This window comes from Arachis ipaensis, chromosome B3 (assembly GCF_059453495.1).
Source record: "Arachis ipaensis isolate K30076 ecotype BB chromosome B3, ASM5945349v1, whole genome shotgun sequence".
Taxonomy (NCBI): Eukaryota; Viridiplantae; Streptophyta; class Magnoliopsida; order Fabales; family Fabaceae; genus Arachis; species Arachis ipaensis.
The window spans coordinates 35,050,938-35,193,703 of NC_142438.1; the positions used below are offsets into that span (position 1 = coordinate 35,050,938).

The following is a 142,766-nucleotide window of genomic DNA, read 5'->3' on the forward strand; positions in this document are numbered from 1 at the left end:
ACTAAAGCGCTCATGATGTGTAATTGATGACAGGATAAACATTGAATCACTTTTACAAACGTTAGGGATATAAATAAGACGATTTAAACGTTAAGGACACAAATAGGATTTACCCCTAACGTTAGGGATAAAAACGATACTTTACTCTATTATGTATTTGTGTATAAATATATGTAATTTAATTTATTTTAATGTGTATTTTATATTTTAATATAAATTTTATTTTAGTGGTTAATTTTAGTAATTGATTTTACTGTACATTTATTATAGTTGCTTTTTGTACACGTGTATAAAAGACAACTTTTATCTTTTTTTAAGAATAGATTTTTTTATTTTTTTTTAATTTTTTTAATTAACAGAATAAACTGTGATCTCTAATCCTTTAATATTTTTTTCTCATGTTTTTTCTTGATCCTATCAATAAAATGTATGGTAAAAAAATCACATTTTACCTCCTCAAGTGAAAAAATTGAGAGTATTCAAACCCCACTATGAGTGCATATAACATGCATTTTTTGTATATCTTTACATGGAGATGATAGCTAAAATATGGATACACACTAAGACATTTTGGCATTTTAGTGTACATGTATAAACGTGAAAAGACTCTCATCATTGATTATGATTCTTGATTTGTAAATATGACACCAGGACGTCGTTTGGGTCATCAATCTTGGCGAGATTAATAACTCCATTATGGTTGGAGTCTCTCTTTAAACTCAGGAATATCAATTTTGATTCCTAAATCTTTAGCTTTTGTGTTGTTGTGTTGTGCTCTTCGTGTGGACAAATCTTCAGACGAAGAAAATAACGAAATGGATTTGCATCATCCTCTTCGGTGGAAGATAACGGCTTCATATTTTGCAAGTTGCTCCTGCAACTCCTTAACTTGATGGTGTAATTCCTCCATTTTAATCTCTTGAATAGTTCTACATTTTGGAGTCATCTTTTACTATTATGTAATGATGTTGATACTTTGGCACTGATGTTATGATGATGATGATGTACAATGATGATGGAAATGCATCAATGATGATAATAATGGAAAGATACTGAAGATAATCACCAACCAGCACCGCACTAAAGACCTGCAACCACGAGGACCGACCTTGATATGATATCAAACTAACACCAGGACGTCGTTTGGGTCACCAATCTTGATGAGATTAACAACCCCACTATGGTGAAAATAGTCAAGAACCTACCTTAGTTGGCTAAGCCAAAGATGCACCTCTTACTCTCAAAAGAGTTTAGAGGAAAATAAGCACATAGCTTATTTAATATATAATTCAATCAACTCAACTTGATAAATAAAAAGGGTATATATACATATTTATACTAGTAGAAGAAGAAAAAAATCTTCATTACTTGGACAATGTGGAACTAACTCATAACACAATATAGTAACATATGCTAAACTAGATTACTTTAATTAACAACACAAACGTAAATATATATGCTCCTAGATTATTCTCTCTAGATTGAAAAATGCTTAGCTTGTAGCGAAAGATTTCATTGGTGAGTGTATTTTGTCTTGAAAGATGTGAAAAGATATAGCTCAACTTGATTCTTTTAACCATCTACATATCGTAACGGAGTTAATACGATTTTCTTACCATCTTTGATAAAGAATATGTATTTTTGAAACCATCATGAATAGCTCGATGATCATATTGACAAGGACATCCTAATTGTAAGTGGCACGCATCCATTGGGATGACGTCACATCACACTTTATCCTTGTATTTACTCCTCATAGAAAATTAGTCACAACATTGCTTTGTTACTTTAACTTCATTCTCTTTTTTTAACCAATGCAACTTGTAAGGATGAGGATGTAACTTGGTTGGAAGCTTCAATTTGCTACCAGATAATTTGAAACAACATTTTCTTCACAACTTTTACTATCTATGATGACCTTACAAACCTTCTCTTCAATAGTGTATCTTGTGTGAAAGATGTTGTGGCGTCACCAATTCTCGTCTTCTGTTATTCTTGCAGTATTCAAAATTCGACGAACTACTAAAACTTCTCCACAATCGGCTAGAACTTCTTCAATATTATGGTCAACCTCACCTTCTTCCTCTTGCTCCTTGATTGGTTCTTTGCTAACCTTTTTCTCAACAAGAGTGATAACATTTCTGTATGTCCAAAACCTTGACATTTGAAGTGTTTCTTACTTGATGATCCACGCTATTTGTTACTTTTAAAAGATCCTGTTTTCATTTTTTGTTGAACATCAAAGATGATTTCTTTGTCCTTCGGGGACTGAATATTACTCATTTGTGTTCTTTGCTTTTCAATATTTAATGACAACCTAATGACATCATCTAAGGTCCAATATGGTTGTAGCTGAAAGACATTAGAAATTTCTGCGTTCAATCCTCCAAGATAACGAACAATTGTTTGTTCTTTAGGCTCGTGAATGTCACACTTCATAAGCAACTCTTCGAAGTCTATTGTATATTCTTCTACAGATAATTACTTTTGCTTCAAATTGTGAAATTTGATGAAGGTGTCTTGCCTGTAATGTTCAAGAAGGAACTTGTGCTTCAGCTCACGATGCATTTTTTCCCATGTATTTATCTTTCTTCTTCCTTCTCTTTTTTGCTGACGCTTGAGATTCTCCCACTATACTGACACATGTTTCTTCAACTTGAGTGCTACAAACTTCACGCGCTTGTCGTTTGAAATGTCTTTTAACTCGAACACTCTTTCCACTGTGCAAAGCTAGTCGATAAAATCATCTGGTTAGAATCTCCCTTCAAACGCAGGAATATCAATTTTAATTCCTAAGTCTTTAGCTTTCATGTTGTTGTGTCGTGCTCTTCGTGTGGACAAATCTTCAAACGAAGAAGAATAATGAAATGGATTTGCATCATCCTCTTCGCTAGAAGAACTGTCTTCACTTTGCTTGCCATGATTATTTTGAATGGTTTCATATTTTTCAAGTTGCTCTTGCAACTCCTTAACTTGACAGAGTAATTACTCCATTTCAGTCTCTTGAGTAGTTCTATGCTTCGGAGCCATCTTTTATTACTAGACAATGATGTTGATATTTTGGCACCGATGTTATGATAATGATAATGCACAACAATGATGGAATGCACTAATGATGATGATAATGGGTATGCACCAATGATAATAATGATGGAAAGGCACTAAAGATAATCACCAACAGAAAATGCACTAAAAGAAGAGAAAATAACGAAATTACCTAGAACTCTACAGTAGACAACCCACACTGACGACGACTCATACCAACAGCGAGAGCACCGCACTAAAGACCCATACCCACAAGCCAAATAAGCTTTTACTGGAGCAATGTGAGGACCAACCTTGCTCTGATACCAAACTGACGGCAGGACGTCGTTTGGATCACCATTCTCGGCGAGGTTAATTAACAATCCACTATGGTGAAAATAGCCAAGAACCGACCTTGGTTGGCTAAGCCAAGAATGCACCTCTTACTCTCAAAAGAGTCTAGAAGAAAATAAGCACACAACTTATTTAATATATAACTCAATCAACTCAACTTGGTAAGTAAAAGGGATACATATGCATATTTATACTAGTAGGGGATGGAGAAACCTTCATGACTTAGACAATGTGGAACTAACTCATAACACAATACAATAACATATGCTAAACTAGACTACTTTAATTAATAATACAAACGTAAAGATATATGCTCATGCATCAAAATAGTAACTTGTATGCAAGGACCAAAGTGGTCTTAAACCATTCCTAATAGGGAAAAAGACACTAATTCACTTTATAATTAGGTGTCATGTGTGATGGCTTAGGCAAAGCCATGGCTATCATGGTTAGGAGCGATGGACCTATAAGAGAGCGACACCTGGCGATTTGACTCATCAAGAAGTATATTTGACTAGCTTGAGGAAACAGTAACTTTTATAATCAAGGCAGTAATCGTTGGATGTATGTAATCAGTCTTGTTTTACTTTTTGGCCTGTGGCCTTGGGTCAACAAATTGGCCCTTATCAAAAGAGATTGAGTTTTTTATCCGAATTGAGAGAGCCTACCCAATCTCAACTCATTTTTTCTGCTGAACAACAATGGATCTACTCTACCCTTTATGTCGGTCCTTTCTCTGACCTTGCTGTGAGAAGATACCCGGACATTCCATCCTGTTGTCACTGATGCATGTGGATCCGACCTAGTCCGCCTCAACAGAAGGTGACATTTGCCACTACCGCTTGATCCTTGATGCACGCTTTAGTTTTCTAGCTCCGTTGATGTTTTCGACGCAACTTTCGCTAATGAGGTGCTCATTCCTCCTTTGATGCCACCCTCGAGCTCTATTTGTTGTGCTTGGTATCCTATTCAAATGAAAAAGCGTCGCTACCTCCGTCATATATATGCTTCAAGTGCTTGATGTCCTTGAAGAACGGAGACGTTGATAGGGTGATTAAGCCCAAAAGATTCGATAATGAACTCAAGTGGCCTTCCTCCATTTCGCGCTGATTTTTTCCAACAATGTCCGATGCACAATCTCATCCATTTTCGGCAGCTGTCGATGACACCCTTTCTAACCGCAGGCCATTTGACCAAATGACATCCATAGCCCTTGGTACATCTCCTATTTACATCACTAGACCCGTAGTAAACGAACAAAGATTTACTACAATTAACAACTTAATGCAAGACAGGATATCATACCATGTTCTAGTTGTCAGCTTCTCATTCGTTGGTCAATCGATAGCCACTACTAGCCACCGAGACCACGACCACCAGAGACACCACCATATATATATATATACCTGTTATATTTTTCTATTATGTTTTTGAAAGTTATCAATAGTCTAAAAAAGGAGGGTTGAATCTATCACCTCTTTTAACTTTGTACACTTTGACTTCTAAAGGATTTAGAATTGAATTGCTGATGAGTCTGCCACATCGTCGCATCTACTTGAAGCCGTCGTCGTCACTATGCTCGTATCACCTCATTCATCCGTCGCACAGCTGCTGTTCCTCCGTCCAGCCCTCCTCTGCTCCAGTTCCGCTACGCTCCAACCCTCCTCTTTTCCAGTTTGGCAACACTCCAGACCACCTCTTCTCCAGTTTTGTCGCGTCCACCCCTCCCTAACGTCGTGCTCCATCGCCTCTGTGCTAAGGTTTGTTTTTTTTATTTGGTTTAAGATTTTTATGTTGTTATTATTTATATTTTCTTCTTCAATTATTGTTGTTAACTTGCTATTACTGTGATTCTGTTATGTTAATTGATTATGTTGATTCATGTCCTTATTATTTTCTTTTTCAATTTTTTTCATTGTTACTCTGATTGTTTTATACTATAATTTTTTTAAATTTTTTATTTAGGTCTTGTTCTTGTTAATTTTCTAAATTGTAAGTTGTTATTTTGCAAAATTATTGGGTTGCTGTATTTTAATTTGTTGGATTGAGATTGTTTTTATTTCTTGTGATTGGATTGCTAAATTTTTTATTTGGATCTTATTCTTGTTAATTTGTTAAGTTGTTGTAGTTGTGATTCTTGAGATTGAGATTGTCTTTATTTTTTAATATTAGGCTGCTAGTAATTTTAAGATATGAATAACAGCATCAATTAAAAAATAGGGTAAAAAATACAAATAAACCATGGGAGGAAAGTTGTTACATGAATAAGCCAAAGCATACTTATATGTAATTCGAACCTATTTGGTTTGAACTACATTTGCATATAAATTGAACCTATTTGGTTCGAACTACACACACATAATTCGAACCTAATTGGTTCGAATTACACACGAATAGGTGCCATCACATAATTCGAACCTAATTGGTTCGAATTCCACTAATTGTAAATCGAACCAAGATGGTTCGAAATACTAAGGATTAGACCTGAATATGTTACGTGCATGGGATCGTAATTGATGAATATGTTTCGTTTAAGGAGTTTTAAACGAAATGTCTGTTGAACACACATGGGAATAAATTAGTCTACGAATTAAATTAATTAAGACATGATGCGGAAATTAAATAACATCAAAACGCAAAGTACAGATGTTTTCATAGTAACACACACATACATCTAAAGGTAGATACGAAGTAACACTGATAACAAAATACATAGACGAAGATAGGTAACATACAACTCGGCACAGAAATCATCTAAACAAGTGCGACCCCGTGAAGCAACGACGTGGAACCCGTGTCCTCTGACCTCTCCGGATAAGCGGCTCCTCATCCTCGATCTCGTCGTCCTCGTCCTCGTCCTGCGGAGCTGGATGTGCAGGCATCCTAGGCTGGACATGTACCGATCGAGATGAGGACGGCCCGACAACTGAATGTGACACAGCAGTATGTGCCGAAGCTGGGGTACCACCCAAAGCGAAATACTCAGGAGGAGGCACGGAGGGAGGCTCATTCAGATCGACATGTAACGGTGCCTGTGTCCCCGTCGTCTGACTCCGCCCACGGGCAGCCTCATCATCATGCATGATGGCACTGATCTCATCTAAGAAGGGGGATCCACCAAAATTCCCATCATACCCAACACCGGCAAGGAAGTCTGAAAACGTGTTGCCCGAACTCACCCATGGCGTACTCTCCTGAAGTGTGTGGTCGTCAGGGGGAACTCCAACGAAGTAATCTCCCAGCGGCCCCTCCCCAAGTCCAGCCTCACCATGGGCAGTGGGATCTCCGGTGGCATACCCCTCTCCACCAAGGCCGCCATGATGGGGACTAACAACCCCGACTGCACCCCTTCCTCCACCGTCCACGTCACGAAGATCACCATCGTCGTGGCCCGCAACGGGTGCCCTCCGTCTGCCTCCACGCCCTCGTCCTCGACCACCACCCCTACCTGCCTCATCAGTCTCCCCCATTGCCTGCTCTAGCCACCTCCACTCACGCTGGCTCCGTCGTGTCCCGACACGAGCTCTCCTCTCAACCCGACGCCTATCAGGGACGTCGTCGACTCGATCCATGTCAGGAACTCGTCCAAGACCCCTCTGTGATGCCTCGACAGGATTAGGAACGCCCCTCGGATCCCCCAGATAAAACTCGGGTGACAAGAACCTCTTTCCATGCTGACTCCACCAGTCTAGGTAGGCGTGCGAAGGTCCAAGGTCGGCAACAACATCGAACCGGAGGACGTGATCCGCACGGGTCTCCCAAAGAATATGCCAATGCTGTAAAGCGGACGGGAACCAACGATCACCGCCTCTCCCGTCCTTCGACATCAGAAAGTCAATGTTAAGGGCGGGACACGGGAGGGGCTGCACACCACCGAACTGCGGTAGAACCCTATCTACTTGATGCCACTCTACAACGGCAAAGTATATCAGCGACGTGACAGACCGCCACACCACCATGTGTCGAGGCTCCAACCCCTCCGGATGCACAACCTGAAGTACCTCGGGGGAGCTATATGGCATCCAGATAAACTGCACAAAAAATAGCTATGTTGCCACGCCAACTCCCTCTACAGAAACATTTGATGTCTAGTTATTCAAATAAAAGTAACCGGAACAACACTCACATCCCTGGGTTGTAACATGTCTATCTTTAGTCTCGTGCTCTGCACTCTAGGACCCTTCTCGCTGTAGGAAGGGCTGTAACCTGACCACCTGCAGCGCACATGGGTGTTATGTTTAATTAGAAGTATGACAGATTTGTATTACAGTACAAGCGTACATGAACATTAGCTATTTTAACTTGAAATAGAAAAGCCTGAGTAGCGTACCTCGATGCCAAAGGCCAGCTGCACGTATCAAACCCAGCAGGCCTAAACCTGGGAAAGCACCAGAAGATCCAGGACTGAAGTAGCTGAAGTGGGCCTGCTAATTTCACCATATGTCTGTTTGCCACTCGGCACATGCACCTGTACAACCATGCCAATGCTGCAGACCCCCAACTGTAGGAACCCATCTCCTCAAGCCTAACTACGTAGGGAAGCCATCTGATGTGAATGCGGTTGCCGGACTTGTCGGCAAACAGCTGAGTGCCCAACAACATCATGATATAGGCACGAGCAAAGCGCCGCACAGTCTCCTCATCGGCTCCCTCGGGGCACTCTCCGAAAGTCTCCTGGAACCAGGTGCAGTTTACTGCGAACTTCTGAACCTGGCTCAGAGGAGGAATCACTCCAAGAAACTCCTCGAACCACACCCAAGCTGGACGTCCACCCTCGATATACATATGAAAATCTGTAAGGCAACCGCTGACATAATGCCCGTCCACTGCCAACCCCAACTGGTATGCCACGTCCTGAAGCGTGATCGTGCACTCTCCGAAGGGCATATGGAAGGTGTGCGTCTCAGGACACCACCTCTCGACGAAGGCGCTGACAAGGGGCTCATCTAACCGGAACCATCTATCGTTCAGCCTAGCCAAATGGTATAACCCGGCCATCTGCAAGTAGGGAACATAACGCTCATCGAGTGGCATGCCTTGTTGCCGCCGCATGCTCCTGATGCATCGCTGTGGCTGCGCATTAAATGGACCACATTATTAGAACCACATACAATACTGGTAACCAAAGAAAAAAACTAACACAATAAACCACTTACATAAACCATCAACACAACCGCATATAAAACCACTTACAAAAAACCACTTACCCTAAACCACCAACTAAACCGCATGCAAAACCACTAAAATAAACCATTTGCAATACCACTACAATAAACCACTAACAATACCACCTAACATAAACCACTTACATAAACCATTAACACAACCGCATATAAAACCACTTACAAAAAACTACTTACCATAAATCACCAACTAAACCGCATGCAAAACCTCTAATATAAACCATTTGCAATACCACAACGATAAACCACTAACATAAACTGCCACTAAAACCACATGCAAAATCACTAACTCAAATAAACCGTGTGCACAAAGTTTTCTATGTACTAACCTCGTCGTTGATGACCCCGGCTATATGAGCAACCCCGTCCAACCGGTACAGCCTTGCAAGATCGTCCCCATCAGTTGAGTCTTCGGTTCTACTATTTCTCAGATCGAATCTGGGTCGTTTTCTCTGGAATTTGGTAGGGTATGGAAAATGAGAAGTGGTTCGAATTTGCTTGATTCGAACTCCTTATATAGCCCAATTGTACGTAATTCGAACCAATTAGGTTCGAATTTGTGGTGGCACTTAATCATGAGTAATTCGAACCAATTAGGTTCGAATTATGCGTGTGTAGTTCAAACCAAATAGGTTCAATTTATATGCAAATATAGTTCGAACCAAATAGGTTCGAATTACATATAAGTATACTTTAGCTCATTCGTGAATCAATCTTTAATTTGGCTTATTCATGTAACAACTTTCCTCTCATAGTTTATTTGTGTTTTTTACCCTAAAATATATTTAGGATAATAAAAAATCTATTTTAATTATAATTATATTTTAATATGTTTATTTATTATTTTACTATAAAATAATTATTCAATCAAATTACAGTTAACCAATGAGTAAATACCGTCCAAAAAAAAGATGAGTAAATGAATCAGTAATTAAAATAATTTGATGGCTAATTTGATTTTTAGAACTTTAGTTTTTAGCATGGTCAAATTTCTTCTTTTATCTTTCATGTGTTAACATTTTGTAAACTTTTTTGTTATTCTAATCCAATTGTAAAATCCAATGTTATACTTTTAAAGTGATAGAAAAATATTACTTATTCTTTAAATTTTTAATCTTTAGTGAATTTTTTTATTTAAATAATATTATTTAATTAATTTAACTATCTATTTTTATAAGAAATTCCGTATTTTTTATGAAAAGTTATTTGTTTTTTAGTTTCTCTCTTCTAACACTGAATAACGAACAATTTTTAAACAATGCCTAATTACATTAAAAATAATAATATTCTATAAAAATTATGATATTAACAGTAACATTTTAAAATTATATAAAATGTAAAATAATATTCCATTTCAAATAATAATAATTTTATTGTTATACACTTGTACATCACGTTTTAAAATTTATTTTTTTTCCATCACTTAATCCACTCAATTTTTTTTAGTACAGTTATCGTAGAATTCTCGCATACCTCTAAACATATACTTATTGATAAGTATTTTTTCAACATGTTTAACTTCACATTAACTTAATCATAAATCTTTCATTGCTTCTTTCTCTTTATTTGTTGATGTACGTACTATTTTTTACTAGCATCAGAATAATTCTGTTATCATATATTAGACCCTAAACATGAAAGAATACTAAAGACTAATCGTCGAAAATCATTTCGACAAAAAGCAAAAAAAAAAAAAAAAAATTCAGCAAAACAGAGTGATACATGAATCATGAGAAGGCTATCCTAAGATTCTTAGCTGAGGAAGATATGGCGGCGGCAGAGAGGGCAAGAGGAGTTGGAGCGGGACAGCCACAGAATGATGCATTCTGAGTGGTACACGTGGCCGCATGGGACTCGCTTGTTTCCTCCGCCCTCAAACCCTTCCATGCATACCGAGCACACATCCTTTTCCTCCACCTCTTCCGCCTCTGCCACCGGCAACTTTGACACGAAGCTCTTCGAAGCCGCCGCAATTACCACCTGCGATTCTCCGGCCACTGTAGCCAGAGCCTCGTCCAGATCGAAGCCTCCCAAATCTATAACGTTAACATTATCCATCATATTACTCAACCCTGTATCTGTGCCCTGTATATATTCACTGAATTGAATGGTAAGGGGGATAATATAAGAGGAAAAAAATAAGAAAAGACACGAAATACAAGCGAACTAGGAGGATCATGTAATGCTTGTGACTTTTGAATTTACAATTAGAAAGTTGATCGGTTCCAACCTCGTAATCTGCACACCGATATTTATAACGATATGAGTGTGACACATATATATCAAGTTATTTTATCTACATTATATCTACCGCCATATTGATAGTTAAAGGGAGTTGACCAAACTACTTTTTGCGTTTTTTCCCCTTCTAATTTGGTAGCTTGACCATTCCGGGATTTAACGAAATCCGATGAGGTCATCGATGTTTCTATTGATTAGTCCAATATATTATCATCGAAACATAATGTAAGTTGGAAGAATATGTATTTTTATATATACGCGAAATAAGAATTTTGTCATATGAAAGTTACATAAATATGTTGTTATTTGCACATTTTTGTTACTATTGGTTTTTTTACCCCGCACCCTCCCTCCATTTTCCTTTTTTTTTTTCCCACCTATGTAAGATCAGTAGATGAAAACAGGACAAGAGCATGCCATTGTGGTGGGGTATATACTATATACATGGCGTAAACTTGAGTGGCGGAATGTTGGAATTATAAATAATAATCCCATGGTGCATTTTTACCCGCGATGAGGAGCATGCCACTGTGTTAGGTTTGGAGGTAAACTACTAAAATATATGGTAAATAATTAAAATTATCCTTGATTTTTTAAAACACTGAAAAAAATCTTTACTTTTATTAATAACAAAAATATCATGAAATATTTTAGAACGCAATAAAAATATTTAACATTAAATATATATTCTCAAAAAATATTTTAGAGATTGAGTTTTGATACGATTTTTTATAAAAATAATTAGAAAAATGAAATATTTTTATCATTAAAATTTGGTGATTTTATACCAAGTAAGTCTTTTTCACTTTTTTTTGTTGGTGATAAAAAATACTTTAAAAAGAAATTTAGAGATCCAATTTTGGTCTAATTTTATACATATACTTACTAAATAATTATCTAAATATTTTTATAAAATTTTGGATCAAATACATTACTCAAAGTAATGGTACATGACCAACAAATATTATTATTTTTTACTATTACTTGGCTATCAATAATTTGTACACATATTTATAGATATTTTGCTCACAAAAAATATATAGTTTCCACTTATATTTATTAGAATTTTACACATATGAATCAATATAATTTGTATCTATATTTTTCAAAGTTTCTATGTATATAAATTAGTAAAATTTATTTATTAAAAATAATTTATATTTGTGGTGGTCAAATAATGATAAAAATATTAAAAATTACTAACCCCAAAAATTTCTCAATATATAAACAGTTTATCAAATATAAAAGTCATCAGTCACTTGAAAAAAATAACATATTATTTTTAGTTATTGTTATTGTATTTTAAAATATTTGAAAATATTTTTATAATTCTTTATAATATTTAAATGATATTTTTGACATCTTATTAAAAGATTACGGGCGATTATATATATATAATCAAGTGTGACGCTATGTTGGTTGGAATAAACTCCACATGGGGATAAAAATGATCACAAATTCAAATCCTATGGAAGAAAAGATAAATACCTTGCTGAGAAGAGTTCATCAATTGAAAAGAATAGAATGGTTCTTGCTGTTCAAGCTTGTTCATAGGGAGAGAAACACGGTAGCCGATCAGCCTGCAAAGTGAGCGGTTGAGAACAATCGCGATCTCACAGTCTGGGAGCTCTCTCCGGCTATGGTGGTGACTGAGATCAGCTTTTTTTTTTTTTTTGGTATTCAACTGACATCAGCTTTGATGCCATGGCACTTGTCTTTGTTGGAAATGTTTGTAATATTTTGGGCCTCTTTAGTCTGGGCTTCTAGCCCATTCCTCCAACCAAAATGAAACAAAAATAAACAGCCATGTCTTTACAAGCATAGCATAAAAGGCCCTTTCCTAAGCATAAATATCTATTGATCCAAATTAGTCATTCCGGTAAATTTTTTTACTCTTAAATTCGATACCGTAGAAATAAAGAAAAAAAGCTCTTAAAAGTTATTAGTTCTTTGTTATTTTAAATCATATATATATATATATATATATATATATATATATATTATTAGATAAGTAAGTTTCTAAAAAAATTAATTATATGATATTAGCTCTAAAAATATAATTATAGAATAAATTAGCGAATTTTTAAAACGATAAAAAATTAATATGTCCAACAAAAATAATTCTTAAGAACTTCTATAAAATAAAAATTTATTAGAAAACAAAATTTTTTTATATGATATTTTTTTGAGAACTAATTTAGATATTTAATCTAGATCTAATAGGTTTTTTGGTGTTTTTCTATTTCTAATGATGTAAAATTGTATGGCTGTAAATTTTTATTGTATTTAGGTTCAATTATTTTCTTAATTTTTATAATTTTATTAATTTTTTAGTTATATATTTATAATTTAAAATTTTGTATTTTTATATTAGATATTTTCTATTTAATCCTCATCAATAGATATCTTAGAAAAAACTTATAATCCTAATTGCATAACTCATCTTACATCAAATATAAAAATAAATACTTCAACAATATTTTATATTATTTTACACAAAAGTGATTAGTAAATATCTAATTAAAAATTTTTATTTAATATAAAAATTTAGTCGGGAAGTTAGTAAAATTATATATACTAATAGAATCACTAAACATTATCTTTATTGCTGTATCAATTTTCACGAGTTAAAAATATAAATTTAGTTGATGTCATTTATGCCATTTATGTAGCTCACTTGGAATTTAGATTTTCTTGATGAATGATGAAGGACGTCGCCTAATTATGTGGGAATTGTGGAATGTTGTCAGTTTTGCAGGGATATATTTCTAATTTTCTCTACAATAGATGCTGCTGCAACTATAGAATTTTGTGGGTTGAATGCTTGAAATACTAGTTGAACTTGTCTAAAGCTCGGTTCGATTTATTTTGGAGTTACTAAGATAATATTTAATATCATTTCTTCTGAATATGGTATCTATTCTATCTATTTATTTTATCTATTTTATTATATAAATATTATATTTCTATATTTAATGATAAAACTAACATAACATATTTTTTAAAATATCTTTTAATTTATTTTTTTAACTTATTAAATTCAATTCATTACAATAAATATTAACTAATGAATTTAATTAAATATTTAAATATTATACAATTTATTATAATTTGTATTAATCAATTAATTGTAATTCATTATATCAGTTAATTAATTGATTAATTTATTAAGTATATAAGAAAGTTATTGTTCTGAGAGTTACCTAAAACGGTAATTTGGGTCTGAACGTGAGGTCCAGACTTCTTCTAAGGCAGCGTCCAACTTGTTCTAATGCCGAGGTGTCGCCGTTCGAGTTCGTCGTGAGAAGGTAGGGGTAGTACCTGCAAAAGACTCCGATGCTTAAGTTAACAAAGGCTTTAAGCCAGTTTTTAGTAGATAGGAACTTGAATATACCTGAGGGGTGTCAGTGTATTTATAGTAAAAAGATAATCACCTTTTTTTAGGAGTTCCACTTTTATTGGTGGACAGTCGTTCTCTTTATCTTGAGAGTTTGTTGGGTCTATCTTTTAGGAGAGATAGAAATAGTATGAGAGATTTGGAGAGGCACTTACTTATTTAGATAAGTGGAACTGAACCTCCTTAACGCATTCATCCTCTTAGAAGGTCGGGTGAGTGGAAGAGGCTACCCTTGAGGGGCCTTTATCCTTAATGGGCCTGGACTGCATTTGGGTCAGGGTATGAACTGTACCCCTACTTAAGTTTGAGCTTTCATAAGGTCGGATCCAAGTATTTGTGGCTCCAGTCTCCATTGTCGGGTATGCCGCCTTCAAGAGGTTGGGTACTCGAGATGTTTCAAAATTTTGAAACGTTGCCACTTTAATAACATGGCGAATGTTACCTGGTAGTTTTCTGAAAATCCACACGTGGCTTTAAAGAGGGGTGCAAAATGTCTTTTTTGCCCCTTGTTCATAAAAAGTTAATCTCTTTCCTCTTTTTTCTTTTCTGTTACTGAAAACGCTCACCTTGCCTCGTTTCCTTCATCAAAAAACCCCCCCTTCACTCTTCTTCCTTTGTTCTTTGCTTTATACTGCATTCTAGGTCAATATTTCTTCATCTTGAACCCTTTGAAAGTTCTCATTTTGCTTTTTCAAAGAGAAACGTTCGTGTTTCTTGCTGTTTGACGTGCCTCTTTACTTCTGCATTTCATTAAGGTTGGTGTTTTTATCCATTTTCGTTCTATTACAATTGCTCTGGGTACTTGTATTTGCCTTAGATTTTGAATGGTCATTTAAAATGTTGTTGGTGATGGGGTTTTGTATTTCCTTTAGTATTGTCACTTCTTGTTTGTTCTTGAAAACTTGTTGAAAACTGTTCGCTACTTGGGATTTGTTGCTAGGGACTTTGATATGGTTGTATTATTCTCAAATGGTATCGCTTTTACTTGGTTGGAAGCAATATCATTTATGTGTTCGGAATTTGATGATGATTCGCTGTGTTTATGAGATTTTATGAGAACGGTTGTTAATTGCTGGTGTCATTAATAATGACCTGACTTCTTTGTGACTATTGTCCGACTTTCCGACTTGTTGTGACGATTTTTCTTTGTGTGTTGCATTTGTAAATATAGCCTTAATGTCTCGCTCTGTAATTTACAATATATTAACCAAAGTTCCCTACTCACTTAACTTGGGTAGATATTTCTGTTCTTACTCCTGTCCTTGTTATTGATAGAAAGTATGTTGGAATCTTCCAGAGGCACCATAGATTGTATGAAAACCAAAAAGATGAGCGGAACTATGAGATAGTGGTAGCTGATCTCGAGGAGAGGGTATGTTTTCTAACATTGGATAGGTCGGAATGCCCTTTCTTTTATGATGATTGCCTTTTCACTAAGCTAGACGTTAGGTTTCCTTTTTCTGACTTTGAGATTAATGTCCTCTGTACTTGCAACGTTGCTCCTACCCAACTACACCCTAACTCATGGACTTTTCTGAAAATATACCAACTCCTTTGTCGGGAATTGGATATCCGACCTTCCCTGAAAGTGTTCTTCTATCTCTTTGTGCTTACCAAACCTTTTAGTTCTAAAAAATTAGGTTAGGTTTCTTTCTGAGCTGTTTAGGGGAGGAAAGTTTTTTCTATTTTGACTAGTCTTTTCATAATTTTAAAAATTATTTTTTTAATCCGAACTGTTAAGGATGCCCAACCTTTCTTCATTGACAAGAACGATGAACCCTTTTTTCATTGTATTGGGAAGAGAGACCAGTAATAGCCAAGTATAATGTAGATGATTTAGATGAGCTCGAAAAGAGTGTAATTGGCTTATTTCAAGAGTATTAGGGCTGGCCTCCCTATTTAGACACCAAAAAATTCTTAGGGATCCCAGTCAACTCTAGTCCGAACTAGGTAGCCATCCTTTCTTTTATTCTATGAAGCACGGACACTTTGATGAGTTGCCGTGTCTGCGTGTCGGACACATTTTGGACACGACACTTACCGACACTCGTCCGACACGCGTGTCTGCTGTGTCCAAACCGTGTCTCAATAAAAAATAAAAAATTCTTCTTCGGACACACTTGGACACACCTAAATACCATCACGTGTCAGCGTGTCCGGTCTTATTCTTAATATATATTCTTAAAATAAATTTAGATATAGTATATATTATTATTTATTAAAACAAAAAATATTTTAAATACTTGATATAATTAAAATAAGACATTAAAAATAATTTAAAAATTAATTTATATTTTAATATTAATAAAATATTAAAATATCATTACGGTTTATCTAAAAAATACTTTATATTTTATATGTATGCGTGTCCCCGTGTTAGGTAAGATTTTAAAATTTGCGTGTCGACGTGTCCCGTGTCGTGTCGTGTCCCGTGTCCGTGTCAGTGTCCGTGCATCATAGCTTTTACTTATAAATTCTTGTTGTAAAATTGTGTTGGCGGCTAATGTGTCTTTATTTGCAGAAAAAATGGCTCCTATGTTGGTTGCCATTAAAACACTTCGAGCCACCAGAAAGAACGTTATGGCTCGGGACATACAACTAAAAGAAGCTGGTGACGCTGTTGCCCAGTCTTCTCCCTCGAAGTCAGACTCGGGCGTGTCAGCTTCGCAGAAGGTTATACCCGTCCCTCCGTTTTGGCCAATTCTCTTTATCTCCGCCACTGATAGTATTGTGGCCCGTCCTCATCCTTCTTCCTCCGAACAAAATCCCAAAAGGTAAAAGACTGCAGAGTGGGAAAGCATATACAACATGGGCTTTGACGGGCTTGCATGGAGCGAAAAACATATTCTCCCTCATAGCCACATTAGTATGGATGATGTGTCCCTCAAAAGCCATCTTCAGCTCCTGTCCCGAGGTAGAATTCGAACAGCAAGCGTGTGTGCAGCATTGACCAGAGAGTTGGAGAAAACTTCCCTTAGCGCCACTCACAGCTCCTTGGTGGCTACCCAAGTCGAGGTGGTTTCATTGGAGGAGACAAAAAAAGAGCCTGAAGAGGAGAGTGATACATTGTTGTCCGACTTGGGCAAAGCTCAGGCAAAGGCAAAACAGGCGGAGACGGCCTTGGCTATGTCAAAGGATTTAAGAATGAAGGCGGAGGAGAGCTACACCCATGTCTTCGGGGAGAGGCTCGACCTAGTGGATGAGCTGGCTAATGTTCGGGACAAATATGCAGAACTCGAGGAATATGTGGCTGAAGGAATGGATGAAATGTTTGCAAATTCAAAGGCCTAGTTTCAAGTTATTGCTGCTGAGGCAGACCTTTCCCTAATCAGCCAAGATAATATTGTAGTAGACGAGAAGATCGTCCTGGCTCCCGAGGATGATGAGGAGGTTCATTTGCACGACCCGAAAATTTCGGATGCAGAGATCAATCAAATTTCCCAAAATCCCAAGGTCCCCTCTGAGAATGAGGTCATTAGTGGTGAGCTCCCTCCTTCTCCGACTAGCCCCATCGCAGCTGTGCCGATTTCTGAGTATGACCCGACTCCTTCCACCCAAGCTGAAGATACTGTCACAGAAGAGCAGCTTAATCCTTTGTAATTCCGTCTTTAGCAGTTTGAATGGCCCAATGTGTGGGTCTTTTAAGAACAATTTTTTTTTGTAATAGCTTGTAGCCTCGATCACTTTTTTAGTTGTATTTTTTTTTTGACAATTTTAGTTTTTTTTTTTATCAAAAAACCTTTCTTCATTTTCATCATGATTATAGGTTTTCAATAATTATTTTTTGTCGAATTAGATCTTAGCCTATATAGCCGTTTAGTTGTAAATCGTGTTTTGACAACTTTTTAATACTGTTTCTTTGCTAAGTTAAATGATGTCGGTGAAGTAGGTCAGTATAGTGCTTTTCTTTGTAAGTTCCGACTTCCTGTAATCGGACTTTGTCAAGTTACTTTTTCATTTCGTTTTTATTCTGCCTTGATTTTGAGGTTGATCTTACAAATTGTTTACATAACTTCTTATATTAATTTGTACCTCGTCGCTTCAACTTGCCGACCATTCTAGGTCGGATAATGATTTTTGCGGTTTGTCAAGCTTAAATTAATGTATTTTTATAGGAAACTTTTAAGAATGAAGTGGATTTATCATTGATAAATGAAAAATGCCTTTCCATAAATTGGCTAATAGGATTTTGACTACTCTTAGCCCGTGTTATGGTGCCTCGTTAAATCCCCTTCCGAAAAAATCCTTCTCGAAAAAAAATTATGAAGTCGGGAAAAATGAGTATACCAAGGAACAAGGTGCGCTATCTAACTGTAGTACTTCTTCAAGTTACACGCGTGCCACGACCTCGAGAGTTCCATCCCTTGTAAGTCGGATACCTTATACTAACCTTTCCCTAAGACTTCAACAATCTTATAGGGTCCTTTCCAATTCGCAGCTAGCTTTTCGTTGCCCGACTTCTGAATCCTGATGTCATTTTGTATCAGTATAAGATCGTTCGTGATAAAGGTTCTTTTGATTACTTTATGATTGTACTTCAGAGCCATCCTTTGCTTTAGTGCTTCCTCTTTGATCCGAACTTGTTCTCGAACTTCTGGGAGGAGGCCGAACTCTTCCTTTTGTGCTGGATATTGGCCCCTTTATTGTAGAATAAAACCCTTGGAGATTCTTCAGCGATTTCTATGGGAATCATGGCTTCTATTCTGTAAGCAAGTCAGAAAATTGACTTCCTTGTTGTGGAGTGAGGAGTTGTCCGATATACCCATAAGATTTGAGGAAGCTCGTCTGCCCATGCTTCTTTTGCGTCTTGTATTCGACATTTTAACCTGGCCAATATGACTTTGTTTATAGTTTCAGCTTGTCCATTGGTTTGAGAATATTCCACCAATGTAAATTGGTGCTAAAAATATTTTTATTATAAAATACCAATGGCATTTTATGATATTATTATACTTGTATAAAATATTAAAATAATTAAATATTTTCCTATTTCATACTAAAATTACCGTATGTAAAAAATTTAGCCAGAAGATGCATAATTTTCATAATTTGAAATTCGTTTTGAATATATTGTTCTTTAATGCAGGTATTAATTGGATGGATAGGATTTTATTTGTTAAATGATAAATTGCTCTAAATAATGGCTAGAATAGAGAAAGACTTGAAAGTTAAAACATGAAAATAAAAAAGACTTTGGTAGGATATTTATTAAGGTTATTAGTTTTAGCATTAAAAACTTAAAAAAAATCTTCACTAACTATACATTATAATTTATAAATGCGCTAAATATCAATTTTCCGTTTTTTATAAAACAAGATTATATTAAGTGTAAGCAAAATTCAATTCAAATAAAAATGTGTTATATTAACTTTAGATAAAAACAGGTAGAAGCATCACGTCACGCGTTTCACATCTTTCAGGATCATTCTCTCTTTCTCGTCCTCCTCACTAAAACAACAACGACTACGCTCTAACGCGCGCGCGTGTTCGCCTTTTCGCTTTTGTTATTACCAGTCAAATCCATCTTTCCGAACGCTCAGCGACTTCTTCATCACTTTCTCTTCCCCCTTCGTCCATTTCACGCGCTTCCTCTTCCTTCCTCCGTCGATTCGCCGCCATTTCGCTTCAGGTTCTCCCTCTCTCTCTCTCTCTCTGCTGAATTTAGTGCGCACACAATGAATCTCGATTTGAATCCTTTGTAGCTCCTCGAGATCTCTGATTACAGAATGCGTATTTCGAATTTCGTTTACTGTAAGTTCTCGACGGAGTATTCAGCTTTTTGAATTCTCGTAAACGCCTTTTTTTGCTTAGCTAAGTGAAGAAGGAACTGTAACAGAGAGGAAGTGGAAGGATATGTGTGGAGAGAGGAGTTCGATGGAGTTTTATAGATTTTTTTGCTTCTGTATGAGTGAAATTGCTGAAGAGTTCTAGTGAACTTCGCCTGTGAGAGGAAATCGAGGATCTGGTTCTATTTAGCGGTCGTAGAATGGAGATTATGGTGTGTGTGTGTGTGTTTAGTTACCGTATAGTAATGAACAGCGGTAGAAATGATGTTTAATTATGCTTTGATTGTTAGGTGCTTTAAGATTTGCAAAAATTTAATTCAGTAATCTATTGTTGATCCCTTCTCGTGGTTGTTTCTGATCACTACTTAATTGTTAGAAATTTTTGGATATTGCATTGGAAATAAGTGTAGTTTCTCTTTTGCCGAATGACCAAGAAAATTGTGCTTATGCTTTGTGTGAAACAATCCACGGAGCTTGCTCCAGGGCCTCCTCCTAGTGAGGAAAGGTTTGGTGGTTGATGATTGTGGTATTTCCTGACATAGGGGGGACATAGGGGGTTTTTAATGTTTAATACTATAGTTCAGTGCCAAACTTAGAACCGTATTTTTCTTTTGTTGAATTCAAAATCATCTACTGTTTTATTTATTTATATATTTCTTTTCTTATTGTTTTGTTTTGCTGATGCCAGGTTATTTGAAGTTCAAATAATAACTCTCGTTTTAGTTGCTACTTGAGCTGGATTTGGAGGTATTGTCATCTGGAAATCATTAGGAATAAGTGTACGTAAGCAAGAAGTTTGGTTTGCTTTGCTGCTTAGACTCAACTGTTCTATGTTCTGAACCAGTATTTAATTATTTTTGGGAGTTTTGAGGTTGATTAGGGGATAATATTCCGAAATAATTTTTTTTTTTGGTAAAACTGAACTTATTGTTGTTCTAACTTATTACGGAAACAATATAATTGGTTACTTCTTTACAATTCTTTTTTCAGCTTCATTTTATTATGAGTGAGTAGAATATCGGTTTTATTTATGTTGAAACACTATCTTTTGTTGGATTTTAAAACCATGTGCTTTGCTTCAGAAAATCCTTTTGCAGAAGTAGTTTATGATAGCTATTATATCTTCATTTGATCTTCTTCCTTATTTTCCTGTTTACTTTCCCCCCCTTCTTTTTTTGGTTCCAAATTTTGTGGTTTACACTAAGTTTCATTTCTTGAAGCCTAGTGCTCCCATTGAAGCAGATTCTTTTCATTATTTTAGGTGAAATTGGATTATTCACATTATTCATGTTTATCACAGCCAATTAGTTTGAGTGTTCATTACTTGTATTCATCCATTGCAGTTAGAACTGTGGGTTTGTTAGTACAAGGTAATCTTATCTCTTCTATGGTGTGTGGATACATTGAAAGCAAAATATGGGACTTTTTGATGACTTGCCTTTGCCTGAAGACAAAGCTGTAAGCTTTCCTTTGTTACTTTCTAGATTTGTATTCAAAATGATTAATCACTGCTTTTCAAAGGGATTCTCTGCAATTAATTTATATTCTAAGGACTTTTGGCCTCACTGCTAGTGCTTGTAGATTACTGGAATAGAAATGGGGAAACTTTGAGCAGTTTGGTGCAGTAACCTAGGTTTATGTTCCAGAATAAGGCTCATGCCTTACAAGGGTGGGAGAACAACTTCTGTCCAATGTTATAATTATATCCTCAGTCTATTTCATCCTTGGTTCCAACAGAGTACACTAGTCTGAAGTAGGCCCATATTTGACCCCATTTGGTGCCAAAAGGCTGTTGTAACTGCAAACTGTTCTCATTATAACTTAAAATTGATTTCTTTTTCTTTTTCCTTTTTCTTAAACAAGGACAGAAGGATATTACAAAAGGCATGGAGGACCAGAAATCCTCAATTTATGGAAGGTTAAGATACACACAAAAAAAATACATCAACAGGCCAAGCTTTGCAATCTGTCTGCATCTCCGAGAGGAAACCCCTCTATAAAAATCATGAACCTTGAAAGTTTGTAATTGTAGTTAAGAGGTTCTAAACATCTACTCTAAGATGTACTGGTTTTGACACTAAAATGCTATATATGATGCAAGTTTAGGATATGCCCATATAATAATATCATAAGTCTCTGCTGCTTTAAAATAAAGCAGCAGAAAAACCACCAGACGCTGACACTTTTCCCGTTTAATGCTTCAGATTGGCTCTCAAAGTCCTCACCTCTTCATGGTCTTTTCAAACCAACTTAGCTTTGCTCAACAGATAGGATTACTTTTATTAAATGGCCTTCTTTTACCACTATGCAGGTTATATTAACCAAAGTTGTATGCATCACATGAGGGATTCATTGCTATTTTATACTAAAATTATTTTTTACTTCTAGCTTATAATTTGAACTGTAGATTGTTTGCTCCAAAACCTTCATTGATATATCTAGTTTTCTATTGCTCTTTGTCGTGTGTTAATCTCTCTAATTTGTGATAATTTGAGTCTTTCTGCTCTACCGAAATGCAGTATTTGAGACGTGAACTCGCTAAAATAGATGAGAGTTGGACTGTTGCTCGTTTTGATTCACTACCTCATGTTGTTCACATTTCGACGTCAAAAGATCGTGATGCTGCTGCACAATTGTTGAAGGAGCAAAGTGATGTTGTTGAGGAGGTTGTGGATGAAGTAGTACAAACCTATCATAGTGGCTTCAACAAAGCTATCCAAAACTATTCCCAGGTTTCTTAATATTTCATTCTCATGGGTTCTTTTTAAAATTGTTGTGTTGACCTGGAACAATTGGTTCAAACTGCCAGTACTTGACAACTGAAACTTCAGGGAGTTTGATTGTGGGTGTTAATGGAGGTCCACCTTCAGATTATAGTTCCTTAAATTTCCCAGTTACTTTGCATCCCGCTTAATGGGAAAATGGTTGATGGTTATTATTGTTTTCGTTGTTCTTATTGTTGTTCAATTTATTGTGCTATAAACTTCCTATTGTAGTTTTGGCAGTTGTTACTTTGTAGAATTCTTAAGAGTTTGCCACTTCTCTCTTGTTTACATAGAGTAGCTGAATTAGGATTGGCCTTTCATTATGATTTTCCATTTAACAAATATCTTGTTTATCTTTAGATCTTGAAGCTTTTCAGTGATTCCACTGAGAGTATCTCCGTCTTAAAGGTAGATTTGGCAGAGGCAAAGAAGCACCTTAGTGCGCGCAATAAACAATTGCATCAATTATGGTATCGCTCAGTTACATTGCGACACATAATCTCCTTATTGGATCAAATTGAAGGCATTGCTAAGGTCAATCCTTTATTTCCCAAGTGTTTACTGTTTTTTTATTTCTTGATTCAATTGCATTGCTTTGTTTGTTGCTGATTAAAAGACAGTATCGTGTCAGAACTTACGCTAGCTTCCTCTAATATTCTAATTATATTTGCTATGACTTGGAGTCACTTTTTGCCTCTTTTAACAGTTTGGGATAGAATAAACAGTATGCAAAATTGCATTTGCAGTTTCATATCCAGTGTGCTACATCTGTACATGTGTAGAACTTTTGTAGTAGTTTTAGATGTGAAGCACATAATAACCTTAAAATTCATTGAAGCTATAGAACTAGACTTATATACAGTGACATTATAACTCGTGAAAGCTCACTGTGCTTGGAATGGCGATGAAATTAGGCTAATGCTAACAATTATCTTCTTGTGAATCAATGCTATTATGGATTTTCATTCTTAGCATAGTGATACCAACGCCCTACTATAGATATTTGATCAACCATGGTCTATTGCTGCATCAAGGAGCTTCTAGACTAGAACTCTCCAGTATTGAAGCACCAAGAATTTATGTTGGGATTTTTTTTTTCTTATATTGTTATAACGATAGTTTATAATCAATAGAATTCAAATATACTTAATATGACTCAATGGATCACTTTTTTTGATAAGTATTTTTTATGGATTCTATTCACCCGCCAATCCAATGAGATATGGTATGCTACAAGTGAATATTTACGACAAGTGAGTCCCAATTTTAGGATGACCGACCCCGTAAATCCAGTTCATATAATGTCTTTCTCAGGTGCTAGAGGAAATGCATCTCAAGGTTGCATTTTCTGCTTGCATGTATACATTTGTGCATGCTTCCTGATTTCTTTTAAACTTTTTGTTTTAATTGCTTCCTTTTCTGTTATCTGTTTAAACTTCTCTATCTTTCATGGAGGATTTTGAGTCTGAAGATCTAAGTTGCAGGTTCCAGCACGTATGCTCATTGCTGAGAAGCAATTTTATGCTGCAGTTCAATTGCAAGTGCAGTCTATGCTGATGCTTGAGAGAGAAGGTCTCCAAACTGTAGGATTTCAACTCACTCACATTTTATCCTATTTTCATCTTATTTTGAGTAGGAACCTGCTATTTTTCATTAATAGTTCCCCACCTTGGTTCTGGACTTCACTTGGTATTTTAGTTAAAAGGAGCAAGTGATTTGTACAGATAAAAGGGCAAACATACTAAAAGGGCAAACATACTAAAAGCAGGTGATACGATATCCATCATATCAGAAAATCTATAAACAAACAAAGAACAGATGTGGCTAAACAAATACAACAAAGCTGTTGCATCTGTCTGCTTGTTAGATATTAATATTGCCTCAAGAAGACTAAGAATGTGAGAAAGTCCTGTGCGTCATAGAGAGCTATAATTGTTATTCTATCCTCTATTATATGGAAAGGCAAAGGGATGCCTCTGAAAATGCCAATCATTTAGTTGGTTATATCATTATTCTACATTTCATTGAGATTATTGCTGGTTGATTTTTTTAATTATTTAATTTTAAATATTTTACTTCTAACTTCAGAGGAAGAACAGCAATAAAAAAAATAACAAAATAGCAATTAAAAAAAAATAATTTATCAAAAATAGCTCATGCAACAGTGTTTTAATATGGGTAAAAAAGTTGTAAACTCTACTTCTAAGGTATTGCATAAAGAAGCAACTTTTTTCAAACTCTGGATATCCAAACATCTTTATTAACGAAATATGATTAATTTTACGAAGAAAAAGTGAGAACAATTTTGAACTAAACAAAGGAACCCCATCAAAGTCCATTTAAATCACTTACCTTAAGAAAAAGAGGGTTACATGCATACTCTAGTACTACTCTCTCAATGCGTTTTGCATTAAACATCAAGAAATCATCTCCAACTAACTGCACAATATTGCAATGAGTAGAAACCATTCAAATAATTGTTAAAAACTTCTAATTTGTATGCTTATTCATATGACTATATTTTTTGAATTTCTTTTACCATGTGCAGGAAGTTGAAGTTCACGGCCAATATTTTTCTAAGAGATGAAGATTCCTGCAAAAAATCAGAACAAAAACCTTTAATCAAAAATTTCTTAAGTCCGTATGTTGGTTCCAGCTCAAATAATTGACCACAGAAAAGTTTCAAATATTTCCAAACCTAAATCCTTTTCTTAAAATCAAATCCAGCTGATATAAAAGCATGGCCTTTGTTTATTTGTTTTGAGTTAAAAAAAATATATGGAAACAGCAACGGAAACGAATTACTTTTATAGACTCATCGTTCTCATCTTCCTTCCTCATCATGGATATACCTATCTGACAACATGCAAAAGAATAACATAATGCTTTTGCGGTATTTTTCTTTTGACTAAATTAAAAATTTAAATTAATCATTCAAAGGCATAAAAAATCTTTGAGTACCTAACAAACTTGTTTTCATAATGGTATTACCTAGTCTTTAGGCAATCTGTATAATAATATATAATTCCAATATCCACCCCCCAATGCACAAACAGGAATGTCAAGAACAGCAGGATTTGGAACATTGAGCAACTGCAAAACACAATAATAGATCAAGTTATGGTAAGATTAGGATTGTATGATAAAAGATAAGCTCAACTTATTTGCAAAAGTCACTTGATATACTGGAGGAATGATCAAATATATAAATCTAAACTTAACAAATCTCCAAGATATGTAATAACTCTTAAGGGATAATATCAAAATATTTATACCAACAGTAAGAACACACAACTTAGACAACATAATAGGACACATGTTAAGAAAGGTGGGGAAAAAATAAAAGGGGTACGAATTCTTTTTTCCTCTGTTTTTCCTCTGTTTTCTTATATTGTTGTCGGGGTTAGAGTGTACCATGGTAAGAAAAGATTTTTAGGAGCCTCCCAATAAGCTTCCTACCTATGAGTGTTGATAACCTTATCTTATATTAGACCAAGAGTACAACCAATCATTTCAATTAGAAACCACAAAGAAAGATCTAAATTGAAGCTCATAGTAGCATAGACAACAACCCAAAATATAGACACATATGAATGAAGAATAAGTTATCAGATTTAGAGTTGAAGTCTAAATTGACCAAATAAAAAGAAACCACTGTAAGTTTGTTAATAAAGCCAAATTTAAATTTGCATTTTGTAAATAAAGTCAGAATATTATTTGAGAAAATAGAATCCAGAATATCACTAATTATCTGATCCAACCTAACAAACAATACTTGAATATAGTAAAATTAGGCCAAATTCTTTGCAAGCTTTCAGCATCAATTTGTAACAAAAACCATAAAATAATAGAAGCACTTAAAAAAATACAAAAAAATAGTGAACAGAAGCTCCACAACAAATGCTCGCATAAAAGGACTGAAAGCTAGAATGTAACAAAGCAGTTAAGGACTGAAAGGAGCTGTAACAACAGAGCAGTAAAAGAACCGGAAGCTAGTCATTCATCTCTCTTACACCAGATTAATTAACAAATTTCTTAAACTACAACTTGAGGTGTATGAAAGCCTTTCAATCAGAACCCTGCAAGAGTCTTCAAATTTGAGTTTAATAGTTGAACATTTAAACTATACTAAACATACTCAACTTTCACCTCCAATTGGTTGCATCTCAATATCATTCCAGAATTAAAAATTATAAAGTCTCAAAGTTACTGACTTTTATGCATAATACATCTTACTTTAAAAATCCAAATCTTTAAAACCACAACTCTAACAATTCTAAATTTTTATGAAATTAAAGTGTTAGAACCAGAGCTTCATTTAAAATTGGTTCCATTTAAAAATGCAAACTGGAGAATTTCTAATAGAGGAAACAAGTTGCTGCTGTGTTAAACGTTCTGCAGAAAAACCAGATTTGACATCCATAATTCAAAAATTCACCATAAATCATAAACTTAATGAAAAAGTCTCAAATTCAGCAGTCTAGCTCCCTATATTCCCAAGCTTAATCCGGACTTGGTCCCACGCAATTCCGATAATCACAGAATTAGTTGTAGTTTTTCAAAGTTGCTGACTCGGTATAGAAATTACGCAGAAAATCAGATTTTAGAATTCAACTTTGAAAAATCATAACTAATTCTCTAGTTGATACGAAACCTTCAAAATTGAGTTTTCACAATTACACTTAATATAATTTACTTAACACTTAAATTCTTATCATTTCAGTCACTATAGAGTCACTGATTCACTTTCAAAGTTGCCGTTTATTTTCAAGAGAACCTGATTTTCAGCAAACCATTTAGTATTCAAAACCCAACCCTTCAATACCCCTCAAAACCAATTCCAAATCAACCACCAACCAAGCTCATTATCATTACAATATACCAAATATCAGCTCAACAGCAACAAATCCAACATAACCCATTAAAATTCAGTAATTCTGAACAATAAGTCATCAAACAATTCCCAATCTACATAATCAATCAATATCACCAATCAACAATTCCAAATCACAATCTCAACCATTCCAATCACAATTTCAGCCACAATTCAATATTCACATAATCAACCAATTAATCACAGCTATTAAATCTATTTGCAGTTATTCAATAAACCTTGTAGGCATTCTTAAATTAAAATCGTTTTAAACCCCCTACCTCGATGTCGCAATCGCATACTTTAACGTAACAAATACCTTCTCTTTTAGTGTCAGGGCAGTAGCGGTAACTCTCACACAACCAGAACGGCAACAATACCAGCCTTCGCAACTTTGACCATGGTTGCAGTAAAATAGAGGATTTAAATTGAGTAGGAATCAAAAGCAATTTTCAGCCCTAGGATTCAAGACAAAGCAAGGACTAAAATAGAATTAAAATCAGAACATGGCTACCATAGCAGTAACAAAACAAAACAAGTAAATGGATCAATCCTAAGGAAAAGATCAGACCAGTACCCAGATAACAAAATCATAATCAGCAATGGCTTCAACCGTCCTATGGCAGCACCAGCGACAACAGAAAACGGCCTCCTCTCCTTTCCGGTTCGTGATTCCAGTGGCAGCAATGATCACCCAACAAACAACAACGGCAGTGGCGTTTTCTCAGATTCCAAAACCCATAAGCAGAAACAAAACTGGCGGGCCTTCCTCCTCCAGCGGCGGCTTGGCGAGACGCGGCAGCAGCAGAGTGCGACAACGGCGGTGCTGCAGCTCAGTAACGGCGATGCGGTGGCAGCTCGCGAGGATGGCGACGGCAACCCGCGGCGCTGCCGGCGACAAGGCTGGTCGTGGGCTTCTCTTCGTGTGTCTCTCTCTCTTCGCGATTCTGTCCCATCGACGACGGCTTGTGAACGGATCGGCAGTAACGCAAGCTTGTGGGTCCATGGACGGGACGGCGCCGTGAAGCAGCTCGACGGCGAGCTCCAGGGCGGCGACGGTGACGGCAGACAGCATCTCTTCTCTCTTGGATGCAAGCTCTCTCCTCTCCACCCTTCACGCTTGACAGCGACGGTGACGGCGGCGAGGCCCCAGCCAGCGCCGTCTCCCTTCTCTTCCCTCTTTCTCCCTGTTTCCCCCTTTCTTAAATTTGTATGCATTTGTTATGAAGGAGGTTGAGGCTGCGGCTGTTAGGGTTAGGAACTGGGGAAATTAGGATTCTGACTTAATTTTAGGAATTAGGGTTAGAAATTAAAATTTTATAAAAGATTATAGATAGATATGAATAGATATTTTGATAAAATTGAAGGGTAGAATAATTTTAAAATTAAATATACTCTCTTAAAAATATTTAAGAACATTATTTATCAACATATTGCTAAGTTGAAATAATTATTTTTAATTTAAATTAAAAAAATAAGCATATTAATCACATTTTTATAAAATGTAGTTTAAACTCAATATTTAATGATTCAAATTAAATGATATAATTTTTTATTATTTTTTTATTACCGAAACTTTAATTTTAATTTACAAAATATCTAATTATAATAAAAATTGTACGTAAATATTAACTTACTTAAACTTAAAGTATTTATAAAAATCAATTTAATCATTCCTAGTTAATAAGTTAATCTCTAAGAGCTCAAACTAATAAAATAAACCATAGTTTATCCATAATAGAAATTTTTTAAATTAAGTTATATATTGCTTCCATTACTAAATCTTAATTTCAAATTATATGAAATAACAATTATAAAATTACACAAGAGTATTAATTAACATAACTCCAAATATTAATAAAACTAATTTAATTACCCTTAATTAATTAATTTATAAGATAAGATATCAAATTAATAAAATAAATCGTAACTTTTTCATGATAAAAGTTACTTAAATTAAATCATACAATCCTTCCTTATTTTTCAATTACTAAAATTATACAAAATATTCCAATATAATAAAATTACTTAAGAATATTAATTGGTTCAAAATAAAGTTATCTCCGAATCTATTTAGTTATTTCTAATAAAATAATTCTAAAATTATAAAGTTTTAAACTTAATAAAATAAAATCACAATTTATTTATAATTATATTTTCAAAAATGCGGGATGTTACATTCTATCCAACTTACAAAAATTTTCGCCCTCGAAAATTGATATAAGTTGAAGAAAAAATTTATATTCACATCCATTTTTGAATATTTTAAAGGTTCCAAGAAAATCATATCACATAAACATAAAAGAAAATATATTAGATGATGCAAAAGTTGATAAAAGTAATTTGATGCAAACCAAATTTCAAAATCTAAAATTAAATAGGCACAATGTTCGTTTAGAACTCTTAATAAAACATGATCACTTCCTCTTATTCCCTCAAAACTCCACAACTCCTTATAACTTCATAGATTGACCATATTCACTTTCCGTACGCACAAATCGTGTCCCTAAGAACTAGCGCATATAAGGAATACGAAACATGAGAAGAGAAAGACAAACGGCACGAAAGGTTTATGCAAGAAATTGGAAGAATACTCAAGTTCACAGTTGGACAAAGATGGTATTTCGCAAGGATTTGAAGGAATACGTGAGATTACCAAACAACAAGAATATATATATATATATATGCAACAAAATGTAGCATAAAGCGGGTTAATTCAAAGATTAGGAAGAAATTTTGAATCAAACAGTTTCAATATGAACATCATTAGAAAAAATAGTACAACAATTTAGACAACTTCAATTTGAAATAGAGGGAATTAGTTTATCTTTTTCAAAAGAAAATATTTAAATCCAACATTTTCCAAAAGTACTAATGTAAGACCCAGAACCTTTGAAAAGTCTTATTATGATCAAGTCTCAAATCATATGGTTATTTATAGCCTTAATTTCAGAAATTATTTTATTAAAGATAATTAAGGTAATTATTATCCAATTTTATAATTATTGGATTATTTTCTATATTCAGAGTATAAAGTTGGTAGTTGTGAAATAATAAGGATTTCTATATGATTTGAATTAAATAAGTAATATTTTCAATATTAATACTGCTACCTTGGAAAATAAGGGATTTAATTATATTACTCTTAATTATTTGATTTGGACATTTTATTGAAAATAATTTATGAAATTGATGAGCAAATAGTATTTTTATACATTATTATTAATGGATTAGAATTTATTTCCAATTATTATAATATCCCTATTTTTATTTGAAATTACTAAAATACCCCTAACCCTAGTTTTAAAAAAAAAAATGAAACCCTAAACCCTTCATCCTAGCAGCCAAACCCTTACCCTGTTTTCCCTTTCACCCACGGACAGCACACACGGTTTCCTTTTCTTTTCCATAGAAGAAGGAAAACAGAAATGGAGAGAGGGGGAAGCTGGGATGCGGACTGCCGAACGAAGAGAAGGGAAGGACGGCGCCGGCGGGCGTCACTGCCGCCGCGCCGCCGTGTTACACCGGGGAGAGTGAGCTTGAGAAGGGAGATCGGGCAGAGAGGGAAGGGCTGCGCTGTGACCCACACCTCGTCGCCGCTCGCGCCGCCGACTAGCTCGCCGCTGCCTCTGTTCGTCACACCATCACTCCTAGCCGCGCCATCGCCGAGGAGTCATCGCTGTCGAGGGAGCCCAGAGGAGAGAAACTGCGCGACATTGAGGGAGGAGAGCACGGGCCAGTGACGCGAGGAGCACGACCCGTTGCGCCGCCGTGTGGTAACGCCGTCGTCCTCACCGTGCCACCATCACCTTTGCCACCGAGACAGTCGCCGTCATTTACGGTAGAGCAGAGAGGGAGAGCTCGGGAGCAGAGCAGATGCGAGAGATCTGGGGCTGAGCTGGGAGTCCAGCCACCGCACCCGGCCGTGCTTGCGTCGCCGGCGCCGCCTCCGTTGGAACCGCCGTGCTGCGCGAAGCTAACGCTTCCTCCGTCGGAAAAAGCCGCCATTAGAACCATTACTGATTCGGTGAGCTTTTCCCCTGTTTCTGGTTCTGTCACAGCCATTCCTGGAGAAGAAATCAGTAGTGCCGCCGTGCCTGGCCGCCGGAAAATGCCATTTACCGTCACCGGAATACACTGCCGGTAAGGTCTTGTTAATGGATTCTGTTTCCTTTGAATTTCAAGAATACCATAGTCACGGCTTGTTGCTGCAGTGGTCATCTGAGTCGCGTGGAGGGAGGAAGAGCCGCTGGGTGTCGCCGCACCTTGCCTCCGCCGCCGAAAATAGCCGTTGAATCCTCAGTATCGGGTCATGTATCCATGCTTACCTTCCGTGCTCGATGTTCGCAGCTGCCTTTGTCATTTCAGTAAGTATGTTTCGGAAAGCCTCGTGTTAGTATTTCGTTGTGTTTGGTTAATGAATGTGAATTTTAGTAACGTGGGGTCGAGTCCTGATTATTATATGTTGCGAATAGTGTTGCGATGGTTATTGTGAAAGTGGCTGGGAGCTGAGGTTTTGGTTGCCGTCAGTCTGGGTTGAGGCGGAAAGGACCCTGTGAGGCATTTGGGTTATGGATTTGCGTTTTGAGGTAGGGGCGCTTTCCAAACACTATAGTTTATTATTGGAATTATTACATATGGGTACTGATGTGAGATATTGTGTATTTGGTGATTGTATCTGCCTTATGTATTATTTGATTGACTCGAATGACTATGGATATTGGTTTGGCCGAATTGTTGTGTGGCTTGTGAAATGTAATGTTTGAAGTTGATTCTTTAAAGATTTGAAATGAGTTTAATCCGTTGAGGATTGGTTTGAATTGAGTTAATTATTTTGATGATGTGAAAGATAGAATACTCTTGAAATTCAGCCTGGGTTGCTTTGATTGATTTGGTTTTGATAAATGATTTATTGCTGAACCGATTCTTTAAAGCTTTAGAAATGAGTTAAATCGGTTGATATTGAGTTGATTTTTGAAATGGCTTCCTTGAGATATGCCACTGAGGCGACTGTTGGATTTAGCTTGCTTTTGAATTGATTTATGGTTTTGAGCTGTTGAAAAGGAATGAGAAACGGTTTAGTTGGGACCCGAACCGGGTGGCAAAAGTCCAAGTTTTAGGGGAGGTGCTGCCGAAATTTCTACAAAATCTGAGTCTTTATTGAAATGTTGTCTGGAAAATGATGAGTTAAAGACTTCTGCTATTTTATTTGAATTATCAAGAAAAGGATGATTCATGCTTTCGAAATGAGTTAGTAAAGAGGAAATTGTGATTTAGTCTTGCTTCTTAAGAAAGGCATTGTATCTCTTTCAAGAGAAAGTTATTTAGATGAAACTTGTGTTTTAAAGCTGTTTGAATGCGAAAAGCGTTTATGCCCTTTGAATTTGACTTGGGGGTTTCAATTAAAGAAGTTTCAATGACTTTGAAAGAACCTGAATGTCTATTGACAAGTTTTATTTTGAAATGTTTTGAGAAAGGTTTTAAGTCCTCTTTGAACTCTGAACTTTTGCAAGACTAAAACAATTTTGAACAGTTGAAACGCTTTAGAATTTATCATGGGGGTTGAAGCTGGTTTTGCCTAAGTAAAGGAAACGGCTTTGAAAGGAGTAAATGATTACCTGACTCGGTTTGGCTTAGATCCTGTTTTATTACTCAAATCGGGAAGCCAATGTTTTAATGATTTTAAATGAATTTGGCGAAAATGAGTTATGTTATTCTCCCCTAAGGACTTGGGACACTGCCGAGAAACTTTTGTTACAAAAATTCCACTGTTGGATGGGTGATTTTAAATATCTCAAAGAGGCTTTTAACTTGCTATGATTATGGAAGTTTTGGAAAGAGGATGCCGAGAGTGGCATTGTTTTAAAAGGGGAATTTACCTTGAGTAAAAGTGGCTTATGAGCCTGAGATGATTTGAGAAATGAGATCTTTAAAGCCAAGGCTGAAAAGAGTTGAAACTTGATTTCAAAGTGAAATGAATTGAGAAAATGATTTATGGCTTAAATGCCGATTTCATAAATCTGATGATTTTGAATGGTGGAAGTGCTGTTTTATTATGAGCCGGAATGGCTATGTATGATTATGAATATTGACTGGTTCTGGATTGAACCGTGAGCCGGAATGGCTGTGTGTGATTATCAATATTGGCTGGTTCTGGACTGAACCGTAAGCCGAATGGCTGAGATGGATGTTGATCCATGGATGAGAATGAATGCATGTATATGCTGAATTATTGATAATTGTGATTTTTGCACTTCCACTATTGGAGATGAGGGTTTCCCTAGGTAGTAGCAATGGCTAGCCACCATGTGCTCCAGGTTGAGACTCGAAGCTCTGTTAACCCAATGTCGTAAGTGTGGCCGGGCACTGTGAAAGGCCCGGATGAGCTCGCCCCCATAAATAGTCACCAGTGATGGTGATGGATAAATATTCACCAGTGAGGGTGATGGATATGGATCATGATTATGATCAAGTTTATGATGAGTATAACTCGAGTTGGGGATGCACGACAGAGGGACAGTCCAATGGTTAGCTACCAGGACTTGTCGGGTTGGCTCTATAACCGACAGATGATATCATCAGCCATTAGGGACAGGCATGCATCATATGCATTTGTGTGACATTGGTTGGGTGTGCATATTATACTTGGTTTGCCTATGTGATTAATTGCTAACTGTTCTACTTGTAATAACTGTTTGTTTGTGCTTGAACTTCCTATCTGTGTTTGCATCTGGGACTCTGTTGGATTGTGGTGATTGGTTGTTGGTTGGATTGTTTGGGCCTAGGGCCGCGGTTGGAATGAGATGAACTGATGGTTGATTTCAGTTTTGTGTTTCTGGTTTGGAATAAAATATGAAAGGCTATTTTGTTTCAGCATAGATAAACCGTTTTGAAAGACTTTTGAGTTTTTGAGAATTGAACGGTTCCTCTTTTAGAAAGGATTTCCGACTTTACTTTTATTGGAAACTGTTGTTTTTGAAAAGAGGCAAAAGACGGTTATTAATCACTGATGCGGTTATCTTCACGTATCCTATTACAGTAATTCCCAAAAACCCTCTACTGAGAACCCTTTCGAGGATGATGTTCTCACCCCCCTTACATTTTTCCCCTTTCAGGATATGGGCGCAGAAGTCACGAAGAGTTTATTTAGTTATTGATATGTTCTGTATTGATATAGATTATTTATTGTACCCTCGCCTTTATCTTGATATATTCTGTGAGAGGGATAGGGATTGTATTGGTTAATGCTTGTAAATATATATATATATATGTATGTATATATGGATGTACTCTTTATGAGTTTTGTAAGTTGTATGGTATTTATGGATGTACGTTATTGAACGAAAGAATTTTTGGGAGCGGTATTGCGGTTAAAGTTTTAAACAGGCTCATATTTTAGTATTAAATAATGTAAAAGTCGTCGTAATGTCCGAGCTATCAAAGGCGCGCAGCCGGAAGCGTGAGCTTTGGTAGTTAGGGTGTTACATTATGGTATCAGAGCAGTTCTTCCTGTAGAGCCTGAGGAATGGACTGACTATACTTCAATTGCATACTCTGAGTGTTTGTCATGTATTAGGTCTTGTCGAATGACGAGGATTAGAGCTTTATGCACATGACGGTCTATTGATTAACGCTATTAGTCTTGCATTGCATGATTCTTGGTATTAAGTTTGGCCGGCTTAATACTAGTGAATTTTGTATATAAAAGCACTAATGGGTTATCATAGATGATATACGAGTTTTGAGTGAAGCGAATCGCAGGTTTTGGGAACGCTAGAAACTATTTCTCGAGGCTATTCAATTGTGTGTCTTGAATTCTGTTCGAGTCGACCTGTTCTTTCGTATCCTAGCTTGAAGTTCTTGGTTGTTAATCCTTTTGAAAAGTAGTTTGATTTTTCAACTTTATTCCTCTATTCATATGCATTCTTGTTTAATCTTAATTGCATATGCTTGTTTGGAATCCTTGTTGCATCTATCTTCCTCTGTTTGAGTTCTTCTTGATTCACGTGTTCCTTGATGTAGCCTTGAACTTGTCTTAATGTGCCGTGACTTTTGACTCCGGGTTCCGAGTTCATTCTTAGAGGACTTGTTGATTCAGTTTTCCTCTTATTTGACAGTGATTACAGCTAATTTTGAGATTTTTATAAAAATTGCGGTTGGCTAGATATACACTTATCTATATGTGAAACTTTGAAGATTTCTTACACAGTTTAACAACTACTTATCTTAACACATCGCCTGTACTTTTACTAGTTTACGGAACTGCACTTACTTTAAAAGTAAATTGATTTTCTAGTAATTTCACTATAGTTCCAATGCACATCTTCATTTGATTATGTATTTGGATATTTTTCAAAATTTTGAAAAGAAGGGATTTACTACTTTTGTCTCGGTTGAGTTTCGTTTGATAAGCTTTACTTAACTTATTTTGAATTGAGTTTGATTTAGCATGCTATATGGTTTATGCCATTGTTGTTCTTTTGAAAATGTTGGATTCATAGCTTTCTTCTTATGAATGGAATCGTTCCTTCTTAAGCTTTTCACCTCTATGAATGTCATACCTGATTATGTTTTTAACTAATCTTTTACATCTTGTGAAATTACCATTGATCTTGGTTTGTCCTCTCTTGTGAATCTCATCCGTATGTGAGTCAGTTTGATTCGTTTCAAATTAGTACATTGTTTATTCCCATATTTTCTCTACAAGAGTTTTTAGTTAAAGATTTACCTTTGAGAAATTACTAATGATTGAGTTGTCTTCTCCTATGACTTTTGTATTCTTTTGGATCAATTGAAAGTTTGTTTGATGACTCATGCCTAGTGAATCTTGTTTGGACTACCTTGGTTTAAGATCCTTTCTTGCAAGGCTTGACTCCTTTTTAGTACATCTTAAACTTCTTGAATGTTCTTCTGAGATGGTGATTTTAAGGACACTTTTGGGAGTCTTGTTCTGAACTTTTTAAAGAAGTTTTGAATTCTCTTGTAAGAAGTTTTAAACGGAATTTATTTTCTGTTTCTTGATTTAGATTGAAACCATTGTTCAATATTGATGAAGTTAATTTAAAAATCGGCATGCGCTATTTTAAATGAGGTTTTGGAAAGTTTCCTTGTTTAGTGGAAACCGGTTTGTTTGTAACGCACCACTTATTTCCTTACCAGATTGTAAGCAAATTTTTATCTCGGAGTTTCTTTTCTAAAAAGAGTTTAACTTCCTCTTTCGTACTTGCTATAAATGTTATACATGCTTGTTTGAATATGAAATTTTGAGAATTTTGAACAAGCATCTGATTACTTCCGAGTTTTTATGAACTGTTTTTGGTTAAGTTGTGCATTTAACTATCTTTCTAAAATATTTGAGGAATATTTTAGCTCTTAGCCAAAGTTGTGTGCATTTGTTTTTGGAACTCTACAAAATCTACTTCAACATGGAATTGTATTGAAGTAAAGCCACATTTATGCTTTTGTTACTCTCTTGAAGGATATTTGTTGCTTAACTTTTCTTTTAGACTGCGAGGTGATTTTCCTGCAAGTTTTCGATTCTTTTAAGAACAATGTATTCAGAAGTATTTTTAATCATGCCCTTGAGTTTAGTGAGCTTTGCCTTGGGTTTGAGATATTCTCTTTTGTAAACCTCATACTTCATCGACTCAGTTTGAGTTTGTTTCAAGCTGATGCGCTGGTTATCTTCTTGTTGATCCTATTGAACTTCTTTGATCTAAGGGTTATCTTTGAAGTTGTCAATTGAATTATGTCTAGCAAACTTTATTGCTTGAACATCCATGTTTATCTGGGATTGGATATATTCTTTCAAATCTATGACTATTGTCTTTGACATCCGTCTCTCCTTTCTAAGATCTCATATTCTTCTGAGTAGACTCGAGAATTGTTTTGGTATCACGTGCGACTTGTAGACGTAGTAACGCGATACGTTAGTTCTTTAAGATGTGATGTGTATACGGAAGTTGAAGCGGTAGGTGTGCAACGTATGAGTTGTGGGCATTTTGTTCCTTGCGAACGGGTTTGTGATTGTCAGGCTTGTGATCAAATTTGGGGTTTGTAAGGTGCTTGATGGAATTGGAAAGTTGAAACTTTGAGGTTGATATGATATTAGTTTGCAGATGTTAAGCACGTCGTTTTAACCCCAGCCTGTTTTATAGCCTTCGATGCCTTTCTTTTCTACCACATGTTGAACTATGTCACCTTTTACATTGAGCCTGTCTTGTAACGTTTACTTTGCAATCACACTCCTATCTTTACATCCTTATGCTTATGACAATCAAAGTATTTGAAAATCGTATATATCATTATATTTTGAGATATTTTTGCTTCTTCCTTAAAAGTGTTCAAGGATGAACTGTTAAGAGATTCTTTTGTTTTGTATCAATTTTCGAGGGCGAAAATTTTTATAAGGTGGGTAGAATGTAAGACCCAGAACCTTTGAAAAGTCTTATTATGATCAAGTCTCAAATCATATGGTTATTTATAGCCTTAATTTCAGAAATTATTTTATTAAAGATAATTAAGGTAATTATTATCCAATTTTATAATTATTGGATTATTTTCTATATTCAGAGTATAAAGTTGGTAGTTGTGAAATAATAAGGATTTCTATATGATTTGAATTAAATAAGTAATATTTTCAATATTAATACTGCTACCTTGGAAAATAAGGGATTTAATTATATTACTCTTAATTATTTGATTTGGACATTTTATTGAAAATAATTTATGAAATTGATGAGCAAATAGTATTTTTATACATTATTATTAATGGATTAGAATTTATTTCCAATTATTATAATATCCCTATTTTTATTTGAAATTACTAAAATACCCCTAACCCTAGTTTTAAAAAAAAATGAAACCCTAAACCCTTCATCCCAGCAGCCAAACCCTTACCCTGTTTTCCCTTTCACCCACGGACAGCACACACGGTTTCCTTTTCTTTTCCATAGAAGAAGGAAAACAGAAATGGAGAGAGGGGGAAGCTGGGATGCGGACTGCCGAACGAAGAGAAGGGAAGGACGGCGCCGGCGGGCGTCACTGCCGCCGCGCCGCCGTGTTACACCGGGGAGAGTGAGCTTGAGAAGGGAGATCGGGCAGAGAGGGAAGGGCTGCGCTGTGACCCACACCTCGTCGCCGCTCGCGCCGCCGACTAGCTCGCCGCTGCCTCTGTTCGTCACACCATCACTCCTAGCCGCGCCATCGCCGAGGAGTCATCGCTGTCGAGGGAGCCCAGAGGAGAGAAACTGCGCGACATTGAGGGAGGAGAGCACGGGCCAGTGACGCGAGGAGCACGACCCGTTGCGCCGCCGTGTGGTAACGCCGTCGTCCTCACCGTGCCACCATCACCTTTGCCACCGAGACAGTCGCCGTCATTTACGGTAGAGCAGAGAGGGAGAGCTCGGGAGCAGAGCAGATGCGAGAGATCTGGGGCTGAGCTGGGAGTCCAGCCACCGCACCCGGCCGTGCTTGCGTCGCCGGCGCCGCCTCCGTTGGAACCGCCGTGCTGCGCGAAGCTAACGCTTCCTCCGTCGGAAAAAGCCGCCATTAGAACCATTACTGATTCGGTGAGCTTTTCCCCTGTTTCTGGTTCTGTCACAGCCATTCCTGGAGAAGAAATCAGTAGTGCCGCCGTGCCTGGCCGCCGGAAAATGCCATTTACCGTCACCGGAATACACTGCCGGTAAGGTCTTGTTAATGGATTCTGTTTCCTTTGAATTTCAAGAATACCATAGTCACGGCTTGTTGCTGCAGTGGTCATCTGAGTCGCGTGGAGGGAGGAAGAGCCGCTGGGTGTCGCCGCACCTTGCCTCCGCCGCCGAAAATAGCCGTTGAATCCTCAGTATCGGGTCATGTATCCATGCTTACCTTCCGTGCTCGATGTTCGCAGCTGCCTTTGTCATTTCAGTAAGTATGTTTCGGAAAGCCTCGTGTTAGTATTTCGTTGTGTTTGGTTAATGAATGTGAATTTTAGTAACGTGGGGTCGAGTCCTGATTATTATATGTTGCGAATAGTGTTGCGATGGTTATTGTGAAAGTGGCTGGGAGCTGAGGTTTTGGTTGCCGTCAGTCTGGGTTGAGGCGGAAAGGACCCTGTGAGGCATTTGGGTTATGGATTTGCGTTTTGAGGTAGGGGCGCTTTCCAAACACTATAGTTTATTATTGGAATTATTACATATGGGTACTGATGTGAGATATTGTGTATTTGGTGATTGTATCTGCCTTATGTATTATTTGATTGACTCGAATGACTATGGATATTGGTTTGGCCGAATTGTTGTGTGGCTTGTGAAATGTAATGTTTGAAGTTGATTCTTTAAAGATTTGAAATGAGTTTAATCCGTTGAGGATTGGTTTGAATTGAGTTAATTATTTTGATGATGTGAAAGATAGAATACTCTTGAAATTCAGCCTGGGTTGCTTTGATTGATTTGGTTTTGATAAATGATTTATTGCTGAACCGATTCTTTAAAGCTTTAGAAATGAGTTAAATCGGTTGATATTGAGTTGATTTTTGAAATGGCTTCCTTGAGATATGCCACTGAGGCGACTGTTGGATTTAGCTTGCTTTTGAATTGATTTATGGTTTTGAGCTGTTGAAAAGGAATGAGAAACGGTTTAGTTGGGACCCGAACCGGGTGGCAAAAGTCCAAGTTTTAGGGGAGGTGCTGCCGAAATTTCTACAAAATCTGAGTCTTTATTGAAATGTTGTCTGGAAAATGATGAGTTAAAGACTTCTGCTATTTTATTTGAATTATCAAGAAAAGGATGATTCATGCTTTCGAAATGAGTTAGTAAAGAGGAAATTGTGATTTAGTCTTGCTTCTTAAGAAAGGCATTGTATCTCTTTCAAGAGAAAGTTATTTAGATGAAACTTGTGTTTTAAAGCTGTTTGAATGCGAAAAGCGTTTATGCCCTTTGAATTTGACTTGGGGGTTTCAATTAAAGAAGTTTCAATGACTTTGAAAGAACCTGAATGTCTATTGACAAGTTTTATTTTGAAATGTTTTGAGAAAGGTTTTAAGTCCTCTTTGAACTCTGAACTTTTGCAAGACTAAAACAATTTTGAACAGTTGAAACGCTTTAGAATTTATCATGGGGGTTGAAGCTGGTTTTGCCTAAGTAAAGGAAACGGCTTTGAAAGGAGTAAATGATTACCTGACTCGGTTTGGCTTAGATCCTGTTTTATTACTCAAATCGGGAAGCCAATGTTTTAATGATTTTAAATGAATTTGGCGAAAATGAGTTATGTTATTCTCCCCTAAGGACTTGGGACACTGCCGAGAAACTTTTGTTACAAAAATTCCACTGTTGGATGGGTGATTTTAAATATCTCAAAGAGGCTTTTAACTTGCTATGATTATGGAAGTTTTGGAAAGAGGATGCCGAGAGTGGCATTGTTTTAAAAGGGGAATTTACCTTGAGTAAAAGTGGCTTATGAGCCTGAGATGATTTGAGAAATGAGATCTTTAAAGCCAAGGCTGAAAAGAGTTGAAACTTGATTTCAAAGTGAAATGAATTGAGAAAATGATTTATGGCTTAAATGCCGATTTCATAAATCTGATGATTTTGAATGGTGGAAGTGCTGTTTTATTATGAGCCGGAATGGCTATGTATGATTATGAATATTGACTGGTTCTGGATTGAACCGTGAGCCGGAATGGCTGTGTGTGATTATCAATATTGGCTGGTTCTGGACTGAACCGTAAGCCGAATGGCTGAGATGGATGTTGATCCATGGATGAGAATGAATGCATGTATATGCTGAATTATTGATAATTGTGATTTTTGCACTTCCACTATTGGAGATGAGGGTTTCCCTAGGTAGTAGCAATGGCTAGCCACCATGTGCTCCAGGTTGAGACTCGAAGCTCTGTTAACCCAATGTCGTAAGTGTGGCCGGGCACTGTGAAAGGCCCGGATGAGCTCGCCCCCATAAATAGTCACCAGTGATGGTGATGGATAAATATTCACCAGTGAGGGTGATGGATATGGATCATGATTATGATCAAGTTTATGATGAGTATAACTCGAGTTGGGGATGCACGACAGAGGGACAGTCCAATGGTTAGCTACCAGGACTTGTCGGGTTGGCTCTATAACCGACAGATGATATCATCAGCCATTAGGGACAGGCATGCATCATATGCATTTGTGTGACATTGGTTGGGTGTGCATATTATACTTGGTTTGCCTATGTGATTAATTGCTAACTGTTCTACTTGTAATAACTGTTTGTTTGTGCTTGAACTTCCTATCTGTGTTTGCATCTGGGACTCTGTTGGATTGTGGTGATTGGTTGTTGGTTGGATTGTTTGGGCCTAGGGCCGCGGTTGGAATGAGATGAACTGATGGTTGATTTCAGTTTTGTGTTTCTGGTTTGGAATAAAATATGAAAGGCTATTTTGTTTCAGCATAGATAAACCGTTTTGAAAGACTTTTGAGTTTTTGAGAATTGAACGGTTCCTCTTTTAGAAAGGATTTCCGACTTTACTTTTATTGGAAACTGTTGTTTTTGAAAAGAGGCAAAAGACGGTTATTAATCACTGATGCGGTTATCTTCACGTATCCTATTACAGTAATTCCCAAAAACCCTCTACTGAGAACCCTTTCGAGGATGATGTTCTCACCCCCCTTACATTTTTCCCCTTTCAGGATATGGGCGCAGAAGTCACGAAGAGTTTATTTAGTTATTGATATGTTCTGTATTGATATAGATTATTTATTGTACCCTCGCCTTTATCTTGATATATTCTGTGAGAGGGATAGGGATTGTATTGGTTAATGCTTGTAAATATATATATATATATATATATGTATATATGGATGTACTCTTTATGAGTTTTGTAAGTTGTATGGTATTTATGGATGTACGTTATTGAACGAAAGAATTTTTGGGAGCGGTATTGCGGTTAAAGTTTTAAACAGGCTCATATTTTAGTATTAAATAATGTAAAAGTCGTCGTAATGTCCGAGCTATCAAAGGCGCGCAGCCGGAAGCGTGAGCTTTGGTAGTTAGGGTGTTACAACTAAACTATTGTGTAGAAGCATATTAGAAGTTTTACAGCGGATTGAAGGGGATCAGAATGTGCAAAGTTCTTAGCTTAATGACAATGTAACTTCATTGTTTAGCTTATAGATGTTTAGATGATATTATATTGTAAGCCATGTCCACCTGGTATAACGGTGTATTATTCTCCATTGTTTTTCCTTCACTTTGATTTCTGTTGCATTGCTGATAGAGTTGAGCATGCAAAATGTGCAGGAACTTTGTATTATGTTGTGGTTGTACTTTTCTAGTTTTCTGTAAAGAGAAATGTTGTAAAATTAGCTATAAAAGATGTTATGTGACGATTGTACAAGATTTCTAAATTCAAAATCACGTTTATATTTATTAAATGATGATTCTTGAATATTTGCAAATTACTGTATTCGACTATTTGTTTAAAAATGACCAACTAGAAACATATAAGAAAAGTAATAAATAAATTTAATAATGATTAAAATTACATGAGTGGATCTAATTATTCGGAATAAATAGTTATTTTGAAATACCAGTTTTTTATTTTCTATATTTTTTGGTTCTTTAGACAAATATTTTGACAAGCGAGTACAAAATATATCATTACGAATGTTTAAACTAAGATGTTTACTATAAAGATATACCATGACACTTTCACGTTGTAGGTACCACAATAGCGTGGCAAATGATGGAACGAAAATGATTAAACATCACGAAGGGAGTGTTTTGGAAATGTTAAATGATAACATCCTAGAAAGCAGAAAGTGTAACTGCAAGTAAAGCCAGCCACCAAGGGTGGACTCCAATTCATTAACGAACTTCGGATTAAAATCTTGTAATCATTGCTAATGGTAGGGTCTCTTTTTTTAACTTTTTTGAATACAAATTAAGGTTCCTTCTCAAATGTAGTTAAATTAACAATTCATCACACTTTACTATCTCTAGAAATCTTAAGCCATGGAAGAGGCACCAAGATTCTATTAAAGAACCAGATAAGAGTAGGCAAATATACGATAGTAGAACTAAATAAAAACAACTCTCATATTCCAGGCCTCACTTATTTTATAACATCAATAAACATTGATTAAGCATCACTCTAGAAGAACTCGATTAGGCTGTATATAGCTTTCATTTGGCATCATCAAACATAATCTCACCCCCCTAAGCCGGGAAAGACAATTTAGTTTATAAAAAATAAAAGTTAAAAAAATGAAAAAAAAAAAGAACTGAACATATGCAGTTAACTATTTTTAGGCTTCTCAAAGTTTAAATACTTGAACATATGCAGTTAACTATTTTATTATTCTTAGGTTGCATTAATGAGCATGCATACAACTGGGACAGCTTGAAGGATTTGATCTCCAAGGTAAAGTATGCAATAGGATTCTAGTCGATTCGATAAATAATTTCACATAAAAATTTGGTTTTGAAATAGTTTTTGTTTTCTTGCAAAATTAATTGGAAAAGCAGCATCCAAGTATAGGACATCAACTTACAGTAGTCGTCATCTTAGTGTAGTCTTGCTTCATGGATGTAGCTTTTTGACGCAAAATCTGCAATACTGCAGACAGCAACTAAGAAACTAGAACTACAAGGGAACCATAGATGGTCTATCTAAATAAACTTTTCACTCCTCTGTGTGTGTGTGTGTGTGTGTGAGAGAGAGAGAGAGAGAGAGAGAGAGAGAGTGAGTGATCTCTCTCTCTCTCTCTCTCTCTCTCTCTCTCTCTCTCTCTCACACACACACACACACACACACACACACACACACACACACGGAGGAGTGAAAAGGTTATTTAGATAGACCATCTATGGTTCCCTTGTAGTTCTAGTTTCTTAGTTGCTGTCTGCAGTATTGCAGATTTTGCGTCAAAAAGCTACATCCATGAAGCAAGACTACACTGAGATGACGACTACTGTAAGTTGATGTCCTATACTTGGATGCTGCTTTTCCAATTAATTTTGCAAGAAAACAAAAACTGTTTCAAAACCAAATTTTTATGTGAAATTATTTATCGAATCGACTGGAATCCTATTGCATACTTTACCTTGGAGATCAAATCCTTCAAGCTGTCCCAGTTGTATGCATGCTCATTATTGCAACCTAAGAATAATAAAATAGTTAACTGCATATGTTCAAGTATTTAAACTTTGAGAAGCCTAAACATGTTTTTTTAACTATTTATATTAAGATGGATCGCCAAAGGCATTCTAATATATTGCTTTCCATAATATCCAGTCACAATCAGTTTTCGAGTTGAAGGACTTCGTGAAAAAGCTGAACTCATTGCCAGAAATCACTGTAAGAACTTGTTCATTTTGACATTGACTTCATTAACTAGATTCTTAGAGTTATCAAAACACAATATGCTTGAAATTATTTTTTCAGAGACACATAAATCTCGCTTAGCATCTGACAACATTCACATCAAAGCCTTCATTTCTGGGGCAGCTTGATATGGAACATACAATTGTTGAGTCTCAGAGTTATGACATGTGAGTTGATGTTGCATGCAGACGTCCTTAAAGTATTTGGATGGCATTTTATTGTCAATTAATCTGGTCAATGTTTGGAGTTTGCTAACTGGTGATGCATTGTGCTTTAGAGATTTCTGCTTGTACATAGCTTATGTTTTTAAGATGTGAAACTTTAGTTGCTAATTTATGCAGATGCTTTGACTATATTGAAGAGTTGATCCACAAGCAGGAGCCTTTGACGACGGTCCTGCGCCTTCTAATCCTATTTTTTGTTACTAATTCTGGGTTGCCAAAGAAGCATTTTGACTACTTAAGGCAAGCTTGAATGACCATGGATCTTTTCTTCTTTTACTTTCCTTTTCTTACTCTATAGAAACTAGGTTACTTGTAATATTTCTCCATTCTTGCTTGTCTGCATTATACCAAGAAATCTTATTTTGTGGTACTCATTGTTGTCCCATATGTTTGTAACTTCCATTTTTAGGAGAGAACTACTACATAGCTATCGATTTGAGCACATAACAACCCTAAATAATTTAGAGAAAGCTGGGCTCTTTAAAAAGCAGGTATCATGAACTAGTTGTTTACTTGCAAGCTCAAATGGGTCTTTGGGATTTTTTAATTTTTTTTTTATTATATTTGTGGACATATTTTTAACTAATGCTCATTTTGCATTTGATCCTCTTAGGAGTCAAGGAGCAACCGGTTTACCATAAAACGTGCTCTGCAGCTTGTGGTTGAAGACACTGATACAGCCAAGTAATTTTCTTCTAGATAATGTGATGCTTGGACACCTTTATTGTGTTTTTCCAATTTTGATTAGGAGGTTGATGCATGTTAGTGTAAAAGTGCTAGAAGCATTTTGACTCTTGCAACAATTGTCCCAGAAGTAATTGTCTTGCAAGTTGTTTTGACTTTACAATAACTACCCCTCAAGTCATACATATAATGAGATGTGGTTTTGATTGGCAATGCAAAACATTTGACACCAATAGTATTTCAAAATTAATCTCTTTTGTTTAAGTTATACAGCCACAGATTAGAAAGTTATGGATTCTTCTTTAGAAATGTGTTAATGAGTATGTATACAACACAACTAAAATAATTTCTTTTCGCGGTGGGATTTGGGGTAGGGCGGTTGTTAGACATTATGAAATGGTAATAAATACAGAAATAAGCATCTCACTATCACCTCATTAAAGGTTAATTGTTGCAACATTGATGTTTCCAGAGTACGTGCTCTTTTTTTAATTTAATTATTTATTTATTTATTTATTACTACTTATTTTTAATTGCTCATCTTTTGTGGCTGCACCACAAGTATTCCTCTGTTATATTCACTTCTCAGTAGCAATTACTGATGGTGTTAATGTTTCAATTTGTCTTAGTGTATATAGTACATGGTATTTCTTGCAAAATCCTTCATGGGATTCATTTACATCATCATTACTTTATTAATAAAATGCTGTTTTGCAATTATCTACATGTTGCACTCTTGTATCCCTACTAATTTTTAAGTGATTTCCCTCCCATTACAGCTTCAATGATATCTCTTATGTCTTCTCTGGATATGCACCACTTAGCATTCGTCTGATCCAGCATGCCATTCGATCTGGATGGTAAGTTTGAAATTTCAATACTAAAGACCCTCTTCATAGCTATTATTGAGCATGGAAATTAATTATTTATCTAACATGATCATATATAAAATTTAAAGACAAAAGTTTATAGAGCTGTAAGTTTCATTTATAAGCAAGGTTCCAATGATGTTATTGTTATTATTAGTACATACTACTTTATAGTTGTGCTCTCTGTTGAGTTCCAATATTGTTCAATTTCTTAACTTATTTCAAATTGGAAGACTATATTGTATTATTATAAATAGCAATTTCCATGCTAATCAAATTATCTTAGCCTTTAGTTCCAAATTTTCATTTAAACACAATACATTTATTCAAAAAGATAATTTGATTGTGAGCTTAGTTTTAAAGCAACTCATGCAATATTAAATGTGATAATTGGTCTCTCAGGCGTCCTGTTGAAGAAATTTTGAAGCTGCTACCTGGACCTCACCTGGAAACAAAGAGGGTTAGTACTTATTAACTTTTCTAAATCATAATATCGGTGCATGCTATAATTGGCCAGCTGAAAATCTTATAACTGTTCCAGTAATATTTCACTTATCCTGTTCATATTAGTCACATCACTTGTATACTCCACTTACCTTAACCTCTCTTTCTATTTATAGTTAAAGTTTGGCTTGCTTGGTTGCTATTACGGGGTGCATTCTCAAATAGCCCATCATTTGACTCTTTATCAGGGGTTTCAACTGGCATAGCCAAGTATGGGTTTACATCAATCTCCATAAATGCAATGCTTGTGCATTGATTTGACACTGCTAAAACATTTAGCAATAATAATATAACTAATAAGGTTCAGATGGATCCTATCTTTTATTCATCCACAATTTATTATTTGTTAAGGGTATCACTTAGCAGCAGAGGTGAGCTTTACTACCTGGGAAAATAAACCCTAAATGCAAGAAAGAATTCAATCGCTTTTCTGCCATTTCCTTTGTTTTTAGTTTACTGAAAGAGATAGCAGTTGGAACTTGATGGTTCACATTTGAAATAGGAGTTTCAGAAATTGCAAAAGATTTTAGTCTTAAAGGAAGAAGTTTTATAACTTCTTTGATAACGTTTTTTTCCCTTCTGACCCGTTACATATTTCAGAGTACCTGATGGGAGGCGTGCCCTGGTGCTTGTTGTCTTTGTTGGAGGTGTTACCTTTGCAGAGATTTCTGCTCTTCGGTTTCTCTGTTCTCAGGTGTGGCAATCGTTTCTTTTTTCAAATTGCTTTTAACATGCTAACCAATACATTCTTCCTACTATTTAGATCCTGGTTTTGTAAACTTGGCTATTGATCTATAATGTAGCAGGTGAATGGACGTATTTGCTTAGTAAATTTGTGGCTTATCATGTCTTATCTTTTTGATGATGTGTACTAGAGGCATTATCTTTCTAGAATGGTGTATAGTGTGTCACATTAGGTGTGAATCTCTTCTTGTCATGAAATCGCTTGTTTCAAAAGGTTAAACTATTAGGTAGAGATACATAAATCGTCGCATCCAACACTTCTATTTGGTTCCTAAATCAAATTTATAATGTTGATTTTGCAGGAAGGCATGGCATATGATTTAATCATTGCAACGACAAAAATAGTCAATGGACAAACCTTGGTTGAGACATTTATGGAGAAGCTAGGTTGATCAACCGTTGCAGTTCTTTTTTTTTTCATTTTTTAAACTTTTATTTTTTATAAACTAAATTGTCTTTCCCGACTTAGGGGGCTGAGATTATGTTTGATGATGCCAAATGAAAGCTATATGCAGCCTAATCGAGTTCTTCTAGAGTGATGCCTAACCAATGTTTATTGATGTTGTAAAATAAGTGAGGCCTGGAATATGAGAGCTGTTTTTATTTAGTTCTACTATCGTATATTTGCCTACTCTTATCTGGTTCTTTAATAGAATCTTGGTGCCTCTTCCATGGCTTAAGATTTCTAGAGATAATAAAGGGTGATGAATTGTTAATTTAACTACATTTGAGAAGGAACCTTAATTTGTATTCAAAAAAGTTAAAAAAAGAGACCCTACCATTAGCAATGATTACAAGATTTTAATCCGAAGTTCGTTAATGAATTGGAGTCCACCCTTGGTGGCTGGCTTTACTTGCAGTTACACTTTCTGCTTTCTAGGATGTTATCATTTAACATTTCCAAAACACTCCCTTCGTGATGTTTAATCATTTTCGTTCCATCATTTGCCACGCTATTGTGGTACCTACAACGTGAAAGTGTCATGGTATATCTTTATAGTAAACATCTTAGTTTAAACATTCGTAATGATATATTTTGTACTCGCTTGTCAAAATATTTGTCTAAAGAACCAAAAAATACAGAAAATAAAAAATTGGTATTTCAAAATAACTATTTATTCCGAATAATTAGATCCACTCATGTAATTTTAATCATTATCAAATTTATTTATTACTTTTCTTATATGTTTCTCGTTGGTCATTTTTAAACAAATAGTCGAATACAGTAATTTGCAAATATTCAAGAATTATCATTTAATAGATATAAACGTGATTTTGAATTTAGAAATCTTGTACAATTGTCACATAACATCTTTTATAGCTAATTTTACAACATTTCTCTTTACAGAAAATTAGAAAAGTACAACCACAACATAATACAAAGTTCCTGCACATTTTGCATGCTCAACTCTATCAGCAATGTAACAGAAATCAAAGTGAAGGAAAAACAATGGAGAATAATACACCATTATACCAGGTGGACATGGCTTACAATACAATATCATCTAAACATCTATAAGCTAAATAATGAAGTTACATTGTCATTAAGCTAAGAACTTTGCACATTCTGATCCCCTTCAATCCGCTGTAAGACTTCTAATATGCTTCTACACAATAGTTTAGTACTTTTGGAAAATGTTGGATTTAAATATTTTCTTTTGAAAAAGATAAACTAATTCCCTCTATTTCAAATTGAAGTTGTTCTAAATTGTTGTACTATTTTTCCTAATGATGTTCATATTGAAACTGTTTGATTCAAACTTTCTTCCTAATCTTTGAATTAACCCGCTTTATGCTACATTTTGTTGCATATATATATATATATATATATATATATATATATATGTTATTGTTGTTTGGTATTCTCATGTATTCCTTCAAATCCTTGCGAAATACCATCTTTGTCCAACTGTGAACTTGAGTATTCTTCCAATTTCTCGCATAAACCTTTCGTGCCGTTTGTCTTTCTCCTCTCATGTTTCGTATTCCTTATATGCGCTAGTTCTTAGGGACACGATTTGTGCGTACGGAAAGTGAATATGGTCAATCTATGAAGTTATAAGGAGTTGTGGAGTTTTGAGGCAATAAGAAGAAGTGATCATGCTTTATTAAGAGTTCTAAACGAACATTGTGCCTATTTAATTTTAGATTTTGAAATTTGGTTTGCATCAAATTACTTTTATCAACTTTTGCATCATCTAATATATTTTCTTCTATGTTTATGTGATATGATTTTCTTGGAACCTTTAAAATATTCAAAAAGGGAAGTAAATATAAATCTTTTCTTCAACTTATATCAATTTTCGAGGGCGAAAATTTTTGTAAGTTGGATAGAATGTAACATCCTGCATTTTTGAAAACATAATTATAAATAAATTGTGATTTTATTTTATTAAGTTTAAAACTTTATAATTTTAGAAATTATTTTATTAAAAATAACTAAATAGATTCGGAGATAACTTTATTTTGAATCAATTAATATTCTTAAGTAATTTTATTATATTGGAATATTTTGTATAATTTTAGTAATTGAAAAATAAGGAAGGATTGTATGATTTAATTTAAGTAACTTTTATCATGAAAAAGTTATGATTTATTTTATTAATTTGATATCTTATCTTATAAATTAATTAATTAAGGGTAATTAAATTAGTTTTATTAATATTTGGAGTTATGTTAATTAATACTCTTGTGTAATTTTATAATTGTTATTTCATATAATTTGAAATTAGAATTTAGTAATGGAAGCAATATATAACTTAATTTAAGAAATTCTATTATGGATAAATTATGTTTTATTTTATTAGTTTGAGCTCTTAGAGATTAACTTATTAGGAATGATTAAATTGATTTTTATAAATACTTTAAGTTTAAGTAAGTTAATATTTATGTACAATTTTTATTATAATTAGATATTTTGTAAATTAAAATTAAAGTTTCGGTAATAGAAAAATAATAAAAAGTTATATCATTTAGTTTGAATCATTAAATATTGAGTTTAAACTATATTTTATAAAAATGTGATTAATATGCTTATTTTTTTAATTTAAATTAGAAATAATTTATTCAACTTAGCAATATGTTGATAAATAATGTTCTTAAATATTTTTAAGAGAATATATTTGGTTTTAAAATTATTCTACCCTTCAATTTTATTAAAATATCTATTCATATTTATTCATATCTATGTCATGTCTCTCAACAACTCTTTCATAGATCTGAAAAGGCTAAGGTCCATATGAAGAAGGCGGATATCGGGAAATGATTTTGCCCTATGATTTCTACTTCTACTCTATTGTTGCCTGTTGGAGCGTTCTCTCAGTTCTGAGCATGGCGGCGATGAATAGCTTCTCTCTCTGATCTGATGATGAAAGAGGTGAAGATCTTCTATCAGAATATGCAGTAGGGTTTATATTGATTGATATCAGGTATGTTTGGGGTTAGTGAGCACCGAGGGCAGTAGGCTTCACTTCACAGGTAATCTATTTAGATTTGTAGTTGCTTCTGATATTGCTAATTCTACCTATTGCTGTATTGTATTTTGGTGTTCTGAGTGAGGTTTTTTTTTTTTATGTGGAAGTGAACAATGGATTGGAATAACTATTGAGTGATGTTTCGTTTTTTATCTATAATTTTTTTTTGTCTAAAGTCTTTGATATTCAATAATCTTGCTTTTTCAAAATAGGTATATACTTTAGAATAAATAATATAGACATCCCATAATATATCCTAAATCCAATATCTTAAAATCTAAACCTAACCCTAATCCTAAACCCTAATTATTAAACCCTAAATTATAAATTCATAAACCCCAAACACTAAAAGATAATTTCATGAATACATTGGCTTTCTAAATAAATAAAAATTCTTTAAAATCAATCATTATAGCATATTAAATCAAATATATATTTTGATTGATTTTATAAATAGTAATAACACTTCATCAATTACTTATCAATAATTGATATAACTACTTATGAATATGAACAAAAGTCACATTAAGAAACACTTCCTGATATACTTATCAATAACTGATACAACTACAACACTTGATAAACCAACTAATAATATAAAAGAAATATTAATAATACTACTTTCACTAACAACACAGAACCCTCAAGGAATAAGCAACCTTTGGGATACAATTGTAGCAGACTTGAGACACATCTCATAGGGCCATGAACTATAGTAAATGGTATTCCTTTTGTGAGTAATCATATTGACTTTGGATATTGAGACCACTATTGAAAGAGATAAATTTGTCCTCTTTGAACTATTAATCCTTTCGTGAACTCTGATTAGATCTTCACCAATAATAAAACTGGGGTTGCAATGAATTTTTCTTTGCCTATTCTCCATAAACTTTATCCAAGGAATAATATTGAAGGTTTCAATGTCAACCTTAGATAAAATGATGTGCCTATTCTCCTTTGCCTATTCTCCATAAACTTTAAACTCCTTTTTTTTACCTTCAAATATAAATCCTAGAAAAAAATTATACCCAATAAAATCTAAAATTTATTATTTCAAACTGTGTTTGGTTTCACAGACTCCAATGTAGCATATTGCTTGTTATTTTAAATTTATATCACTGTCAACACAATATACAATGTCTCATTGAAAATCTTTTTTTTATAGCATAAGCAAATATTGAATGAGCATAGGTTTACCTATGCTGGAAGGGATGATTTAACCCAACCTTTAATATATTTTGATTCTCTTTTGTCAACAGTTTTTTGTATTTGAATAAATATAATATTCTAATAAGATATATTTGCAGTAATTTATTATATATATATATATTTACAATCTATATATTTGGTTGCATGACCATCCTCTAAAGGTTATTATTTAAATGGCAATTGAGAATAATGAAAGTTGATATACCATTGTAAAATTCCTATAATACCCTTACTCATCTTTTTCTCAAACCAAACTTAACCCTAACTTCCTATATCACCAACACACACCCACCCCCAAATCAGAGAAGAGAAGCAAAGAGAGAAAACAGAGATTGAACGAGTGAATGTCGATACCTTAAATAGCTTCTTCGTGAATGACTTAGTAAAGGATATAGGGTACACTGATGTGCGCGAGCTTTACTGGCTTCAACCTGGGATGGAGTTGGATGGTGGGTTGAGGTTGCTTAGACGTGACATGGATGTGGTGACTATGTACGAAGCAGCGATTGCTAATGGGAGGAGAATTGAGGTGTTCACTGAGCATCCAGTTAACCTCCCTGAGTTTGCAGAAGAAACCAATGAACCTGAACCGGAGCTTGAGAATTTAAATGTTACGAAAACCCAAGTCAAGCGCAGAACCAAAGTGTGTGTTAGGAGACCCCCAACCCCAAAGAAGAAGCACAAGAGAGTGGTGAAGATTAAGGATCAAACCGAAGGAATGCCTGGACCGGATACCCAAACAAAGGATGATGCGGTGGACAAAGATGTTCATCCTACCACAACAAAGACACAACAACCAAAAGTAGGCAGTGAGGAACCAACTCTCCCCACACACTCACCAAAGGTAACCTTTGAAGAGCCACCAAGGATCATTCAGACCCCAGATGCACCCACCGAACCCAATTTGCCTCCACATGAGCCATTAGACAAGACTTCTCCAGAGACTCAACAACCACGTGTGTCAGTTGGAAGTGAAGAAACAGGGCACCCAAATCCAGTTTCTGCGGAGTCAGTGGCACCCACAGTTGATAAAGGGCCTGCGGATTCTAATGAGGTTTTCACACAATATATTCCACAACCTTGCAACGAACCAGAGTCTCAGGAGCAGAGCTTTCAACCTGAGAATGAAACACCTTGCGAAGATTCTCAACCTAGCAGTTCACAGCCTGAACCGTCTACAAACCCAGATGTGGGTGGTGGTAGTTCAAAGAAGCGAAAGAGACAATCAACAGTCAGGCCTCCTCCATCAGGGCAAACCTTCATCCCTAACCAGGATCCAACCAAGCATCCTTCAATCTTTATACCTGTGGAGGGTGATGATATGGCTGAGTCAAGTGCAGGGATGCATTGTTACGAGTCTGAAGAGCTGGATTCTGTTGCAAGTGATGATGAAGACAGTCAGCAAGCAGCATTTCCTCAAGCTAATCCCGATGCTCCAGTGAGGGACGTAAGGCTGGAGGTTGGGATGAAATTTGAGAATCTAGAGCATTTCAAGAAGGCAGTTAGGAAGTTCAACATCAACCTAGGGCGCAGCATATTCTTTCCTAGAGTTGATTCAACTAGGTGCAAAGCCATATGTTATGAGGAGGATTGCCCATGGCAGATATATTGTGCAAAACGGCCATTTCCATTAAGCTTCCAGGTGAAGACCTTTGTCAACGAACATACCTGCAGCAGAGTTAGTAAGAACAAATCTGCGGATGGTAAATGGGTTGTAGAAGAGCTTGAGGACAAGATCCGTGACCATCCAGACATGAGTCAAAGGCAGGCACATGATTTTTTCAAGAAGGAGTTTGATGTGATTGTGAATGAGAGGAAGATATACCGTGCAATGGTGAAGGCGAAAGAACTAATAGAAGGATCGGAGATAGCTCAGTATGCACTTCTTCGGGATTATGCTAATGAAATAATAAGGACCAATCCTGGCTCAACCGTGAGGATTAGCACTGATTATGTCGAAGGGACCGGGTATAAATTCAAACGGATTTACATATGCTTGCAAGGTTGTAAGAAGGGCTTTACCAATGGCTGCAGGCCTTTTATCGGGTTAGATGGTACCTTTCTAAAGGGATACTACCCTGGGCAGTTGTTGACTGCGATCGGTCACGATGCCAATAACCATATATACCCTATAGCCTATGCTGTGGTGGAGTGCGAATGCAAGGATAGTTGGAAGTGGTTTCTCGAACTTCTCCAAGAAGACTTAGGGGACGCAGCAATCAATGGAATCAACTTTATGTCAGACATGCAGAAGGTAATGGTATCAATTCTTATTATTCCTGTATGTGTTAATAATTACTGGTTTACATTATTTGTTAAACTGCTACTGCTGTCATACCATGAATGGAATTTCATTGGGGATAACATTTTTGTTGCTTTACTTTTCCCCACTAGGGCCTCATCCCTGCTATGCGTGAAGTAAACCCAGGAGCTCATCATAGATATTGTGCTATGCACATATGGCAGAACTTCAGAAAACAGTGGGGTGATACAGAGTTGAAGATGGCAATGTGGAGGTGTGCCAAGGCCACAACCACCCAAGAATTCAAAGCTGTATTGGATCGGATCAGACGGGTTAATCCACATGCTTGGGAGTATCTGAACAGGATCCCTCCAAGTCAATGGAGTAGGTCTGGATTTAGCGAATACCCAAAGTCGGACAATTATACAAACAACAACTGTGAATCCTTCAATTCTAGGATCAAGAAGATGAGAGGGAAGCCTATTATAACTATGCTGGAAGAGATAAGGGTTTACATGATGAGCATAATTGCTAGAAATAAGAAGGCATTGGTGGGATATAACGGAGTCCTCGCTCCGGTGCAACAGAGTAGGCTGGAAAAAGAAAAAAGGGAGAGCAATAAGTGGCAGCCGTTTCCCACTGGTGATGATCCTGGAAATGTGTATGAAGTTCAGTGCTTGCCACATAAGGTTATGGTAGACATAGGAAAGAGGACTTGCAGTTGCAGATTCTGGCAACTGACTGGCTTGCCATGCAGGCATGCATGTGCTGCCCTTGCATACCAGAATAGGCGACCAGAGGAGCATGCACACAACTGGCTTTCCATGGGGGCATATAACAACACATACCAGTTCGTCATCCAACCTGTTCCAAGTCAATAATACTGGGAGCATGTTGATCTACCCCTTGTACTGCCACCAGTATACAAGAAGCAGATTGGGAGGCCAAAATCGAAGAGAGACAAAAAGAATGACGCCCCAAAGGCACCCACCCCAGATCCACATAGGGCCCCCAGAAAGTATGGCCCCATCACCTGCAAGTATTGCCTAAAGGTAAATATTTCCTCATATGTTACATGACTTATGAATTCATGCCCCATGTTTTGATTCATGCCATATGTTACTGCAGACTGGACATAACAGTCGTAGCTGTTCCAAGAAAAAAGAGGCAATGGCTGGGAGTGCTGGGGGACAAACTTCAAGTGAACAGCCAGCTGCTGAGGATGACGAAGAGGAGGCGGCAAGACTGGAGGAGATGTTCTGGGAGGAAACTCTTGAAGCTGTTGAAGCAGCTGAAGCAGTAGCAACTCAGCCCCCTGTAAGTCTATTGATTTATTTTGCTATCCCATTATACAAGTTATAATTTATATGTCATTATGTCACTCATACGTTTGTATCTGAACAGGAGACCACCCCAGTTAGGCCACCCATTGCAAAAAGGCCACCAAAGAAGAGGAAGAATGTGAGGAGACCGCCACCAACTACTCAGCAACCACGACTTCCTCCACTTATTGTCAGCCCAACAAGACCAACTACTACTAGTCCACCACCTCCAGCCTCTGATGTGCCACCCACCGTAACACCTCAAACTATGCAAGCTGCCTCCCAGGGAACTACATCAAGGTTCATGGAGTTCATGCCAACTCCCACAGTTCGAGTATCAACCTCAAGGAGGTGGCCACAGCCAGCCTTCCGTCCACCAGCCAAAAAGGGGTCAACAACTGCACACTTGAAGGAGGGGTCAAGCGGAAGCAGCAACTCCACTCCAATTCCGTGAAGCAATAGTTTTATAAGTTATGTTTTTTGTGTAATCCTAGTAGCAGTTTATCGCACAATTGTTGGACATGTCAGAGACTATGCCTTATTTTGTTTACGCTTTGATAACTCTTAGCAGTATCTTGCACATTTGTGTAAGCCAGTTACTACATACTTATCAGGATATTATGCATGTCTTTGATGTTATTTTGGACCAGAAAGTAAACAACAATTGCAATTAGTACCAGCTAATTTTTGCATCTTACATAACTTATAAGGCTACCTCTGACATTACTTGGAAAACAATTGTGTACAAATGACATATTTAGAATCGATCATGGGTAGATTTGTCATGATCTTACACTAACAACTAACAAGGATCAAACCCTCCTAAGAATCAGATACACAGTGCACACAGCATTACAAGCAACAGCCATTGATATCATCATAAGCCAAAACCTAATTTTGCTAAACTCAGCTTCGAAGCTCCCTAATCTGGTGAGCATCTTCACTTGAGCCTCAGCCTCATCAACATCTTCCTGCATCCTTCTTTCCGACAGTTCTCTCCTCAAACCCTCACCCTCCCATTGCCCTTCGATTTCGTCTACCCATGCAAAGAAGTTGCAGTCCGAGTTCTATCCATGGCAAAAAACTAAAATCAGATGCACATTCAACTCCCACAAAATAGGGTGTACAACGGGTTACCTTCCAATTGGGACAATGGACGAACCACCTCCCAGGATTCATCGCCGTCCCGGACTGTAACAGCGTCACCCCCAACCCACAGAAACATCTGCCATTGAACTTCCTGTCCTGCGCCCGTTTTGAAATTGAGCTTCCAGACACACGACCACTGCCATTCGAAGGTGGAGTAAAGAGTCTTCGCCTCGACATTGGTATAATTTCGAAGATTATTGTGAATCTAGGGCTCGTGCTTTGGATGAAATAATGTTTGAATTTGGGAAATTTGGGAATTGAGGGTACATTATAACGGTCAGACATGTAAGCAATCCACGTGAGTAGCTCCCAAGCCATGTCACGCCGTGAAGTGCCACGTATGGAGTGTTACTGACGGAGTCAACGCCGGAATATGGATTGGTTAGTTTTGTCCCACGAAACTCATGATTGATGGATACATTTGGTAGTTTCCGTCTCTTGTGGGTAGATTTGTCAGTGTTTTCAACTTCCATGGGTATAAATGGTAGTTTACTCAAATAAAAAAGATAGAGTACAATAACGAATAATGATGTTTAATAGTTCATAAAAAATTAAAGAGTAAAAATGATGTATCATAGAAGAAAAAAAGTATGACCGAATGGAAGAGTAGCTAGTAAAGAGATAAGATCTTTTTCTAGAATATATAACTTTTAAAGTGAATAAATTATGCGAAATACAAAAATAAGTAAAATAAAAAAGAAAAGAATGAAATTTTGTTTTTTTTTATAAATAAATTGAAGAAATATTTTTCGATCATATAATTAACAGTGGACATATAACTATTAGACAATAAATTGAAAAAAATATTAATAGAAATATTAGATTTGATATTAAAACAAACAAATAAAGAAATATAAACAAAAATAAAAATTTAAAATTTAAAATCAAAATATTTAAAATAAAGTGACAAATAGTATCAATAAAGTCCTCCATGATAGCAGATGTGGACATATTACCTATAAATTAACCCCTATTATTAGGATAGAAGACCTTAATTCGAACTAATTTGTCTACATTTTTTTTTATTGTGGAGGACTTCGTTGGTATTTTTTTTTTTCAAAAATTAATTTGTCAGAAGTATAAATCTTCAAAGTTTATTTGTCACTTTACTCAAATATTTAAGATTAAAAAAGAAATTAATTTTTTTTTGTAAATAATGACTTTTCATTAACGTGGCAATAACTTGAATCAAATAACATATATTTTCAGGACATGGTATAAAAATATATGTTATTTGATTCAAGTTATTGCCACGTTAATGAAAAGTCATTATTTACAAAAAAAAAAATTAATTTCTTTTTTAATCTTAAATATTTGAGTAAAGTGACAAATAAACTTTGAAGATTTATACTTCTGACAAATTAATTTTTGAAAAAATACTCAGAGAGAATGAGAGAAGGAGAGAGCGGGAGAGAGTGTTTGAGGGTGAAACATGGTGAAGAAGATGGCCATGCCATCGAAAGAGATAAGGGGGAGAGTGTGGGAGGGTTTGCATCAGGTGTGAAGGAGGGATCAAGTAAGGGCGACCTTAGTTCCAGGGTGACTTCCAAGATTTCATTCCGTGACAAGGTTATTGGTTCTACGGTAGCCACAGGGATAAATCGGGCTGAAGCTCTAGATGGGGATTCCATGGCAGTGGTCACTGGAAAACAAGGAGATCCTATGCCTCCAAGAGTTTGCTTCTCCAAAGAGGCTAGGAACATCCTTTCTGAACCATACAAGGAAGCAATTGTGATTAAGGTTCTTGGAAAAAACCTTAGTTACACGGCCATGTTTCACAAATTGAAAGGGGTATGGAGGATCACCGGTGGATATAAAATCTTGGATGTGGGTTTTGGGTACTTCCTAGTTAAATTTGATCGCATGGACGATCGAGAGAAGGTTTTACTAGGGGGGCCATGGATGATCTTCGGTCACTATATTGCGGTCAAGCCATGGACACCGGATTTTAAACCTTGTGAGGACACTTTCGGGGAGACTATGGTTTGGATTCGAATCTCTGGTTTGAGCATATGGTACTATCAGGATAAAGCCATGATGAGAATCACTTCTGCTGTGGGAAGACCAGTCAAGGTGGATCTGGCTACTAAGTTGGCGGAAAGGGGAAAATTTGCTCGGGCTTGCGTGCAAATTAATCTTGGTTTGCCGGTGGTCCGGAGTGTGATTGTCGATGAGTTTGAATATAAGGTGGAGTATGAATGCTTACACCTTATTTGTGACAAGTGCAATTGTTTCGGGCATCCAGCAACTGAATGCAGAATGACCCCAATAGATTCGAAAAGGGTGGATCGAAAGGAAACATCAGTGACCGAGACGGCGGCCCAGGTGGTGCAGCCACAGGAAGCCTCAAAAGAGAAAATTTTTGAATTTGGATGCAATCCCAAAGAGTCAGTGATAGTTGCAGAAATTGGGGAGGAATTAGATGATACGTTGCATGGGAAGGAAGTGGGGTCCCAACATTTGGAAAATGAGGCTGGCTGGACCAAAGTCAGCGGTAAAAGGAGAGGAAAATTGAGTCAATCAAATAAAGCCCAACAAACATCTAAAGATAAAATGCCGGTGCGCTTAAATCAGAAATTGGACCAGAACCGTGACTTTGGGCTACGTATGAGAGGAGCCGAATCAGGGGTGAAGACCGGGTCGGTTAGCGGATCTAAGGCACGCATGTCATCTTCCAAACAGCAAGGGGTGAAGGGCAAAGCTGTCTCCGTTGCGGTGCCGACTTTCACTGCCATTATCAAAAATGGACACAAGAGGTTGCGCCCTTCTTCTTTGCAGAATTTGCCGTCGACTCCGGACTGCCTTGGCGACACCAGCAAGCAGCAAATTGGCAAATTGGAAGGGTTGTCAATGGAGGGACACATACAAACCGGGCAACAACCGGACAAGGACAAGCAAGGCTCAGGGGGATATGATGGTGGATCTTCATCATCTCGTTAGGGACTTCAGCTGAGGTTGGTCCTTTTACAATACAAATTGTTTTATGGATTATTTAGATTTAAGCTTTCTATTTTGGAATATTAGAGGTGCCTCTAATAAATTGGCCCGGGTTCATAGTAAGGAGTTAGCGAATAAATTTCATCCTACTTTTTTCATTCTGTTTGAAACCCATATTGCTTTCGAGAGGATGAAATCTTTTTGGAGTAATCTAGGTTACCAGGGTGTTGGTATTGTTGAGGCTAATGGTCATAGTGGGGGTATCTGGGTTCTATGTTCTAATTCAAATATTTCTGTGAGAGTATTGGATGTAGTTGATCAATGTATCAGTTTTGAAATCACTATGGGCAATACATCTAGTTACTGCAGTGCGGTGTATGCTAATCCGCATATACATCAGCGTAAAGAACTGTGGGGTGACTTGACAAGGATTGCTAATATGATCCACGGACCTTGGATTGTGTTAGGGGACTTTAATGATGTTCTATTGCAGAGTGAAGTTAGAGGGGGGGCAATTTAGACTTGCCAGAGCAGAACAATTTGCGGAAACATTGGAGGATTGTGGGCTGTTTGATATGGGGGCTATTGGGAGAAGATTCACTTGGTATAGGAAGGTGAAAGGTGGGGTGCAGGTGGCCAAGAAGCTTGATAGAGCAGTCATCAACCAGGACTGGCGACTAATGTTTCCGGAGGCTTATACTGAGGTGCTGGCGCGCCTTCACTCTGATCATTGCCCATTATTCACTAGGTGTAAGATGGAAAAGAGGGCTACCAAGGGCCATCGTCCGTTCAGATTCCAGGCTGCGTGGATGACTCATCCTCTTTTTAGGAATGTTGTTGATACAGCTTGGACTAGAGGAGCTCCGGATGTAGTCAAATGTTTGTTGGAGGTTCAAAAAGATGCAACTAGCTTCAATAAAAAGGTTTTTGGCAATATTTTTGTTAAGAAAAGGGAGTTGGAGAGGCTTTTGAATGACGTTCAGATTACTCTGGAAAGTCGGGAGGATCAACAGCTTAGGATCAAAGAGCAAGTTTTGCATCAGGAACTGAATGATGTCCTTCTTCAAGAAGAGTTGTTGTGGTATCAAAAACCTAGAGAACAATGGGTGAGATGTGGAGACAGAAATACAAAATTTTTTCATCTACAGACAGTTATCAGGAGAAAGAGGAACAAAATTCATGGGTTATTTTTGGAGGATGGGTCTTGGGCCACGGAGACTACGACTCTAGAAATGGCGGCAAATTCTTTCTTTCAAAAGCTCTTTTCTACAAGGGAGGATATTGACCTGGACGCCATGGGGCCTTTTCCTTGCCCGTCTCTTAGTACTGAGGCTTGTCAAAAGTTAGTGGAACCGGTGACGTCTGAAGAGGTTAAAAGAGCTGTGATGACCATGAGTTCATTTAAAGCCCCAGGGCCAGATGGATTTCAAGCAATTTTCTACAAAGAGTTCTGGGACTCTCTTAGCAACGATGTGTGTGGACTGGTCAAGCGAGCCTTTGAGGGTGAGCCACTGAATGCGGCTATTTTCGATACTCTCATTGTTCTAATTCCTAAAGTGGAAGTTCCCTCTTCCTTACGGGAGTTTCGGCCTATTAGCTTATGTAATGTAATTTATAAAATTGTCACAAAGGTTCTAGTTAACAGGTTCAGACCTTTCCTGTCGGAGATCATTGGTCCTTTGCAAGGAGGGTTCATTCCAGGAAGAGGAACCACAGAGAATATTATCATTGCTCAAGAGATTATGCACTTCATGAGGAACACCAAGTCTCGAAAAGAGACCATGGCATTCAAGATTGATTTGGAAAAAGCTTATGACAGGGTAGACTGGCGTTTTCTGGAAGCTACTTTGATCCAGTTTGGGTTTCCAAAGGCTACCATTAATCTTATATTGAATTGTGTGACTTCCTCTTCGTTGGCAGTTTTGTGGAATGGGAACAGGCTCCAAAATTTCAATCCGAAGAGAGGGTTGAGGCAAGGAGATCCTATGTCTCCTTATCTTTTTGTACTCTGTATGGAAATGCTTGCCTGCTTTATCTCTCATAGAGTTTCCCAAGGTTTGTGGAACCCAGTTGCGGTTTCTAGGAATGGACCACGACTCTCTCATTTGATGTTTGCAGATGATCTTTTACTTTTCTGTAAGGCATCAAAAGCTCAAGTAATAGAGGTCATGCATTGTTTGGACTTGTTTTCTAGAGCGTCAGGTTTAAAGGTAAATCTTCATAAGTCAAAGGCTCAGTGTTCCAAGAGGGTGTCGGAGAGGAGAAAAGAGGTTCTCTCAGGGGTCTCTAACATCCGGTTCTGCAATGATTTGGGTAAATACCTGGGAATTAACATCGGTCATGCCAGAGCTTCCAGGAAGACGGCTCAGGAGATTATTGAAAAAATTTCGAGGAAGCTCTCCAGTTGGAAAGGACGCCTACTGAATAAGGCAGGGAGGCTTTGTCTTGTTAAATCGGTTATGGCCTCTATCCCAGTTTATGAAATGCAAATTTTTCTTCTCCCGAAGTATGCATGTAATAAAATTGATTCCTTGATGAGACAATTCTTGTGGAAAGGCCAAGAGACTGGAAAAGGGCTGCCTCTAGTCAGGTAGGAGGTCGCCATAACTCCTAAAAAGGCAGGAGGATTGGGTATTAGGGATACTTCCTGTGCTAACATGGCGCTTATGGGAAAGTTGGTATGGGATTGTCTAAATAATAGTGAGAAGTTATGGGTGCAGGTTCTGAAGCATAAATATCTCAGGAATCAATCTGGTATGAACGGAAACAGTAGAAATTCTTCATCAGCTACCTGGAAGAACATTGTTAGTGCCTATGAGCATCTCAAGGAAGGGCTTCATTGGAATATTGGGGATGTCCACAAATCAGTTTGGTATGATGAGTGGACTCCTTTTGGTAAGCTTTGCAACCTTGTCCCTTATGTACATATTTCTGAATCAGATTTCATGGTGGCTGACTTGTGGAAAGGGGTGTCTTGGGAGGTTGATAGTCTTACCACGCCTATTCCGCATGAGATTAAGCAGTTTATTTGTGGTATGAGATATCCTAGTTTGACTGAGTTGGAGCCACAGTGGGAGTGGTGGCCTGCAGCAACAAAAAAGTATAGTGCAAGGGAGGGTTACAAATGGTTATTAAAGAAAACATTAAATTGGAATGCCAACAGTAATTAGAACTGGTTGTGGAACACAAACATTCCAGAGAAGTTCAAATTTACTATGTGGCTTAGCTTACATGATGCTCTACCAACTGAGACCTTTCGATTCAAGCGGCATTTAGCTTTTTCAGATATGTGTAAGCGATGTAACAAGGCACAGGAGACTATGGAGCATTGCCTTAGAGACTGTGAACGATCAAAGGCAATCTGGTATATGTTGGATCCTAGTATCCTGGACTCGACGGCTGGTACTGCTCTTGAGGAGTGGTTTCGGAAGGCCTTGGCTAACAATGAGGCGTCCTTTGGTGCAGGGCTTTGGTGGGTATGGAGACATAGGTGCAATGACATATTCAACACTGACAACCCTTGGACAGACCATAAGGTTGTTGCCTTGGCCAGAATTACCGCCAAGAACTTACAGCTTTACAGGAATCGAAGCAATGCCTTTAGGTCTCTCCGAAATTGCCTGTGTTGGGAACCACCGGTAGGCAATGGTTTTAAAGTTAATTGTGATGCAAGCTTGTATATGGATTCAAATTTAGCGGGATTTGGGTGTATTATTAGAGATTCTAAGGGAGATTGGATCTCGGGCTGCTTTGGAAGCATTCCCCCTTGGTCTATAATCAGATGTGAATTATTTGCTGCTTGGAGGGGGCTGGTTTTAGCTTGGGATTGCGGTTTGAGGGATATTATATGTGAAACGGATTGCCTTGACATTCTGCCCATCATGCATGAGCTTACAAGTGGGTATTCATCTGAAGTAACAGATTTGGTTCTCAAGATTCAGGAACTTTTATCTCGTCCTTGGCTTGTTCACGTTGAATGGGTGTCCCGAGAAGCAAATAGAGCTGCGGATTGGATGGCTAAATATGGTGCCAAGAGTAACTCTAATCATGTTATTTGGTCTGAGCCTGGTGTTGATCTCCAACGAATCATCCGCTCGGATTTAAGATAGTTTTTGCTTTGTTTCTTTCCTTGTTTAGACACAAAAAAAAAACATATATTTAAATTAATTAAATTAATTAATTAATATAATAAATTAATTATAATTATTTACCTCAATAAAGTAAGTTAAAAAAATAAAAAAATATCTTATAAATATGTGATCTAAAAATTATAACCATTTTTAAAACTATTGATCAAAATAGATAAGATGAAAAAATTAATACAAATTAAAAAAATTAACTTATTTATTCTAATCAAATCAAATAATTAATATAATTAATTGATTATAGTTAATGTGGTCAATCAAAATATTAAATAATTTAATATTTATCTCAATCAAATAAAATAAATAATTAATTATAATACTTTTAAAAATTATTAATCAAAATACATAAGACAAAAGATTAATACAAAGTAGAAAAATTATTTATTTATTTCACCCAAATTAAATAATTAATGTAATTAGTTATAGTTAATATGGTCCAACAAAATATTAAATAATTTAACATTTATCTCAATCGAATTAAATAAATATGAATTAATGTATTTAAATAAATTAAATAAAATAAATAAAAATTTTATCTTTAAAAAGATGTTACATTAGCTATGTTATTAATTGATAAAATTTAATTTTAATAATATATAATAAATAAATAGATAGATAATAAACAATAGATTTAATTACTAACGAAAAGTACTTATTTAGTCCATCTTTATTCATTATTAATGCTCAAATTTATAATAAAGTCTTTGGTTTCACAATGAGGGGCGAGGCCAAGCTGTAATGCTATATACACATTTTTCAATAAGCTCTCTCCGTTTTTTCATATACCAAATTTCGAGTTAAATCTCAATTTGACTCCTGAAATTTGGCCATATACTCAGAATGATCCCCACAATTTTGTTGGTCTCAATTAGAATCCCTAAATTTGTAATTGTGGCTCCAACTTGCTCCTGCGATCATCTCCATTACCGAAATGCTGATTTAGCGCAATTGCATAACATGGTTGACACTACTTAAACGACGGCGCATTGGTTTCACGCCCAAACTCTTTGGAGACCATATAGTGTAAGGGTTTTCTTGATGTTTTGCAACTTATGATCGTCGTAGTGGAAAGAAAGGAAGTTTTAACCCACAAAAAACGTGGTTTTCAAAGGGTTTGGGGGACGAAACTAATACGGCGTCATTTAAATTGTGTCCACCGTGTCATGCAATTATGTCAGATCAGTATTCTGGTGACAGAGATGATCGTAGGGACAAGTTGGAGTCACAACTACAAATTTGAGAATTCTAATTGAGGCCAACAAAATTGTGGGGGTCATTCTGAACATCAGACTAAATTTCAGAGACCAAATTGAGATTTACCTCACCAAATTCCACCGAAAGCAACGAATAAAAGAAAAAGTATCCACATTCGACAGCAAACAAAAGCTTTCCCCTTTAACTTCTCTTTCAACATTCCGTGCGGTCCCAGAGTGAGGTCAAAGAGGAAGCAACTTAACACTAAGCAAAGCTGAGATGGGGTGCTGCTTCCATGGCTCCACAACCATTCCACCCATGGAAACCTCCACAGCTTCAGTTGCTGGACAATACTCGTCGAATCTCAGACAAGAAGTTCTGTTGCAAATAGCAGAATGCAAAGTTCATCTTATGGATGAAGGACAAGCCCTTGAATTGGCTCAAGGCCACTTCATGATCACCAAAACCTTTGATGAGAATGTGTCTCTTGCTACAATCATAAAGGTAGATGATCTTCAATGGCCCTTGACGAAAGATGAGCCAGTGGTGAAGCTTGATGCTCTCCATTACCTGTTCTCATTGCCTGTGAAAGATGGTGAGCCTCTTAGCTATGGTGTTACTTTTTCACAAAACAGCTTTGCAAGTATGACTTTGTTGGATTCTTTTCTAAAGGAGCATTGTTGCTTTTCTGGCTTGAAACTGAGTAAGAACAACAATGATCTTGATTGGAGGGAATTTGCTCCTAGGGTTGATGATTACAACCATTTTCTAGCCAAGGCAATTGCTGGTGGGACAGGTCAGATTGTGAAGGGTATCTTCATATGCAGCAATGCTTACACAAACAAGGTTTAGTATTTTTGTTTTCATGTCCAATTAGTGGAGCAATTTAATGCTTTCTTTCTTGTTTTATGAACCATGAACTTTGTAACTTACTGAAGCTAGAAAATGCATGAAATACGTATAAAGTTTAGGGGTTACAGTTTAGGGTTTATGGTAAGAAAGAAGCAATTTAAAAAGCATATCACTAATTAGGTAAATTTGTCTTGTTGAGGAAAAATCAGGTCCAAAAAGGAGGTGAGACAATCCTGAACAGTCATGCAGATGAGAGAAATGGTGTTGTTGCCAGAGAAAAAACAGCTGCTGCCTCAAAGAAGAGCAAGATAAATAAAAATCTCAAACGGTATTAAAAAAAAGAAGAATGCTATGGAGTCATCAAAATTTATTATTCTTGGCCATTAATGCAATGTTTAAAAATTTGGGATAAAGTATGTTGTTGGATTATTAGACTAAAGAAATTGAGTTAATGACTAAGTGATGACCAAAAAGAATAAATTCTGATGGTCCCTAGCATTTCTCTAAATAAAAATAGCATGTGAAATGGTTATATCATGTTATGTCTTGCTACTATTAGTTATCTCTTGCATTGTGTTGGTTTTGCAATCTAGTGTGAGGAAACTATCAAAGATGACAGAAAAGTTGAGCAAATCCTTGCTGAATGGAGTTGGCATAGTTAGCGGAAGTGTGATTACCCCTGTTCTTAAATCCAAAACAGGAAAGAAATTCCTAAAGATGCTTCCTGGAGAGGTGTTGTTGGCTTCTCTTGATGCACTCAGTAAGGTTCTTACAAGAATATGATATATCATACTTGTCCAAGCATCACCATCACCTTTGACTTCTCTGTTTCTGTTGTAATCAAATGTTGTAGACAAGGTTCTTGATGCAGCTGAAGCGGCCGAAAAACAAACCTTTTCTGCTACCTCCAAAGCTGCATCTGGAATGGTTTCTAAGAGGTAAAGGCAATTCAGTATAGTTATTGCATTGCATTGCATATTTATGTTACATTATGATGTGCTTTGATAATTCGTTTATCAATATCTTCATCTAGTATCAGTGACAAGTATGAGAGTAACTTGATGATCCATGAGAATACAGGTTTGGGGAAGATGCAGGGGAAGCTACTGAGCATGTGCTTGCAACGGCGGGGCATGCTGCTAACGCTGCTTGGAATGTGTTTAAGATAAGGAAGGCCATTAATCCAGCATCTTCAGCAACCACTGGAGTATTGAAAAATGTTGCCAAGAATACAAAGTTTTAAATGTTTAAAATCCCACTCCCACACCCTGCCAAGCAGCCACTCAAGTAATGGATGTAACTGCTGTATTTTTCATTTATGACTTTCTTAAATCTTAAGGAGTTTGCCGGATTTGTCAATATTTATCTTTAGATATCACTAACAGAAGCTACCTTTGAATATCAAATCACAAGTGGTTCACTTGGCTCAATTTGGGTAAATAACTTAAATAAGTTCTTTTGAAAAAAGAGTTTAAAACATAAAGACTTTTATTAAAAGCAGTTATTTTGTATTTGGATTTTTAGTTATAAAAGTATTTATTTTAAAGTTGTAGCGTTTGGATAAATAACTCAAAAAATAATTTTTTTTACAGAAGAGAATGAATATTAAAATAACTATGATAACAAATACTTTTCAATATTAAATTTTGATTTTACATAATCTAATCACTAATATTGTGTATGATATGGTAGGTGAAAATAAAAAATAAATATAAAATGTGTGTCAATGTATATTTTGTTGCTATTTTATATTTTTTTTACTCCTATTAGAACTCTCTTCTCTTTTATTGAAGTCAAGAACTTGCTATAATTAACTATAAAAATAATAGTAAGCTATAAAATCACATATGAAAAAAATAAAATTAAAATTGAAATTTCATACTACAGTTAAATACAACTTTAGTAATAAAAAATAGAATGATAAAATGATAAAAAAAAAATACTTAAAAGGAATATATGTAGTAGGTTGTTCAAATGCAATATTGTCTGAAAATGGTGGTGCAAGATCAATACTTCCATCATCAGATGAATCATTACGTGAAAATGGTGAGGTTTGGAACATTGCGTGAGAATGATGGTAGAATTATGATGGAGAGCCAGTGGTTCTAGCAGACCTTGCGTGAAAATGGTAGTGAATGGTCAGTATTTTTCACAAAGTGAAGAAGGAAAGCATATTTTTTTTGTTTTGAAATTAAATTTTTTTAAGTAAGTGGTAGAATGACTTATCGAGAAGTGGAAAAGTCATATATTTCTTTAAAAAACTGCAAATTAACTTTTCGAGAAGTTAAAATTTTTTACTAAAATGGTGCCAAACACACATATTATGACTTTTCATAATCCAAAAGTAAAAAAAAAAAAAACTTCTGCTACTTTCCAAACGAGCTCTTAAGGAATTTCTCGGATTGGTCAATATGTAATATGTTTTTATTTAAAATATTATGTTTACTGATGCAATGTTTTAAACTATATTTTCATTGAGTCACCCGAAAAAAACTATATTTTCATTATTGTAAATATATTTTAAATATGAATTATAATTTAGTCGAGTAGCTCTTAGTATTGAAACCCTATGCTTTTAAGTTTAGATCAGGTATTTAAGTGTGGAGATACGACATCCGAGTGATAAAGAACAGAGAGAGAAGATGGAAGAAGAAAGCGGAAAGCTAAGTATATACAAAGCAGCGAGAAGCATAAAGCGGAGAGAGAACAACCTATACAACGCATTGAGATCGATATACGATGATTCAATATTTGTGGGTGAGATCTCTGAGCTGTGGCCTCAGCTGCCTCTTGTTGCAAACCTCCGTTGCGGGCTTTGGTACCATCCTCGCTTCCATGCCACCTGTTACTTCAAGTCCACCGACGGCCATTCCAACAATTGTTCCTTCAATATCTCTCGCCTCAATCTCCATCTCGCTCTTCTCGCTGCCTCGGTATGACCTCATTTATTTTAGGGATTCAATCTCTTTTCTTTTTGTTTTAATTTAATTTGATTATTATTGGTTAGGACAGAAGGGAGGGTGCATGATTGTTGATTCTACTCGCAGAGGGAAGCGCTTCCCTGACAGCATGTCCAGAACTATACCCATCTGGACATGTATTTTAAATCGCGCCATTATGGATTTCAAGAACCAATTAAACGATGAGTCTTCTTCTGAGTGGGATTGCTCTTTGCATCTCCCTCTCTGGGTTCCCGAAACAGAAAAGGCTTCCATCGAGAAGCGTTTAGATGAATGGACACAACAACTGAAAGCCAGTGGTGCTGATATTGCTTCCATTGCCGCAGGCTTGAGGAAACCCCTCCGCCCTCTCTGGATTTCTCAAAAGAGTGTTATCTGGTTAAATGAAGTACCTGACCATGATTCTTGGGATTTCACACCCATTATACTTGTCTCTGCGTCTGCATCTTCGTCGGGTGTAAACCAACACAGGACTACCTCTGAGTTTAGCTGGAATTACATACCTGGTGCAGGAGATGATGAAGAAAGCTGGGCTAGGGGTTTAACTCCTATTCTCTTTTGGAATCATGTTTATGATATTATAAACTCAGGTCCTCATGTATGTAATCACAAAGTTGCGGATATAGTTGAAAAGAATAGGGTAAACCGAGCTTATAAGGGAGAAAATGCGCCACAAATCTCAGTTAAATCTTCCAACTCACCTTGTCTTTCCCATCAAGAACCATTGTCTACCACTACTGCCGATATTTCAAACATTCAAATTAACACCGACTCTTCTCATCACGATTTGAGAATATCTTGGTTAGGATCAACTAATATGGCACTTGGAACATCTCAAATTGGTATTGATGCCCTTTCATAGCACCGTTGATATGCTTATTCTCAAAATGTTTGTTTTCTGTGGCCGATCATTATTATGTTTGGTGCAGCTGCAGATTCCGCTGACATTGATTGCATACTGAATTGTGATCGCGAGTCCATCTCTGTCTCTCTTCCCAGTGCGGAAGCATACTTGCATCTCCCAACTCTAGTGAGTATATATGAAGTGGAGTCAAACCTTGATTTTATCTAATTGATTTTTATACTCATTTAATTTTATATCTTTTGATACCAGAGTTCAAAGTTTGATCGTTTTTCCTTGTTCAACAATCTACATTCGGCGGTGAACTTTGCACAGTTGAATCTCAGCCAGGGAAAAAGACTTCTTGTTTGTTGTGATAACGGTAAAGCCTCTCGACTCGAGTATCCTCTTTCTATTTATGTGAAAACCTAATAACATCATAAAGATGTTCCGTTAATTATGTGTCCTGATTTAATAGCAAATCATTTCACATGACCTGCCTAATGCACTAACCTTGCTTGATTTTTCAGGGGAAGACATTAGTGTATGCGTTTGTCTAGCCATTTTGATGTCCTTATTTGATGAAAAAGGTAATCTCATTAGTTAACGATTTACAAACAAATTTGCTTATGAATTCATACCATACTCGTTGACATTTTTGTTTAGGTACTTATGATGATGGGAAATCATTTAGTGTGACACGCGTCACTAAATGGGATATGCGGCGTAGGCTCGTATATGTATGTAAGTTTGCAACAAATGCTCGACCATCTAGAGGAAATTTGAGACAAGTTTTTAACTTTCTTATTGGTGGAAATGGCGTACAACAATCCCCCATAGACGAGTGATTCCCCTTCCCCTTCCCCCCCCCCCCCCACCCAAAAAAAAATCTAATATTATTATTTATTATGGCCCTAATTGGTTTTGCATTGCGCCTGAGCCACTTGTACCAAATGTATCGTAGATTGTACCAAAATTTTGACACTGAATAACCTATTTATGGCTTCGTTAGTATCCGTATAAGGTAATTGTCAAATAAAAAAAACGTCATACTCACAGGACAACGGTACCTCCTCAAGACCTGAAGGACCATTTTAGGCGCCGTGTCCTAGAACCTAGACCGCATTTGTTTATAAATATAAAATTGTATTTGGCAGATAAGATATAAACAAAGATATTGTATTAAAAAGATATTGTGTATGTTTGGATTACAGTTTGCAAACGGAAATTTGTATAAAATTGATTTTGTAAAATTAATTTTGATGAAAAGTGAGTTGGTATTAACGTGATTTATGTTTGGTAATTTTTATTTAAAATAGATTATTATAAATTAAATATTGTTTGGATTACATTATTTAAAATCACTTTTAGACGGAAAATTACAGAAAAAGACATGAATTTAAATAATTATTTTATGTCATCTTATAATTTTATTTTAAATATTTAAATAAATTTTAATATTTTTTTAGTACTGTCAGTATATTTTAGTACTCTAATAAAATTAATAGAATCATAATACAAAGTAAAAAAAAAATATTCCACAAAAAAATAACAATAAGAGTAAAAAAACTCATAAAAAATCAGAAATTTTATAAAAAATAATAATATATATAAATGAGTATTAGAAAAAAATATTATAAAAAAAAATAATAAACATATAAATATGAAAGTGTGAGAAATAAAGTCTTTCCAAAATAGAGAACAATGAAGAAAGAAGAAGAAAATGAATGTTAACTATTTCTCTCTCTCTTCTACAGTAAATTCAAGAGTCTTATTTATACATGAACTCTAGAAGCTACTAACTCTAGTTTCAAAAGTAACTAATGTGGTTAATCATTTTTCCTTTATATATGCTATTATCCCCCCCCCCCCCCACAAACTCATGGTGGTTTGAATGCCAACCTGAGTTTGCTTTTAAACTTGTTAAAGCTGGCTAATGACAGAGGCTTTGTTAAAACATCTGCCACTTGTTCAGTTGATGGAATATGTGTGACAGCAATAGAGCCTTTGATCACCTTGTCCAGAATAAAGTAGAGATCTAACTCAAAGTGTTTAGTCCGATTATGTAGGATTGGATTATATGCAAGCAACACAGCTGAAATATTGTCACAAAATACAGTGGGGGAAGCTGGGCAAGGCTGATGCAATTCAGCCAGAAGATTTTGAATCCAAATGAGTTCCATGAACACTGCTGCCAGGGCTCTATATTCAGCCTCAGTTGAGCTTCGACTGACCGTGGGTTGTTTGCTGCTTTTCCAAGACACCAGATTTGAACTATAGTACACACAAAATCCAGTTGTAGATTTTCTATCATCAAGATCACTTGCCCAATCTGAGTCAGAAAAAGCAGAAAAACGTAAATCAGTGCATCTATGAAATTGCAATTTGAGCTCAGCAGTACCTGCCAAGTATCTCAGGACTCGTTTAACTGCAACCCAATGTTCTTGGCAGGGGTTGGACATAAATTGACTCAATTTGTTCACTGAAAAACTGATATCAGGTCGTGTAATTGTTGCATACTGCAACCCGCCCACTATGGAGCGATATAAAGTTGGATTTTCAAAAGGAGTTCCAGCATTGGCAATCAATCTAAGAGAGCTTATCATTGGAGTCATACTTGGTTTGGATTCATTCATGCCAGCACGTGTTAGAAGGTTATGTATATATTTAGTTTGGTTCAAAGAAATTAAGGAAGAGGAATGTGTTATAACTTCTATACCTAAGAAAAAGTTGAGCTCACCTAAATCTTTCAATAAAAAGGTAGAATGAAGTTTGCTAAGAACAATTTTTATTTCAGATTCGTTATCTCCAGTGACAAGCATATCATCAACATAAATAAGAACATAAATAGTAGAATTAGAAGTATATCTAATAAATAGGGAAGGATCAGATTTTGTTACTGTAAAACCAAAAGATTGAAGGGTGGAAGTAATTGTTAAGTACCAAGCCCTTGGGGCTTGTTTAAGGCCATAGATGGCTTTATTTAATTTGCATACAAGTTTAGGATTAGAGTGACAGAAACCTGGAGGTTGGGACATAAACACAGTTTCATGAAGAGTTCCATTTAGAAATGCATTGTGAAAATCATATTGTTGAATTTTCCAACCTTTTGATAAAGCAATGGTTTAAATCATCCTAATTGTAACTGGTTTTATAACAGGTGAAAAAATTTGATCAAAATCAATTCCAGCAGTTTGAAGAAAACCCTTTGCAACCAACCTAGCTTTATGTCTTATGATCTCACCTTTTGCATTCTTTTTAACAGCAAATATCCACTTACAACCAACTACTTTTTCATTTTCAGGTAATTCAACTAAGGACCATGTATCATGATATAATAGTGCTTTATATTCTGTGAGCATAGCATCTCTCCATAAGAGATTGTGGAGAGCACTTTGAATACTTTTAGGCAATAAATCAAAATTAGAAGAGACTGAGAATTTTGCTACCTGAAGAGCTTTTGGAGTTCTATTACCTGTCTTGGACCTTGTCTGCATTGGATGGATATTTTCTGAAAGAGTGGTTGTAGATGGGGGGTTTGAGGAAAAAGGCAAATCAATGTGAGTAGAAGTAATCGATGTGAGATCTTGGGTAGAAGTTGCTGTCCCATTAGCCTGTGAAGCTGTCTGCATTGGATGTATTTGTTCATGTTCCTCACTATGATGTGTATCACCAGAATTGATGTTGGGCATTGAAGATGAAGGATCAACAGAAGAGGGATGAATGGATGCAATCTGAGGTAAAAAATCTAAAGCAGTAGCATTGCTAGTGCAAGTTTCATTAATAGTAGTAGAAAAAAAAAGAGTGAGATGAAAATTGATGTTCATGAAACACTACATCCCTAGAGACAATTATTTTTCCACTTTTAGTGAGACACCTATATCCTTTTTTATTCAAAGCATAACCTAAAAATAAACAGGGTTCTGATCTGTATTCCAATTTATGAGCAGTGTATGGTCTCGTGTGAGGAAAACATAAACATCCAAAGATTTTCAAGAAAGTATAATCAGGTTTATGATGATATAATAGTTCAAAAGGTGATTTATAACCTGTAACAGATGAAGGCATGCGATTTATCAAATATACTGAGGTTGCAAAAGCCTCATTCCATAGAGTTAAAGGAAGTGTAGCAGTAGATAATAAAGCTAAAGCAGTTTCGACTATATGCCTATTTTTTCTTTCTGCTAATCCATTCTGTTGAGGGGTATGGGGACAAGTGAGTCTATGAATAATTCCTTCTTGTTGTAAAAATTCAATAAATGTGTGAGATAGATATTCTCTAGCATTATCAGTTTGAAGTGCTTTAATAGAGTATCCTAACTGTTTTTCCATCTGGGTTTTGTACAATTTAAAAACACTAAAGACTTGTGACTTGTTTGTTAAAAAATATATTGTAGTGTGTCTTGAATACACATCAATGAATGAAGCATAATATCTAACACCTGTATGAGCAGTGATTGGGGATGGCCCCCAAATATCAGAAACAATCAATGATAAAGGGCAATCATAAGTAGTATTAGATGGAGAGTAAGGTAACCGATGAGATTTTGCTAAGCAGCAATGTTCACATACACTAGAATCAGAAGCATTTTTATTATTCAGAGGTAACGAACAATTTGTTACAATAGACTTTACAATTGGTAAGGCTGGATGACCAAATCTTTTGTGGTAAACATCCAATGTCAAGGTTTGAGCAACAAAAATTTGAGTATTAAATTGTCTAAAGTCTGATTTAGGAAGAGTCACTTTTTCAAAACGATACATTCCATTAATTGTTGTGCCTTGGAGAAGCACTTCTTTGGTAGCCTGAGATTTCACAAAACAAACATCAGGCCAAAACGAAAAATACACATTGTTATCTCTAGCAAATTTGGATACACTAACAAGGTTATGTGCAATTGAGGGAACATGCAGTAAATCATACAAATAATATCTTTTATCTGTTGGTTTATGATGCAAATATGAATTACCAATATGCTGAATTTTAATACCTGAACCATTACCAATATAAACTTGATCTTGTCCATGATATTCTTGTGCTTGTTGTAGGTTTGACGGATCAGGAGTACAGTGATGAGAAGCGCCAGAATCAGCATACCAAGATGGATCCGCAATTGTAGCAGGTGTAGCAAGCATTGCTTTGGGATTATGGAATGAGGGAGGTGGAGGGAGTGCATTGTGCATCGAAGAGGTGGGTGAGTTTTGTTGTGCATGTTGAAATTGTTGATCAAATCTAAAATAACAGTAACTAGCAATATGCCCAAACTTGCCACAAATTTGACATTGTGGCCGATTTGAGTTCCAAGAACCTCTTCCTCCACGATTTGTTCTTCCTCCACGCCCTCTTCGACCATAAGTGCCTCTATTAGGTGTAGGCGGTGTGTTTCTTGCATAGGCAGAATCAAAATTAGTCTGAGTAGAAGGTTGTGATTGAGTAAAATTGACCTGTACCATTGAGGGTTCTGGTTTCTTAAACCTCTCCACAATGTCTTCTTGAGCCATCAAGAGAGCTTCAAGGTCTGGAATGGAATAGGGTGGATCTTTGGCAGTGACATATGTCAAGAATGACTGATAATCTTCATTTAATCCATCTAAAATGACATTAGTGTATTCTGCATCAGTTAGAGGAGCTCCAACAGTGGCGAGTGCATCCACCACTTTTTTTATTTGAAGAAGATAATCAGATGCTGGACCAGTCTTCTTGATCGATTTCAATTGCAGTTGAAGTTGCCTAATACGAGCTTTTGTTTGTGACGCAAAGTGGGTGTGAAGTCGGCTCCAAATGTCATGTGCAAAAATACAACCAAGAACTCGATGTTTGAACGAGGGATCCAGGGATGAGTAAAGCCAGGAAGAGACATTGTAGTCATCAAGCCTCCATTCTTTATATGTCTTTGTTTCATTTTGTGCCTTTTCATCAGCAGCTGATGCGTATCTTGTTGGAATCTTCTGTTGGTCCAGATGATCTTGAAGTTCTTGACCTGAAATTGTAAGAATAGCTGAATGGCGCCAGGTGAGAAAATTATCATCGTTGAGTTTTTCTGGTAAAGGAACAGAAAGGGGCTTTAGAATTGACGCAGACGGTGATGCTTGAGTAGCAGCAGCAGCAGCAGATGATGGATTATTGTTGATAATTTCTGGCTCCATGGATCTTGGGCACTATCTGATACCATGAATGTTAACTATTCATCTCTCTCTTCTACAGTAAATTGAAGAGTCTTATTTATACATGAACTCTAGAAGCTACTAACTCTAGTTTCAAAAGTAACTAATGTGGTTAATCATTTTTCCTTTATATATGCTATTAGAAAGACATAATTTTCACGTTAGATTCAATTTTATGTTTTATATACCAATTATATCCTTTATAATTTAAATAATTATTTCAATTTTATTTTTTTTAAAAATACTAAATTAATAGTTTTTAATTACAATTGTTTAAAATTGGTTAGTTAGAAGTTATTTATTTATATTTTTTTATAAAAAAATATTTTTTATATCCAGACGTCGGTGACATTTTGTACTTTCTCAAAAGTAAAAACAATCTCATGGTAATGTAAAACTCCGAGGAACGAAAAATAGCAATGCAAAGATAAGGATAGAAAATTAATTAGGTCATAAGCCAACCCCTTTCTAATTCAAATTATTTTAAAAAATAAGGGTAAAATACTTATATCAACTAAAAGCATTCGATTTATACATTTTAGTAGTAAATCAAGTAGTAAATCAAATTAATCTTTATCGAATTACATGGAGCATTTAATTTAAACATAAATTGAATTCATAATTCGAATTCATATTGGAATTACATGATAAAATAGTTTTACAATAAGTTTATATGTTTGCTATTATTGGAATTACATGTTTTTTCTTAGATTTTGAAATTTTATTATGTTTTTTATGATAATTTAAATTCATGCTCCCTCTAAAAAAATTTTTAAAAAAAAGAATAATTGCTAAATGGCTACGTCTCTAGTTAGTTTCCTAAAAAAATTGGTTTTTATTTCGTAAATTACAAACGGCAATCACGTTTTGTTTAAAAAAATAAATAAATAAAACTTCTTCAACACAACACGGCAATGCCGTATTGCTTTTTTTTTTTTAAAAAAAATGAAAGCCTCCTCACTAACATTTTGATATGTCAACATTTAATCTAGCCAAAATGTCATTGACGTGTTAAAAAAAAATTAAAAACATCAGTGACAGTTTTGTGCCATTTATAAAAAAAAATATAAAATCAATTATAAAAAGAGTGTTGTGTTGAAACGCAAAGTGAGATTGTTCTTTATTTGGAGAGCTTTGTTCTCCATATGTAATGACTAATGAGGGTATAAAATGGAAGATTATATTAGTTTAAAAATATATTGTTAGATTTTGTCTCATACATATGAGAATTTGAGTTTTTTATGTGAAAATTTATATATTATTATTGTTTCTCTTTCAATAACATATGAAGGATTTAAGAATGATTTTTCTCAAAGCGTAGATCGTCAAATGTTGAAGAAAGTGACAAATATTTTGTATAGACAACCTATACTAGTATTTGGTGGTTTCGATCAATTTCAAATAATGCATGTGAATGATGAAATTAGTATGCAAGGAATGTTTTCGACCTATTATCAAACTAGAGTACAAGCCTCACTTATTGAGTTATATGTTGAATTCGAAAAAATCGATCATGTTGATTTTTCTGAACCCAACATAAACTGGATGAGTTATAATATTGAAAACAATAAAGAGTTTTAAGGTAACTATAATATTGTTGGTCCAGCTGAAAATGTGGAAGAAGATGATATAATAGTTAAGAGAGATGTGATAGATGTTGTAAATGCACTAGTGAGCCAGCATCTTCTAGAGAGCCATCTTTGAATGTTGATGCCATGCATATATCGGAGTTTTCTAAATATATCAATACAGGTAATTTATTATTATTAATAGGATAGTATTTAGATTTATTTTATTTTATTATTGTTGTAGCCCCCCGTAGTTGTCGTTCACGGTGAATTCATCATTGAAATGGAGTTTAACTCTAAAGAGGTTGTTATTGCAATAGTTAAAGAGCATACCATCCAGAGAAGAGTCAACTACAAGGTTTATGAATCAAAACCAACGATATTTTATGCTAAATGCATATAGTACGGAACAAGCTGTGATTGACATATCGGAGTTAGTCTTATAAAAGGAGAGTATTGTTGGGTGATAAAGAGATGCAATGGTAGTCACACCTCCACCAAAAGTATCATCTCTCAAGATCATGCTAAACTGGACTCTGATACAATTACAGAAGCGATAAAGCCATTGATTGAAGCCGACCCATCTATAAAAGTGAAATCTGCCATTGCTGAAGTGCAGTCAAAGCTCAACTACACGATACGTTATCGCAAAGCGTGGTTAGTCAAGCAAAAGGCAGTTAAGAAAATATTAGGTGGGTGGAAGCTTCTTATGAAACTTTGCCCACATGGTTTAAAGTAATGATTGGAAAAGAACTGTTAGTAGCTATTGAGTACGAAACTGCAAGATCTTCGAATTAGTTGAGGATCTTCGAATTCTGACGCAAGTCTTCTGAAATTTTTACCTTTGTATTAAAGTATTTAAAAGTTGCAAGTCGCTGGTCTAGGTTGACAACACACATTTGTATGGAAAGTATAAAGCGGCTCTTTTAGTTGCAGTATCACAAGATGGAAATGAGAATATTGTGCCTCTTGTATTTGTCCTAGTCGAGAGTGAGATTGTCGATGTCTGACACTTTTTTCTTATCCATTTGCAAACACATGTAGTTAATCGAGATGGTGTTGCCTTTATCTCTAATAGACATGAGTCAATTATCTCAGTTGTAGGTTATAGTAATGCAACATGGTAATATTTGAGAGCTATTCACATGTTTGCTTCAGACACATAGTATCCAACTTCTTAAGGAGGCTCAAGGCGCCGCATATGCAGAAGCTGATTGTTAACATAGGCTATTCTAGAATAATGCGTAAATTCAATATGCGTTGCTAGAGATAATGTGAGCAAGGAAAGGCATACAAGCAGTGGCTAGACAATATCCCTCAATCACAGTATGGCTTGGCGTATGATGGTAGACATTGCTGGAGTCATATGACCACCAGCCTGGTGGAGTGAATTAACAGAGTATTGATAGGGGCACGTAATCTTTCTGTCACCGCCCTTGTTAAAGCAATCTTCTACAAGCTAAATGCGTTGTTCACAAGGAACAGAGTTGAGGCTAAGGCTCATATAAGTGCAGGTCAATTATTCTCTGAATATGCAACTGAAAAAATTATGTTAAATCAGCAGGCAATGAAAAACATCTAAGTTAACTTATTTGATAGACAGAACAAGATCTTTGAAGTGCGCGAGATGCCTTATGATTTGAAATTTGCAGTTTGCAGTAAACTTGCGTCTTCGGCATTGTGATTATGGTGAGTTTCAAGTGGATCGAATTCCTTGTCACCATGACTTTGCCTATTGTGCAAACCAGTGTCTATATTAAAAACAGTATGTGCACAAGGTATACACAATGGGAGAGATCTGAAAGGTATACAGAACTCGATTCAGGCCACTAGGAAATCCAACAACATGGCATCTTTATCAAGGACCAGGACTAGTACCCAATCCGCACTTCAAGCGAGTGACAAAGGTCGTTCTAAGAAAACTCGCTTCTTGAATGAGATGGATATTCGTGATCTATGTGGTCCTAGGCATTGTAGACTTTGTGGAGGTGAGGGTCATAGCCAAAGCAGATTCCCACACTGTGGTGATGCTAGTGCTAGTGACTCGGCTCCAAATTCGTAGTTCTCATATTAGGAGAGTTTGTGACCCCAGTTATTTCCAGCATTTTATTTAATGTTATATTCAGTTATAGTTTGCCTCTTTTAGATTTGATTGAGGCATGTTATGGTTACTTTGCTAAAATTAATTGTGTTTTTCACATTGCGCATGAAGTTTATACTAGTACATCGTAATCTATAAAACAAAACAATGCATACAAAATTACATTGCATATGTTCACTAACTCAATTTTATAATAATTCATTTAAAGATACTTTTCTTAACGGTTTGCGCCACTTGAGAACATCCTTTTTTGACCCTCTTCTTGATCAATGACGGCTCTATCTAGATCGATTCTTATGAGTTGGGTCAACCTTAAGGTCATAACCCTTATCGTGAGCACCTAGGCGATAACAAAAAATAATATAGTCATGATTAATTCATATCAATATAAATACCAATCTTAATTCATCATAAATACAATAATAACAATCAAATTACCTGAACCATCCTCATCACCTGGACCAGACTCATAACCACATCATCACCCGTACTAGACTCATCAACTACATCCTTACCTAAACCAGGTTAATCAACCTCATCCTCACTTACATGAGTCTCATCAACCGCATTGTCGTTCTCCTCCTCGTGACCCTTATGCATAGGAATACATATTGGGCTTTGGCGACGTCCAATTTCCCTATGGACACTTCTAATTAAATCAACAGAAGTTCTCGGCCTAGAATGCTCAGAATATGACCGTGGTAGATGTCTCACATCCAAAGATAATTGTCCGGGAACAACTTGAGGCATTGGCACCTGTAGAGGCACTTGTAAGAATCTTGGGTAGAGAATAAATCATTCACCTACTAAGATGACTCAAGACCCTGAACCCAATCAATAATGTGTCTATATTGTTTCTCATCCTATGCCACTGTTCTTAGCAATTGTAATAATAAATGCTGTGATGCCTGTGTCGGTATATATTCCTCGCACATAGTAGAGGACTAACCATATGACTATATGAAAAGTTAGGTGAAATGTTTTGCATATTCCTGTGTATATGGTGGGTATTGTTGTGAGTATGATAATATGTGTGGTTGACTGGAAGGTTGTGCATAATCATACGAGTATAGTGGTATAGATATTGTGGTGGGTCTGAATATAATGGTAGGTATGGTTGTTGTTGTGATGATGAGTATGTGTATGGATATGGTGGGTATGCATATAGCTGTGGATATGGTGGTTGTTGTTGCTGAGGTAGTTGCTTCTGCTGTTATGGTTGCTCTTGCTCAGCAAGCTCGAAAAGTCACAGGTGATCACTGAATTTACTAATGTACCAGTTCATGTATCGGTCGGATGGTTGATAGTTGTCAATATGTTGAGCTGTCAAGACACACCTAGAACTGTTATTCCATTGTGAGATCTATTTGCCATGTTATTCTTCCCAATTCTTGTTTTTTAGACCCGTTAGAACTATGTTATGCGACGCTCCAAGTTCATAGTTTTTACTGGAGGTCTTGATAAAAGCCAAACTATCTTCTAACCCTATCATTCGGATGCAACTCCACAGTCTCAAAGTATATTAGAAGCACAGTTGCACTTCATAGATTTGAATCGTCGTTGATCTTAAATGGAGTAAGATGAAGGACAATCTGGTTGAGACTATATGTGTCCCACACAAACTGTAAAAATATATCAAAGTTTACTGGTATAAATACACAATCATCAAATCATTCAATATAAGTAAAAGTACAAATGACAAAACATGTACCCCCGGTCAAGAGAAAGATCATCCAACCTTCTCCTGACGTTAGCAGTTATCTAATTTTTATATTGATCGGTGGTGGGTTGATAATCATTCCATCTGACATATTGTGTTCATATTAGAAAGTACTTACTACAACAAAAATAATTAAATGCAAATCTTATTTAAATTTTACCTGCAAGCGAGTGGAAGACTAGTATCCACCGATAAAGGTTCTATTGACAACATTCGTATTTAGACCCACACAAGGAGAAATGTCAAAAGACCATCCATGTTCTTGCAAATACTTCTAGTGTACAAGGCATGCAAATACTTCTAGTGTACAGTGATTTCAGATTTGTCACCGAATAATGTTGTACCAAATAGTAACATGATGTGATTTTTCACATAAATTTTCTTACTTTGTCGATCAGTTAAATATTGGCACTGCTTTAGAGTGCAGAATCATGCCAGCTTAATTCCGTTCCCTCTATGGTCATTCGGCCCAAGAGCACTACTGTATTGGTTCATGCACTCATTCTCTAATGTACTTGTGTTATGATCAGTTGATCCAGTCACTGGAAAATCGAGAGTTTTGAGTTCGAAAATCATGGCAACGTCCTCCAAAGTAATCGTGCATTTGTCGTGCAGAAGATGAAATTTGTGCATCTCAGGATACCACCTTTTAACCAGTGTGTCTATAGTCAGACTGTGAGACATGATTCTTCTAATTTGAGATATATGATAAAATTTCATCTCTTTCAGTTGTTTCTTCACCCAGACATCATATAAGTATATATTTGGTGTAAGTGTCTGTTGTGCAAGTTTCTTAAACCCTGAAAACAAAAATAATAATTAACTGTCAATAACTATGACCAGTCGATAACTACTATTGCTAATAAAATAAATTAATATTTAGTTTAGGAAAAATTATAATTAATAATTAATAAATTACTACAAATTCTAATAACTGATAATTACTAAATTAATTATTAATTACTAACTACTATAAACACAAAAATTATTTATATATAGAGAATGTCGAAAATATTCTATTATAATATGATCCTCAAATACATGTGATGCCACATTTTTTTATCTTCGTTTTTTTTTAAATTCTATAAAAAAAAACAATAACAATTAATGATAACACTATGTTTTAACAAATACTTAAAGTAAAAGTAAACTAAACTTAGTAAATAACATACGTTACTAATTACTAATACTGTTACTTTTTTAATTAATTAAGCATTTAAACTAAAAGATAATTTACTAAAAACATATCCTAAACAGTAATAATAATAACAACTCTAAATTTGTTTTCCTTTTTTCCAATAAATATTGCAAAAAAAAAAACCTAAAATCAGTAAATATATGCTAAAAATTAATCATATTAATTCTATTTTTTCAGTAAATAATTAAGATATAAAAAACCTAACAGTATATATAAATAATTAATAATAATTCAGTTTTATTATTAAAAAATAAATTCACTACAAATATAAATTAACTAAAAATATAAACTAATAATAATTGAAACTTCTAATATTTTATGTAAAAATTCTAAAAATAAACCCTAGTCATTAAATAATAATCAATGCTAATATATTTTAGTAAAATTTTAACACAACAACCTAAATCACTAAAAAATATATACTAATGACTATTAAATAAATAATTCTGTTTTTGAAAAAAATTATTTAAAATAAAACTAAAATTACTAAATAATTCTGATTTTTGAAAAAAATATTTAAAATAAAATTAAAATTACCAAAAAATTCTTGTTTTGAAAAAAGTCATTTAAAATAAAACTAAAATTGCTAAATAATTCTTTTCTAAAAAATATTTAAAATAAAACTAAAATTACTAAACAATACTGTTTTTTAAAAAAATTATTTAAAATAAAACTAAAACAACTAATTAATAATATACACTAACTAACAGAAACTAACTACACTAACACTAATACGACTATTACAGCTACAACAACAAAATCATATTTTTTAATTAGCCTGTTTTAACTAACAACTAATTTAATTAGTACTAATCCACAACTATAATATTTTAAAAAATTATAAACTATTTTTTTATACTACTTTTAGCTTAAAAAAAATTAAATAACAACAATAAACTATAACTAAAATACTCACCTGTGTATTTAATGGAGTGGTTGAGTGTAGTGCACTAATTTTTCTCCCTGATGCAGTGCTGCCATTTTGTTTGTGCTGGTGGGTTGAGAGTTGAAAGTGATTTGAAGAGAATAAGAGAGAATAGGGGACCAGAATCGGAAGAAGAAGAAATAAGGAAGATAGATTTGGTGGGTTCACTCAGGAGTCCCATAATGGCGTTAAACACATTCCTTCTATCATTTTGATGAGATACACCACTACTCTTTCAACATTAAGAAAAAAAAAAGGTTCATTATGGTGTATATATAGTATATATAGTTGTCTAATTTATTAAACAAAAAATAAAAAATTAATATTTAAAAAATATAAAATTTTAAATATTTAATATTTATTTTAAAAAGAAAGTTTGGAAAATTTGATACTAAATTCAAAGACACCAATAAATTTGTCATCAAAAGAAAAATGATGTTTTAAAGATAATTCTAAATTAACAAAATAGTTTATGTCTTTGATCTAATTTTGTATTAGAATATTTAGAAAATTATTTAGTAGGTACATCAAACAATAAGTAAAAAATTCAATCTGTAATATATCTTTTTTTTTTCAATTCTTTTGAATTTTAAGTCATTCAATAAAAAACATGTAAAATGATCAAATTTGGAGATGGAAAGTTCTTAATTTTTTAAGTAGGTTGGTCAAAATTTAATTTCTAAGAATTTTTTTATTTTGAGTATGTCTCTATTTAGTATATTTTGTCAAATTAAAATCATCTTTAAAAAGTTAATATCATTTGTTACATTATTTTTTTTTATTTTAGAGGAGTTATATATATATATATATATATACACGCAAGAAAAATGGAAATTTATATGAGAATAAAGAATTATTTTAGTATCTAATATTTACGACAAATTTAAATTTTGTTTTTTATTTTTTAAATTTTATATTTTTATTCTAAAACATTTTAAATAGACTCAATTTTATGCTATCCATAATTAAATATGGGTGAAATACTTAGCACTATTGATGTGTATATAATAAAATTGTTATTAATAAGCAATTTTCTTTTTTAATATGTGTGAATATTTTAATATTATAATTTTAAAATTAAAGCAAAATAATAGAATTTATATTAGAAGATATTAGGGTTTATTTGATAAATAAGAAGGTTAACAATGTGAACAATATAATAACACTAGGTGAACTAACAATAGATGAGTTTACATACTTGCGTAACTAAAGTTAGGTTTGGTAAAATGGTTTGGAAAAGAATTTGTGCTTTTTAAAAGCATAAATATATCTTATTTTGTATTTAGTAAATTAAAATTTTATATGCTTATACTTATAGTTTTCAAAAGTTAAAAATGTTTTTGAAAATATTTAAGAAAAAACTTTTTAAAGTTGTCTCGTTCTTATTAAAATTAAAAAATTTAATATAACTCTTTATAATAATAAATATTTAAAATTATCCTTATTATTTATTAGCATAAAAAAAAGTAATTATTTTTTATTATATATATGTCTATTATGATCTTTTTTATTTTTAAAAATTATTTTATTAAACACAATTATAGTGTTTGTATTTATCAAAAACTATTTTTAGTTTGATTTTAGCAAACGTAGATATTGTAATTTTTAAAAAAATTGACTTTTAAAAGATAGTTTTCATAAACTACTTTCGAAAAGTAAAAATTTTACCAAACCAAATCTAAATTACGTTATCGTGATGCATATTACTATATTACTAAGAGTTACAATTTTGTGGGACAAAAATAAAAAGTTTTATGTGGAATAATTAAATTGGTATTAAATAATCTATATGTAAAACAAAGTTGAATGTGGTTTCCAATTTTATTCTAGTTTGGTAAATAGTTTTTTTCAAGATGCTTGCATTACAATTGAATACTTTTTAATAATATAATCGGTTTATCTAATTTAGAAAGAGTAAATTTTTATCATGGTCTTTAAGATTTACGAGATTATCCAATTTAATCATCAAAATTTTAATTTTATTTTAATGGTCTTTTAAATTGAACTCCAATCACTATAGTAATTCTTAACATCTTTTTCGATAATGACTCGGCTATATTAGTGCTGACATGGCTATCGTTTGCCATGCTAGAGCATGCAACGGCTAGCTTAAAATTATAATTTGTATTCGATTTGGTTCTTCCTTCTCTTTTTAACTCTAGCAATATTTATCTCCTCCCAATGTGAACATTAACTTCTGGTTCTCCTTATTCTTCTTCCTCACTGCTTGCTATTTAGTGGCTACTAGACGAGAACTCTAATCCCTTTTTTATACCATCTTTATCAACTATATGTCACTATTAATTCACTTCTGTTCTATTTAAAAAATAGAGCCTATATCCCAACATTTCAGAAAAAAAACCCTAGCAACTACAGCAACGAAAAAAATAAATATATCCAACAACATTCGCACTATAATTATAACGAAAAATCATCACCTCATTGTACAATTTTTTTTTCAAAAAAAAAAATACATACCTTCACTATGAACGATAATGGCGAAACTGCTAGCGTCCACGAGAGGATGAAATGATCTAACACAATCCGTCGATGTAAGTGAGGTGGTCACAAAGTAAAAAACTCCAAAATCCTAACCTTAGAGCGGCTCAATTGATAAAGAAAAGTAGAAGACGAAGAGTGAAAGTGATGAAGATGGACGAGTGTTTGTGTTTGAACACATAGTTTTTGAGCATGAGTTAATACCACACGATGTCATTTTGGTATACTCCAGTGTTACATATGATAGCCACGTCATTACCGACACTTGAATCATCATCGGAAAAATGCCTAAGAACCTATAGTGTCTAGAGCTCAATCTAAAAAGCTACCATGGTAAAATTGGAACATCAAATATCAAATTGGATAATTTTATAAATTTTAGAGACCATATGGAGATTAAGTGAATAAACCTTCAATACAAATGCGTGTAGTACGCAAGTTGTTAATTTATCTTAAAATAAGATGATTATTTATGTGAAAATAATAGTTAAGCATCATTAGATGATTCAATATGATTAACTGAGTTATTTAACATAATACATATCAACATTTAAAGTAAAGCACATATTTTTTCGTGTATCCGCCTAAAATAATACATTCTCCTCTTTTTACAGCATTATGCACCGAAATTAACTCGAATACATTTTTTGGCATGGGTAAAATGGAACATTTTCTACTGCAATATTCTCTTAAGGACCAAATCGATAAATAAATAGAAAAAAAAAAAAAACTGAGTATCGATCTATATTTTCCTTATAACAAGCTTGCTTTAGATAGTTATCACCTGTCACAAAGCAGATTCTTTCTGCCAGTTAATTCTGTGCTGCTTGGTTAGGAGAAACAAAGCTCAAGTGCTACCAACTAGCAATAAGTACCAATGGGTGTCATCATTTGTTTTGTTCTTAGATCAACTGTAAAGAACTTCATGATCCTCATGTCTTAGACCCTCTTCAAGGTTCAAAATGATTATAGGTAGTTGGCTTCTCGGGCAACTAAAGGAGGCCTTGGTTGACGTTTTCTCTTCGATTTCAGATCAACTACTATGATTGAAATGTTATCCTTACTATTTCTAGCATAAGCAATCTCAGTCAGGCTATTGGCAACAACTTGTGCCGGAGATATTTCCTCCAGAGACAGGGACCTTCGTCGCCTTCTTAGAATATGCCGCGCAACTTCACCAACCTCTTCATTCGTCATGACATCCCAGAGTCCATCACTTGCCAATATTAAGCACTCATCCTCCTCACTTCTTGCTGTAAAGGTTATCTCAGGCACTGGAATGATCCATGGCCTCAAGTACCTATCACCTGAAACATAATTGTTAACTAGGTAAATACAAGACGACCAGTAGCCATGGACCTTTTGTTCCAAGAAGTCCAATTCCTAATAATTCAACTTACGTTTTTTCCTATCTCTTTTCCTGTTCTGAACCATAATTCGACTTGCCATCTTAGTTTGAACTAGATGGCAGATGCTACACATGATGGTTAAATGAAAACTCTGGAAAAGTCACTTGCATGCCATCTAAGTTTTAGGCAGCAAATGGTTCTAGCAACAACAAACTAGTAATACTCTCTTGCATCAGATAATTAGGTACAACAGTAAAGTACGCTAAGTACCAGAGGAGAAATTAGCTTTCTACCTTTACCAAAAACCTTGCAAAACTCAATAGATTATTGATAACTGCCTATGCTCATTATTTCCCGAGTGATTGTGGACAGGCTGTTATGATCAAAATCAGTGTGTATAAAAATTTATTGAACGACTACAGCACGAAGGAAGCTTGCAAACATATGAAAAGAACTTCTGGAAATCAATTAACAATAAAAAATGACAAATATAAAAAACAACTTGAGTTGCGAATCAAATTGCTATATATAACGTGCTTAGTTCTGTTGGCCTGTTCTCTCATCAATCATAACACGCTGAACCATAGTCATTAAAGTTAATGTACTACTAAGAAAATATTCGATACATTATTCTGATAATCTGATCCTCCTATGTGACTTCCATTAATCCATGGACCATGGTCATAGTCCCGCTCTCAAAATGGAATTTCTATACGTACATTTCTTTTCTTTCAATTACTTTTTATGCTGACACCAAAATGGGGTTTACCAGTACATATAAGTATGTAGATTTATCCTAGAGAATTTATAGGATCAAAACCATTTTGAAACTACAAAATATTGAAATTGAAGGTTGTGCTGTTTTTCTTTTTGTTTATTAGCCAATGACAGAAAATGGGTCACGTTTTATTGAAAGAAACTTTAATGCCTTAATCGTTCAAAAGAAGAAAATCTCAAGAATCCTTAGCCTAAGACGATATATATGTAGATAAATCAAGGTACCTATAGCCCTGGACATGGCAAGAACACCAAACACCCTAGCTCCATTCCAGTTTATGACTTTTCCTCCTCCTCCTTCAATTCTCAAGAGTTCATCTTGTCTATCAGGCTGTACAAGCAAGGACAATGGTATCTTAACTTGTCAATGAAACGAAAGATAACTCATATAACTTATGAAATATAAAAATGATTGGAATATATATGGCTCCAGTTAGGTACCAAAATTGACTTCATTTTATTTTTTATTTTATATTTTTCCTTTTCATTTAGTCACGCCTTCTCAAGCATTTTCGACAGGCCTAAAAGGTTAATAGATTTACCTTGTATCCATGCCGCATGAAAAACAAAGATAGCTTTGATTTGATAAAATGACAGTACATAACAAGAATTAATCGCATATGAACAAAAAAAGTGGTAAAAATGGGTTGTGATAAAGACCTTCTGATCGACAGTGAGTGGGATTGTTTGAGCCCTGCGGCAAAGAACGACCCTTGAATCGCCGCAGTTGGATGTAATAATTTGGCAACCAGACAGAACCACCACAGAGGCTGTAGATCCTACCATTTCAGGTGCAACTTCATCTGATGATATCTCATTGTCAGTCCTTTCAAAACCGTTAGAAAATACGGCCTCCCACCTTCTTTGCCATTCACTATAACTCTCTATTTGCCGCTCCCATTCCTCTGCTATCACATCGTGCATCCGATTTGCACAAAATTTAGCCACCTACCAATGAAGTACAACAGTTAGGAAGGGTTTAATTTTCTTAGGACATGTAGTACTGGACAAATGCATTCGAGTAAAACTATATATATATATATATCAAAGAGTAGTTCAGAGAAAAGTTATTGGCCACCACAAGAAAGCATGCATAATGTAGGTTAGCCATCTATATATGGTTGACCTCCACCACCTCGGATTTTGGACAGGTTTATTGTATTACTCTTCCCTTGTACTGGGGGAAGCTAAGGAGGACGTATCAGTGGCCCTTCTTAATCCATACATAGTTCTGTTAAATGAATACTCTGAAATAAAGGGTAAAAGTAATGCTCAATCCAAAGCTATCATCATATTAGCCGGGAATTATCACATATTCATATTGAATACTGAAACATTAAGTTGGATCGTACTTAAATTACTATTTACTTTGTTGCATATACTATGCTTTTATTTATATAAAGTATTACTTTAATTTATATTATTCAACTAAGCACAGTCCATCTAACTTATTAGAAGGATAATTTATCTGATATTGAGAAGCTTCTGTCTGATCTGTGAGCCAATCTTTCATATTTTTCATCGAGAATATTCACACAATTAATTTTCGTACGAATTATCTATATTATTTTAATATTATATTTAGGTTAAACATAATTTAAATTTAATTTCACACATAAAATTAATTTTTAGTTGGCCAGAAAATATTTCTGGAGAAGGAAGGAACTCATTCAAACAAGTCTCAAAAAATAATATCATATTTAAATTTAATTTAATCATGAAATGCAATATTTGGCCAAATTTTTATTTGACTAATACTAATAAAATTTTTTATTTTTTTAATGAGTAGTGCTAGGGAGCCAATGGCCTAAGTGTACAATGTGTACAATGGACTAAATCTTTGGTTTATGAATCAAATGAACATCACCTATGGACTAAATCTTTGGTTTATGAATCAAATGAACATCACCTATACTATGCAGAATAACCATCCGGATACCAGGGATAACCATCTGGATACCAGGAATAATAAACATCTAATTTTGGGTTCACCAAGGTTTGAACTCTTGACTTTCCGGATCTAGAACTCTTATACCATGTCCTGAAACCACTCATCCCAAAAACGTAACCTGCCAGGACAATGTAACACTAATAATAATATCTCTAATACTTTCTAAACCTTCATTGTACACATTGTATGCTTAGGTCATTGGCTCCCTATACTTTCTCTTTTTTAATTTCTCATGCGTAATTATGTTATATTGTTATGCCGGTGTAGTGCTCTCATGTGAAACGTGTTTCTTATTTTCCAAAACGGAGCAGATTAAGAAGGGCCAGGGCCACATCATCAGTGAGCCCTCGGCAGCACCTTATAATATTCCAAAACGGATGCAAAGGCAAAGGTAAAGCCAATTTCCCATTCACAAATCAATGGAATGAAGCATTCATCCCTTTTTCCTCTTTCAACAAAAGGCTCATCCTTCCGTTCGAATTCCCATCCACGCGGTCATACACTAATTATTAACACTTGTCAATATATGCTTTAACAAAGGAATACATATCTGCTTGCTTTTCCAGGTTCTACTCCCTCCATACGAAAAGCAGAGAATCAAAGTGCTCTTTTTGGCAATCCACAAATGCGAGAGTGACCAAAACGACCCGAGGAACCAGCAACGCTAATAAACTTGCACATCCAATGATTACTAGCTTGTATCAAATCCCGAGAATTAGCACAATTAGCATGATGGTAGTTGCTTCGATTATTATTATTATTAAAATGAAATGGCAATTAGACTCAAAAATTTTGATTTAGAATGAATTAATCTTTAAAAAAATATCAATTAAATTTTTTAAGATAATAAATAATAGATATGTATATCTTTCTATTAATAGATATTACAAAACGTCAAAATAATACAAAATTATCCATATATTTTATTAATAGATATTACAAAACGTCAAAACGATACAAAATTATCCATATATTTTGTTATTGATGTGTGTCGTGTTGTTATACATAAACACAAAAATAATATAGTTTTTGACAATAAAATATTTATTATCTTTTGAATTTTTATATAATCTTTATTAACTGTTTTCTATATATAACAAATCTTATTAAAACAGATAAAATTTTACTCCAAAAATTATAATTTACATAATAATTTTTTATAAATAAATGTCATAATAATTAACAGTATATATAAATACAGTTGTTAGGTTTTATATGATAAATTAATATTAGAAGAATATAATATATTCACTCTTTACTATTTTAGAGAATCAAATTAATATTTTTTTAGAAATTAATTAATCCGAAATTAAAATATTAAGAGCCGTCATCAACACTTTACTGTGATTATTATTTACTCTTATTATTATTAAGCATCAATCAATATTCGTATTTAATTTTTAAGAGCCACGTGTATGAAGCAAATTTGATAACGTGTGAGAGATTAGGCATATAACCTTGAAATGGAAAATAAAATAAAATCACTGGTAGTAGTATCTGCTTATCTGGCCCTCCCCTTCAATGGCAAAAAAGGCATACCCCAATCACTCTTACGCGTGTCACACGACAAGGAGACGCACTCCAATTTTCTTTTTCTCTCTCTCTATGGACCACTCTCCCCATAACACGTGCCCATCATGAGAGCAACCCGGCCACCAACCACATTCCCATCCGACCTTTAAGTAAACGATCAACCACACTATTTATTTATCCAAAATTACTAATAATAGAATAGAATAGTATTATATTTTTTCAAAATAAATAAATAAACATTTTTCTATTTTTATATTACGGAAAATGCCACACACTCTACATTTCCATGCCTGGTCATGGTCACCACAGCCAGGACAGATCTTTGTTTATTTTTATTATGAAACTTTCAAATATATATTTCCAACTTTAAAAAAAATCTTGCAAAATTTAAATGCGAAATACTAAAATATATGCGGAAGAAGGTATACCTGAGAGCCACCGTGACCGTCGTACACTCCGAAGAAATGAAGGGGAGAGATCTCGCCGGAGGATTGGGAGCCAGGGGCCGTACAACCGCCGACGTGGTGGCACGCGCGGGACATGAATCCAGGAATAACGGCAATCGTGTCTTCCATCTCCTTCCTTCTCCCAATCACCGAAGTGTGCCCCCAACTCACTCCCTTGTTCTTCCTCCCCACGCATTTATCCCTGACCGCTGCCGCTACCACAACCTCCACGTCACTCGACACAGTCCGCCTGAGCAGAGGAGGCAAGAGTATGACGTCGGCGGGAGGAATCTCCCCGGAGCCACTGCTGATGGAGGAAATGTCGCCGGAGCTGGTGTTACTGCCGCGGAAGTCGTCGAAGCTGAGGATTGAGGAAATGCCGGAGCTGGAACTGGTGGCGGACAACTCGGAGTCGTGTCGCTGGAGCTGCTCTTCCTCGTCCATGATGCAACGACAATGAGAGAGGGCGGAACGGAAGATAATTGAGGTGATAAAAGAAGAGGAAAGGACAGGTAAAAAAGTGACACGTGTAAGAGAAATATAAGTTTTGTTGATGGCACACGCATCTGCTGTGACTTTCGGGGGTTGGAGTGGGAAAATGAAAACGAAAAGGAGAGGTTAAACCAAAAAAATGGAGAGGAATGACTTCTATGTAGTCGTACTCACCTGTCTTATGCTGCGCCTACACCTGTCCCCATTCTGATCTCAACTCGACACGCATCTTTACGTTTCACTTTCCGACGCTCTAGCTAGTACCTCCCATAATAATTCCCTCGGTTTTTATTCTCTAGGGCACTCCTACCTTTTGAAGTATGCACCGTCCACCCATAGTGTGCCAGATCCCACACCCTGCTCACTGTTTTACCTCTTATTGGACCGTCTAGAATCCGTGACGTAGTAAAGGTTTGTAGAGAATTTTGGTCTCTCTGCCTGTGACGTTTGAGGAACCTATGTACGTAAGCAGCCGTCCGTACGTCGTCTTTTTATTTATTTTTCGAAAAGATATTTAAGATATAATAAAAGTCAGTCTAAACCAAAGATGTCAGAATTCAACGGATAAGGTTATTAGATCATTTATTCAACTGATTCAACTGATTAATTCGATTTTATGTAAATAAAAAATAAAATATAATTAAAAATTTAAAATTAAAATTTAAAAAATATATTTTTATTAACATTTTAAAAATATTTAATCATTCTAAAATAATATGAAACAGAAATAATAAATATTTTGTTAATTTTATTTTATTATAAATATTTTTATTTTGTTTTATATTAAAATAATTATTATTTTTAAATTTCAATAATTTATTAATTAGTTTATATCTATTATACTATTATATGCTACAAGTATTTATTGAAAAATAACATTAATAGATATTATATAATTATAAAAAAATAAGTGAGTTTATAATTATTGTCAAATAAAATATAATTAATTTAAGAATGAATGAGTTTATAACTAAAATTAAAATAAATTAAATAAAAATAAATTATTTGCTGAAATATATATATATATATATATATATATATATTAATTTGCATATATATTAATAACAAGTTTAATTGTCTAATGGTTGTGAGTATCATTTTGAAACTCAAGTGGTTCGGTCGAACCGATCTTATTGAATTTGACCAATTCACTCTAGAGTTGACCAATTTGCATTAGTTCGTTGCCTTATGCGGTCAGATTATCAGACCAGACCGGTTTAAGATCCAGTGCATTGGTTTTTCGGTTAAACTAATCGGTCTGATCCGATTTTAATAACAATGGTCTAAAGAAAAAGAGTAGGAGGAGGAATAACAAGAGGAAGGGGATGCAAAGGAGGAAGAAGATGAAGAAGAAGAAGACAAAGAGGAAGACGAAGATGATTTTGTGATTTGTGTTTTATTCGAGACAAGAAAGCTCATTGTTCACAGTGAAGACTGGTTAAAATTTTTACATCCAACATGTTTTAAAAAGTTTTATGACATAGTGACTTTTTACCATTGCATAAGCCCGTTTTAGGGTCTATATTTCTCGGTAGCATCAAAGGTGTACTTTTTTTTTTTACTTTTAATACATGAGATGGCAATCCGCCTATGAAAATTGAATTAAGATATTATCGTTGATATAAATTATTAGTATCTCCTTTTACTTCATCAAATGATACTAAATTTTGTTCTTCTCTTAAAAATGAGTTGATAATTATATCATTAAGTTGTTGCACATCATGATTTTGAGGTGTTAATATTATCCTTTCTATCATGTAAGAAGTGTTCCACCTATAAGATTGTAAGTTTGAAAACATTTCTTCTATTAACTTGTGTAATGTTGTTTCTACCATTTGCTTGTATCCATACCAATTCTTCATGTATGGTTGACTCAATTCCATCACCAATGTGCATAAGATACTTGGCAAAATCATGATCATTAGAAGATCGCATATTTCGTCACAAGCGGAGAATTTGAGTGGAAGTCCATAAATGAGACTTAACTATAGAAACTGAAATCATCTGTGACTTACTACCTTTCGGTACGACAGGCAGTACTTAGCATAAATCTCCTCCTATCACCATCACTTTACTTTCAAATAGCATATCATTTGTTAATATGTCTCTCAAAATGCAGTATAATGATTCTAAATATTCTTTATTTATTATTGGTGCTTCATCCCAAATTATTACTGTTGTTTGTCTAATTAGCTTTGCAAGATCAAATTATTTGCTAATGTTGCAAATGGAGGATGGTTCTGCATTAATTAGGATCTTAAACCTAGAATGAGCTGTTTGAATTCTAGACAATAATGTTGTAGCTATTCCTGATGATGCAGTACCAAGAAAATATGACCTTTATTTTTCAATTCTATAATTATAGTTTCTGTAAATAAATGTTTTGCTTGCTCTCCTCGGTCCATCAACAAAAAACACTCTATTTTTTCTTCGATCAATTGTATTCGTAATGCACTTGGAAGTTTTAGATTAGTCATTGTTCAATATTTTTATAAAATACAGGACTTCTCGAGGTACTTCAATGGACAATTTTTTTTTGGATAACTTTGGTATCAAGTTATCATTGTCATTTTTAGAAGTTAGAGCTGGCAAATCATATTGTGCAATTTGTTTTTCGTATTAAAGGAGGATGTCATTTAAATTCCTGAGTAGCTGATTTGTTAACCCTAAGGCTACTGTAATGTTGATTGACGGATAATAATCCACCATATTTTGAAAAAATTAATCCCACAGACTTCTTACATTTGTAGGCTCACAAAATTCTAACATGGTTGCAAATAACTTTCATAAAGCACATGACAATCGTAAAATAGATGCATCAATCCAATGCGCACGGATGCTACTATCACTCTCTAACAATTCTTGATGTTGAGCAAATTGCTTGAAGGACGAATATTGAACACCATTCACTGTTAGCAAGTCATCCCAACTGGTTAGTCCTCTAGCATTAAATAAGAGAATATACAAATAGAATTTTTCTCCTTCTAAAGGTGATATAGTATAAATTTGACCAATGAATCTCTTCTGTGTCTTGTGCCGATGCCATTCCTTTTTCTTGTTGTGCCAAGTATAATATTCTAGGCTTTTTCTGCACAAAAGATGCCTAGATTGTTGGCTTCCTCTCGATTTAAGAAAAAGAATTCAGTGAGTATTATTCTAGACAAATAATTATCGTTAAGTATTTTAGGAATATTAATTATCTATACATATTGTTGTGAAAGTCGCCCTACTTGCAATATATAGTAGAATGATCATTGGGCATATCTACAAATTTTTAGAATTTTAGAAAAATGCTGGATATATAATACTAATGCATTGGCAAATTTTCTAGAAAGCTATACTACATAGGAACTAAGGGGTTGTACTTGGAGCATATAGTTATAACATGTTTGATAGGATATTTTGCTTTCACTTTGACATCGAGTATTGATATTTCACTCATGGATTCCAAATAAAAAAAAAAAGAGGATATTGAAGAGGATCATAATAGCCAACAAACTCCTAAATCCTTCTCAGGCTACTAACATGGGTTTGCAACCTTAATATATCGTCTGTAAACCATTGTTTCAACGTTATCACCAACAATTATAGCTGCTACCTGTAAAGTAGTTGAAAGACTATATTGTGGCTAATTAGCAGGTTGCCCTCTAATGACCAAACTACACTCATGTGTATCTGGCCATTATGCAAGCTGGCAAAACACATAGAGAGAAGGATTATATCGGTATAGTAATTGTTGTAACTTGAGAACCAATATTTCATGTAATTGCGTGTTCTCCAGCACCTTATTCTGTAACTTGTGCTTGGTATCATATATGTACAATTATAAAATGCGTGATCGCGTGCGCCCTGGTCTGGATAAAATTCTTGTATACTGTGATATATTGATCATTGAGCACAAAATGTATATATACCACAAATTGTTGTAGCCAATTGTTTGTCTATGTGCACACCACATAAAGTGAAAGAAAATACATGAATGTAACCACGAATATGTTTTCGAAAATAGTTTCTTTCTGCAGAGGAGTCTAAGAAGATTTCAAGTAATTCTTAGGAGCATTTACTCGGGAAAAAGAAACTGTTCTCCTATTACAGCACATCTTGAATGTTTCATGGTGATATAGACGTGTATTACAGTGGTCACATATTCTTAGAATAGGTAGTGAAATTTAAAGTGTTATTGCATCTTCTCAAAAATTTCGAACACAAATATGGAATATTTGTTCACATTTGTAATAGAAAATAGATAATAATAAATTTTTTAATAATTTAAAAATATTGCTTTGTTGAATATAAATGTAAAGAATAACTCTCCAATTATAGTGGTAAAAAAAAGTCACTATCAATAATATTGTAAAATATTTAATTTCTTTGAAAATACGTTTTTTTTTCTAAATTTTGTTACACTTTGTAATATTGTGATGTTTTTTATTTTATTTAATTTAAGTTTTTTATTCAAAAATCCTTAACAACCTTATAATAAAATATTATTTTGTTCTTTATAAATACTCCTTTTGTGTTTTTTTAATTCTTTTATTGTTTTAATTATATGAAGAAGAAATTTTATTGTGTATTTAAATTTTTTTATTTTTTTGTCTACAAAAATCTTTTGTTTATTTAATTATTTTATTGCTATAGATGAAAAAAAATTTATGATAAAAAAAATTTTGGGAGTCAATAATTTTTAGTATTTTTTATTATTGTTTGACCCGCACAAATGCTAAATTATTTTTAACAATTAAATTTTATTAATTTATATGTGTAAATTCTAAAAAATGTGAGTGCAAACTATATTGATTTATATGTACAAAATTCTGATAAATATAGGTGCAAATTATATTTTTCTTATATGTAAAATGTTTATAATAAATATGGGTGCAAATTATTAATGGCGAAATACTGGCAAAAAATAATAACATTTATTGATTTCATAGTATTGCTCGGTTGATTTTTTTTATAAGAATATTATATGTGTGTTATGCGGTGATATGGATGTCGGTTGTGTTATACATTAATGTGGCAGCTTCTTTTTTTTTTTAATTTGTAAAGAAAAAAATCGGACCGTCTGATTCTTTTGTCATTGAAGATGGATACAAATCGAACCGTCCGATTTATTTGGAAGAATAAAATTTCAAGTTCTGTAGTACTCAAATTAGTAGGTCTAATTTTAGTGTTTAAAATTTTTTTATTTCGACGATCAAATTGGACCGTCAAATTTGTAATATTAAAAAAATTTAAATGCTAAATTGCAAATCGTCCCAACCGATTTGTATGGTTATATACTTATATAGACTCCACCCTAACCCACTTGGTAGAATTCTCTTTTTCTTCTTCTTCATCTTCTCTTAACTCTTGAGAACTTTCTTCCTCTTGTCATATTCTCTTTAGAACTTTTCCACGTCGTGTCATATCGTGTCTCATGTTCATATTAGTGTCTGTGTATCTTTTCGAGTGCGTTATAATTTAAAGAAATTAGTTTCTTTATTAAGAAAATATTTTTTATATTAATATTGCATTACCATTTTTGTGGAAATTCCATATTTCTTTTTTATGACTTCTTATTAGGATTGCCCAAGCTAGTAAACAAATTTTATAATCTATAGAATCGGGATGAATGCGATGATTTCATGAAAATTAAATAAAGAAACATTATTCAAAAAATAAATGTTATCAACAATTCATTAAGCATAAAAGACGAAAGGTTCCTTGTACAATTATATTGCTTATTATTATAACACAGATTTTTGCCACATCTTTGGACAGCTAGCTCAAACTTTTTCTTTTCGGATACGAGGACAACTCTTAAAATTCTAATGGGGCATTCATCCATTGACGATTCAACAAGCTAATCTAATCAGAAGCCACATTAAGCAATTGACGGTGAAGATTCTAAGATCCCTCAATTTTAGACTTCTTCTACACGTATCATGCACCTCCTTTTTTAGTCTTTCACGATTAAATATTATCGTCGGCTCGTCGCTCAAGTAAGAACATTGCTACGTATATGACAAGGACGAAGCCTTCATTTTAAAAAGGACGAATCCAATACAAAAACTCTAGTATTACATGTTAATATGTTATATATTGGGATGGATATATATCTGTTCGGATAAAAGAGATAACTGATGAAGCGATTAAGGTCATAACTAACTTCACGAGACAACTGTCGATACCACAACGGTTATGTCATCGAATCCTATAATTGCCGAATCTTAACAATAATGTACTACAGTAAGTATTAAATGTCGAAAAAATGGTAATCTTACAAGGCAAAAGCTAAAAGAGAAAAGCTATCAATAGATAAACACACGAGAAATTTATTTTACTACCTATTACCCTAGCATCAGAGTGTTTTGCAAGTTGCTCTCTTAGAGTTAATCCTGGATTAGCAAGAATCATGGCCAAACGGTAAATTTACTCTACAGTTAATCTAGAAACTCCATTGAAAAGCCAACAACGAGAGGACGGACACGAGACTGATGTCATATCAAGTCAAGAAGAAGTTCCTCCCGGTTATGAAAATCATGAACCCATCAACCCAGAAACCCATCATTTCGCTGGCCTTGGAGATGATTATCACCATGCTATATAAGAAATGCGACATAGGGTGCAGGAATTGGAGCGTTACCAATTAGAGCTTCAACGACAGTTGGCTGACCGTTCCTTATCCAGGCGTTCCCGTTCCTAGAGTCGTCCAGCCAGGGAACGGGAAAAGCCCTGTCCCAGAAATCCAGAACAAAGGCGGGACCATTGGAGAATTTCACCTTCTCCTTCACGTCGTAGAGATGACAGGAACTCACCCCGACGTAGAATCGCGTTATGCCCAGTCTAAAAGGAGGAGGACTCCGCAAAGGAGTCCAACTCCTAAAAGGCACAAGGAATCCCGAGAGCACGTCATAATGGAGCAGACTTTGTTTGCTTCTCACATTCTTCAAGTACGATTACCAAAGCATTTTGACAAGGCAACGGACTTGAACTATGATGAGAAGACGGATCCTCAAGAACATATTGGCGCCTTTGAAGCCAGGATGAATTTGGAAGGAGTTGACCTTTTCGATAACCTTGTTAGAACCTACCATGGTATGGTTCAATACACTACCTACTGGGTCGATCTTCTCCTTCATTGATATCAAGGTCAAGTTTTTAGCTCACTTTACTACCAGAAGAACTTAGGCAAAGTACCCAATCTCCTTATTGGGAGTAGAACAAAGGGTAGGCGAGAGTATCTGAGATTACCTTGATCAATTCAATAAAGCACTCTTGGAGGTGAACACTCGAACCCCAAAAGTCGTATGCTTATGCCTAATTGCTGGGTTGCTGGAAGGAGACTTCCGTAGGCACTGGACTTCCAAGAATGTAAAATCCATGGAAGAAATCCACCAGATCGCCCTGGAATACATGCGAGATAAGGATGTCTCAAAGGTAGTTTCTACCAAAAGGAAGAATCTAACACCATCTCCTCAGAAAGCCGGAAACTCGGGACAGAATTCAAAATTCCTAGGCCCTCGAGATGGAAAGTTTGCTTCTTACACTCCTTTGGTGGCCTCACTTACCGAGATTTATCAGTAAGTTTCTCATCGAGACATATTACCAAAAGCAAGACAAATTCGGCCTAGAGCCTCATTAAACAAGTCCTAGTATTGTGACTATCACAAGTCCCATGGTCACAAGAGTGAGAACTGCATCGATTTGAAAGATGCCTTAGAGCAAGCAAACCAAGATGGAAAACTTCCTGAATTCGTCCAACACGTACAACCACCAACAACATAACGAGGACGAAGATTAGAAAACAAGAAACCCAAGGAGCTCCAGGCCTTCAAAGAGTATAGAAGACACGACTCAAGTTATGGTCAATGTGGTGGTTGGGAGGAATGGATTACTGAGATCCAACAATGTTGTTAAAAGGGATGTTAAACCCGCGGCCTCTGAAATTCTCAAAGTAACCATTATCCTGGCAGTCCAGTTCACAACGGAAGATTTTCAGATCGCCACATCAGATGAAGATGAACTCTTGGTTATCATGGCCAGGTTAGGTAATAGCATTGTGAAGAGGATCCTCGTCGACACCGGCGCGGACTCGAACTTTCTCGTAGAAATGCATTCGATGCTCTAGGGTTAAAGGATCAACATTTGAAACCCCATATCCTGGGATTTGTTGGTCTGGGAGATCACTATATCAAACCTGATGGGGCTGTGGACCTCCTCTTCACTATACGGGAAGGTATGAACATAAGGGCATCACAGGCCGAGTTCGATGTCCTTCAAGATTCTACAGCCTATAATGTAATTCTGGGAAGGAAGACACTCAATGATCTGTGCACATTCATCTCGACCATGTTTTTGGTCATGAAGTTCCTGGCAGCAGAAAACCAGGTTGCAACAATTTGGGAAGATCGGTGTCTGCAGGAAAATGCAATAAAGCTAGTTTTACACTCCGAGATAAGGACAAAGAGTCCACCGGGGTCTTCCTTGTTGACTTAGACTCTCGAATTTAAGAAAATCCAAGGCCAAAACTTAACGGAGACATGAAAAATTCCAGATTGGGGACAAGTCAGAGAAATATACCATGATAAAAAAAGAACTGCCTTACCCCTTGAAATCGGAGCTTCATAATTTCTTGAGAGGTAACATAGATCTATTTGCTTGAGAACCTACCGATATGCTTAGAATAGACCCTGCATTCATGTCCCATCAATTGGCTATTAATCTTGACTTCAAATCGGTTGCGTAGTGGTGCACGAAATTGTGATCATCAATGGCGCCATCAACATGGTACGCTCAATTGCAATCTCAACTCTTTATCACAACTTCGCACAACTAACCAGCAAGTGCACTGGGTCGTCCAAGTAATAAACCTTACGCGAGTAAGGGTCGATCCCACGGAGATTGTTGGTATGAAGCAAGCTATGGTCATCTTGTAAATCTCAGTCAGGCGGACTCAAATGGTTATGGAGGATAACATAAAATATAAATATAAAATAAGGATAGAGATACTTATGTAATTCATTGGTGAGAATTTCAGATAAGCGTATGGAGATGCTTTGTCCCTTCCGTCTCTCTGCTTTCCTACTGTCTTCATCCAATCCTTCTTACTCCTTTCCATGGTAAGCTGTATGTTGGGCATCACCGTTGTCAATGGTTACAGTCCCGTCCTCTCAGTGAAAATGTTCAACGCGCTCTGTCACAACACGGCTATTCATCTGTCGGTTCTCGATCATGTCGGAATAGAATCCAGTGATTCTTTTGCGTCTGTCACTAACGCCCCACAATCGCGAGTTTGAAGCTCGTCACAGTCATTCAATCCTTGAATCCTACTCAGAATACCACAGACAAGGTTTAGACCTTCCGGATTCTCTTGAATGCCGCCATCAATTCTAGCTTATACCACGAAGATTCCGATTAAAGAATCCAAGAGATAAACACTCAAGCCTTGTTTGCATGTAGAACGGAAGTGGTTGTCAGGCACGCGTTCATAAGTGAGAATGATGATGAGCGTCACATAATCATCACATTCATCATGTTCTTGGGTGCGAATGAATATCTTAGAACAAGAATAAGCTGAATTGAATAGAAGAACAATAGTAATTGCATTAATACTCGAGGTACAGCAGAGCTCCACACCTTAATCTATGGTGTGTAGAAACTCCACCGTTGAAAATACATAAGAACAAGGTCTAGGCATGGCCGAATGGCCAGCCTCCCATAATCTAAAACTAGACGTCCAAAGATGATCCCAAGATCTAAAGTGATCAAAAGATGTCTAATACAATAGCAAAAGGTCCTATTTGTAGAGAACTAGTAGCTTAGGGTTTACAAAGATGAGTAAATGACATAAAAATCCACTTTCGGGCCCACTTGGTGTGTGCTTGGGCTGAGCATTGAAGCTTTCATGTGTAGAGACTTTTCTTGGAGTTAAACGCCAGTTTTTGTGCCAGTTTGGGCGTTTAACTCCCATTCTTGTGCCAGTTCCGGCGTTTAACGCCAGAATTCTTGAGCTGACTTGGAACGCCTGTTTGAGCCATCAAATCTCGAGCAAAGTATAGATTATTATACATTGATGGAAAGCTCAGGATGTCTACTTTCCAACACAATTGAGAGCGCGCTAATTGGTCTTCTGTAGCTCCAGAAAATCCACTTTGAGTGCAGGGAGGTCAGAATCCAACAGCATCTGCAGTCCTTTTAGCCTCTGAATCAGATTTTTGCTCAGGTCCCTCAATTTCAGCTAGAAAATACCTGAAATCACAGAAAAACACACAAACTCATAGTAAAGTTCAGAAAAGTTAATTTTAAATAAAAAACTAATAAAAATATAATAAAAACTAACTAAAACATACTAAAAACAATGCCAAAAAGCGTATAAATTATCCGCTCATCACAACACCAAACTTAAATTGTTGCTTGTCCCCAAGCAAATGAAAATCAAATAAGATAAAAAGAAGATAATATGCAATGAATTCCAAAAACATCTATGAAGATCAGTATTAATTAGATGAGCGGGGCTTTTAGCTTTTTGCCTCTGAACAGTTTTGGCATCTCACTTTATCCTTTGAAATTCAGAATGATTGGCTTCTATAGGAACTCAGAATCCAGATAGTGTTATTGATTCTCCTAGTTAAGTATGATGATTCTTGAACACAGCTACTTTATGAGTCTTGGCCGTGGCCCAAAGCACTCTGTCTTCCAGTATTACCACCGGATACATATATGCCACAGACACATAACTGGGTGAACCTTTTCAGATTGTAACTCAGCTTTGCTAGAGTCCCCAATTAGAGGTGTCCAGGGTTCTTAAGCACACTCTTTTTGCCTTGGATCACAACTTTATTTTTACCCTTACCTTTTGGTTTAAAGGGCTATTGGCTTTTTCTGCTTGCTTTCTCTCTCTCTCTCTCTCTCTCTTTTTTTTTTTGAATTCACTGCTTTTTCTTGTTTCAAGAATCATTTTTATGATTTTTCAGATCCCCAGTAACATGTCTCCTTTTTCATCATTCTTTCAAGAGCCAGCATTCATGAACAACAAATTCAAAAGACATATGCACTGTTCAAGCATACATTCAGAAGTCAAAGTATTGCCACCACATCAAAACAATTAACCTGTTATAAAATTTGAAATTCATGCAATTCTTCTCTTTTTCAATTAAGAACATTTTTCATTTAAGAAAGGTGATGGATTCATAGGACATTCATAACTTTAAGGCATAGACACTAAGACACTAATGATCATAAGACACAAACATAGATAAACATAAAGCATAGTTTTCGAAAAACAGAAAAATAAAGAACAATGAGATTAAAGAACGGGTCCACCTTAGTGATGGTGGCTTGTTCTTCCTCTTGAAGATCTTATGGAGTGCTTGAGCTCCTCAATGTCTCTTCCTTGCCTTTGTTGCTCCTCTCTCATGATTCTTTGATCTTCTCTAATTTCATGGAGGAGGATAGAATGTTCTTGGTGCTCCACCCTTAGTTGTCCCATGTTGGAACTCAATTCTCCTAGGGAGGTGTTGATTTGCTCCCAATAGTTTTGTGGAGGAAAGTACATCCCTTGAGGTATCTTAGGGATTTTATGATGAGGAATTTCCTCATGTCCATGAGTGGGATCTCTTGTTTGCTCCATCCTTTTCTTAGTGATGGGCTTGTCCTCATCAATGAGGATGTCTCCCTCTATGTTAACTCCAACTGAATTACAGAGGTGACCAATGAAATGAGGAAAGGCTAACCTTGCCAAGGTAGAGGACTTATCCGCCACCTTATAAAGTTCTTGGGATATAACCTCATGAACTTCTACTTCCTCTCCAATCATGATGCTACGAATCATGATAGCCCGGTCTATAGTAGCTTCGGACCGGTTGCTAGTGGGAATGATTGAGCGTTGGATAAACTCCAACCATCCCCTAGCCACGGGCTTGAGGTCATGCCTTCTCAGTTGAACTGGCTTCCCTCTTGAATCTCTCTTCCATTGAGCGCCCTCTTCACAAATGTTTATGAGGACTTGGTCCAACCTTTGATCAAAGTTGACCCTTCTAGTGTAAGGGTGTTCATCTCCTTGCATCATAGGCAAGTTGAATGCCAACCTTACATTTTCCGGACTAAAATCTAAGCATTTCCCCCGAACCATTGTAAGCCAATTCTTTGGGTCCGGGTTCTGATGAGCGGATAATTTGTACGCTTTTTGGCATTGTTTTTAGTATATTTTTAGTAGATTTAGTTAGTTTTTAGTATATTTTTATTAGTTTTTAGTTAAAATTCACTTTTCTGGACTTTACTATGAGTTTGTGTATTTTTCTGTGATTTCAGGTATTTTCTGGCTGAAATTGAGGGATCTGAGCAAAAATCTGATTCAAGAGACTAAAAGGACTGCAGATGCTGTTGGATTCTGACCTCCCTGCACTCGAAGTAGATTTTCTGGAGCTACAGAAGCCCAATTGGCGCGCTCTCAACGGCGTTGGAAAGTAGACATCCTGGGCTTTCCAGCAATGTATAATAGTCCATACTTTGCCCGAGATTTGATGGCCCAAACCAGCGTTCCAAATCAGCTCAAAACTGCCCGGCGTTAAACGCCGGAACTGGCACAAGAATGGGAGTTAAATGCCCAAACTGGCACAAAAGCTGGCGTTTAACTCCAAGAAGAGTCTCTACACGAAAATGCTTCAATGCTCAGCCCAAGCACACACCAAGTGGGCCCGGAAGTGGATTTTTATGTCATTTACTCACCTTTGTAATTCTTATGCTACTAGTTCCCTATAAGTAGGACCTTTTACTATTGTATTTTACATCTTGAGATCTTTGAATCTTTTGATCACTGAGGGGCTGGCCTCACGGCCATGCCTAGACCTTATTCTTATGTATTTTCAACGGTGGAGTTTCTACACACCATAGATTAAGGTGTGGAGCTCTGCTGTACCTCGAGTATTAATGCAATTACTATTGTTCTTCTATTCAATTCAGCTTGTTCTTGTTCTAAGATATTCATTTGTACCCAAGAACTTGATGAATATGATGGTTATGTGACGTTCATCATCATTCTCACTTATGAACGCGTGACTGACAACCACTTCCGTTCTACAAGCAAACAAGGCTCTAATGTTTATCTCTTGGATTCTTTAACCGGAATCTTCGTGGTATAAGCTAGAATTGATGGCGGCATTCAAGAGAATCCGGAAGGTCTAAACCTTGTCTGTGGTATTCTGAGTAGGATTCAGTGATTGAATTACTGTGACGAGCTTCAAACTCGCGATTGTGGGGCGTTAGTGACAGACGCAAAAGAATCACTGGATTCTATTCCGACATGATCGAGAACCGACAGCTGAATAGCCGTGCCGTGACAGGGTGCGTTGAATATTTTCACTGAGAGGACGGGACTGTAGCCACTGACAACGGTGATGCCCAACATACAGCTTGCCATGGAAGGGAGTAAGAAGGATTGGATGAAGACAGTAAGAAAGCAGAGAGACGGAAGGGACAAAGCATCTCCATACGCTTGTCTGAAATTCTCACCTGTGAATTGCATAAGTATCTCTATCTTTATCTTTATGTTTTATTCATAAATCATTCATAACCATTTGAGTCTGCCTGACTGAGATTTACAAGATGACCATAGCTTGCTTCATACCAACAATCTCCGTGGGATCGACCCTTACTCGCGTAAGGTTTATTACTTGGACGACCCAGTGCACTTGCTGGTTAGTTGTGCGAATTTGTGATGCCATGGTATTGAGCACCAAGTCTTTGGAGCCATTACTAGGGATTATTTGAAGTAGTGAAGAAAAGAGATCACAATTTTGTGCACCAAGTTTTTGGCACTGTTGTCGGGAATTGTTGAGTTTGGACAACTGACGGCTCATCTTGTTGCTTAGATTAGGCATTTTTCTTCAGAGTTCTTAAGAATGAATTCTAGTGTTTCAAGGTGATGTTTTTATCATCACCAAGGCTGATTGATTATCATCAATTTAGCTCTTGAATGCAATGTCCTGCTGAAGCTTGACTAGCCATGTTTAATTCCTTTAGACTAAAGCTTTAGACTAACATTGCATGATTCCTGGAATTCTCATTAAGAATTTTAATACCTTTATTTTCTTTTCCACTTAATTTTCGAAAAATCCAAAAAAAAAAATTTATAAAATCATAAAAAACCAAAAATATTTTATGTTTCTTGTTTGAGTCCAGTGTCTTATTTTAAGTTTGGTGTATTGCATGCATTGTTTATTTGATCTTGGTTCCATTTTCAAGTCAATAATACAGAGAGCTGAAGATTCAGTACATGCAGCAGAGGAATTACATAGAAAAAGCTGGGCGTTCAAAACGCCCAGTGAAGAAGGAAAACTGGCGTTTAAACGCCAGCCAGGATACCTGGCTGGGCGTTTAACGCCCAAAAAGGTAGCATTTTGGGCGTTAAACGCCAGAATGGATACCATTCTGGGCGTTTAACGCCAGGATGGAACAAGAGAGAAGATTTTGTTTTTAATGCAAATTTTTTTTCAAGTTTTCAAATTTTTTTTTTCAAAATCAAATCTTTCTCAAATCAAATCTTTTCAATCATATCTTTTCAAAATCAATTTCTTTCCATTTTTAAAGATACTTACTAACAATTAATGATTTGATTCAACATTCCAAGTGTGTTGCCTTTTCTGTTGAGAGAGGTTTAATGTTTGAATCATATCTTTTCTTGTTAGCCAAGTCATTAATTTTTAAAATCACATCTTTTTCAAAATAAGTTTTCAATCATATCTTCTTCAAAATCTTTTTCAAAATGATTTTAAAATCTTTTTAATTAATTTTCGAAAAACTCTTCCTCTCTTCTCACATCCTTCTATTTATGGAGTACCACTCCTCCTCAATGCACAATTCGAACTCTATCTCACTAAGTTCGAATTCTTCTACCTCTTTGTTCTATTTTTCTGTTCCTCTGACACCTCAAGGAATCTCTATACTGTGACATAGAGGATTTCACATTTTCTTGTTCTCTTCTCTTTCATATGAGCAGGAGCAAAGACAAAGGCATTCTTGTTGAAGCTGACCCTGAACCTGAAAGGACCTTGAAGCGAAAGCTAAGAGAAGCTAAAGCACAACTCTCTGTAGAGGACCTAACAGAATTCTTCAAGGAAGAAGAACCTATGGCAGCCGAAAATAACAACAATGCCAACAATGCAAGGAAGGTGCTTGGTGACTTTACTACACCTACTCCCGACTTCTATGGGAGAAGCATCTCTATCCCTGCCATTTGGAGCAAACAACTTTGAGCTTAAGCCTCAATTAGTTTCTCTAATGCAACAGAATTGCAAGTTCCATGGACTTCCACTGGAAGATCCTCATCAGTTTTTAGCTGAATTCTTGCAAATCTGTGACACTGTCAAGACCAATGGGGTTAACCCCGAGGTCTACAGACTTATGCTATTCCCTTTTGCTGTAAAAGACAGAGCTAGGATATGGTTGGACTCACAACCTAAAGAAAGCCTGAACTCTTGGGAAAAGCTAGTCAATGCCTTATTGGCAAAGTTCTTTCCACCTCAAAAATTGAGTAAGCTTAGAGTGGAAGTTCAAACCTTCAGACAGAAGGAAGGTGAATCCCTCTATGAAGCTTGGGAAAGATACAAACAATTGATCAGAAAATGTCCTTCTGACATGCTTTCTGAATGGAGCATCATAGGTATTTTCTATGATGGTCTGTCTGAACTGTCAAAGATGTCATTGGATAGCTCTGCTGGAGGATCTCTTCATCTGAAGAAGACGCCTACAGAAGCTCAGGAACTAATTGAAATGGTTGCAAATAACCAATTCATGTACACTTTTGAAAGGAATCCTGTGAACAATGGGACGAGTCAGAAGAAAGGAGTTCTTGAGATTGATACTCTAAATGCCATATTGGCTCAGAACAAAATATTGACCCAACAAGTCAATATGATCTCTCAAAGTCTGTCTGGAATGCAAGCTGCACCAGGCAGTGCTAAGGACGCTTCATCTGAAGAAGAAGCTTATGATCCTGAGAACCCCTCAATGGAAGAGGTGAACTACATGGGAGAACCCTATGGAAACACCTATAATCATTCATGGAGAAATCATCCAAATCTTTCATGGAAGGATCAACAGAGACCTCAACAAGGTTTCAACAACAATAATGGTGGAAGAAACAGGTTTAGCAATGGCAAGCCTTTTCCATCATCTTCTCAGCAACAGACAGAGAATTCTAAGCAGAACCACTCTAACTTAGCAACCATGGTCTCTGATCTAATCAAAACCACTCAAAGTTTCATGACTGAAACAAGGTCCTCCATTAGAAACTTGGAGGCACAAGTGGGTCAGCTGAGCAAGAAAGTTACTGAACTCCCTCCTAGTACTCTTCCAAGCAATACTGAAGAGAATCCAAAAGGAGAGTGCAAGGTCATCAACATGGCCGAATTTGGAGAGGAGGAAGAGGCAGTGAACGCCACTGAGGAAGACCTCAATGGACGTCCACTGGCCTCCAATGAGTTCCCTAATGAGGAACCATGGGAATCTGAGGCTCACACTGAGACCATAGAGATTTTATTGGATTTACTTCTGCCATTCATGAGCTCTGATGAGTATTGTTCCTCTGAAGAGGAAGAAGATGTCACTGAAGAGCAAGTTGCTAAATACCTTGGAGCAATCATGAAGCTAAATAACAAGTTATTTGGTAATGAGACTTGGGAGGATGAACCACCTTTGCTCACCAAAGAACTGGATGACTTGACTAGGCAGAAATTACCTCAAAAGAGGCAGGACCCTGGGAAGTTCTCAATCCCTTGTAACATAGGCACCATGACCTTTGAGAAGGCTCTGTGTGACCTAGGGTCAAGCATAAACCTCATGCCTCTCTTTGTAATGGAGAAGCTAGGGATCTTTGAGGTGCAAGCTGCAAGAATCTCACTAGAGATGGCAGACAACTCAAGGAAACAAGCTTATGGACTTGTAAAGAATGTTCTGGTAAAAGTTGAAGACCATTACATTCCTGCTGATTTCATAGTCCTAGAGACTGGGAAGTGCATGGATGAATCCATCATCCTTGGCAGACCCTTCCTAGCCACAGCAAAGGCTGTGATTGATGTTGACAGAGGAGAATTGATCATTCAAGTGAGTGAAGAATCCCTTGTGTTTAAGGCTCAAGGATATTCCTCTGTAAACATAGAGAGGAAGCATGAAGAGCTTCTCTCAAAACAGAGTCAAATAGAGCCCCCACAATCAAACTCTAAGTTTGGTGTTGGGAGGCCACAACCAAACTCTAAGTTTGGTGTTGAACCCCCACATTCAAACTCTAAGTTTGGTGTTGGGAGGTTCCAACATTGCTCTGAGTATCTGTGAGGCTCCATGTGAGCCCACTGTCAAGCTACTGACATTAAAGAAGCGCTTGTTGGGAGGCAACCCAATTTTATTATATCTATCTATTTTTCTTTGTTATTTTATGTTTTCTATAGGTTGATGATCATGGGAAGTCACAAAATCAATTAAAAAAGCAGAAACAGAATGAAAAACAGAAAGAAAAATAGCACACCCTGGAGGAGAACTTGCTGGCCTTTAAACGCCAGTAAAGCTAGCAGAATGGGCGTTTAACGCCCAGTCTGGCACCATTCTGGGCGTTTAACGCCAGAAAGGGGCACCAGACTAGCGTTAAACGCCAGGAAAGGGCAAGAAGCTGGCGTTAAACACCAGAAATGGGCACCAGCCCGGCGTTTAACGCCAGAATTGGCATAAGGTGCATTTTTGCACGCCACTTGGTGCAGGGTTGAATTTTCCTTGACACCTCAGGGTCTGTGGACCCCACAGGATCCCCACCTACCCCACCACCCTCTCTCTTCTTCTTCACCAATCACCTCTACCACTCTTCCCCAAAAAACCCCTCACCTATCAAATCCCACTATTCTCTTCACCACTCACATCCATCCTTCATAAAACCCCACCTACCTTACCATTCAAAATTCAAACCACTTTCCCTCCCAACCCCACCCTTACATGACCGAACCCTACCCCTCTCTCCACCCCTATATAAACCCATCTTCACTCCTTCATTTTCACACAACTTAAACAATACTTCTCCCCTTTGGCCGAACCACAAAGCCATCTCCATCTCCTCTATTTCTTCTTCTTCTACTCTCTTCTTTCTTCTTTTGCTCGAGGACGAGCAAACCTTTTAAGTTTGGTGTGGTAAAAGCATTGCTTTTTGTTTTTCCATAACTATTTATGGCACCTAAGGCCGGAGAAACCTCTAGAAAGAGGAAAGGGAAGGCAAAAGCTTCCACCTCTGAGTCATGGGAGATGGAGAGATTCATCTCAAGAGTGCACCAAGACCACTTCTATGAAGTTGTGGCCATGAAGAAAGTGATCCCTGAGGTCCCTTTCAAACTCAAAAAGGGTCAACTTTGATCAAAGGTTGGACCAAGTCCTCACAGACATTTGTGAAGAGGGCGCCCAATGGAAGAGAGATTCAAGAGGGAAGCCGGTTCAACTGAGAAGGCATGACCTCAAGCCCGTGGCTAGGGGATGGTTGGAGTTTATCCAACGCTCAATCATTCCCACTAGCAACCGGTCCGAAGTTACTATAGACCGGGCCATCATGATTCATAGTATCATGATTGGAGAGGAAGTGGAAGTTCATGAGGTTATAGCCCAAGAACTTTATAAGGTGGCGGACAAGTCCTCTACCTTGGCAAGGTTAGCCTTTCCTCATCTCATTTGTCACCTCTGTTATTCAGTTGGAGTTGACATAGAGGGAGACATCCTCATTGATGAGGACAAGCCCATCACTAAGAAAAGGATGGAGCAAACAAGAGACCCCACTCATCATGAAGTCCCTGAGATGCCTCAGGGGATGCATTTTCCTCCTCAAAACTATTGGGAGAAAATCAATACCTCCCTAGGAGAATTGAGTTCCAATATGGGACAACTAAGGGTGGAGCACCAAGAACATTCCATCCTCCTCCACGAAATTAGAGAAGATCAAAGAATCATGAGAGAGTAGCAACAAAGACAAGGAAGAGACATTGAGGAGCTCAAGCACTCCATAAGATCTTCAAGAGGAAGAACAAGCCGCCATCACTAAGGTGGACCCGTTCTTTAATCTCCTTGTTCTTTATTTTCCTATTTTTCGAATTTTCATGCTTATGTTTATCCATGTTTGTGTCTTATGATCATTAGTGTCTATGCCTTGAAGTTATGAATGTCCTATGAATCCATCACCTTTCTTAAATGAAAAATGTTCTTAATTGAAAAAAAGAAGAATTGCATGAATTTCAAATTTTATAACAGATTAATTATTTTGATGTGGTGGCAATACTTTTGTTTTCTGAATGTATGCTTGAACAGTGCATATGTCTTTTGAATTTGTTATTCATGAATGTTAAAATTGTTGGCTCTTGAAAGAATGATGAAAAATGAGACATGTTACTGAGGATCTAAAAAATCATAAAAATGATTCTTGAAGCAAGAAAAAGCAGTGAATTCAAAAAAAAAAAAAAAACGAGAAAAAAAAGAAAAAGAAAAAAATAATGAAGTTGTGATCCAAGGCAAAAAGAGTGTGCTTAAGAACCCTGTACACCTCTAGTTGGGGACTCTAGCAAAGCTGAGTCACAATCTAAAAAGGTTCACCCAATTATATGTCTGTGGCATGTATGTATCCGGTGGTAATACTGGAAGACAGAGTGCTTTGGGCCACGGCCAAGACTCATAAAGTAGCTGTGTTCAAGAATCATCATACTTAACTAGGAGAATTAATAACACTATCTGGATTCTGAGTTCCTAGAGAAGCCAATCATTCTAAATTTCAAAGGATAAAGTGAGATGCCAAAACTGTTCAGAGGCAAAAAGCTAAAGCCCCGCTCATCTAATTAATACTGATCTTCATAGATGTTTTTGGAGTTCATTGCATATTCTCTTCTTTTTATCTTGTTTGATTTTCGGTTGCCTGGGGACAAGCAACAATTTAAGTTTGGTGTTGTGATGAGCGGATAATTTGTACGCTTTTTGGCATTGTTTTTAGTATGTTTTTAGTAGATTTAGTTAGTTTTTAGTATATTTTTATTAGTTTTTAGTTAAAATTCACTTTTCTGGACTTTACTATGAGTTTGTGTATTTTTCTATGATTTCAGGTATTTTCTGGCTGAAATTGAGGGATCTGAGCAAAAATCTGATTCAAGAGACTAAAAGGACTGCAGATGCTGTTGGATTCTGACCTCCCTGCACTCAAAGTGGATTTTCTGGAGCTACAGAAGCCCAATTGGCGCGCTCTTAACGGCGTTGGAAAGTAGACATCCTGGGCTTTCCAGCAATGTATAATAGTCCATACTTTGCCCGAGATTTGATGGCCCAAACCAGCGTTCCAAATCAGCTCAAAACTGCCCGCCGTTAAACGCCGGAACTGGCACAAGAATGGGAGTTAAATGCCCAAACTGGCACAAAAGCTGGCGTTTAACTCCAAGAAGAGTCTCTACACGAAAATGCTTTAATGCTCAGCCCAAGCACACACCAAGTGGGCCCGGAAGTGGATTTTTATGTCATTTACTCACCTTTGTAATTCTTAAGCTACTAGTTCCCTATAAGTAGGACCTTTTACTATTGTATTTTACATCTTGAGATCTTTGAATCTTTTGATCACTGGGGGGCTGGTCTCACGGCCATGCCTAGACCTTATTCTTATGTATTTTCAACGGTGGAGTTTCTACACACCATAGATTAAGGTGTGGAGCTCTGCTGTACCTCGAGTATTAATGCAATTACTATTGTTCTTCTATTCAATTCAGCTTGTTCTTGTTCTAAGATATTCATTTGCACCCAAGAACTTGATGAATGTGATGATTATGTGACGCTCATCATCATTCTCACTTATGAACGCGTGACTGACAACCACTTCCGTTCTACAAGCAAACAAGGCTCTAATGTTTATCTCTTGGATTCTTTAACCGGAATCTTCGTGGTATAAGCTAGAATTGATGGCGGTATTCAAGAGAATCCGGAAGGTCTAAACCTTGTCTGTGGTATTCTGAGTAGGATTCAGTGATTGAATGACTGTGACGAGCTTCAAACTCGCGATTGTGGGGCGTTAGTGACAGACGCAAAAGAATCACTGGATTCTATTCCGACATGATCGAGAACCGACAGCTGAATAGCCGTGCCGTGACAGGGTGCGTTGAACATTTTCACTGAGAGGACGGGACTGTAGCCACTGACAACAGTGATGCCCAACATACAGCTTGCCATGGAAGGGAGTAAGAAGGATTGGATGAAGACAGTAGGAAAGCAGAGAGACGGAAGGGACAAAGCATCTCCATACGCTTGTCTAAAATTCTCACCAGTGAATTGCATAAGTATCTCTATCTTTATCTTTATGTTTTATTCATAAATCATTCATAACCATTTGAGTCTGCCTGACTGAGATTTACAAGATGACCATAGCTTGCTTCATACCAACAATCTCCGTGGGATCGACCCTTACTCGCGTAAGGTTTATTACTTGGACGACCCAGTGCACTTGCTGGTTAGTTGTGCGAATTTGTGATGCCATGGTATTGAGCACCAAGTCTTTGGAGCCATTACTAGGGATTATTTGAAGTAGTGAAGAAAAGAGATCACAATTTCGTGCACCAGGTTCACACTTTGATCATGGTTCTTGGTGATCCATGCATTGGCATAGAACTCTTGAACCATCAAGATTTCGACTTGTTGAATGGGGTTGGTAAGAACTTCCCAACCTCTTCTTCGGATCTCATGTCGAATCTCCGGATATTCACTCTTTTTGAGTTTGAAAGGGACCTCAGGGATCACCTTCTTCATGGCCACAATTTCATGGAAGTGGTCTTGATGCACCCTTGAGATGAATCTCTCCATCTCCCATGACTCGGAGGTGGAAGCTTTTGCCTTCCCTTTCCTCTTTCTAGAGGTTTCTCCGGCCTTAGATGCCATAAATGGTTATGGAAAAACAAAAAGCAATGCTTTTATCACACCAAACTTAGAAGGTTTGCTCGTCCTCGAGCAAAAGAAGAAAGAAGAGAGTAGAAGAAGAAGAAATAGATGAGATGGAGGTGGCTTTGTATTTCGGCCAAGGGGGAGAAGTAGTGTGTAGGTTGTGTGAAAATGAAGGAGTGAAGATGGGTTTATATAGGGGTGGAGAGAGGGGTAGGGTTCGGCCATTATGGGTGGGTTTGGGAGGGAAAGTGGTTTGAATTTGAATGGTGAGGTAGGTGGGGTTTTGTGAAGGATGGATGTGAGTGGTGAAGATAATGGTGGGATTTGATAGGTGAGGGGTTTTTGGGGAAGAGGTGTTGAGGTGATTGGTGAATGGGTGAAGAAGAGAGAGAGTGGTGGGGTAGGTGGGGATCCTGTGGGGTCCACAGATCCTGAGGTGTCAAGGATAACTCATCCCTGCACCAAGTGGCGTGCAAAAATGCTCCTTCTGCCAATCCTGGCGTTAAACGCCAGGCTGTTGCCCTTTTCTGGTGTTTAACGCCAGCTTCTTGCCCATTCTTGGCGTTAAACGCCAGTCTGGTGCCCCTTTCTGGTGTTAAACGCCCAGAATGGTGCCAGACTGGGCGTTAAACGCCCATTCTGCTATCTTCACTGGCGTTTAAATGCCAACATATTTTCCTCCAGGGTGTGCTATTTTTCTTTTCTGTTTTTCATTCTGTTTTTGCTTTTTCAATTGATTTTGTGACTTCCCATGATCATCAACCTATAGAAAACATAAAATAACAAAGGAAAATAGATAAATATAACATTGGGTTGCCTCCCAACAAGCACTTCTTTAATGTCAGTAGCTTGACAGTGGGCTCTCATGGAGCCTCACAGAAGTTTAGAGCAATGTTGGAACCTCCCAACACCAAACTTAGAGTTTGAATGTGGGGGTTCAACACCAAACTTAGAATTTGGTTGTGGCCTCCCAACACCAAACTTAGAGTTTGACTGTGGGGGCTCTGTTTGACTCTGTTTTAAGAGAAGCTCTTCATGCTTCCTCTCCATGGTTACAGAGGGATATCCTTGAGCCTTAAACACAAAGGATTCTTCATTCACTTGAATGATCAATTCTCCTCTGTCAACATCAATCACAGCCTTTGCCTAGGAAGGGTCTGCCAAGGATGATGGATTCATCCATGCACTTCCGAGTCTCTAGGACTATGAAATCAGCAGGGATGTAATGGTCTTCAATCTTTACCAGAACATCCTCTACAAGTCCATAAGCTTATTTTCTTGAATTGTCTGCCATCTCTAGTGAGATTCTTGCAGCTTGTATCTCGAAGATCCCTAGCTTCTCCATTACAGAGAGAGGCATGAGGTTTATGCTTGACCCTAGGTCACACAGAGCCTTCTCAAAGGTCATGGTACCTATGGTACAAGGTATTGAGAACTTCCCAGGGTCCTGTCTCTTTGGAGGTAATCTCTGCATAGTCAAGTCATCCAGTTCTTTGGTGAGCAAAGGGAGTTCGTCCTCCCAAGTCTCATTACCAAATAACTTGTCATTTAGCTTCATGATTGCTCCAAGGTACTTAGCAACTTGATCTTCAGTGACATCTTTGTCCTCTTCAGAGGAAGAATACTCATCAGAGCTCATGAATGGCAGAAGTAAATCCAATGGAATCTCTATGGTCTCAGTGTGAGCCTTAGATTCGCATGGTTCCTCATTAGGGAACTCATTGGAGGCCAGTGGACGTCCATCGTGGTCTTCCTCAGTGGCGCTCACTGCCTCTTTCTCCTCTCCAAATTCGGTCATGTTGATGGCCTTACACTCTCCTTTTGGATTCTCTTCTGTATTGCTTGGAAGAGTACTAGGAGGGAGTTCAGTAACTCTCTTACTCAGCTGACCCACTTGTGCCTCCAAGCTTCTAATGGAGGACCTTGTTTCAGTCATGAAACTTTGAGTGGTTTTGATTAGATCAGAGACCATGGTTGCTAAGTCAGAGTGGCTCTGCTTAGAATTCTCTGTCTGTTGCTGAGAAGATGATGGAAAAGGCTTGCCATTACTAAACCTGCTTCTTCCACCATTATTATTGTTGAAACCTTGTTGAGGTCTCTGTTGATCCTTCCATGAGAGATTTGGATAATTTCTCCATGAAGGATTAAAGGTGTTTCCATAAGGTTCTCCCATGTAATTCACCTCTTCCATTGTAGGGTTCTCAGGATCATAAGCTTCTTCTTCAGATGAAGCGTCCTTAGTACTGCCTGGTGCAGCTTGCACTCCAGACAGACCTTGAGAAATCATATTGACTTGCTGAGTCAATATTTTGTTCTGAGCCAATATGGCATTCAAAGTATCAATCTCAAGAACTCCTTTCTTTTGGTTCGTCCCATTGTTCACAGAATTCCTTTCAAAAGTGTACATGAATTGGTTATTTGCAACCATTTCAATGAGTTCTTGAGCTTCTGCAGGCGTCTTCTTCAGATGAAGAGATCTTCCAGCAGAGCTGTCCAATGACATCTTGGACAGTTCAAACAGACCATCATAGAAGATACCTATGATGCTCCATTCAGAAAGCATGTCAGAAGGACACTTTCTGATAAATTGTTTGTATCTTTCCCAAGCTTCATAGAAGGATTCACCTTCCTTCTGTCTGAAGGTTTGGACTTCCACTCTAAGCTTACTCAATTTTTGAGGTGGAAAGAACTTTGCCAAGAAGGCATTGACCAGCTTTTCCCAAGAGTTTTGGCTTTCTTTAGGTTGTGAGTCCAACCATATCCTAGCTCTGTCTCTTACAGCAAAAGGGAATAGCATAAGTCTGTAGACCTCAGGGTCAACTCCATTGGTCTTGACAGTGTCGCAGATTTGCAAGAATTCAGCTAAAAACTGATGAGGATCTTCCAATGGAAGTCCATGGAACTTACAATTCTGTTGCATTAGAGAAACTAATTGAGGCTTAAGCTCAAAGTTGTTTGCTCCAATGGCAGGGATAGAGATGCTTCTCCCATAGAAGTCGGGAGTAGGTGCAGTAAAGTCACCCAGCACCTTCCTTGCATTGTTGGCATTGTTGTTGTTGTCGGCTGCCATGTCTTCTTCTTGTTTGAAGATTTCTGTTAGGTCCTCTACAGAGAGTAGTGCTTTAGCTTCTCTTAGCTTTCGCTTCAAGGTCCTTTTAGGTTCAGGGTCAGCCTCAACAAGAATGCTTTTGTCTTTGTTCCTGCTCATATGAAAGAGAAGAGAACAAGAAAATATAGAATCCTCTATGTCACAGTATAGAGATTCCTTGAGATGTCAGAGGAAAAGAAGAATAGAAGGAAGAGGTAGAAGAAGAAGAATTCGAACTTATCAAGAGAGATAGAGTTCGAATTGTTGATAGTGGAGGAGTGTTAGTCCTTAACTAGAAGGATGTGAGAAGAGGGGAAGAATTTTTGAAAATAAATTAAAAGATTTTGAAAAAAATTAAAAGAAATTTTGAAATTTTGATTGATGATTTTCGAAAACCAAGATTGAGAAAGAAATAAAGTGATTTTTGAAAAAGATTTTGAAATTAGAATTCAAAAAGATTTGATTGAAAAATTAATTTTAAAAAAAAATGTGATAAAAAAATATGATTGAAAAGATATAATTGAAAAACAATTTAAAATGATTTGATTTTTAAAATTAATGACTTGGCTAACAAGAAATTTAGAAGATATGATTCAGACATTAAACCTTTCTCAACAGAAAAGGCAACATACTTGAAATGTTGAATCAAATCATTAATTGTTAGCAAGTATTTTTGAAAATGGAAAGAAATTGATTTTGAAAAGATATGATTGAAAAGATATGATTTGAAAAAGATTTGATTTTGAAAAATTATGAAAACTTGAAAAAAATTTGCATTAAAAACAAAATCTTCCCTCTTGTGCCATCCTGGTGTTTAAACGCCCAGAATGGTATCCATTCTGGCGTTTAACGCCCAAAATGCTACCCTTTTGGGCGTTAAACGCCCAGCCAGGTACCCTGGCTGGCGTTTAAACGCCAGTTTTCCTTCCTCACTGGGCGTTTTGAACGCCCAGCTTTTTCTATTTGATTCCTCTGCTGAATGTTCTGAATCTTCAATTCTCTGCATTATTGACTTGAAAAGAAAAAAAAATTTTGAATTTTTAATGATGAGGAATAAACAATGCATGCAAGACACCAAACTTAGAAGTTTATATACTATTGACACTAACAAATTGAGAATGCATATGAGAAACAACAAAACACTCAAGACAAGAGAATTTAAAGATCAGAGCAAGGAAATCATCAAGAACAACTTGAAGATCAATGAAGACACATGATGCATGTACTTTTCGAAAATTAGAAGAATAAAGACATGCAATTGACACCAAACTTAAAATTAGACACTAGACTCAAACAAGAAACATAAAATTATTTTTGCTTTTTTTTATGATTTTGTAAATTTTTTTGGATTTTTCAAAAATTATGTAGAAAAAGAAAATAAAGAGGATCAAAACTTCTAATAAGAATTCCAAGAATCATGCAATGTTAGTCTAAAGTTGTAGTCTAAAAAGATTAGACATGGCTAGCCAAGCTTCAACAGGACATTATATTCAAGAGCTAAATTGATGAGAATCAATCAGCTTTTGTGATGATAAGAACATCACCTTGAAACTCTAGAATTCATTCTTAAAAATTTTGAAGAAAAATACCTAATCTAAGCAACAAGATGAACCGTCAGTTGTCCAAATTCGAACAATCCCCGGCAACGGCGCCAAAAACTTGGTGCACAAAATTGTGATCATTAATATCGCCATCAACATGGTACGCTCAATTGCAATCTCAACTCTTTATCACAACTTCGCACAACTAACCAGCAAGTGCACTGGGTCGTCCAAGTAATAAACCTTACGCGAGTAAGGGTCGATCCCACGGAGATTGTTGGTATGAAGCAAGCTATGGTCATCTTGTAAATCTCAGTCAGGCGGACTCAAATGGTTATGGAGGATAACATAAAATATAAATATAAAATAAGGATAGAGATACTTATGTAATTCATTGGTGAGAATTTCAGATAAGCGTATGGAGATGCTTTGTCCCTTCCGTCTCTCTGCTTTCCTACTGTCTTCATCCAATCCTTCTTACTCCTTTCCATGGTAAGCTGTATGTTGGGCATCACCATTGTCAATGGTTACAGTCCCGTCCTCTCAGTGAAAATGTTCAACGCGCTCTGTCACAACACGGCTATTCATCTGTCGGTTCTCGATCATGTCGGAATAGAATCCAGTGATTCTTTTGCGTCATGTCGGCTATTCTTTTGAGTAAATGACATAAAAATCCACTTTCGGGCCCACTTGGTGTGTGCTTGGGCTGAGTATTGAAGCTTTCATGTGTAGAGACTTTTCTTGGAGTTAAACGCCAGCTTTTGTGCCAGTTTGGGCGTTTAACTCCCATTCTTGTGCCAGTTCCGGCGTTTAACACCAGAATTCTTGAGCTGACTTGGAACACCTGTTTGGGCCATCAAATCTCGGGCAAAGTATGGACTATTATACATTTCTGGAAAGCCCAGGATGTCTAATTTCCAACGCAATTGAGACCGTGCCAATTGGGCTTCTGTAGCTCTAGAAAATCTACTTCGAGTGCAGGGAGGTCAGAATCCAACAGCATTTGCAGTCCTTTTAGCCTCTGAATCAGATTTTTGCTCAGGTCCCTCAATTTCAGCGAAAAAATACCTGAAATCATAGAAAAACACACAAACTCATAGTAAAGTCCAGAAAAGTGAATTTTAAATAAAAACTAATAAAAATATAATAAAAACTAACTAAAACATACTAAAAACATACTAAAAACAATGCCAAAAAGCGTATAAATTATCCGCTCATCACGTAGCGACGTTGGAAGATGTCGCCTGACCGGGAAGTCGAGGTCAAAAGCCAGGTCCAGGGACTATTGGATGTTGGGTTTATCTGAGAATTAACTTATTCCACTTGGTTGTCAAATGTGGTAATAGTGAAAAATTTCAATGGAAAGTGGCAAATGTGTGCAGACTACATTGATTTAAAAAAAGCCTGCCCAAAGGACTATTTTCCTTTACCTAACATTGATAACATGATTGACTTCTCCTCGGCATATCAGATACTAAGTTTCTTGGATTCTTATAGTGGTTATAACCAGATTCCAATGCACAAAGTGAATGAGGATAAAATAGCTTGCATTACCCTTGAGGGAATTTCTTGTTATATGGTAATGCCTTTTGGTTTAAAAAATGCAGGGGCAACATACCAAAGGTTGATGGAAAAGGTCTTCAAGCAATAGATCGGGAAGAATATAAAAGTATACATTGATGATAGACTGATATAAACCAACAAAGATTCCGATCTAATTAAAGACCTCAAGGAAGTATTTGACTGTCTCTGACTTTACAGGATGAGGTTGAATCTGGCGAAGTTTGCCTTTGGAGTTTAGGGAGGTAAGTTTTAAGGGTTCATTATTACCCAAAGGGATAGAAGCTAACCCCATGAAATACCAGTCAATCTTAAGCATGTCGAGTCCATGAAATCTTAAAGAGGTTCAGAGGCTCAAAGGTCGGTTGGCTGCCCTATCAAGGTTCTTAGGGGCTTTCGCCACTAAGGCTAAACCATTTTTAATTTAATGAAAAAAGATGTTGAATTTGCTTGGACAGAGAAATATGATGCTCCTTTTCAGTATTTTAAAAACTTACTCTCATCTCCTCCTATTTTGGAAAAAACCCAAGCACGGCCATCCTCTATACCTATATTTATCCATGACTGAGGAGACCCTGGCCTCAGTCTTGGTCTTAGAAGATTAGGATAAGCATCAACATCCAGTGTATTTTGTTAGCAAGGTTCTTCAAGGACCTGAGCTACGCTACTAAAAAATTGAAAAACTTGCTTTTATGTTACTTACGTCGGCACGTTGGTTACGTCAATATTTTCAAAGCTACTTAATAATTGTGCGAACCGACCAACCGATCAAGAGAATTTTGCAAAAACCCGACCTAGTAGGTCGGATGAAGAACTGGTCTATTAAACTGTCCCAATTTGATGTGCGTTATGAACCACGTTCAGCCATCAAGGCTTAAGCGAAAGTCGACTTCCTAGCTGAGATGACACACCCAGATTCTGACATAACAGTATGGGAGCTTCATGTAGATGGAGCTTCCAATATCCGATATAGGGGAGCAGGCATCATCTTAACTAAAGGAGAAGACATGGTGATTGAGGCCTCCATAAAATTTGACTATCCTATTTCAAACAATCAAGCTGAGTATGAGGCTTTGCTTGTAGGATTGGAAGTAGCTCAGGATGTTGGAGTGATAGAGGTAACCGTGTTTAGCAATTCGCAGCTGGTAACCTCTCAAGTTAATGGGGAGTACCAAGCACAGGACCCATTATTACAACAGTACTTGAAAAAAGAACAACAAGGGGTACGTACTTTCGATTCTTTTTTAATCAAGCACATACCTAAAGAACAAAAAACTCATGCCGATGTGTTATCCAAGCTTGCAAGCACTAAGCTTGGTTTGGGTAATCGTAGTTTGATACAGGAGGTGCTTATAGAGCCCACTGTGATGAAACCCAGCGTTTCGACCCTGTGTTCATCCACTGTCAACACATGGATGAACGCAATTTGTGAATATCTAGAGCAAGGACATTACCCAATGATCCTAAGGAAGCGAGGAAATTATGGCTTAAAGCAGCCAAATACACTATGATAAATGGTTAATTGTATAAAAGGGGCATGTTCCAACCACCATTGAAATGCCTAAATGACCAACAAACGATGTATATGTTGCAGGAAGTGCATGAAGGCTGCTGTGGACATCACTTAGGGGGAAAATCGCAGGCACATAAAGTCATTAGAGTCGGATATTACTAGCCGACACTCATCAAAGATGCCATGGAATACGTGAAAAAATGTGATAAGCTCCACCAAGCGCCTCCCGATGAGCTTGTATCCATCATCCCGACGCGACTATTTGCTAAGTGGGGGTTGGACTTATTAGAACCTTTTCCACAAGGACCCGGGCAGGTAAAATATCTTATAGTCGCTATAAATTATTTTACCAAATAGGTCGAAGTTGCACCATTCTCTAGTATCAGCTCCACCAATGTCAGAAATTCGTTTGGAAAGAAATCATAGCGAGGTTTGGAATTCCCAAGTCTATTGTCACAGATAATGGGACCTAGTTTATAGACTCGAGATTCTGAGAATTATTGTCTAGCCTCGGGATCCGGCAGATATTCGCCTCGGTGGAACATCCACAGGCGAATGGGCAAGCTGAAGCTGTGAACAAGGTAATCTTAAATGGACTAAAGAAGTGATTGGATGAACATCTTGGTTCTTGGGCTGAAGAGGTGGGTCAGTGTTGTGGTCATACCGAACTACAGTGCACTCCACCACCAATGAAACTCCTTTCAGGCTCACCTACGGTGATGAAGCGGTAATCCCAGTGGAACTCACAGAGCCAAGCCCATAATTCTTCTAGGGACATCAGCAACCCATGAAAGCTTGGATTTAATTGACGAAGTTAGGGGTATGGCTAAGCTAACAGAGCAAGCTTTAAAGCAAAGGGTAGCCAAGAGGTATAAAAATAAAAGTCCGGCCCAAGAGTTTCCAGGCAGGGAACTTGGTTCTAAGGCAAGTTGATGCCGAGGTACCAGGAATACGGGGTGAGCTGGCTCCAACCTGGAAAGGACCCTTTAAAGTGAAGAAAACGTTAGGAAAAAGGAGCATACAAGCTGAAAACCTTAAATGGCACCGTGATGCATGAGTATCTTTTCCATATTTTCTTAGTAATTTTGATATAGATTCATTGAGTTTTTTTTTAGTTTTTGGTGTTTTAGACCATTTTGGATGCTATTTTGATTTGCACTGTTGTTTTGATGATTTCAGGTGAAGCTCGAATGAGTTGACAGAGTTCGTACAGAAGAAAAAGAAGAAATTTGGATGCTGTCACCTGGCGCCAAATGCCACGACCCGGCGTTTAGCACCAGGAGCTTTGTAATGTGCGCCCAGAGTGTGCTCTAGTAGAGCTAAACGCCACTACTTGGCATTTAGCGCCAGGAGGCCAGTGAGTCCAGAAATCTTTGGTCAACATCGCTAAACGCCGAGCCTGGCGTTTAGCGCCAGTAGCGCATCCAAGAGTATCTCGAAGGCTTTGATTTTGTTTATTTAATTTTTAACTAGAAAAATATATTATTAGTTTTTAGCATTTTAATTTCAAATCAATTAGGATTAGATATAAAAGGAAAAAATATTCAATCCTTCGGACACTTTTCTCTCTCTCTTCCTCATTTCGCACTTTCATACTTTTTACAACCCTAGGTTATTCTCTGAGGCATGAGCAACTAAACCTCCCCTATTAAGGTTAGGAGCTTTGTTTATTTTGAGTAATACTATTGTCATTCTACTTTTAATTATTGCACTGATTTAAATTCAAGGATTATTTTTGTTCTTCGTAGTAGGAATTAGAGTATATTAGAAGATAACTCTTTTTTTAATTGAATTATTGTTGAATCTGGAAAAGTTAAATCACTTGAATAACAGCTTGAAATCAACTCCTCATAATTCTCTATTTACCTGAAGTTAACATGATACGTGACATATAATCATCTTATCTTTGGGTATCTAGGGTTTGTGTGGCTCATAAACTAGAATTGGACTTAAACTCCTAATCTAAATTAAGTGACCAAAAAATTGGTGATTGATTAGGTTAGAGGAGATTAAATTACTAAGGAATTAGGGTTTAATCAATCAAAGGTTGCCATAAATTGAATCTTTGCATGATTAAAGTAGTTGGTAAAAATTATTAATCCGAAAAAGTAATCATCTCCAAAGCCTTAACTGTTTCTCATATAATTTTCACAATCCGCTCACTGTCTATTTTCTTGCATTCTCTTATTTCTGTTTTATGCAATTTAACTCTAAACCACTCAAGTTAGTTTGTCTGACTAGCTTAATCACTCAAGCATTGTTGCTCAGTCCTTTAATCCTCGTGGAGTCGACACTCACTTACCTGAGTTATTACTTGGTACGACCTGGTGCACTTGCCGGTAAGTTTGTGGTATTCGAATTTGATAAACCCCGATTTTGTGGTTTATCTTGTGCTTATTTTGGGGGATTTGATCACATTTTCTCACATTTATTCAATGAAATAGCATGGTTTTGCAATTCTTCCTTGATTTGTGCTTAAGTGTAAAAACATGCTTTTTAGACCCTAAAATTGGTGATTTTAATTCACTTTAATTCTATTCGATGCCTTGATGTGTTTGTTGAGTGATTTCAGGTTCATAAGGCAAGTATTGGATGGAAGAAATGAGGAGAAAAGCATGCAAAGCGGGAGAACTCATGAAGAAATGAAGGAACCGTAAAGCTATCAAGTTTGACCTTTTCGTACTCAATCGACCATAACTTGAGCTACAGAGATCCAAATGAGGCGGTTTCAGTTGCGTTGGAAAGCTAACATTCGGGGCTCCAAAATAATATAAAATTTTCCATAGTTTCCTGACGTCTAGGGATGCGCACGCGCACTGTACGTGTGCACACCGATGGATAAGCGTGGTTCACTAAAGTGAAATCGTGGCCAGCGATTTGTAGCTCATTTTGGGCCCAATCCAACTCATTTCTAATGCTATTGAACCCAAGAATTGAAGGAAGAATGAACCAAGTAGTCATAGTTTAGTTTTCATCATGTTTTAGGATAGAATTCTAGAGAGTGAGGCTCTCTCCTCTCTCTAGATTTAGGATAGAAATTAGGATAAAGTTAGGTTGATCACTCTCAAATTTCTCTTTCAATTCTTGTTTTGATTTCAATTCTCTTTATATTTTAGTGTTCTATTGTCTTAATCTTCTTAGTTTCTCTTGTTAGTTTCTTATTTTGCTCTCTTTTATGTTGATGAACCATTGTTGGATCTTGATTTCTTTTAATGCAATTTTATGTTTCCATGTCTCTTTTATGTTGATCTTGATTGCTATTGTTGATTTTTTGCTTATGATGGTTATGGATCTTGTTAATTCTTGCATTTGTGATGTTTACTTTTATTGCATATTAGGTGTTTGATAGAATGTTCCCTTTAGTTTTCGAGTAGTTTTCTTTACTCTTGGCCTACGCTAAGGAAATTGAGTGACCTTGAGTCATTGGGTCTCAATGATTTGGTGATTTGAGAACCCTTGGTGATCAATTTTGATACTCATTGACACTAACCCACTACTAATCTAATTAGTAGATAGGTTGGGACTTATGGGTTGATGTTGATCAAGCCATTTGACGTACCTCAAGCTTATGAGTAGATTATGCGTACTTAAGGCTTTAGGAAGTAGACTTTATGAGCTTGGTTCCTCATAATTATCAATATTTGGTTTGTAGATAAGGATGGTGATCTCAATTTCCCATGTCTTAGCCAAGAGTTGTTTACCATTCTTTATTAGTTCTTATCCTTTTACTTTCTTGCCATTTATTTTCTTACCAAAATATAAAAATCAAACCCCTTGTTCTTCGTAGCCAATAATTGAGCAATTCATTGCAATTCCTTGTGAGATGACCCGGAGTTTAAATACTTCAGTTAATTCTTATTGGGATTTGTACTTGTGACAACCAATATTTTTGATGTGAGAATTGTTTGTTGGTTTGGAGCTATGCTTAAAACGAAGTAATTCTTTCTATAAGAAGAAAAATCTAGACCATCGAGCAAAATCTCATTTATCAGAAATTCACACCAATTTTTTGGCACCGTTACCAGGGATTAATTGTGATTGACAACTAACCGTTATTTGATTACCTAGATTACACATTCTTTGCTTTAATTTGTTTAATTTTTTTCCTTTTAATTTTCGAATTTTCTGTTTCAATTTTCTCCTTGTTTTATTTATTTTCCTATTTTTCCTTTCTTATTTTTGAAAATTTTTTTCTTTAATTTCTCCCTTTATTTTTGAAAATGTACCCTTTTTATTTTAGTTTATTTTATTTTATTTCTTTACTCAATTTACCTCACTAGAAATGCTTTTCATTCTGACGTAGAGATTCCACTTTTTTTCTTATTTCTTGTTTGTTTATGCGTAGGAACAGGAACAATGAACCTTGATAAATCACTATTTCATGGTTTATCTTGTGCTAATTTGAGTGGTTTTTATCAACTCTTTACTCACTTATTCATATAATCTGCATGATTTTATAATTCCTTCCTAACTTTGTGCTATGATTGAGAACATGCTTCTTTGGCCTTAAATTTGCTATGTTTAAATCCTCTCTTATCACCATTCGATGCCGTGATATGTGTGTTAAGTGTTTTCAGAGATTATAGGGCAGGAATGGCTTAGAGAATGGAAAGAAAGCATGCAAAAGTGGAAGGAATACAAGAAACTGAAGGAACTGCTAAAGCTGTCCAGCCTAACCTCTTAGTACTAAATTGACCATAACTTGAGCTACAGAGGTCCAAATGACGCGGTTTCAGTTGCGTTGGAAAGCTAAACATTCGGGGCTTTGCAACGATATATAATTTGTCATAGCTGTCCTGAAGATAGGCGATGCACATGCGTAGATCACGCGCACACGTGACCTGGAGAAAACTCAATCCACGCGTACACGTGGACGACGCGTGCGCGTGACTCTGCCGCGTGCTGGACGTATCAAAAATCATTGGGGGCGATTTCTGGGCTGTTTTTGACCCAGTTTTCGGCCCCTAAAACACATATTAGAGGCTATAAAGTGGGGGAATGCATCCATTCATGGAGACAACATTCATTATTCACAATTTTCGTTTTAGATGTAGTTTTTCTAGAGAGAGAGGCTCTCTCCTCTCTCTTAGTTTTTAGGATTTAGGATTTCTCTTAGGTTAGGTTTACTTCTTCTTTATTCCAGGTTCAATGTTCCTTTATTTTGGTTTCTCTTCTATTTTTATTTATTCTATTGCTTTGATTTATGAATTCTCATGTTAGATTTGATTTTATATTTAATATAATTTGAGGTATTTCAGATTTATGATTGTTTTCTTTTATTTATGATATAAATAATTTAGATTTTGCCCCCTTTGGCTTTGCTTGAGTAATTGGTGACACTTGAGTTATCAAACTCGGTGCTGATTGAAAATTGAAATTTGTTGATTGATTTGGATTCCTCTAACGCTAGTATTTCCATAGGAGTTGACTAGGATTTGAGGAATCAAACTGATTAGTCTAGTTGATTTTCCTTTATTTAGTAAGGTTAACTAAGTGGGAGCAATAAACAATTCTCATCATAACTGATAAGGATAACTAGGATGTGATTTCCAGTTCTCATACCTCACCAAGAGTTTTTCTAGTTATTAATTTATTTTCTTGCCATCTAAATTCCTTGTTCAAACCTGATGCCGGGACGTCCGCTTGGGCCACCAATCTTGGCGAGGTTAACAACCCCACTATGGTGAAAGTAGCCAAGAACCCACCTCGGTTGGCTAAGCCAAGGATGCACTTCTTACTCTCAAAGAGCCTAGAGAAAAATAAGCACACAGCTTATTTCAATATATAACTCAATCAATTCAACCCTGATGAATAAAAGGGGTTACATATGTATATTTATACTAGTAGGGGAGGGGGAGCCTTCATGACTCGGGCGATGTGGGACTAACTCATAACACAATATAATAATATATGCTAAACTAGACTACTTTAATTAATATTTCTAATAACCTAATAGATGCTCCTGCATCAAAACCTTTCAAAAAACCCAAAAGATACTTTTCCATAACCAATAATAAATCATACCTCCCTGTAATTTCTTGAGAGATGACCCGAGGTTTGAATACTTCGGTTATAAATTTTATTGGGTTTGCTTTAGTGACAAACAAGTTTTTTTGTACGAAAGGATTTTTGTTGGTTTAGAAGCTATACTTTCAACGAGAGCTTATTTGTAAAATTCTAGACCATGCAAGAATCCTCTTGTTAAAATGGCGCCGTTGTCGGAGAATTGCAAACGTGTGCCTTGTTATTGGTTATTGTAAATATTTGCTTTTGCTTATTTATTTGTTTTTTTTTTTAATTTTTATTAGCTACTATAAATTCTCACCCCTCTGGCTTTAAGTTTGATTCCAATGTTGTTGTAAGGAATGGAAGCTATAATGAGAACAGACATCAAGGTTGGAAAAATCAAAGATGGGAGGAGCCACAAGGATTTGATCAACCCTCTTGGCAACAACCCCCTCCAATGCGCTATAACCAACAACCATTCTATGATGCATACCAAGACAATAGTTATGGTGGACCTTTTTGTGACAACCAACCTCCACCAAATTACTATGGTCAAGAGCCATTCCGAGGTGCGTACCAAGATGATAGATATGGTGGACCCCTTTGTAGTTACCAATAAGCCCCACCATATGCTTATGAACCACCTTTTCAACATAACTCTGAACCACCCTACTCACAAGCCCCTTTTCACCATTCACCTCCATATGACTCGAACCATCATCCACCATACCAGCCACCCTATGAGCCATATAAGCCATACATAGATCCACCCCGATTCCAACCCAATTACTCCCAAGACCCACCACCTTCATATACACCATATCCATATCTATCAATTCAAGAGCCTTATGGTCCTACTTATGATATCCAAGCAGAACAAGAGTCAAGGGATCGTCTCAAGAAAATAGTGGATCAATTTCAAGCAACACTGCGTCAATTGGACCGAGCGGTAAACCGAATAGCACCCGAAGCTTTCATGGCTAAAGAATCTCAACTTGAGAACAAGGAATTGAAGTGTGCTGTGCAACAAGCAGAAAAGATGGAGAGTGATGAACCATCACATTCTTATTATGATGAACCACCCTCTTATCATGAACCTTTCCTCCCAAGTAATGAGCCCTCATATCCACCTCAACCTTCAATGCATGACACTCTTAGTGTTCTTCTTCAAGGGCAAAAAGAGATGGAACGGGAAGTACTAGAATTCGTGACTGCCTTAACCGAGGTAGTAAATCAATTTTCTTCCCAACATCGGAGCACTCAAAGTACTCCCATGGCTACATGTAGAGAATCAAAAGAAGAGCGTAGCATGAAGGAGACACTAGAAACTCTGGTGGACAATGAGGAACATGGCTTTGTATTGGAACAAGTGGAGGAAGCCATAATAGTTGCAGAGGAAGAAGTGGTTGAAGATTTAGGAGATGCTGAACCTCCATGGGAATCTAGAATTGTAGAGTACTCCTCCAATAAGATTGAAATTGATGTCAAGAAGGCCAGTGCACAACCTCCATGGTATATTCCTTATGAAGACTTGGATAGGATAGATCAACATGTAAGTTCTCTTGGTGATGAAGATCATGCATCAAGTGCTCCTAGTGATAAATCTACATCCACAAATGAACTCCTTGAATATGAAGACTCTTCTCTGATCGAGTCTGAGAATGATGTGGAAGCGGTAATTCTTAGAAAAGGGCGGACGGGAGTTGAGTACGCTTTGTCAAGAACGTTGGAAACTTCTCCACCTAGGTTGCCATTTATTCCTTCATTTGAGTGGATAAGGCTTGTCTCTATTCGCCTTACCATTCCATCTGAATATGGTATTCTTCAAACGGATGGCCAACTTAGGAGACTTTGTGGCATTAAGCGTAAGAGAAGAATGTTTAGTGGTTGGAGTTGTAAATCAAGGCTCATCAAGGTTGATACTTCAAGAGATAGATGTAAGGGCTCAACTAGTGATAATTTGGTTAGATCTAAAAGAAGATTTTGGTACTCCGTAGAGAATTCGGATTGCTTACCACCCGGTTGGAACAAAGATGGTCAACAAGAAGACGGGTGCAAAAGTAAGGTTTGGGACCCCGAAATTCAGTCTAGCAATCAACACTCTTGGGGCCTTGTCATTTGTTTTGACTTGCTTGAAGGCTCTTTGCGCCTGGTCTGGGATCCCGGAGGCCATTGGAATTACAAACATTGGTGGAGATTCCTGGATGAGTTCAAGCACAACCCTCCATGACAAAGAGCTCACCAAACGTCCAACTTAAGGACTTAAACCAAAAGTGCTAGGTGGGAGACAACCTACCATGGTATAATCGTTCCTTTTTATCCTTGGTCTTAGTTTATTTTATTTTCATTAGTGTTCATTCATAATTTCTGCATATTCATCTACATTCTGCATTCTGCATAATAAAAAAAATTGCACACGACGCGCAAGCGTCGCTGACGCGTACGCGTCATATGTGTGTGCGTGAAAAAATAAATATTGAACAGAAAGTTGCGCGAGAGTGGTGCCGGAAGTGTGCGTTGCGCACAGACCTAATCACGTGCACGTGCCCATGCCGTGTGCGCGTCGTTTGCAATTTTGGCACTCCACGCGTACGCGTCGATCACGCGTACGCGTGGATGAGGAAATCGGCATAAATAGAGGTATAGGCAAAGAGTTCTGATGGTGTGGGGCTGGTACTGTGCTAAAGACACAAAATCAACCCACGTGTACGCGTCCCTGACGCGTGCGTGCCACTTTGCTTTCAGACCACCCACGCGTACGCGTGGACGACACTTACGCGTCGAATGGCCAATTCAATTTTCACGCTTCCGCATGATGCCCGAGCGCGCGTCGCGTCCCATTTTTCATCCCTTTCTCTTTTCTTCTATCTTCTCTCCTTCTTTCTTCCTCCCTTCTTACTTTCTTCTTCTTCATCTCTTTAACTTCTCATCCTTCTTTTCTTTCATTCTAATTTACTTAATTTATCTATATACTTTCATTCATTGCATTTTAATTTTGTGCATATTTTTATTTTCTTTTCTAAATTTATTATTTTTCAATTGGTGTTAAAATTTTCTTATTCAACTGTTGCATCTTTTTCTTGAATTATTCTGGTGCTTCATGACTTGTTTTATTCTGATTGGGTATTATTATTCATAAGTCAATGCTATTCTTTTATGATACCTGTATTCTTTTTGCATTGACATAAACTTACACTGTCTTTCATTACCCACACTCCTCCCCTTTGTTGCAAATTTTGCACCACTGGTATGCCATGTGCTTCTATTGTTTTCTCACTTGCATGTTGTAGCTACCATGTAATTGAGACCCCCATTATTTGGCATTAACCCACCCATACTATATTTATTTTCTTCTCTTTATTCCTGGGTTACTTTTCTTCTTTTTTCTCTTCTTTCAATATGGCCACTGAGGAAGAGAAACGGAAAACCTTTACATGGGTAACAAACAAGTTCCATCTGCACAATCTTTAGAGAAAAGCATCAGTATAGCAACCCGTCCACTTGCACATCTTAGCATGCACCGAGGATGGTGCAATCTTTAAGTGTGGGGAGGTCGATAGCAATCTCCGTGGGTTAGTCACTTTCTTCTTAACACCAATTTTTATTTTTTTTCTTTGTTAGTTCATTGTTGCATTTGCATGTTTGATTGCATGTTTGCTTGATTTTGTGCATATTTTACCTCCTTGGTTGAAGTGACATTTTCTTTTCAAGAAACTTTCTATAGCATTTCACTAATTTGAATTGAAATTTGTATTGAACTTGTTTGAAGAAATATTATTTTGGAACATGGTTTAGAGCTCGAACACATAAAACCTGTGAGATTTTGAGCCTACTTGATTGGTTGCATTTTACCAACCAATATAATTTATTTTTAGTGTGTGTTGTTCTCTCTAAAATTGTGATTTATATCTTGCTTGATTCTATATTTCAATGGTTTAATGTATGCATATACTTATATGATTGAGGCCTTGTTTCACTTAGCTTACATACCCATATGGCCATACCCTTTCATTATCCTTTGCAAACCAATGTTGAGCTTATTTTATCCCTTTGTTCTTTACTTTAGCTCATCACTAACTCTAAGCGAAAAACAATAATGTCCTTAATTTGAATCCTTAATTAGCTTAGACTAGTGAAAGTGCTCATGAATTAAGTGTGGAAAAAGTGGGTTTGGTAACATTTGGTTTGGGAATTGAGTATGTTAGACTTGGTGTGAAAATGTGAAAAATGTTAAGAACATGTTTATTCATTCAATACCTTAATCATATGCATTGAAAAAAGGAAAGAAAAAAAATAGACTAAGAAAAGAAAAATAGAAAAAGAAAAAAAAGAGAAAAAGAGCAAAAAAATAAAAAAAATAAAAAGGGGACAAAATGCCCCAAAGTAAATGGTGATAGCAATGCATATGTACTGTAATCAAAAATTGGAATGCATGAGTATGTAGTAAATACAGTTAATGGGTAGTTATTGATTTTATATTATGATTATATGGATTGTCCTACGTTAAGTGGGAAGTTTATGTTAATTAAGGATTCAGATTTTAGTCCACTTGACCAAATACAATCCTACCTTTACCTTAACCCCATTACAACCCTCAAAAGACCTCTTGATTTGTGTATTTGTGCATTAAATTTATGTTGATTGGTAGAAGAACTCCAAGTCTTGGAAAGAAAGATTAGTAGAGAACCGAGAGATCGAACCTCAAACACTTGAGTGATTAGAGTGTATACACTTCCAGTGAGGGTTCGATTCTCGATTCCTTGTTCCCGGCTTTCATGAGCTATTTTCTTTTGCAAGTTTACTTGTACCTTATTTTATGATTTGAATTAGTGAGATCCAGTTCATATTTCTTCTTGAAGGATTTGTTTACTTTTAACCAAGTAGGTAAAAACATTTTGCATGTAGTTGCATTCATATAAATAGGTTGCATTTCATACATCCTACCATTCATCTTCACTCTTTTAGTTCTCTTGAGCTTAGCATGAGGACATGCTAATGTTTAAGTGTGGGGAGTTTGATAAACTACTATTTCATGGTTTATCTTGTGCTAATTTGAATGGTTTTTATCAACTCTTTACTCACTTATTCATATGATTTGTATGATTTTACAATTCCTTCCTAACTTTGTGCTATGATTGAGAACATGCTTCTTTGGCCTTAAATTTGCTATGTTTAAATCCCTTCTTATTACCATTCGATACCGTGATATGTGTGTTAAGTATTTTCAGAGATTACAGGGCAGGAATGGCTTAGAGAATGGAAAGGATGCATGCAAAAGTGGAAGGAATACAAGAAACTGAAGGAACTACTAAAGTTGTCCAGCCTGACCTCTTGTTACTAAATCGACCATAACTTGAGCTACAGAGGTCCAAATGACGCGGTTTCAGTTGTGTTGGAAAGCTAAACATCCGGGGCTTCGCAACGATATATAATTTGCCATAGCTACCCTGAAGATAGGCGATGCGCACGCATGGATCACGCGCACGCGTGACCTGGAGAAAACTCAATCCACGCGTACGCGTGACTCTGCCGCGTGCTAGACGTATCAGAAATCGCTCTGAGCTGTTTTTGACCCAGTTTTCGCCCCAGAAAACACATATTAGAGGCTATAAAGTGGGGGAATGTATCCATTCGTGGAGACAACATTCGTTATTCACAATTTTAGTTTTGGATGTAGTTTTTCTAGAGAGAGAGGCTCTCTCCTCTCTCTTAGTTTTTAGGATTTAGGATTTCTCTTAGGTTAGGTTTACTTCTTCTTCATTCCAGGTTCAATGTTCCTTTACTTTAGTTTTTCTTCTATTTTTATTTATTTTATTGCTTTGATTTATGAATTCTCATGTTAGATTTGATTTTATATTTAATATAATTTGAGGTATTTCAGATTTATGATTGTTTTCTTTTATTTATGATATAAAAAATTTAGATTTTTCCCCCTTTGGCTTTGGTTGAGTAATTGGTGACACTTAAGTTATCTAACTCGGTGCTGATTGAAAATTGGAATTTGCTGATTGATTTGGATTCCTCTAACGCTAGTCTTTCCGTAGGAGTTGACTAGGATTTGAGGAATCAAACTGATTAGTCCACTTGACTTTCCTTTATTTAGTAAGGGTTAACTAAGTGGGAGCAACAAACAATTCTCATCACAACTGATAAGGATAACTAGGATGTGATTTCTATTTCTCATACCTCACAAAGAGTTTTTCTAGTTATTAATTTATTTTCTTGCCATCTAAATTCCTTGTTCAAACCTTTCAAAATATCCAAAAGATACTTTTTCATAACCAATAATTCCTTGAGAGACAACCCGAGATTTGAATACTTCGGTTATAAATTTTATTGGGTTTGCTTTAGTGACAAACAAGTTTTTTTGTACGAAAGAATTTTTGTTGGTTTAGAAGCTATACTTTCAACTAGAGCTTATTTGTAAAATTCTAGACCACGCAATAATCCTCTCATCAAACCTCTTCTTGAATTTAACCCTGAGATTAAAAGGACAGTAAAAAGATGCCAACAGTAGGCTAGAGCTTTTAGAGATGTTGAGAGTGTTAGAGACAATTCTAAGGAGGAAGCTGAATAATCACCATCGAGCCAAACAACAATAATAATATTTCTATTCCTAATACTCCTAATGCTCCTGAGCAACCTAGGAGGACTCTTGTCTCCTATCCAAATCCCACTTTTTATGGCAAAAGCATTGTTGTGCCACCTGTGAATGCCAACTATTTTGAGTTGAAACCTCAGTTCATTATTTTGGTGCAACAAAACTGTCAGTTTCATGGACTTTTGCAAGAAGACCCAAACTTATTTATCTCTAATTTTCTGAAAATTTGTGATACGGTAAAAACCAATGGAGTTCATCCTGATATTTATCGGTTGTTGCTCTTTCCATTTGCTATACGGGACAGAGCCAAGCAGTGGTTTGATACACAACCCAAGGAGAGCCTGGATACATGGGATAATATGGTCAATAAATTTTTGACTAAATTTTTTCCACCTCAGAGGCTGACCAAGCTGAGGACTGATGTTCAAACTTTCAGGTAGAGAGAGGGTGATCTCTCTATGAAGCTTGGGACAGGTACAAAGTGATACTCAGAAAGTGTTCTCCCGACATGTTTCCGAACTGGATATAGTTACAGATCTTTTATGACGAAGTTATTGAGGCCTCCAGGATGTCTTTGGATAATTCTGTAGGAGATTCTCTTCACATGAAGAAGACCATTGAAGAGGCTCTAGAGTTGATTGAGATGGTTGCTAACAACCAATATTTATACTCCTCTGAGAGGACTGCCATGAGGAAAGGAGTCATGGAACTGGATGCTATGGATACCATTCTTGCTTAGAATAAAGCCATGTCTCAACAGATAAATGTTACTATTCATCACTTGGGTGGATTACAAGTCTCAGCTATTAATACCCAAGATGCTTCTTATGATATGAGTGGTGGCTTCCCTGAAGGTGATAATTATGATTATGGTCAATTTCTCCCTGAACAAGTTAGTTATATGGGCAATACCTCTAGACCCCCCAATAATGATTTGTTCTCTAAGACTGACAATCCAGGGTGGAGGAATCACCCAAATTTTGGGTGAAAAAATCAACCACAGAGGCAACCAAATTTCAACAACAACAACTCTTCTCAAGGCAATTTCAATCAAAATAACTTCAACAATAACAACCGGTAGTTTTAGCCACCTTAACAAAACCATGCATCTTCTTCTTCTTAGAAGCCTTTTGACTTGGAATCTATAGTTGCAGAACTCTCCAAGAGTACCCATAGTTTCATGCAAGAAACACGAGCTTCAATTAGAAACTTGGAAGTTCAAATGGGTCAGTTGAGCAAGCAAGTAGCTGAGAGGCCTCCTAATACCTTCCCTAGTGATACAGTGCTTAAGCCCAGGGAAGAGTGCAAGGCCATACATTTGATAATTGGTAAGATAGCCAGTTCAGAAGCACATATTAATGAGGAGTAGGTTGAAAAAGAAGCTCCGGAGAGAAGACTCAGGACAGGGTGGAGCACACCCCTGAGAGACACCTGCAACCCCTTTTCAATTGATCTTGAGAAATATAAAGTAAAGTTTCCAGTGCCTGAGTACAAGCCAAAAATGTCATATCCTCAGAGGCTTTGGAAGGTGTAAGGACAAGCAGTTTTCAAGATTTTTAGAGATCTTCAAGAAACTTCAGATCAACATTCCTTTTGTAGAAGCTTTGGAGAAAATGTCTCTCTATGATAACTTTATGAAAGAACTGTTGACCAACAAGAGGAATTGAAAAGAGAGTGAAACTGTGGTGCTCACCAAGGAATGTAGTGCTATTATGCAGGAGGATCTCCCTGAGAAGATGCAAGATCCAGGAAGCTCCTTAATTCGTTGTACCATTGGTGGTATTACTATTTAAAGAGCATTATGTGATCTTGGAGCAAGCATCAACCTCATGCCACTTTTTTTAATGAGAAAGCTCTAAATTGATGAGGTAAAACCTACTCGTATTTTTCTTTAATTTGCTGACTGTTCAATTAAATTTTCTCTTGGAGTTGTTGAAAATTTACTTGTGAAAGTGGAGCCTTTTATTTTTCTGCTATTTTTGTTATATTGGATATGGAAGAGGACAAGAATGCCTCTATTATTTTTGGGACACTCTTTTTAGCTACAGGGAGAGCCCTTATTGATGTGCAAAAGGATGAACTTATTTTGAGAGTCAATGAAGAAGAGGTTGTCCTTAATGTGCTTAAGGCTTTGCTACATCCTAGTGATTCTGAGGGATGTATGAGAGTTAATTTTATTGAGCCATTAATTCAAAAGGTCTTTAAAGCGGAAGAGCTTGATGGTGCTTTGGAACTCCTTTTGGAGGATGGTTTGCTAGAGACTGATAATTCACTACCACCAAAGGGGGAGCCAAACACACTTAATAAGGAGGAAGGGCCACCGAAGTTTGAGTTGAAGCCCTTGCCTCCCTTTTTGAAGTATGAATTTTTAGGCGAGCATGATTCTTATCCAATAATTATTAGCTTCTTTTTGAGTGATGATGAAAAGGATGCTTTGATAAAGGTGCTTAGAAGCCACAAAATGGCTATTGAGTGGACCATTATTGACTTAAAAGGGATTAGCCTGGCTATGTATATGCACCAGATACTACTTGAGGAAGTTGTTAAACCAGTAGTACAACCACAAAGGTGGCTCAATCCAACTATAAAAGAGGTAGTGCAGAAAGAGGTTATGAAGATCTGGGAAGCTGGGATAATTTACCCAATTTTTGACAGTCCATGGGTGAGTCCTGTGCAAGTAGTTCAAAAGAAAGGAGGCGTGACAGTGGTCAAGAATGAGAAGAATGAGCTTATTCCCACAAGAACCGTCATGGGGTGGCGTATGTGTATTGATTACAGAAGGCTCAATATTGCAACAAGGAAAGACCATTTCCCTTTGACTTTCATTGATCAGATGCTTGAGAGGTTAGCCGGCCATGCATTTTACTGTTTTCTAGATGGATATTCTAGCTATAATCAGATTGTTGTAGACCCTCAAGACCAGGAGAAGATGGCATTCACTTACCCCTTTGGTGTATTTGCTTATCGAAGGATGTTGTTTGGACTGTGTAATATCCCAGAAACTTTTCAGAGGTGCATGCTTTCCATATTTTCTGACATGGTTGAAAAGTTTATTGAGGTATTTATGGATAATTTTTCTGTATTTGGTAATTCTTTTGATTCTTACCTAAGACATCTTTCCTTGGTCTTGAAAAGATGCCAAGAAACAAACCTTATTTTGAATTGGGAAAATTGCCACTTTTTGGTAACTGAAGGTATTGTTCTTGGGCACCGGATTTCAAGTAAAGGAATAGCGGTTGATAAAGCTAAGGTGGAGGTAATTAAAAAATTACCATCACCTACTAATGTAAAGGTAATCCGGAGTTTCCAAGGACATGCAGGATTTTATAGAAGATTTATAAAGGATTTTTCTAAAATAGCTAAGACTTTGAGCAACCTCTTAGTTGCAGATATTCCTTTTTTGTTTTGACGATGATTGTTTGCATGCTTTTGAAACTCTAAAAGCTAAGCTTGTCTCTGGTCCCATCATAGCCCTTCCTAACTGGGATTTATCATTTGAATTGATATGTGATGCCAGTAATTATGCTTTAGGAGCTATCTTGGGGCAGAGACAAGACAAGCTTGTGCACATCATTTATTATGCTAGCCGTGTGCTAAATGACGCGTAAAAGACTTATACAACTACAGAAAAAGAACTATTGGTTATAGTTTATGATTTTGATAAGTTTATGTGCTATTTGAATGGTTCTAAGGTTATTGTTTTTATTGACTATGCTGCTCTTAAGTACCTTCTAACCAAGCAGGATGCTAAACCAAGGTTGATCAAGTGGGTGCTCTTTCTTCAAGAGTTTGATATTGAGATTAGACACAGAAAATGGCCAGAAAACCAAGTGGCTAACCACCTTTCCAGGATTGAGCCTGAAGAGGGAATGTAACAACCCACCCTTATAACTGAGACCTTTCTTGTGACCAACTCTTTGCTATTTAGAGAGCTCCGTGGTTTGCGAATATTGCAAACTACAAAGCTATGAGGTTCATTCCCGAGGAGTACACTAAATAGCAAGTGAAGAAGCTACTCAATAATGCCAAGTACTTCTTATGCGAGAAAACTTACCTTTTTAAGAGATTCTCAGATGGTATTATTCGGCGTTGTGTCCCGGATGAGGAAGCAGAATAGATTCTCTGGCATTGTCATGGTTCCGAATACGGTGGCCACTTTGGCAGTGAGAAAACAGCTACTAAGATCCTCTATGGCGGTTTTTATTGGCCGACTCTCTTTAGAGATGCTCGGGATTATGTGAGGAACTATGACAAGTGCTAAAGAGCTGGAAATCTTCCCAACAACTATGAGATGCCACAACAGGGAATATCTTGAGTTGTTTAATATGTGGGGTATTGACTTCATGGGACCTTTTCCACCCTCACATTCAAACAACTATATTCTAGTGGCAGTTGATTATGTGTCCAAATGGGTGGAAGCGGTGGCCTTACCTACTAGTGATGCTAAAGTGGTGCTGAACTTTCTTCATAGATATATTTTCAGCTGGTTTGGTGTCCCTAGGACACTAATCAGTGACGGAGGCAGCCACTTCTGCAACAAATAGCTGGACTCTCTTCTTCAAAGATATGGAGTCCATCATAGAGAAACAACCCCCTATCATCCTCAGACAAGTCGACAGGTTGAGCTCTCTAATAGAAAACTTAAGAGAATTCTAGAGAAGACCGTTAGTACTTCAAGGAATGACTGGGCTAGGAAGCTTGATGATGCTCTCTGGGCATACCGAACGGCATTCAAAACTCCTATTGGCATGTCCCCATATCAGTTGGTCTATGACAAAGCTTGTCACTTTCTAGTGGATTTAGAGCACAAAGCATACTAGGCAACAAAATTTCTGAACTTTGACGCCAAAGCTGCAGAAGAAAAGGGGCTCCTTCAACTGAATGAGTTTGATGAATTCAGAAATTCAGCTTATGAGAATGCCAAGCTCTATTAAGAGAAGACAAAGGTGTGGCATGATAAGAAAATAGCCACCATAGCATTTGATCCAAGCCAGAAATTCTTATTGTTCAATTCAAGGCTCAAGCTCTTCCCCGGAAAATTGAAGTCCTGGTGGTCAAGACCGTTTGTGGTAAGCAGAGTGTCTCCGTATGGTTATGTAAAATTCTAAGAAGAAAACTCTGATAGAAGGTTCATTGTCAATGGCCAGAGGCTAAAGAACTATTTTGGAGGCAAGGTTGATCGTTAGAGAACGCTCATCTGCTGACTTAGCAACACTAATCGACAAGTTAGTGACGTTAAAGAAGCGCTTGTTGGAAGGCAACCCAATCATCTATATCCTTAGATTTTCGATTTATTTTGATTTTATTTATTTGGTTTTATTTTCTTATAGTTTTTCTTCTTTTTACATGTGTTTTGGTCATGCAAAGTGTTAAAAATAGGAACAGGTGCAATTAGAAAGGAGTTCAGAACAATCTGAAGGGGTTTTGCTTCGGGTTCCCCGGCGTTAATTGTCGTTACCTGGCATTTAGTGCCATGGGGCACAAAATTCGAGGCAAGGTCACTTTGAGAGTGGCGTTAAATGCCTTGACTTGGCATTTAGTGTCATGGTGAACGTATTTCAAGGTGTACTCCTTGTGTAGGTGGCACTAAATGCCGAGCCTAGTGTTTAGCACCAAAGTGCATGCATTTCAAGACTCAGCTTTTGTGATGGTGGCGTTAAACACGGACACATGGCGTTTAGAACTAGGAGGAGAACCAACATCTCCAAACTCTCTGCCGGGTGCGTACGCATAAACCCATTCCTTCCCCCTATCATGCGTACACGCGAACCTGTGTGCGCACACACAAGTGTTTATTTTGAAGAAAAAAAAAATCGCTATCGGCGCTAAACTCCGATATTGGCGTTTAGTGCCAGTAGCGCTTCATGGTCCGATTCAAAGAAGGATTCAAATTTTGAATAAAAAATCAAACGTGGGCCCCACCACCACCTCCCTTCCACTAATCACATTCATCAATCCCCCCAAATCTCTCCTCCCAACTCAGCCATTCCCCTACTAACCGTTACCTACCCCCACCCCCCAACCAACCCTATTCAATTCACTTGAATTCCTTTCCCTTTTTTTTTTCCTTACCCCAACCGTAACTCTCCCTCCCCCTTTGCTATATATACCCCTCTTATACCCCATTTATCTCACACCTGCATCTATATTCCCTCCTTTCTTACTTCTTATCCCCTTCTTTAATTTTTTTAAAGCACCATATTCTCTTTCCATATCCATTCTCCTTTGCTTTCTTCTTTTTCATTTATCATTATCACCCACTTACTCTTCCCTTTATTTTTTTTTTTTGCTCAGGGACGAGCAAAAGCTTTAAATTTAATGTGGTTGTGCCACTTTTTACTTTGATCATTATTTATGGCACCCAAGGAAGGAGAATCATCTTCTAGGTAGAGGAAAAAGAAGGCCCTTGTAACCAGTTCTTATGATGCCAGCCGGTTCAATTCTAAAGTGCACGAAGAGCACTTCCATGAGATCACTAGTAAGAAGACAGCGATCCCGGAGGTGTGATTCGATCTTAAGTCAGACGAGTATCTGAAAATTCAGGCGAAGATTCAAAGAAGAGGCTGAAAAACACTATGTAACACGGTAACTAAGGTGGGCCAACAGATGGTCCAGGAGTTCTGCGCTAATGCTTGGTTCATATACAAGCATTTGAGGGGAATGAATTCCATCCCCAAGAATTGGTTTACTATGGTGAGAGGGAGGACTATAGGGCCTTTGGTCTGAGGAATGTGAGGAATGCCCTCTAACTGCCACAGACTAGGGATGACCCTCATTCCTATACTGAGAGGGTCAATAGCGAATGGAGGCCAGACTAGATACTTGCAGACATATGCCTCTTGGGAGCTTAGTGGAGGCTTAATTCTGAGGGGCAGCCTTATCAGTTGGGGCGCATGATCTCTGACCGGTAGCTCAGGGGTTGATGAGTATTTTGGTGAAAAATAAATTTCTCCCAAAACACACAAACCTAACCGGCAAGTGTACCGGGTCGTATCAAGTAATAAAAACTCACGGGAGTGAGGTCGATCCCACAGGGATTGAAGGATTGAGCAATTTTAGCTTAGTGGTTAATTTAGTCAAGCAAATCAAGATTTGGTTGAGTGTTTTGTGATTTGCAGAAATTAAATTGCATGGAAGTAAAGAGAACAGGGAATTAAAATGATGAATCTTAAGGAACAAGAAATTAAATAGCAGAAACTTAGAATGCAAGAAAAGTAAATTGCGGAATCTTAAAGTGCAAGAAATGTAAATGGCTCGGAATGTAAAGGGGATTGGGAATTGGATTTGCAGAAATTAAACAAAGAAAAGTAACTTGCATCAAACAAAAGAGTAAAAGAAGGTTTGGGTTGAATCGGATCTTGAAGCAGTAAAGTAAATGAACATTGAAAGCAAGCAACAAAATGTAAATTGGGAATTTAGATCTCAGGACCCAGAGACTAGAAAACCAAGTCTAGATCTCAATGCCTTCCTAGATCCAACAAGAATAATTGCAAAGGAAATT

At 36.4% G+C, this 142,766-nt stretch overlaps 10 protein-coding genes, 2 non-coding genes and 4 pseudogenes across 29 annotated transcripts; 10 read left to right on the forward strand and 6 right to left on the reverse strand.

Moving 5' to 3' along the window:
* Nucleotides 1–6,128: 6,128 nt before the first annotated feature.
* On the reverse strand, nt 6,129–10,878 carry LOC148570292 (uncharacterized). Its single transcript, XM_088506953.1, has 7 exons — nt 10,873–10,878; nt 10,455–10,646; nt 8,891–9,013; nt 8,011–8,451; nt 7,709–7,802; nt 7,505–7,584; nt 6,129–7,409 (listed from the first exon to the last, which is right to left on the reverse strand). Exons 1-7 carry the CDS (start codon nt 10,876–10,878, stop codon nt 6,129–6,131), a joined length of 2,217 nt encoding a protein of 738 aa, XP_088363079.1.
* LOC107630173 (uncharacterized) lies at nt 10,051–28,337 on the reverse strand. 4 transcript variants are annotated; one of them, XM_088508604.1, is made up of 7 exons: nt 28,201–28,337; nt 27,943–28,081; nt 25,742–25,843; nt 25,556–25,606; nt 25,290–25,343; nt 25,103–25,189; nt 16,573–19,025 (listed from the first exon to the last, which is right to left on the reverse strand). In XM_088508604.1, exons 4-7 carry the CDS (start codon nt 25,592–25,594, stop codon nt 18,870–18,872), a joined length of 336 nt encoding a protein of 111 aa, XP_088364730.1. In that variant the 5' UTR covers nt 25,595–25,606; nt 25,742–25,843; nt 27,943–28,081; nt 28,201–28,337; the 3' UTR covers nt 16,573–18,869. The 4 variants fall into 4 exon arrangements, 1 of the variants encoding a protein (XP_088364730.1); XR_015907302.1 differs by lacking the exons at nt 16,573–19,025; nt 25,742–25,843; nt 27,943–28,081; nt 28,201–28,337 and adding exons at nt 10,051–10,646; nt 12,291–12,576; nt 14,006–14,123 and having other exon boundaries at nt 25,556–25,686; XR_015907300.1 differs by lacking the exons at nt 16,573–19,025; nt 25,742–25,843; nt 27,943–28,081; nt 28,201–28,337 and adding exons at nt 10,053–10,646; nt 12,291–12,565 and having other exon boundaries at nt 25,556–25,686.
* On the forward strand, nt 16,726–17,799 carry LOC148570293 (uncharacterized; annotated as a pseudogene).
* LOC107630172 (exocyst complex component SEC8) lies at nt 19,597–26,177 on the forward strand. 11 transcript variants are annotated; one of them, XM_088508603.1, is made up of 8 exons: nt 19,598–19,828; nt 19,902–19,950; nt 20,674–20,732; nt 21,329–21,443; nt 22,505–22,717; nt 23,111–23,284; nt 24,235–24,333; nt 25,299–26,177. In XM_088508603.1, the coding sequence occupies exons 4-8, from the start codon at nt 21,402–21,404 to the stop codon at nt 25,335–25,337; spliced, it is 567 nt and encodes a 188-aa protein (XP_088364729.1). In that variant the 5' UTR covers nt 19,598–19,828; nt 19,902–19,950; nt 20,674–20,732; nt 21,329–21,401; the 3' UTR covers nt 25,338–26,177. The 11 variants fall into 11 exon arrangements, with proteins under 11 accessions (XP_088364725.1, XP_088364729.1, XP_020974353.1 ...); XM_021118694.2 differs by lacking the exon at nt 25,299–26,177 and having other exon boundaries at nt 24,235–24,754; XM_016333238.3 differs by lacking the exon at nt 19,902–19,950 and having other exon boundaries at nt 19,599–19,828; nt 20,674–20,764.
* Nucleotides 28,189–30,959, reverse strand: LOC148570294 (uncharacterized; annotated as a pseudogene).
* A 92-nt stretch (nt 30,960–31,051) lies between these two features.
* On the forward strand, nt 31,052–32,361 carry LOC148570295 (uncharacterized). The gene is made up of 2 exons (XM_088506954.1): nt 31,052–31,156; nt 31,240–32,361. Exons 1-2 carry the CDS (start codon nt 31,052–31,054, stop codon nt 31,768–31,770), a joined length of 636 nt encoding a protein of 211 aa, XP_088363080.1. The 3' UTR covers nt 31,771–32,361.
* A 6,233-nt stretch (nt 32,362–38,594) lies between these two features.
* On the forward strand, nt 38,595–39,904 carry LOC148570296 (uncharacterized). Its single transcript, XM_088506955.1, has 2 exons — nt 38,595–38,699; nt 38,783–39,904. The coding sequence occupies exons 1-2, from the start codon at nt 38,595–38,597 to the stop codon at nt 39,311–39,313; spliced, it is 636 nt and encodes a 211-aa protein (XP_088363081.1). The 3' UTR covers nt 39,314–39,904.
* Nucleotides 39,905–44,394: 4,490 nt separating this feature from the next.
* On the forward strand, nt 44,395–46,052 carry LOC107630170 (vacuolar protein-sorting-associated protein 33 homolog). The gene is made up of 6 exons (XM_088509744.1): nt 44,395–44,566; nt 44,888–44,950; nt 45,038–45,144; nt 45,319–45,441; nt 45,611–45,692; nt 45,815–46,052. Exons 3-6 carry the CDS (start codon nt 45,107–45,109, stop codon nt 45,887–45,889), a joined length of 318 nt encoding a protein of 105 aa, XP_088365870.1. The 5' UTR covers nt 44,395–44,566; nt 44,888–44,950; nt 45,038–45,106; the 3' UTR covers nt 45,890–46,052.
* Nucleotides 46,053–47,400: 1,348 nt separating this feature from the next.
* On the forward strand, nt 47,401–48,417 carry LOC148570297 (vacuolar protein-sorting-associated protein 33 homolog pseudogene; annotated as a pseudogene). The gene is made up of 3 exons (XR_015907001.1): nt 47,401–47,468; nt 47,859–47,952; nt 48,305–48,417. The product of XR_015907001.1 is annotated as a vacuolar protein-sorting-associated protein 33 homolog pseudogene (transcript).
* A 12,107-nt stretch (nt 48,418–60,524) lies between these two features.
* On the forward strand, nt 60,525–65,719 carry LOC148570298 (uncharacterized). The gene is made up of 6 exons (XM_088506956.1): nt 60,525–60,709; nt 60,828–61,415; nt 61,659–62,409; nt 63,055–63,229; nt 63,533–63,982; nt 65,658–65,719. Exons 1-6 carry the CDS (start codon nt 60,525–60,527, stop codon nt 65,717–65,719), a joined length of 2,211 nt encoding a protein of 736 aa, XP_088363082.1.
* A 78-nt stretch (nt 65,720–65,797) lies between these two features.
* On the forward strand, nt 65,798–67,955 carry LOC107630169 (senescence/dehydration-associated protein At4g35985, chloroplastic). Of its 2 annotated transcripts, XM_088509077.1 has the most exons (6): nt 65,875–66,268; nt 66,446–66,519; nt 66,735–66,853; nt 67,119–67,285; nt 67,379–67,463; nt 67,606–67,955. In XM_088509077.1, exons 1-6 carry the CDS (start codon nt 65,953–65,955, stop codon nt 67,766–67,768), a joined length of 924 nt encoding a protein of 307 aa, XP_088365203.1. In that variant the 5' UTR covers nt 65,875–65,952; the 3' UTR covers nt 67,769–67,955. The 2 variants fall into 2 exon arrangements, with proteins under 2 accessions (XP_016188718.1, XP_088365203.1); XM_016333232.3 differs by having other exon boundaries at nt 65,798–66,519.
* Nucleotides 67,956–69,088: 1,133 nt separating this feature from the next.
* On the forward strand, nt 69,089–71,515 carry LOC107630168 (initiator tRNA phosphoribosyl transferase family protein). Of its 3 annotated transcripts, none has more exons than XM_016333231.3 (6): nt 69,089–69,458; nt 69,538–70,327; nt 70,415–70,515; nt 70,600–70,708; nt 70,857–70,916; nt 70,993–71,515. In XM_016333231.3, exons 1-6 carry the CDS (start codon nt 69,168–69,170, stop codon nt 71,172–71,174), a joined length of 1,533 nt encoding a protein of 510 aa, XP_016188717.2. In that variant the 5' UTR covers nt 69,089–69,167; the 3' UTR covers nt 71,175–71,515. The 3 variants fall into 3 exon arrangements, with proteins under 3 accessions (XP_016188717.2, XP_088366370.1, XP_088366371.1); XM_088510244.1 differs by having other exon boundaries at nt 69,104–69,458; nt 70,421–70,515; XM_088510245.1 differs by having other exon boundaries at nt 69,147–69,458; nt 69,533–70,327.
* Nucleotides 71,516–72,206: 691 nt separating this feature from the next.
* LOC107632866 (secreted RxLR effector protein 161 pseudogene) lies at nt 72,207–72,941 on the reverse strand (annotated as a pseudogene).
* Nucleotides 72,942–87,051: 14,110 nt separating this feature from the next.
* Nucleotides 87,052–93,364, reverse strand: LOC107630167 (putative protein phosphatase 2C 6). The gene is made up of 4 exons (XM_021118698.2): nt 92,541–93,364; nt 89,289–89,576; nt 88,854–88,959; nt 87,052–87,809 (listed from the first exon to the last, which is right to left on the reverse strand). Exons 1-4 carry the CDS (start codon nt 93,000–93,002, stop codon nt 87,469–87,471), a joined length of 1,197 nt encoding a protein of 398 aa, XP_020974357.1. The 5' UTR covers nt 93,003–93,364; the 3' UTR covers nt 87,052–87,468.
* A 15,202-nt stretch (nt 93,365–108,566) lies between these two features.
* Nucleotides 108,567–108,674, reverse strand: LOC148570299 (small nucleolar RNA R71). The gene has a single exon (XR_015907985.1). It is a non-coding gene; the product is annotated as a small nucleolar RNA R71 (small nucleolar RNA).
* An 8,839-nt stretch (nt 108,675–117,513) lies between these two features.
* Nucleotides 117,514–117,621, forward strand: LOC148570300 (small nucleolar RNA R71). Its single transcript, XR_015907891.1, has one exon. It is a non-coding gene; the product is annotated as a small nucleolar RNA R71 (small nucleolar RNA).
* The last annotated feature ends 25,145 nt before the right edge of the window (nt 117,622–142,766 follow it).

Coding starts and splice junctions, on each gene's coding strand:
- LOC107630170 (XM_088509744.1), top strand. CDS start 45,107: ATGGAACATACAATTGTTGAGTCTCAGAGTTATGACAT. Junction 45,145..45,318: donor GAGTCTCAGAGTTATGACAT/GTGAGTTGATGT, acceptor TAATTTATGCAG/ATGCTTTGACTATATTGAAG. Junction 45,693..45,814: donor CTGGGCTCTTTAAAAAGCAG/GTATCATGAACT, acceptor TGATCCTCTTAG/GAGTCAAGGAGCAACCGGTT.
- LOC107630167 (XM_021118698.2), bottom strand. CDS start 93,002: ATGGACGAGGAAGAGCAGCTCCAGCGACACGACTCCGAGTTGTCCGCC. Junction 89,577..92,540: donor ACGGTCACGGTGGCTCTCAG/GTATACCTTCTT, acceptor CTTCATTGGTAG/GTGGCTAAATTTTGTGCAAA. Junction 88,960..89,288: donor CACTCACTGTCGATCAGAAG/GTCTTTATCACA, acceptor TTGCTTGTACAG/CCTGATAGACAAGATGAACT.
- LOC148570298 (XM_088506956.1), top strand. CDS start 60,525: ATGAAATCTTTTTGGAGTAATCTAGGTTACCAGGGTGTTGGTATTGTT. Junction 60,710..60,827: donor TCTAGTTACTGCAGTGCGGT/GTATGCTAATCC, acceptor GTTCTATTGCAG/AGTGAAGTTAGAGGGGGGGC. Junction 63,983..65,657: donor GGAACCACCGGTAGGCAATG/GTTTTAAAGTTA, acceptor CAATTATGTCAG/ATCAGTATTCTGGTGACAGA.
- LOC107630172 (XM_021118694.2), top strand. CDS start 21,402: ATGGGACTTTTTGATGACTTGCCTTTGCCTGAAGACAAAGCT. Junction 21,444..22,504: donor CTTTGCCTGAAGACAAAGCT/GTAAGCTTTCCT, acceptor ACCGAAATGCAG/TATTTGAGACGTGAACTCGC. Junction 22,718..23,110: donor CTATCCAAAACTATTCCCAG/GTTTCTTAATAT, acceptor GTTTATCTTTAG/ATCTTGAAGCTTTTCAGTGA.
- LOC107630169 (XM_016333232.3), top strand. CDS start 65,953: ATGGGGTGCTGCTTCCATGGCTCCACAACCATTCCACCCATGGAAACC. Junction 66,520..66,734: donor GCAATGCTTACACAAACAAG/GTTTAGTATTTT, acceptor AGGAAAAATCAG/GTCCAAAAAGGAGGTGAGAC. Junction 67,286..67,378: donor GGCTTCTCTTGATGCACTCA/GTAAGGTTCTTA, acceptor CAAATGTTGTAG/ACAAGGTTCTTGATGCAGCT.
- LOC148570295 (XM_088506954.1), top strand. CDS start 31,052: ATGGAGAGAGGGGGAAGCTGGGATGCGGACTGCCGAACGAAGAGAAGG. Junction 31,157..31,239: donor GCCGTGTTACACCGGGGAGA/GTGAGCTTGAGA, acceptor GCCGCCGACTAG/CTCGCCGCTGCCTCTGTTCG.
- LOC148570292 (XM_088506953.1), bottom strand. Junction 9,014..10,454: donor AGGAAAAGGATGTGTGCTCG/GTATGCATGGAA, acceptor ACCAAATTCCAG/AGAAAACGACCCAGATTCGA. Junction 7,585..7,708: donor AGCTGGCCTTTGGCATCGAG/GTACGCTACTCA, acceptor GCAGGTGGTCAG/GTTACAGCCCTTCCTACAGC.
- LOC107630173 (XM_088508604.1), bottom strand. CDS start 25,594: ATGATGAGGAAGGAAGATGAGAACGATGAGTCTATAAAA. Junction 25,344..25,555: donor AGAACGATGAGTCTATAAAA/GTAATTCGTTTC, acceptor GATTTTTTGCAG/GAATCTTCATCTCTTAGAAA. Junction 19,026..25,102: donor GTAACCCTCTTTTTCTTAAG/GTAAGTGATTTA, acceptor CATATTGGCCAG/GTTAAAATGTCGAATACAAG.
- LOC148570296 (XM_088506955.1), top strand. CDS start 38,595: ATGGAGAGAGGGGGAAGCTGGGATGCGGACTGCCGAACGAAGAGAAGG. Junction 38,700..38,782: donor GCCGTGTTACACCGGGGAGA/GTGAGCTTGAGA, acceptor GCCGCCGACTAG/CTCGCCGCTGCCTCTGTTCG.
- LOC107630168 (XM_016333231.3), top strand. CDS start 69,168: ATGGAAGAAGAAAGCGGAAAGCTAAGTATATACAAAGCAGCGAGAAGC. Junction 69,459..69,537: donor TCGCTCTTCTCGCTGCCTCG/GTATGACCTCAT, acceptor TGGTTAGGACAG/AAGGGAGGGTGCATGATTGT. Junction 70,709..70,856: donor TCTTGTTTGTTGTGATAACG/GTAAAGCCTCTC, acceptor TTGATTTTTCAG/GGGAAGACATTAGTGTATGC.